This window comes from Colius striatus, chromosome 9, assembly GCF_028858725.1.
Source record: "Colius striatus isolate bColStr4 chromosome 9, bColStr4.1.hap1, whole genome shotgun sequence".
NCBI lineage: Eukaryota > Metazoa > Chordata > Aves > Coliiformes > Coliidae > Colius > Colius striatus.
Window position 1 is genome coordinate 25,409,286 of NC_084767.1, and position 144,179 is coordinate 25,553,464.

Here is a 144,179-nt window from a genome sequence, read left to right on the forward strand (position 1 = left end):
CCCACTGTTAGTAACTAATTTAGCCAGCTGATATCTCTAGCCTCATTGTGTAGTTAGTGGAGAAAGACGCACTCCTCTGGATGGTGACTACAAACAGGAATCTAATTTTGCTTCTTGGACTTGCGATCTGAACACATTAGTTATTTCCATGGGCAGAAGCATCCAAGCAATAGGAGGCTAAACAAGGAAGCTATATCAGAATGCCCCTTGTTAGTGGAGTGGGAAATGTATATTCTCCCAAGCCAGGCACTGAAAGAGAGTTTTCCACAATCCAGATTTAGGCTTAGTCCCCAGGCTTTCCTCTTCACCTTTGAGATGACAGCGTCAGCCTTTGGCCCAGCTGTGCTAAAGGTGGATGGCTGGGCGTTTCTGTTTTCTCAGATAACGTCAGAGACTTTGACAATATCTATTTCCTCAATGACTGGTTTGGATGGCAGCTTTTCACCCCCAGCGCTCACTGCAGATGTGGTACTTCACTGCTCTGAGTCCACGCACCCATCCCTGCCCTGCACCTCTGGCCTGGGACAGCTGCACCTGGCCCCTGATCAGATCGTGTCGCAGGCCTGAAAGTTGCTTTAGCTCTTTTAGTCCCTCACCACTGCAGCAACTAGTTTTCACCTCAGCACAACAGCCTCTTGCTGGCTCCCTACAAGTACCAGCATGATGCTTGAAAAGTGGTGAAGGAAGAGGGATAAGGACTGAGGAGGTAAAGTACATGCCTCTAAATCTGTGCTGACTTTTTTGTAGGTATACATGCTGACAGGGGTGGTGTTGTTTTTGGAAAGGTGGTGAGTGACAAGTGAAGTGAATAAACAGGACAATCTTCAGGTGTCTTGAAGAAAGGCCCAGGGATCCTGAGGGAAATCATGCAACCACCCAGGTAGAATCAGAGAAAACAGTCTGTTTAACTTCCAGGGAGATCTGCAAGCTCCTGCAAGGTAAGGTGAGAAGTGACCTTAAAATGTGCCTGTTACTTCTCTCCTGCACAGCATCTCTCCTGAGCAGAGGAGGAGTGGGATGCCAAACAGCTCCTACTGAGCAAGAGCCTACAGTCAGTTAGACTATCCAACTTTATGATACAGTCTGCTACTTGTCTCCTTGTTTAGAAACTCATGTCCATATCTGTTCTGGTTGAAACTATGTAAGCAGTGTGAGGACTCTGAGGCACTGACAAGCCTTCCTGACCATGACCAGTCTCAGCTGTGGTTTCCACCCACAGTGCTGTCAGTGGGCCAGAAGCCCATGTAAGTTCAACCTTGTGCTTTGCTTTATGGGTTGTGTTTGGGAAGCATTACTGCTTCATTACAGTTGTGCCCCTGTCCAGCAGACTGACCTCTTGGCTTGACCTCCGACCTGCCTCATCGCTGCAGACTTGCTTGAAGATCAGGGCTCTGGGTTAGACCTGGGCAACCTCTCTGGCCCACCCTGCTCCTTTGCTGAAGCTTGTGACATGGGCCCTGGATGGTGAGGTTCCTTTCATGCTTTCATCCTTTCATTCCCCCCAGGGAGCCACTGACTTGTACTGTGTACTTGCAGGTAAGTAAGATTCAAAGAGGAAATATCCTTATTTCTCATTTATTTGCCAAGCTTTAAAGATCAGTAGTGGAAACTCTTTTCACATTCAGAAAAGTATGCACAGGGCAGCCTTAGCTATCCTGCCTTTCACCCAAGATGAGAACTATGAATATAGCTGTAGTATATCGGGTTGAACCCAGAAGGTAATCAGCAGAAGCCTTACAAGACCTGTTCCTGTGATGTTTGCAGCCTAATTTGCTACAAGTCTTCCATGTTGTAGAGGCCCCTTCAAATCCAAATGGCAACTTTTGAGCTTTTGAGATTCAACCTTCATGTTAATCTTGCAAAATAGAAATGGAAGGACTACACCAAATTTTCAGATGTTGCTTGTCACTGAATGTTCCCTGGTACTTTGCAATACTCAATATAATTGTCACCCATTAATTATGCCAAATTTCAGCTTGAGTAACAACCATCTATCTGCTTAAATGCCTCCAGTGGCTCTGAGTAATTGAAATAGATCCAATAAGCTTTTGCATTAGCTGATTCACGAACTTTATCATTCTGTGTTGCTCCCTGTTCAGTATTGGATGTGTACAGTTCTGTTGGTACTGGGATTTCTAGCCATAAGCAAAGCAAGAGTTAATTGTTATTTTTGTTGATGTACTAAGTGGGAAGCTAGGTCATGCATAAATCTCCATTGTGCTAGGTGCTGTACAAGCAAAGAATAAAAATGATCCCAGGCTCAAGGCTTCTCTGTTAAAAGCTTGTGTCATAATTAAACTTTGTTAAGACACTTTAGAATTGCCCTTCCTCATAAATGATATATCCACATACATTTTTATCTCCATAACAAAAGAGAAAACCAGTACGCTTTTATTATTCACAATAAAACAGAAAATATAATACTATTTTCCAAGTAACTTGCATAGAGCACTTGGAATACATGGGGGTAAAGGAAAGGATCTTTGTTTCTCATATACCTTTGGCTCATATACACCTAAAGTTGTCCATTTTATAGAAGAAGGAAGAAGTATTTGTTGTGAAAAAATGTCTCTCAGAGCACACTGAATTCAGGTGGAAAGCACAGAGCAGGAGTTGTTGCCCCTTCAAGAATCAAATATTGTATCTTCATGAATAAAGCCCTAATAGTAATGATAAGAGAAGAAAATACAGCAACCTTGTGATATATTAGCAGAATGTTTTACAAAGTCCCCCACAAAGCATCCGCTGCTCTTGAAAAGCCTAACCAGTCCAAGTGAGAAACTATTCACAAATTTAGTATTCAGATTACATACTCTGCCTTTTCAACTGCTCTCTGTACAATGAATGCCTGTATAACTACAGTAACAGACACAGATCTACAGTTTCTGTGGCCTTTGAGCTATTATGAGTATTGTGCCTCTCCATAAATTACATCTGCATGTCCTGAAAATACCAACTGTTTTAACGGGAATTAATCTATAGGCTTTTATCTTAGCAAAATACAAGGGGTACAGTATGTTGTGTCCTTTTTAAAATTAATAGGGTATGCTCTGAAGACATTCAAGGATGTTCATTATTTTCTTTATAGGTCTCTTTATTGATGCATATAAGCATAAAACAGTGCTTTATTGTAGTAAAGAGGAGGAGATGGAATAATGAACAGATTAGTGCTTATATGGTTTTTAGATTGCCCAACACACAAAGAAAGGTCTACGTTTGTCCTCTTCAAAGGAGGCTGGGATTTGATCCAGTTTATGTTCAAAGTGCCCCTTCTGTGAGGAGAGAAGAGAGGGCTCAGTCTGAGGGCAAGAAAGCTGATTCAGGGGTCTGCCGATCTGTGGTGCTCATAGCTGGCCAAGGCAAGAGTGTGTTAGATATTTCTCTTTAGTTTGCTAAATCTAAATAAAGTCACAACTTTTTCTGCGATAAACTACTATTCATGTTAATACCTAACACAAGCTTTTGGTGAGTGAACTCCTAGAATACTTGACCTTTTATGGGCGTGTAAAAAAAAGAGAATTAGATAATTTAAACAAAAAATCCCATTAAAGCATTATGGTTCTTCTAAATAATAACTCTCTCACAAGTCTGTGTGTATATGCATGATTACATGTTTAAATATTTCACTGAAAACAGGCTGAGCCCATCATTGACCTTTCAAAGCAGATTACTGGCAAGTGATAAGGGATTACATTCTCCTTCCAAGGTCCCTGTGTGATGGGGAGCTCCATCTCTGGTCCACAGAAGGAGAACTAAGGCCCACTGAGGGACATCCTGGGTTGGTGCAGCCTGCGATCCCCAGGGTGGCTGGGCTGGTGTGGCAGTACACTGTCTCAGGGCAGGCAGGACAGCGTGAAGGATGCTTAGGTCTTGTCAATGGAACTGGAAGGGTAAAAGGGCTGCCCAACAGGCTCACAAGATCACCAGAAATGGCTCTTTTGGAGATGTGCTCAAGTGACCTCTATAATGTGACCAAAGTATATGGCCACGCTGAAATTGGAACACTGCTCAGTAGAAGAAAAGCCCTCGTTGCATCATTCAGCACAGTTTAGAAATGGAGAACTGAAATGTAGAGAAATAAAAACTTGGCTGAAGTTACATGGAGGACCTTTGACCTCAGTTGGATGCGAACCTCAGTCTCCTGATGTGTGAACCCCAGTCTCTTGATCCCTGAGCCATTGCTTGGTCCTCAAAATGACCACAGTTGCTCTGCTGAGTACCATTTTAGGGGCAGGAAGGTGGTTGATATAAGTCATTGTGGAGCTCTTGCTGCAGCCACTGAGCTGAGTTTTGCACTAAAACCAGTGATTCAACCTCGTGTTGCTGTAGTGAGGATATGCTCAACTCTGCAGTCCTTGAAGTTAAGAAGCTGATTTTTATAGGCAAATCCTTTCACTTTATACCCTGTCCCTTTCTTTTCCTTTGGTGACTCCTCCTTGTTTTCACAACTTCATTTGGGTTTGAAAGCTTATAGAGCAGCAGGATTAAAAAATCCAAAATAATTACTGTAGACGATGAGTCTGGCTTTTCCCATCAGCTTCCACAGCTCCAGCAGCTTTGGGAGAAAAGCTGTTAGCTATTAAATTATTACCTGTAAGGAAAGCCAGCTGGAAGCTTTCAGTTTTTAACATTTTGATGAAAAGCACCATAAAAATCTTGACAACTTTTAGCATTTCAGTGACATGTTTTGCATTTGTCCCTGCTTTCCAATGATCTGCAGAAGTGGTCAAAGGCTTCAAATGCTGCAGAGACCAGCATCTCTGGAATTTTTTGACCCCACAAAATGAAGAGGGGATGGGGGAGAAAGGCAAAACCCAATGTGAATTCATTTAGGGAAGTTTTTGGGAAGTCACTTTCCATCTGGAGGAGGATGTCCGCAAGGAGAGTTATTCCGGTATAAACTGTTACGGCATAATTACATAGCTATAGATATGCCAGTCTATTTTCTGATGTAGGCAAGCCAAGTCTCGTCATTGAAACGTAGGCGTGGGAAACAAGAAGTCTGCTTTCTAGGCTCAGCTCCGAGTGCTCTTTGTGGCCTTGGGCCAGTCCTCTAACTTTGCCTCCTTCCTCTGCAAAATGAGAAGAGTTAAATTAACTCACTTCACAGATGTGGTGTAATGACTAATTGGCTAAAATTTGTAGTTCTGAGAAGAGAGCTGTCTATTAACTTCAGTGTCTTTGGCTGGCTGAATAATTTATTTTGCAAAGCGGAGTTTGTCTCCCTCTCTCAGGACAGCGTGGCTCTGCCTCTACGAGGCAGAATGCCATTTGATGGGAAGTGGCCAAGCCAATAAAACCTGGGTTTTACTTTGCTGACTCTAAGAACAGTAATGTGCTTGTGTGAAGCTGGAGCAAGAGCTAAGGCTGTAGCTAAGATTTTGCTGGAAAGCGAAACTTAAAGAGATACCTAGAACCATTGCAGGTTAGCAATACACAAAGAATGTGGGTATGTAGCCATGAAGGTTCTCTCATCAGTGCATGTCTGAAACTTGCTAGCTAAATATCCCCTTCAGTACCAGTAGGTACTAGACAATAGATAAAGGCTAACTTCCTGTTATTTGTTGGATGCTCTGTTGGGTTAAAAGGCTCAAGGGTGTACAAGCAGTGATGCTTCCTAGCATTTTTTGTGCTTAACTTTGCAAATTTAATACCACCTGTGTGTATAATGCATGACGTACACCATAGCGTCTTAACCAGCCAACAGTTCTGGTGCCTAATAATGGCACTACTGTGGTCACTGCCACATAGTAGTTCAGGTCTGACAATCAGATGCTCTAAGACAAAAAACATTATGCTCTTGCACCTAGCCTAAAACCTGTTGAAGGCAAGAGAAAGCTCCTCTGAGAAAGCACATCAGGACAGCAGGTGCCGCCTCGCTGCAGTCACACCAACCAGGTCAGGGCCCGAGGTGGGCCTGCAGCCCCTGCGGGTGTTCCTTCAGCACTGTCTGCGCGGCAGCGACAAGGTTTTCCTCAGGGGAATAATGCTGGCTCTCCCCCTCTCCCCACCCCACCTCGCTCTTCGGGAAGCGCAGCAGCTTCCCAACCCTTCCCCGCCAGCTTTACGCCGCTCAGCGTTCGCCCTTCCCCACTCCGAGCTCCCGCCGCGGCAATCGTTAGTGCCAAGAGCCGACAGGGACGGGGGGAGAGCGGCGGGACGGGCCGCGGCGAGGGGCGGCGGGTGCTGCGCGCCCGCGGCCGCCCGGCGGTTAAAAATAGAAGTGCTGAATCATGACTCCGCCGGCAACTTCACCCGCCCGGCAGCGGCGGCCCGGCGGCTGCCGCTCCTAAGGGGAGGAGGAAGGCGGCGGGCGATAGGGGGGGTACGGGGTAGCCCGGTGCCCGGAAGGGGGGGCGGGGAAGACGGGGACGCGGCGGTTCCCTGAGGGGGCGGCGCGCGCGCGTGTGTCTGTCCGCGTGAGGCGCGGAGCGCACACGGCGGCGGCACTTGTCCTCTAATCGATTGCCGAGCGTGCTGAGCGGCCCTGCCGGCGCGGGCACCCGCCCCCCGCGCGCCCCCCCGCGCCCCCCCGCCTTTCCCCTCCCGCCGCGCGCTTGCCGCGCCGGCCCTTGGGTGAGGCGCCGGGGGGCGGCTCGGGCGGCGCGCGCCCGCCCGCGGGGTTGCGCGCGCGCGTGGCGGTGCGAGCGCGCGCGTGCGTGTGTGTGTGTGTGTGAGCGTGTCCGTGTCCGTGTGTGTGTGAGAGAGTGCGGGCGGGCGGCTGCCGCCGACGCCGGATCGGTTTCTCGGGGTTTGACCAGCTGTCCCAGGCTAACCCTGCTCTCTGAAGATGGAGGAAGTAAAAACAGGATTACCCTTAGCTACAGCTCCACTGCCTTAGTTTCCATAGCCAACTGCCGTGCACAAACACACCTCCACTAGGCAGAGAGAGCCGACACTAATAAAAACACAAACAAAAGGGTGATGGAAGTGATTCACTGCCTGCGCGGCTGAGGTAAATCTGCGCCTGGCTTCTTTTTCTTTCTTTCTTTTTCTTTTTTCCTCTTCCCCCACCCCGCTCTTTCTTTCCGTGGCGGGGAGGACAGCTCCGTCCGGCGTGCGAGGCGGCGGGCACGGCGGGGGCTCCGTGGGTCTGTCTGCTTGTGGAGGGGTCCCCAAATAAAGTGCGGCTGTGCAGCATCTCCTGCGCGGCGGTGGGCTCCGATGACTTGTTGCTGTTAGCCCGGAAAAAAAAGAAAAAAAAAAGGGGGAGAAAATAAAAAAGAAAAGCCCCCTAAATGGATGCGAAGCGGGCGGACAGGGGCGGCGGGGGCGGGCGGTGGGGCTCGCCAGGTCCGTTAGCGCCGGCCCCAGCTGCCATTTCCCTCAGCGCCCGCCGTCACCTGCGGGCCCCCGGGGGGCTGCGGCCTGACGCTGCGATGGGAGGAAGGGTGGATGGAGGGGAACGGGAGGAAAGAAAATAAAATGAAAAATGAGGCAAGACTTCCATGACTTTGACAGGTTGTGGTAGGGGCGGGGAGAGGCAGGGATGAGGCGCGGAGCCTAGTGTCGCCCAGGGCCGGAGCAGCACTCCGGGGAAGTTGGCCTAGGTTTTCCTGCGCGGGGTGTGAGTGCGTCTGCCGGCTACCCCCTCACCCCATCCCGCCCCACATTCCCTCCCCTCCCCACCTTTTCGTGCCGATTCGTAAGGAACCGGTGGATCAAGTTTTTCTGTCTCCCCTCTCTCTCCCCGCTAGTTAATCGCATTGCTGTAGCACTGACTGACCTCCCTCCCTCTTCCTCTTGTTTTATTCTTCATCTTCCTTCAAAGTATGTGCCATTCCTGAGCGAGTTTCCCCGCCGGCTTATACCCGGGGCTGCCTGGCTCCGCATGCCCCACCTGTAAGTGCCGGGGGCGGGTTCCTCTCCCCTTTCCCTCTTCCCCTTTTTCTCTGTTTTCCCCTTTCTTTAAAAAAAAAAAAAAAAAAAAATCAAACTTTCCCCATCTGACTGTGTCTTCAGCCCGAGAGCAAAACTCTCTTTCCATTCGTTGTGGAGAGGAAGGCTTAGCAGCTGGGATTTGCCGTCACCAGCCTAAAAATGGTGATCAAACTTTTTTCTTTCCCCCTCCTCTTCCTCCTCCTCCCCACCCCTTGAAGCAACAAAAAATAAAAATCAAACTGTGTTTTAATTTCGGTTATGGATGTTTCTGTGTTTCTTTTTGTCTTTCTCTTCCTCCTCCCTTCCTCCCCTTTCTTTCCTTCCACTTCATTGGCTGGGATGATCTTTCCCTGTTGCTTCTGATGTTTCTTTCTTTTTCTCAGTGTGTGACTGCCTACCTGGACTAGGGGGAAGATAAGGTAACTTTGAAGGGCTTGAGGAAGTGGCTTACCTGTTTTAAAAACTTTTTTTTTTGGAGGTTTTAAGAGTCATACGAAAATCAGTAATTGAAGAGAGTTTAGTAGCAGCTGGACAGGTTGAAATTTAAGTGTTATGTGCCGAATGCCTGGGGAATTTGATCTGCTTTATACCAAAGAAGAGTACAGAGACAAGTATTTATTTATTGGGGGAAAGGCAGGTTGGAGGGGGAAGGAAAGAGTGTTAAGGGAGGGGGAGGGAAGTGGTTTTGGAGACAAGAAGTGAAGCTGCCTGTTTTCCAGTAAGTAATGGAGAAATTCCAGGAGCCAGGGCTAAATATACTTAGCGATCAATACAGAAATGGCTCATTGTGAATAATTTAGCTGCCTGGTGCAATGAGAGTTTTGAAACTAAGGGCAAAAAAAGAGGCTGTGGAGGGAGGGAGGAAATAAAATTCTCCTCTGGTCATGTCAGATTCTTAACTTTTCCACTTAAAAGAACATACTTACGATTATTGATATCTCTCTCTGGTTTTTGGGGTTTGGTTTGTTTTGTTGGTTTTTTTTCCCCTCAATATATATCAAATGTAGCTAGGGGGTGTCATTTTATACAGTTACTTGGGTTTCTGGAAAGTAATAGCTTGTTCTATGTCAGCAAAATGCTTCCAGAAACTTTAAGATTGCTTCACACCACAAAATGCATGATCTGGGAGTATTAAGTGTGATGTTTGGCCTCATGCTGTGGCAGATAAAATAGGGTTAGAGTGAGCAGGTGCATGTACAGGTGTGTGTGTGTGTCTGTGTGTGCATGTGTGTGCGTACAGTGGTGCCAGAGTTGGGATAGCTCTCTCCGAGGGGAGCGGTCATTGGAGGACTTTATTTTGTTTAGATCAGGATGGAGTCTCTTGGGGTGCGTGTGAAAAGAGCAATTGTTAGTAGGATCCATCTCATCAAAGTCTGTTCTGGCTGTGAGAGCTAGTAACTGATAAAGCGTTACCATCCTGTCTTGAACAAAACAAGTGGAAAGTCAGGGAAAAGCTCTCAGACTGGCTAAAAATGGAAGTAGAGGACAAAGACTGGGACAGTCAGCCCAAGATGATCCCAGCACCGCCTGCCCAGGAGGCAGCTGAATTTTTCTACTCTCATAATTTGCAGGAAGAGTTCAGTGATTTGCAAATCAGCACATGCAGCACACTTGTGCATTTCTAGACAGTAGTTACAACAGCAGTAAAATGGGCAACTACTTAGGGCTTTAGGTAAGTTTAATCATTGAATGGTTGCTACTGACAGGCATCTTTGAGGGTGTACTTTTCTGCCTTGCAGCACTGCACTTTGACTATGGAAGCAGAGGCTGTTGATGGATATATAACATGTAAGTAGTCATTTGATTATTCTGAATGACTTTTCTTTTCCCCTGCTATCCTTTCTATAATGCAGACACCGAAACACTAGTTTTTTTTTTATATGATCTTTGCATTGAGATGACACTGAATTAATAACATTTAAACATGAACTTTGTGTGTGACTGAAAAATGCATGGGGATGGGTGCATGAGTGAATAGCTCCATGTTTAAATATTTGCTGAGGATGAATGAACTTTGCAAATGAGAGGGAGTTCATCTTCGGAAATCCAAATTGCAGCCAAAAACTTTTCCTGCCTTTAACTGTGCATTTCTCCTGTTTTCTGTATTGAGGTTTGTGTAAATGCTTTAGGGGTAAGGTCTGCATGGTGAAGTACTGTTTCAGTCATCTCCCGCCCAGCCTGGATTTGTGGTGCTTGCAAATGAAAAAATAATCCTAACTTCTCTTGAGACAAAGCAGCTGGGGCAAGGTCAGTCACAGGTTTATGCACAGAAGACTAGTGACAGTAGGTTTGAGGGGGTGCTCTTAAAATTAGTCGGTCCAAGGTTTAGTTGTGGCTACTGAGAGTTCAGTTTTTATAGGCTGTAGAAGAAAGACCCTGCTGCTAAAGAAGGGAAGGGCAAAGGGGGCAAGCACATCATATTTTTGAATCATTGTATAGTTCTGCTGAAGAAGGGGATGGAAACTTACAGGGGACTTGTTTTGTGAAAGCAGGTGACAATGAGTTTTCGCCCGAAAGGGAGCACTCCGGCATGGCCATTGACCTCACCTCCAGCACACCCAATGGGCAACATACCTCCCCCAGTCACATGGCAAGCAGTAAGTCTCTTCTTAAACCTGTTTCTCTCAAGCAGTGGCTTTGACTTAGTCTGGTCCTCCGGGTCCTTTACTTGCTTACTGGGTCTCAACCGCTGCCTAGGCATTGCTAATAAAAGAGGAGGACAGGGTAGAATTTTTTTTTCTTTCTTTCTTGTTCATGCTGTTGTCTCATCTAAACATGAACGGGATTACTAGTCTGAACTATCCCAAGGGAGCATTTGAGAGCTGGCCCTTACCTGTTCCAGGTAGGAAAACACTAGGCTTGATATATGCTGGTTTTGTTTCATCAGGTTTTGAAATCCAAATGGAAATTATTTTTGCTATTACATACTGTGCTTCCCAAAACAGCTTGAAATAGCTTCCTTTGAAAGCAAACACATTTTATTTACAAAAAGGCTTTACTGTGGCAAAAGTATAGAGTTAAAATATCTGAGTTTGGTTGCAGGTTGTACTTTACTATTCCATATAGAAACTTCAGCATCCTGTTCATTATCTCAACTTTGCCTTGGCAAGTCCAAAAGTGGCTGGGATAATTGGAAGTTTGTAGCACTTGGTAGTTGACACTCTAACAAACTGAAAGGATTTTGTTTAAGGATGTCAAGTGAGAAATTGAGAAAATGTTGAGACATTTGGGAGTCTATACAGAGTGCCAAGTGCTCATAGTATTTTATAATTATTTTCGTGATATATTTTGGAGGTGGATAGATGTAATTACACACATTTCATAAAATCAACATCTTTTCCATGTGTGTGAATGCCATGGCTTGTTTTAATGTTGGTTACAATCTTACATCAAGATATTTACCTTAAAGTAACTCTGTACTTGTGTTCAAAAGTAATGTAACGTGCTTTGCTTCCAATATGCTTTCAGAGAGTTCCTCTCTATGGGTACTGGAATTCTTTCTAGTGTGTGTACTATAGATATGTATTTATCTTTTAAAACTGAGCGTTCATGTAATAACCCATGGAAAATAGTGAAGGAAAAAGAGAGCTTTTAGGGTTGCTTGCTTTAAAATACAGTGTATTTTCCTCAGAATCTGTCTTACTGAGAGAAAGATGTTACTTTCCTTTAAGAATTCTTCTTTCCTCCTGCAAATTACAAGTAAAACGCAGTTTTTATGAGCCTTTAAAACTGAGGGTTATTATGAACATCTCTCAATTATATACATGTTGCTAGAGAATATGATTGCTAATACTCTGGACTGAACTTTATATGACAACTGATCATTATTCAGCATCTTTAGACAATTCCAATCATGCTGCACTGGGATTCTGATATATTTTATTATGTTGTAAAAGTTTTACTACTCACTTTCTTCATTTTCTTTGTTTCCTTTTTATTAATGGGAAGCCTTCATTGGAAGGGGAAAAAAGCACCCTGTTTTAAATCTTCTTTATAATCTAGACGAAAAAACAGAGTCAAATTAGGGAATAGAAAGATCTAGGATGAAGTCATGCAAAAATATTTTAACACATTCAATGTTTTCCTGCTCATTGTGTTAACATTTTCATGTTTTTTAAGCTTCGTTGGTTTTTGCAGTGCACATATCTGCAGCCTTGGTGAATATCTTATTTTTTTAAATGCTTTTTGTGATGTCTCACAGGTGTCTCAACTGCTTCTATCACTGTTACTCTGCGTTAAGCATGTGCTGCTGTTAAAAAATTAGCTTCTTAAATTTATTGTAATTTATTTATTATTTGCAGGCATAAGAATGTTTTGCAGAGAGGTGGTTTGCTCTGTCTTATATATGGGAGATATTGATTAGAGGTTGTCGGCTTTGTGATATATGTTATGTTGGTTCATTCAAGGTTTTTGGCCAAATCTTGGATCTGGCATGTGTAAGACTAAATTGTGAGACTGTGCTTTAGAGCTTTCTACCTATTTTTTGATGTGCAAGAAATCCTTTTAAAGGTTCAGTAACCCAGAGGCCTGCGACCTCTTTTTTTTTTTCTTTTTTTTAAGGAGAGGTGCAGGTGGGAAAGTAAGGAGGAATGGCTGTTTGAAACATTTTGTATAAATTTGATAGCTCCCGTTGGATTGATCCATCACCCTTCATTGTATGTGGAGGAAGTGGCTGCATTGTATTTCAGTGTGCGTTAATTTCTAATGGAGTCACTGGAGAGCAATCCACTGTTAGCGTGCTGTTACAGTGAAGCCCAGGGCATGTCATTCTGGCTGGGTAGGGTTTGGTAATTGAGAAGCTGGTACACAAGATGGTACGTGGATCAAACCCCAAATGTTTCGCTCCTGGTTTTGTTGCCAGAAAGTGGATGGCCTCATTGAGCTGTACTCTCAAAACATGCACCTGCAGGGTAGAGATCTGTGTTTTGACCTTTGTTCTTGCATTCCATTGAATCATTTTGAACCACGGCTCTTAATTTGGTTTTAATTTGTGTCTGACTCAGACAAAACCATAAGAAGCAAATTTCTTGGATCTGTACCGAAATGACTGAGCAGTGCTCTCCCAGCAACAGTAAAATTATGTGCTAGGTAAAGAGTTTTCTATGTTCGTTAGCCCCTGGCAATCCACGTTAGTGGGAGTTCTGGCTGGGCTACTTATATTTTCAGGTTTTATTCCAAAAGGTTTCGGATTAAACCTTTTGGCTCACGTTGGAGAGTTGTCTGCTGCTTCCTTTAACCTATTATAATTTTCAAGTACCTAGACGGTATGTGTAGGTTATGGATGGGGCTGACACTCAATTTTCCGTGTGAATGAGATGATCCTGAAAGATAAATCACAGTAAATCGCCTGTCATAGCTAACTAATGATCTTACACATACCTTACGGTATGTATCTGCCTTTAGCAGAATACTGTATGTATGTTGGCAGATGCTCTGTTCTAAAACATTTTATTGTAGTTTTATGTAAGCAAAGATTTAAAATACACGTAAATAGTCAAGCTGAATAGGTTGATAGATCATCCCACTGTCTTCTAAAGCAAATGACAAATTAGTACTATACCTGCTGAGTACAGATTATACATTTACATAGCCCCGAATCTGGAAGTTCAGGTTTTCTTCTGATCTTCAGTAGGAAAACTCTTCCAAAGGCTGACACCCAAAGCTAGGTGTCAAAGGCCTGCTCAGTTACCTTTGTGTTGGTACTAGAGAGTTACCTTCATGGCCCTAAGCCTTCCTATAGACTCCACTGAGTTCAAGGGATTCTGTCTTGTTGCCTTCAGTGGATGCTGAATTGGTCTGTAAGTGATCAGGAACCTCTGAATATGAACTGGCGTACTAACTAAAGACTGATGGGGAATCCTTGTAAAAGAGGCTTTAAAAAGAAACAATCTCCAGTCGCCTCCTTGTAATATCAAACTGAATTCTTTCCATAGTTGTTAGAGAGAGAGATTTTTTTCTCTTACAGGTTAAAAGAGACTTAGAAACTACAGGGCACAGTTGTTGGATTGGTTGACTTGGTGACCGCTTTGTATAGGATGAAGGATACTTCTCTAAGACCATTTGCCTGGTATCGTATGGAAAATATTAACAGCAATTATTAGCATCTGACAGTCAGTGACAGAGAAAATTTCCTCTTAAATTAGAGACTTTACAGTGAGTGTCCCAGATAACTTTCTTCTCTTTGCTTTCATAGACAAAGGGAGCCCTTATGAAACAGCCTCAGAACGATCATAAATATCAAACCCAACATCTGATATTTGAAAGTGATCAAAATTGTCTTACAATTTGAAGATGTGTTTATAATTACTTAAAATGTTACTAAATTGCGAGAAATAATTTATTAAGAAAATAAGTGTTGTTAAACAACTCTGCTGAAAATAATGAGACAACTACATTTGATCCGTGGTGGGAATGATCACGCTGCCTGACAAGATAGCCGTTGGGACAACAGTACTAAGTGTGAATGGTTTCAGCAGCAGATAACTTTTTCAAGGCCTTATTATAATGTAGCAAATACAGTGTTTCCAGGGATTAGGGTAGACTGGGGTGGGCTGTCAGTTGCACTCTTTCTCGTAGAATCATAGGGTTTGGAAGGGACCTTTAGAGATCATTTAGTCCAACATCCCTGCGGAAGCAGGTCCACCTAGATCAGGTCACACAGGAATGCGTCCAGGCGGGTTTTGAAGACCTCCAGAGAAGGAGACTCCACAACTGCCCCTGGGCAGCCTGTGCCAGTGCTCTCGTCCCCCTCACAGTTTTTTCTTATGTTTAAATGGAACTTTTTCTGTTACAGATTCATCCCATTATCCCTTGTTCTATCACTAGATACAGTAGAAAAAAAAAGTGATGCCCCCATCTCCATTTATATACTTTATATTAATGAGATTCCCTCTCAGTCTAGTCTTCTCTAGACTAAACAGCCCCAGTTCCCGCAACCTTTCCTCATAGCTTCAAAGCCCCAAATATTTCATGATTACTTTCATTTTTGAACTCAAATTGTCCTACAAGCCCTGTTTTGTCACAGTTGTTTTGTCCCGAGCAGAAAGTTTCATGTACCGCAGCTGTATCATTACCACATCTTTATGGATAAAGAAATTTAACTGTGGAGTCTGCCTTTTGGAGTGAAACTGTAAAATTAGAGGTTGCTTCATGCCTCAACAACATGACAAACAAGCCTTGCCATCGCCAGAGTCTGCTACCCAGGCACGTGAGGCTGGACCTTGCACTGGATTCTTTTTGGTTCAGTATGTTGGGTTTTTTTCAGTAGGATAAGGAAATGGAGACTGAGCCTCTGCAAGAGGATTTTCTTCAGGGAAGGTGGTTAAAGCTGTGTGGGCTGGGCTGTAGAGAGGGAACTGAATTAGTGCTTTGAGGCAGTTGCTCCCCTGGCACTTGCACTGGGGCATGAAGAATTCTGACAGCCAAATTTCTGTGCCCTGAAATTGGGGATTCAGTTCTTCCAAATATCTTGAAAAGTGTGAATCACTACATATGGTGCTAAAAACTGGGACTAGATAACCTTGAGATGCTGAGGAATCTTTCCTCAGCAGCGTTTGAGGAGGATAGGCAACATCTGTTGGTCTGAGTATCTTTGATCCTGCTTCAGCGCAAGGAGATGGACTTTTGACAGTAACTTGAGATGTCCTTCAGTCCTTTGTGTCTGACTCCAACTTTGACAGTTTGATATTTAGAGAGATTAGCTGTGGAATTTTATGGTGATGCCTTATACAGATGTACCTCTGGTTTTACAGGTAGAAGAGCGGTGAATATGCACTATGCCAAGATAAGATTACACATAAGGGATGAGCTCCTTTGACACTTACAGGAGCACTGACTTTGCTTCAGTCTTTTAAGCTCAGACTCCCAGAGAATTGCTAGGGGAATAATCCTCAACAAAGATGTAGCCAATGGATTTAACTTTCTTGAAGTTTGAGAAGGAAAAATTATAAATAAAAAAGGTGATAATCAAACTTTACACAGAAATCTAGGTTTTTGTCCATACCTAAGAAACTAAAGCTCTACAGAGTAATGTTATGCTGTTTGCTTTTAAAAAAAAGAAAAAAAAACGTGGCCTGTAATTATATACCAGCTGGGATAAATCTTGGAATTGTTGTAGCTTCCTGCTCATCAGCTTAGATTTTTCATGTTTTTAAAAGTTGTGGAATAACTCCTCTGATATAAACATGGAGGAATAGTTCCTCTAATACAAACACTGAGACTAGTATGTGTTGCTTAAACTACTTTCATAGCTCACACTCCAACAATGGAGGGTTCCTCCTGTATTTTTCTTATCTTCTGTCATAGTATCTCTGTCATTCCCTGTGGAGTCAGATACATGGCTGAAAAAACATTCCTCTTTCTCAGTGAGTGTTATAACCAGGGTGGAGTGAAATGATCAGTTAATCTCATTAAATAGGTTTTTATTCATTCTGATGGAAGTCTCTTGAGAGGTCATCTACCAGGGCTTTGTTGCAGCACACACCTTTCTTAGGGAGCTTCTGTTATTCTCTTGGACTGTCAGGTTCAATTAACTTTCCTTGATACACACCCTGTTACAACACTCAGTGCTCTTGCTAGCTTAGTAGTCAGCAAGTTTTCAATGTTTGCTTCTGGAATTTCAGTTCTGTTTCAGACATACCAGTGAAAAGACCAATCTTCATCGTTCTTGAAATACAGCACTTTGATAGCAGCTGGATGACAAGATATTTGTTAGAGAGCCCACTTTCCCATCCCCAAACCTGCTAGATGGTACTACTCCTGTAGAAATCAATGAGTATTTTATTTTCTCCTGGAAGACTGAATTCAGGTCTTGTTTCTCGTTCCTATGAGCCACAGGCTCTTTGTAGATCTCAAGATAAATAACATTTTGCAGGACTAAGTTTTACAGGTGGAAATGCAGTTATCTGTGTAATCTTTGTGTATTACTGAGGGTGAGTGGTACTCGTCTGCTTTCCAGTGCCAAGAGGACACCCTGAGGAAGTGATGCTATTCTAGCCAAGAGGAAAAGGCAAAGCCCCTCAGTGATCCCAGTGAAAAAAACTCTTTGAGGGATCCACCGTGAAGCAGCTCTGTAGAAAATTTAAGAGAAGCGATGCCACTGCTCTCTGTAGTAATATGATCTGTTGCCAGCCCACGTGTGGAGCCTGTGCCATGGCATCTTGTCCCTTGCCTAGAGCAGTGAGTGCTTGTTTGGAGGCCAGGTGGCTGACTGCTGCTTCCCAATAGAAGGAAGCACAGCTGTGGCTATCACTGAGAAGCCATGAGTCTTCATAGGTATGGCTCTGGGCTTGGTGATTGGAGACCTAGTTTTTGTCCTGACTCTTGTCATTGTAGAGGAGTTCCTTCATGTTTCTGTGATCCTTTTATCTCTCTCTTGCCTGTTTTTTTTATGAATCACAGATCACTCAGGATGGAGGTTTGAGTGGTATGTGTTAGGCCTTGTTGAAAGCAGGGATTTTATTATGGTGTCTCCTTTGCTTAGGTGGTGTTTTACATGTAATTTTTGCAGCACCATAATGAAACATGTCCAGAAGTCCCTTAATACCAGCATAGCTTATTTCCTGTCCCACACAGGAATAATTGCAGTAGTCCTAAAGAACCTTTTTCTGGTATGATCACATTAGAGCAACCACAGCCTTTTAACTCTTCCATACAGCTGCACATCACTAGGTCTCTGAATGGACAACCTCCTATTTAAACTAAGCAGCAAAACCTGCCCTTGATCAGGAGCCAGGTCTACATTACAGCTTCTGCTGGCACTGCTGTGTCAGCGTGTGCCTGTAAAGAGCTGTCATCCCTCCCAGGAAGAGTGATGCTGGCAGAAGCTCCTGCTGGAAGCATAGCCCTGGCTGGCAGGGTCACCTGCAAGTGATGTTACAGGTGGTACATTGAAGCGTACTGTAAAACAGCGAACACTGTTCTTGGAAAAGCAGGGGACTGATTGATGCCTCTCTTCTCATAGGTCATGTAAATTTCCAATGAATTAGAACCTCTTTTTTTAAAAAAAAAAAATTAAACTTGACTTTTGCTTACTCCACACCTCTTGTTTTTGCTTTACACTTTTTGGCTTTATTTCTATAACACCGTGTGGCTGAGGCATAGCAGAGGTGGTGGGCTCTGCATGTGTCATATCTGCTGTTTTAGCTCTCAGTTGCTCTGCATTCGGCCTGTCAAGAGAGGTTACAAGGCTCCCCTCTGTTTGAATCCCCGTGCCCCCCCAGGAATGGGGAAACATCTGTAGGTGGCTGGAGCTTGGTCCTAGGGCCAGGCTATGTTCTGACCCCTAGTATGGAGAGTGACTATCTGCGTCTACCAGCTGGTGGTGAAAGAAAAGAAGGCAAAGCTTAAGTGCATCACCTCTCTAAATAGGTAGGAGCTTCTCTTCTTATCAGACTCTGAGTTTTATTTAAGACATGAGCCAAGGAATCTGATTCCCTTCAGACTTACCTCCACTGTCCATATCATGGATTCATATTACCTGGAGAAGCTGCAAAGACTATTTTCACCTCCTCTTTCTGCTGAGGTATTGGTACCACCTGTGATTCTGTTCTGGGCACAGGTGTAGTCACTGCAGCAGGAGAGTAAGAAAGGGAAGAGTAGTGGGAATATTAAAAGTCCTTTTCCTAGCACTGGCCTGGAGAAGGATTTTTCAGGACCCAGTTCTGTTGTCCACCTTGAAGTTTCATGTGCTGGGGGTAGAAGATCAGCCACATCTTGGTGCTGCTGGTGTTTTTAGTTGTGGAAGCCTGAAGCAATTTCCAGAGAAGGTAGGACATACTGAAGTACATAAAATCCATTCACCTTGTCTGCCTGTGCTGTCGCCTTTTTTTCTCATGAAGTTTCCTCTTATGTGAGGAGATAAGACAGACCGTATTTTATCTCCAGCTGATGGATGATCTTGGCAGGGCTTGCAAGAGAGATGCTACATTTGCAGGTAAACCACATAAATGACAAAGCTTGAGTTTCCAATGAGGGAGATTTTCTTGTTTATCCTCTTTGTTCCTCCACTTGAGCAAAACACGTGTTATCCTAAAGATATCGATGCTGTGACCTTCAACAGTAGGCTACAATCTTCTCAGCTCCATGTTAGTCATGCATTCATCTCAGCCTCCAAAACCTCTAATTCCATCAGAAGAAAGTGTTGGTGTCCTGGATTTTCTCAAGGGATGTGTATTCCCTCAGTCTGTGACAATTACTTTGGTGAGTAGCCCAGAAAACTGTCTGGAGAAGCCCAGTTCCATGTTTATTTTGCTCATAAATACTCTTTGGTTTGGTAATATGTGTGTGTGTGCAGTCAAACAAGAATTTGCACCTACTCTTTCCTAGTCCTCAGATCAGCCTTTGTGCATTTTGGTTCACTCTACAGGCAAATGTGCTCTTTTAAGTAATGATCTATCCATAAAACACAAACTGAGAGAATTTTTGGTAACTGTGTCTGTGCATCTTTTAAACTCTGGCAGCATGAATTAAACACCTGCTTCAGCAGCAAACAGTATGGTGTGAATTCTCTTCTTTTGAAAATGAAAGAAGTTGCCTTGTTCTGTGTGAAAACAGCAAGTCTTTTTACACAGAAGAGATAAGAGATTTATTAATTTGGAGAAGAGTAGCTATTCTCTTTAAGTCATGGATGATTTAAAAGTTTCCAGGAAAGAGTCACAGTAGATTAAAGACCTTGTTCTGGTTAGCAGCCAGGCCTGTGACAGGGGTAGAAGGCAAAAGAAGAAAATGGGGGTTGGTTTTGGTTGTTTTCAATCTTATTTCATGAGAAAATGGTATCCTGCAGTGTGCATTTTGCCTTATCTGGGTAATGGCCCCTGAAGGGGAACAAGTCTTTGCACACTGCTTTTAACTGTCTGTTCCTAGGTGTGGCCTTTGTATTGCATGTCTAGTATTGTGGTAAGGGGCCCCTCTCTGCATCTCTGGAGAGCCTGCAATGATCTGGCACTTGTGGAGAGTATACATGAGTATTGAAATATTTTAGAATACGTTATTGGGCCTTAAATTCACATCATGCCTTAATCCTCATCACCTTTCAGATGTAGGCACACTCTAGACGTAGATGTCTGTAATAGTTTTACAGTTTAATCTCCCCAATTTGGGTCAACTTTAGCAGTTGTTTTGACCTTGTTACCAGCATAGGTGGTTCCTGGATGAGTTTAATACATTTCCATGCAACTGTTTGAAAATTTCTTCTAGCTTAAATACACAGGCTTTTTTCTCCATCACTGTTAGATATTATTGTTTGGATAATCTGTTCTTCTAGAGTGTAATGTAATAATATCTCCTCGTTATATCACGCTTTTTCAACAATAAATCTTTAAGAGCTTCACAAAGGATGCCAGCTGAAAAGATACAAATGGGTGAATAAAATTATAGGCTGAAGAGGTGGAGAAAAATTAGAGAAATTAGTGTTAGTATGAGTTCAGCTCCTATAGGTGGGAGGCAGTCAGCTTCATCATTTTTGTATGTGACTTCAAAATGTCAGATTGTAGCTCTCAAGAGTTCAGAATAATAATGTGCTAGTTGTATATTTAAGGGTCAAGTAGCATACAACTATGAGAGCTCTGTGAGTATATTTGTGTTCTTTTAAATTTATATTCTACCAGTTGCACAATGTCTTTATTTATATAAGTCCTATGCATTTGTATGTGAATCCTAAGCTAGAGTGTTCTTAGGGTATAAATGCTATAACTGAGTAGAGGAAGCTTGGCAGGTGGAGGAAAAAAATATGACAATGTGTCCAGCCCAGGTTTACAGCAAGCCTGAACATGTGCGATGTGTGTAAATATAAATTCAGGGCACTTACTGAGTTTCGGTCCCATACGATAGAGATGAATGGGCTTGAAAAATTTTAAAATTGTACAAGTCTCATGAAATTAGGAAGCCAGAGAGAGGAGAGAGGTGCAAATTGTTGCTCAGTTGAAGGAAAAGCTATTAAGTGCCACCCTTTTCAAATGTCAAATACATGGGAAGAAGTTTTTGGAAACCAGTCTCTGCTAAGTCTGTTGCTTACAGAACCTACCTTTTTTGTTAAATGTGCAAAATGACCTTGCTGGTTGGACAGTGGGACCAGACATGACTCAAGCTATCAGCATGTAGCATGGTTTCAGGTTGCTGTCTTACTACTCTTGTGCTGAAATGCTGTAGAGAGGCATTTGGTTTTTTTTCCTCACACTTCATTTATTTAATGTCATTAGTGCTATTGTTACTTAAATTTAGCTTCTGGCTGGTAACCATTAAATATTTATAGAAAAATCGATAGTAGTCAGATTTTTACTCTAGTAAATATATATCACATATGTATTCAAAACCAAGGCAAAGCATAGTGCATTCCAGGAAATAACCTATAATGATGCTCTGTAAAGTAGCTGCTCATCTTCATGTCAAGATGCTTTATCTGTGTCCCAACTACAGCCATTCCTAGAGTAGACCCCTGTTTTTGGGATTTGGTTTTTTTATGGCCTAGAACAAGAGAGTACAATGCCTTAGGAAAAGAGTAAAAATAGTGTTTTCATTGTAGAGATGTGAAAGTTAATTGCAGTATAATTATCCAAGGTTCCTTAGTGATTGTATATACGGATATCCTTAAGTTTTGCATTGCATCTGATAGACAGCACCCAAGCAACTGACAGTGTGTCAGAAGAGGAGAATTGCACAAGGGTAATCAGTTCTTCTATGTTCATGATGCTTGCTATCATCCGTTCTGTTTTCTGACACACATGAATGTCTTTCTATGCCCCCAACTTGTCATATTTTCCTCACCTTTGCTGTGGCATCCAGACTCCCTTATGTAACTAATGATGTGTGAGTGTCCCTCTGAGGAATTTCTGACATGTCTCCTGTTGTGAGGTCAATCAGTACTCAGGTCTGGATGGAGGCAAAGCCAACCCTATGTTTGGGAAGGGGGAAGTGGTTTTCAGAGAAGGTGGCCATGTGGCAATTGAAGGTGATGGTTTAAAAGCATTTGAAACCAATGCCTAGTTAAACTAGGACTGTAACCTCCAAATAGCCTTCAGAGGCAGACTGGAGCTCATTGGAGGAGTCTGGACAAAGGCATGAGATACGTGGAATGCCTGACTTGTGGGTAGAATAATTTCTTCTCTGGCTTGCATCTCTGCATCATTTTCTCCTGCAACTGTAACTAGAATAGATCTTGGTAGACCGTCAAAGAGATGACCTGAATTAAGTGTTCTAGACAGGTATTCTGGAAGGGGAAAACCTTGCAAGCTGACAATGAGATTTCAATTTTTAGTTATAACTGTAGTTTATAATAATAATTCTAATTATATATATAAACAGTTTAATGTAATGTAATATTTGCTGAGCTTTGGCTGCTTTCAGAGAGTGAAAAATGTGCTGGTGGTTGCTGGCTAGGGTTCAGAAACATTTGTCAAAATTTTGTGCACAATGTGAACAACAAAATTTTGTGTGGATTAAGCAATTATTAATTCTCTCCCATTATCTATCACATAAAACTACAACTAACTCATTAACCCAAATGAATTGTAAATAAAGCTGATCTGTTGTTGAGGAGGCTACTTAGAACGGTAATTGTGTAATGATGATGCATTTCATTTCAAAATGCAGATTTAAAAGCTACTTTTGGCAGCAGTAGAGCAAGGTGTTCTGAAATGAAGTGGGGTGCTTATTGCTGTCACTGTCCTCTTAATACTACCAGAATTGCCTGTGTTATCAATCTTCTTAGTATCCTCTGTAGAGCATTCAGATATGTCCTAATTCTGGTCCCGTTGAAGTCAGTGGTCAAACTGTTTTGTTTTTTTTCAACTTTGGGAAGAAGGCACTATGTGGAAGTGCTAGAGTGAGACCTGGCCTGCTTCCAGGTTTGCTACTGTAGCAGTGCATCTGCATGGCTGAGCTCTGGGAATACTGACTGTGCTTTGGGATTTGCTACTGACTTGCCATGGAGATGGATCTGGAGTTTCAGGCCAACAAAACTGAATTGTGACTCAAAGTTTTAGAAATGTTTGAGTAGTTTTTCTGTGTAGTTTAATTACAGTATCTTTTGCCCTAAGGTTATGTAGTGTAGATTAACTTCCAGAAGTTTTTCACTGTTACGCGTAATCTGGAATTTGAGTAAGAAAGGAATTGTTTGAATAGGATACTGTTTTTACCTCAAATTGCCCGGTTCTTAAAGGTAAAATTGGCATCACTAGTAAAATCAGCAGTTGTACCTGCTAGTCTGTATGCACATTTTTTTTATTATTATTTTAAAAGTGGTTGTCAAAATATATTAAATGTTGTTATGAAGTGTTGGGTTTTTTCCAGCATAGTGTGTTTTATTTTAACAAAATACTGTTTGAATCATTAACAAAGAAATGGGTATTGGTTGCAGAATATATAATTTACTTTCTCTCCTCATTTGTAATAATTCTACTAATTTTTTTTTAATTTTTTTTTCCCTTCTGACTTGGTTTAGAGGGAGTTACAGAACTGAAACACTGAATTAATCTTGACTGTTCTTACTAATCAGACTTGAAGAGAATATTGAACACAAACACATTTTACCTATTTTGGTTTTAACTTTTCCTCTCTGAGGGTTTTTTTTTTCCTTATGCTTCCTGGTTCATGGGGAGAAAAACCCTCTGAGTATGTTTTAGTTACATCACTAATATTAGAACTGAGTAATCGAGTGGCTTTGGCAGCAGTCTCATTTATAAATTGTTGGTGAGCAGATGGCTCACCAAGTTGGCATGCCAACTTCAAACTTTCACAATCATGAGTCAAGTTTTAAATCGCAGGATTGTGTTACATGCCACGAGATTTTTTTTTTTATGTGTGTACTTGTTTGTTTTGAAGGTACATCAAGAATTACATTTATTAATTTCTGCATTTTGCACTAAAGCATGGCTTTTCATCAGTCGCTGGGTTTGGGAATCCCTTGTTTTCTTAACGTAATGGAAGTGTAGACTCTAGTCACTTATCTGAAAATCTCACTGCTAAGAAAATACAGTAAATATTGGACTAAGGGACATAAAAGTGAAACTTGTCAGTCCTGGCTACTGTCAGATAATTCAAATGGTTGAGATCATTCACAATGATGCTTTCAGCAACTCTTGGTCTGTGCATGCAATAATTTGCTGGATATAATTTGCTGATATCTGTAATTCTGGATATGCAAATCTCTGCCAGTTTGCTTGCTTCCTGAGGGCAGGGCTTAGGTCCTTAGGTAGCACAGAGTACAAATGTTACATTTTGAAATGCAAGAGTGAATATTTTCTGTAAGCAAAATGTAGCAATAAAAAAACAGAGCTGGACTGGAGCACTCAGATGTTCTTGCTGTGAACACAGTGAAGTTCCAAAGGGGTCAGATATTGAACCACTAGAGAATTTGGACAAATATTACTGGAAGGACTTTTTTCTTTTTTTTTTTCTTGTGAGCGATTCCTTCAACTAAAATTAACATGGTATATGTGGGTTATAATGCATTGTGGGACCTGTTACAGAATGATAATTAGGCCTTGTTTCTAAATGATTCCACAAAAAGTGTGCTGTTGTAAATGCTAAACAACTGTGTTTTATCCATAATCATGTAATTGCTGTGTGCAGCTAATTGCTGTGTGTTCGGTTTAGGCTTAGATTTTTTGGAAATGTCTCCTGTTCTGGTCCTGATTTAGCAAAGCTCTTAAACAGATGATTAACTTCCATTGGCTTTAATAAGACTTAAGCACATTCTTAATCAGGGCCATTGTGTCAAATCATGTCTCTTGGTGACAATCAGAACAACTTGCCAGACCGCAGTAAAAATACCTGTAGGTCCTCCTTAAATTTAGACGAATAATTTCTTTAAGTTGTGGAGCATTTTGGTTTAGAATCTGAAACTCTGTAGATCTCTTCTTTTTTTCTTTTTTTTTTTTTCTTTTTAAGCAAACAGTTATTGTCACAATCTAATTGTATATATGAAGTTTAAAGATTCTAACTAGATTGGCAGGAGGCCATTTACATCAGATCTGCTCAATACACCTTTGAGATGGAGAAGAAGAAAATATGCATCTGAGAGTGCCTCGCTGGAATATAAATGTCAGTGCTGATAGATATCTATGATAGAAAATTTGTGTGGGAGTAATAATTTAGTAATAAAATAGGTCAAATTAATTCTTATGCTGAAGGGGATACCTTACAATAACCATTTTGTAATTTTATGTTTGACAGTTTGCTCTGCATTATGTGGATAGGTGGAGCTGGGATAATGTAATCCATTTCCAATTGTAAATAAGATTGCTTTAAGAGCTGCTGTAGTAAGGTGCATGTTGACTGACTTTAAGCTGAAAGGTAATTGCCTCTGAATATTAATATGCATGTGGGGATTTTGTTTTTAATTCTGGGATTTCATCTTTGCCCTATAGCAGCTCTGAAGAGGCCCTTGTTTTCCCAAACCCCACTTTGCTGCTAATTGAAGCTGATGGCAAGTGTTGCGCTTTAGGCCCTTTGCTTTTATTTTATGTGGCCTGTGTACCTTGAAGGATGCTGCTTTCTTTTGTGGAGTTTTTTTTTTATTATTATTAACCTCCTTATGAGTAAATGAGATTTTTTTGGAGATGCTCTTGTTCTACAGCAGCTATGACTGGTTCTTATGCTAGGGGAAGAATGCTGGGTTTTGAGAACAGGGAAAAATTGCTGCACTAATTGAGTTGTAGCTTCAGAGAAATTAGAATTAATGTGCTGATTCTGTATTGTGTAGCTGGAGAGCTTCTACAGGAGTAATTTAGGACTTGTCCAAAGCCCATCACATTTTGTGGGAGATTCTCCATCTAGTTTCACACACTTTTGGAGCAGACCCTTGTCATAGGGGCAAGGCAGTGACAAGTTTAGTCTAGGGGAACATCAACTGGCTACATTTGTGTGTGAAATTGTTGTGGGTATGTATAGAAGGGAATGGACAGATTACAATCAGATTTTACCTTGTCTTTACATTTAAATTCTAGCACTTAGCTTCTATGAGGTTATTTTATTGTCTGCTGCTTACAGTAAGACTCAGTACTGTGTACAGGAGGACTAGTGTTGAGTAGGGTGTAACCACAACTCTGCTTAGGAGCGAACTGCATTTCATCAGTGCTGCAGGAGCTTGAAAATCTGTTGTGTGCTGGGTTTTAACCTACATATGTTTTAATGGCACTGGATGTGTTGTGAGTTATGCTTGTTTAAAGTTTTTATGACTGGCAAGCCCCTCACTTGCCTTTCTAGCAGAGGCAAGCATTCAAAGCAGAGTTCAGCATCCTTGTTCTTTGCAACAATGACAGCAGTTTTTCTAAAAGAGAAAAAAACAAACAACAAAATAGGGTATTTTTAGCCTGGATCAATTCACTGATCCAGTTTGTTGAACAGTCTCACACAGTGAGAGGGGTGGTGTCTGAGAAGGGGTGGGAGCTCCTGGTGCTGGTGTGTGTGCAGAGGAAAAGGTATGCTCAACTGTGCTATTGCCTGAAGCTAACGTATTTGTGTTGGTCAAGGAGGCAGCAGTTTGTTTTTTCTGCTGCCTCTGACCCAGTGCAAAGGGTGGTCACCTCTTGCAGAGAGAGGAAGCCAGCAGCTGAGAGGCACTGGCTTCACAACCAGCCCTTTTGCAGTTCGCCTTTAGCTCATGGCTCACAGTTGGACTCTAACCTCATATAATGTCTGTAGTTAAACAGTGGGCAGAAGATAGGTGATGGTGTGGGTGGGAACCACTAAACAGAGCCAGACTTGAACCTTCCATATTCTTGCACCTTGCACAAACTTTGGGGTATTGAGGATTTAGGTTTAGAACGAATTTTACATTTCTGTAGTGCCCTCACTCCAGTGATTTGGTCTGACACTTCTGGAAGACAAGGGAAGTTCTTGCGGTAATTCAGTCATTTTTGCAAAATGATGCTGCTTGTAGCAAAACTGTTCTATGGATGCCTTTGCTAAAAAAAATTACTTAGCTACAAGAAACATTTGACTGTAGGCTGGTAAGCAGAAAAAGTGAGGTTGTGTGGGTTTGTGAATGTATGTTGCCCATTAAGGAAGGATCACTCTGTGCCAGGACTGTGTCATTACTATGATAAAAATAACATGAAAGGATTCTAATAATTAATTAACTTGTTCACTAATGGATCAAGCATCATCTTATGAGCAGCAGTTTAGAAGAGTCTGTTTCTAATGAAAGTTGACTATAGGTATGTCCTGTGGCTATTGCAGACTTTGTTTTATAATAGCATGTATTTTTCAAAAGCTTCTTGCCACACTGTAATGTGGTTGGAGTGGGAGAAATAGAAAACTGGCCATTTCCTGGCAGATAGCGATAAGTTTCTACTCAGTCACAATGCTCTATACACTGTGATAGATTTATAATTATTATCCTAAGATTGATGTTTTTTGGAGGGAGTGTAAATTTGTGCAGCAGTAATCCATTAAGAAATCAATAATCATTCCATCCTGAAATGCAGTTTCTCTACAACATTATAAATACACACCAAAGATTTGAAATTCTACTTGTCTCCCCTTCTCCGCCCCCCTCCTCCTGCTGTAGGACCCCTCTGTTGTAAAAAAAAACAAGAGTGGTAGTATTAGCATAATCCTGAGAGCCAGTAAAACTTTTTAGTGTGAACTTTGCTTTTTCCCAGTAGCCTTTCAATCTCAGGGAAATTCCTCTTCTCCACTGCCTCAGTTTCATCCCTAGTGGATGGGGATGATGAAGATTCGTGCCCTGTTTCTCTTTAGATGACTGTGAAGAGAAGTGTTGTATAAGTGTGAAGTCGTGGTATGTATACATTTCCTTTTCCTCGCTCCTCCTCATTCAGTCTTGATTCTTCATGTAACAGTACAGAGGTCTGAATATCAGAGGACACCACATCCTGTAGGGCTTCCCTTTTTGCTCTGAATTCTCCCCAGTTGGGCAAGCATGTTTTCAAGATGCTGCTCTAAGTTATCCTCTGATCTAGAGAGCATGAAACCTACTTTATTTCAGAGTAGAAGTATTTGTAGCTGATAAATAGTAGACTGGATGAGGGAGACTGAAAGTATTGTTTATATTCCTTGGGGAGAAGACTAAATTATCTGGAGCAAGATGCTAGGCCAGACTCATTTTGATATTGTGAAGCAAGAAGTGGATGAGACAAGGAGATGCTATTACTGAAGTAAGAGCCACAAAACATAGAATATTTCTAATACTACATTTCTGTGTCTCTTATTTTAATTCTTCCTCTACTTCCCTATTGTTAGAGCTGGTTGAAAAATCAGTTTTAATGAAAAATACCTCAATTTTAATTTAAATTACTATTATTTTTAGACAGCTCTGCTGTTGATTGAAAAATGGGACATTCTTTAATGCGAGAATTATATCCATGATATTTGTAGTCCAAGCCTAATTTCGCTCTGTTTTCATATCTGCCTAGAAAAGCATATTCACCTTGGGACAGATGTGATAACTCAGTACCTGCTTTTTGTTCTTCCCAGAACATTGTCACCTAGTGCATGGATGCTCACCAGCCTTTTTGGTTTTGAGAGAAAGACCAGAGCAGTCATCGTATCTTTTCTTTTGAGATCTGAGGATCTCAGGTTTTGTTCAGAGGTCTAGCAAGTGTAAAGCATGAGTTTTGCTTGTGGTTTGGCATATGTATACCTTGGCTTATGAGAGCAAGCCATAGCAGTACTCACATGGGTAGAATTCTTCATATATTTCAGTGTTAGCAGGTTGGTGTCTTAGGCAGGGGGTGTGGAAAAGCTGATGATAAGCAAAACCAGACACTCAGAAGCCAAATACTACTTCTTGCTCTAAAACAATTTAAGGCTACTGTTATAAATTTTCTCATTATAATCCTATATGGGGAGAGCTTTCACACACAGCTTGATTGTGGGGCAAATTGACTTTCACTGGTTTGCACTAGAAAGTGTGACATTGTGATGCTAATCCAAAAAGGTCCAAATGCGAGTAAAAACATTGTCTTGTCAATTGTGTTCAGTAGATTTCCATTCAGCATTGACTTTTTGTGTAGTGTGTAGTAAATTGCTTTTTTTTCTTCTTTAAGGCTGTGAACTCCATACTGTGTTGCTTTCCTGTCAATAAAGAGTACTTCTGCATTTACCTAAAACTGTCCCTCTTGCTCAGCTGCTGGTAGCATGTGAGTTTAGCATTTTGTGGGTTTTGAATCCTCTTGTGTCACTTCTCCATTGGCCTATGATCAATGACTTCTATGCATCAACACAGTTCTTAATTTTGAAAATCACTTTATTTTTTTTTCCTCTAGTCGACTTTTGATATAGAAGCAGCAGCTGATTGACAGCTGATTTTTCTGCAATGATTTGCTGAAGTGTTCATGCAGATGACGTGTGGCTTTTCAGTGAAAAAGGAAGATTTCATCATATCTCTTTGGGTTTTACCCGTTACCATTTTTTTCCAGTGGTTTGCAGAATGGTGAGTGCTAAAAGCCCAATATCAGCTCACAGGATGCTGAGTTTAACAGATAGGGCTTTATTAGCTCTCAGTTGCATTTGCCTTGACTTCACAAGTCTCTATTTAGAACTACCTGTGAGTGGTTATTTTCCAGTGTGGTTTTCTAAAACAAATCTTTTTTTTGCTTTTTGTTGTTGCTGCTGTTATTTTGAACTACTGAAAGTTCACCACCATATATATAACTCTTGTGAATATGTATGTCTGCACTGATAGCTTGAATGGCAAGTTACAGGAATAGGTGTGTCTCTTCGGAAAGAAAATTCTTCAAAGAGATATTTAACAAATCGAACAATTAAGAAATGCTATCTCAGTAAGTTAGAGTTAACTGGCTGCATGCAAAGCATTTCTACACGACTTCCCTGACGATTATGCATGTTAGGCTTAGAGTGCCTTTCTCGTGACACTAGAATATGAGACTATTTTCCAAAAAGTGTTTGGTTTTGGATTTTTTTCCTAATTTCCAGACTCAAACCATTTTGCATGGTAGCTATGACTCTCACTGAGTGAATTTAAGACTGTTGAATAATAGCTTTGCATTTCTCCTTTTTTGTGGATATAGCCCCATAGGATTATCCCATGCATATTTTTGTTGGTGTGAGCATTATCAAAGCCTTCCAAGCACAAAAAGTTGACCACATGCCATGTGTTTGGGCCAAAAGTCCTAAACTGCTATTTCAACTTTATGCTTGTAGACATGGCTTAGACCCTTTTGAAATTAAAAAGGAAAAACAACATCAAGTTGCGCCAAGGAAGGTTTAGATTAGACATTAGGAAGAGCTTTTTCATCCAGAGGTTTATTAAGCATTAGACTGCCTGGGGAGTTGATGGAGTCACCATCCCTAGAGATCTTCAAAAGATGCATAGAGGAGATGCTGAGAGATATGATTGAGTTTAGTAATAGTCCTGGCAGTGTGAGGTTGGTGGTTGGACTTGATAATCTTAAAGGTCTTTTCCAACCATAATGATTCTGTGATGTTAGCCCTAGCAAGCTATGTGTAAGATTTAGAAAGCGCATTTCAACCAAAGGTTTCAAATTATTGTGAAGATGAACAAGCAGCGTACTTTGTACCTTCAGAGAACAGAGGTTGAACCTTTGTTGCTCTTTTAGCACTTGTCACTTGGCATATGGTAGACTTGACTTTTAGAGATTGTGTGGATTGCTAGACATTCTGAAAATGGGTCAAGAATACATGAAGTTGGACTCTTGAATTGTTGGTCCTAAGTGACCTGGTCAATGACATGCAGTGAGTCAGTGACCAAGCCATGAACAAGCTAAAACACTTTTCTTCCAGCTATGAGTTCACCAGACCAGTGTTTCTCACTCTGAGTTGTTTAGAACTGTTAAATGTGTTTAATGAAGCTCCCTCCCTCCCATCCCACCCCTTTCCCTAAATGTCACCTCTAAAAATCAAGGTAAGAAAGAAATAAATCCCTAGCATAAAATCAATAGAATTAAGTAGTTCAAAGCAAAGCATTTCCTTAAATGCTTGTTGGGGAAGTTATTCATATCTTTTGTCCAACCAAAGATCCTCACTGAGACTCATAAACTAAAGGTAGCTTATGGTTCTCAAATTGTTTGAGCAATGTTGTATTTGAATTGAGAAATGTTAACAAAACTTGTTCAGGCTAATTCTCCCTGGCTGGTGTGGGAAAAGGAGGGGAGGGTAAATCATTGAATAGGTATATCTTCCATTCAGCAGGAGCTGCACATGATGGGATTATTAGTATTTCTAAACTAAAGCCCCTGACAGATCCTTGGATGCTTAAAGCTGTTGTGATGCTTTACCAGATGGTTCAGAAACTCAAACTGGAATATCTCATTGGCTGGTGCTGAACAATGACATTTCAAACCCACACATTCATTTGGATTTTAATTTTCAGGAGGATTAAAGCTTTTTGGGATATGGGCTGTCTCTTTCCATATATATGCTCAGCACCTTATGTAGTTTAGATGCTTTTGCAGTGTCTTATGAAAGAGCAGTTCAAACTGTTGCATATTTTAGCTGTACACCTGGTCCAGCAAAGCACAGACAGGATAAGCGTGCAGGTTGCTGCCTCACTTAATGCAATGAGCATGAACGCTGCAACAGCTTTGTCTTGTATTGTGTGAACAGGTGACTATGCTGAAACATACCATTTTTGGTGCCATATCCGTCTGTTCTTTCCACTTTTCAGATCTTATATTTGAACCTTCAATCCTGCAGATACTAATGCGTTTGCATAACTTATATCAAGTGGAGTATTGATGTTTATTCCTTCTAGGTGTTGAGCTGCTCAGCCCTGACTCTACAAAATACTTTGAATGAGACCCTGCTGATCCTTCTCTAGGGAGGAAGATCAGAGGAAACTGACTGGGTTTTATGTCCTTTCTGTTCCATGGCATTTTAGAAACAGGATGGAGTGCTTCTCTGGCAAAATGTAAGAGAAGTTTTAGGGCCTGCCGAGTTAGGAAGCCCTTCGTGGTTGCCTGCATGGTTAGAACCTAAAACCTTTCTACTACTTCTCAGTTGCCTTGAAGTAGGGATGGGATTATTATTATTAAATTACCTTTTAAATACCTAGGGCAAAGATTGCTATTTTGTTGTGTGTGGATCTATCAGGTGGTGGTAGATTACTGTGTAAAAGCATAAGCGCACAGATAATTTTGGAATCGGGGAAAGGATTTGAGCTTAGTGTTTGAGGAGTGGAAAAACTTATGTATAGGGCTTGTTTAAACAATAATGCACATTCTACAGAGCAATGAACCAGGATCCTTTGCTGAGAAGTCTTGCTTTTGTTCTGCTCTCTCTTACTCCTCACAATTCTGTTAAGAGAAACAGCGTTAATGGGGAAAGTGTTAGGTTATGTTGGGAAGAAAAAAGACATCTTATATAATTATTTTAATACGTTAGACCGGTACTTTCAATCCCACTGTTTTCCCTGTGTTTCATTCTATTTGTACAAAACTGTTACACAGTATTAAACAATGTGTGCTTTTTTTTGTTGTTAAACAAGTATTCCCGTAGCTTGTCACAAAAAGCTGACACATGTTCATTCTTCACTCAGGGAGTTCTGCATCTGTCTACACTTCAGACATAATCAGTTTAGATTTCAGTAGCTGATTAGCGTTCACCTCTAACCAAACTGAGAAGCTGCTCCTCCAAATGGTAACAAATAATATCCTAATTAGTTCTTCGCATAACGATAGTGAGAGTCTTAGCTGAAAGCTACTGATCTCAGAGGCCTTTCTGTTCTAGTCCACTGGCTTTACAGACTGTTGTATCAGCACTTATGCTGAGCTTTTATTCCCCCTGCCTCAAAATGCCTCACGGAGCAATTAATTATGCACCTGAAGACAGGCATTAGGCACACAACCGTATTCCACACACAGTTATGAAGGTTTCATTACTGCCAGTTAATTTATGTACGATTATGAAAGCAAGAGCAGGAATACTGGGCAAGACTCCAGCATTATCCTATAGCACTTGTAGAGGTTGAGTGTCCCTGTGAAGCTCTTTGACCTGGCCAGCTGATGCAGCTTGCTTAAAGCAAGAACCCACAGAGTAAAGAGAGCAGAAAATGAAGGGAGGAGGACAAAATGGAGAGTGACTCCTCTGTACTCTGGTGGCTGACTGGTTGTGATAGCACCAGGTTTTACCAGGAAGTTTTAAATGGGTTTATGCTTTTCTGAGTCTGATTAGCTAGTTAGCAAAACATGCCCATCCCTGTCTATTAAACTCTGCTTACTTCCTCTTAGCTAACACTATTTTGCACAAACCTGGATTTTTAAAATAAATAAATGTCCACAAAGGCATAATTTAATAAATACCACTCACAAGGATGGTGTAGTAGTCACTGGCGTATTTCAGGACAAAAGTCATATGAGCAGCTATAGCTAGATTAGATTGACCTCAGTAGAACAAAGAATTGAGGAAAGAAAAGAGGGAGAGAGGAAGAGGGGAAAATGCCTTAAGATGTCTTCAAGAACATGTTCAGCCATAGGTATCCAAAAGCGGTCTGAGCAAGCTGAGTACAAGGCTGCATAAATATCCAATTGTTTATTTAGAAAGTTTTAAAATATCAATTGGATTGTCAGGTTTGATTCAATAACTTTTTAAAATCATGCTTAAATTTGAAATCAACAGAGCCTATTTAAAAGCATAAATTGACTGTAACAAAAAAAAAATCACATAACAGCAAAAGTGCTGCTTAAATATTTGCTGATGAAATGTTAAAGAATGCCTAGTTACTAAAATTGAGGATGTCACAAAATCAGCACCTAAAAGCAGAGCTTGTTGCTGAAAGTGCTTTATTACTATAGGTGTTGCTTTTTCTGTTGGTACAAGGATGCTTTCTTCAGTTTGTTCAGAGTTTAGTCAAAGTAAGACAGACATTTAGGAGATGAAAAAGCAGGCAGATGTGTTCTTTGCAAGCTGTTGACTAAAAACTGTTTTGAGACATTTAGGCCAATTCCAATTTGCATTCAGGGTAAGGTTGACATAAATAATAAATTTTAAAATCATCTAGGAAATTAAGCTGTTAATTATCTTTAATATATTAACATGTAAAACAAATGTGTGAATAAATGAATGTTAAATGTTTTAAATAAGTGCATGGTATATCCCCTGAAATAATAAAAAGAAGTGCCTGATCTACTATAAAGCTTACATTTATTTGCAAAAATCACCGATCTCTGTGGCTCCGTTTAGTACTGAGAAATCTAAATGCAAGACAAGGTTAAGCTATGGTTTTAAACTGAAGTTTCCTGATTACTTTTTTAAAACTCCAACTTTAAAAGGTGATTAAATAACTTCATTGTGAATTAATTCACCCTATCTTTCTCTTTAATAAAATATATTTACCTTAGAAACAAGAAACATGGTATACCTAATCTAGCTGCATTTTGGTAGAGCAGATGATACACTATTACTGAGACAGTTGTTAGTTAAACTAAGAAGACAGAAATTGATACAGCTATTATAAAGCACATGAGAAAATGTTTAAATTGGAAGATCATGACAGGCTATAATAGATGAGAATTCTCGGGCTACAAGAAGGGTTGCAAGTTCTTTCTGATTCAGTGTCAAAACAGACTTGTTTCAAATGTTTATTAATGAATTGCCATTAAAAATGAGGAGGTACTGGTTGTATCTTCTAAATCAAATCAGAAGACCATATCAATGTGAAAAAGAATCAGAAAATTGAAGGGAAAGAATTGACAGACTTAGATTGGACCAATGAAAATGAGATGAAATATGGATATCCAGGGACTAATAAGAATTTCTGTTGTAACCCACATGCCTGGAAATGACAGAGGAAAAAGATGTGAATGTTTTTGGGTGACACATGACATCTGTCGGGCAGCAACATCATAAATTTACGAAAAGGGCACAGGCCGTGATGTGATATTGCAGGTAAAGCGTTTCCAGTGGAGAAGGGAAATGTTGACTCTGTTTTAGAAGCCTGAGAACCAGGGTAGCTTAGCCCACACAGAGGTCTGTACTTCAATGACTAGACGTCTTCCGTTTCATGAACTCCCTTTCAAACTAGTTTGGGAATCTCTCCTCTCTGTCAAGAAATGAAGGTGTATTCTGCCACATCTAGTCAACCTGGTAAGTTAAACCTTTTGAAAGGGCAAGAGATTGAGCCCGTTGAAAAAAGTACAGGAAAGGGTAACTATCAGATAGGATAGCAAGCTATTTTAATGTAGAAAAATGTCATGAAAAGCAGGAGATAAAGAATAAAGCAAAGCTAACCTTTTGCTTCTGCCAGAAGGTGGGTAGGAGTCTGTCCCATTCTTAATGGGATCATATGGCATAATGGCCTGACAGGGGAGCGCTGAAAGTCACTTAGACCGGACAAGGCACCTTTTTACTTTCTAGAGGTCACCAATTGTGTGGCCCACCTGGAGCAGCACCCTTGTCATCTTCTCAGATTCTCACTCGAAGTCTGATGGCAGTTCCTTGCTATTCTGAAGTCCGAGACAAGGCCTGCAGTGTCTGTGCATGTACGCAGAGTCTTGCATTTCATGGGCCACAGTTCAGTTGTGCAGCAGGAGAAACATAATTTCCTTGTACTTTTAATGACTTTCTGCAACTGTAGTATGATTTTGCTACTCTGATTGACATGAATTCCAGTAGGAAAAACAAGGTTTTCCTTGGCAAGACCTATAATAGGTTTATAGCAAGGAAGCAGTTGTTTAGTTGGATGAGATGTCCCACATTTTACTGTAAAGCTAGGGGAGCTTGGAATTAGTGAGGAGTAAGAATCTGTTTCTTTTCTTGTTTGCTGTGCTGCAAGGCAATACAAAAATGAAAGTCTTCAGATATTTGCGTTTCCTCCTTTCCATACGAGAAGAAGGTGGAAGAAATAGTCATTTCGCTGAGCATCTGTGGAAGGAGTCTAAATGATGTGAGGTTTTGGCACTGTTCAGTGTTGCTCTTTCATTAGCTGTTGGGAGCAAGGTGACTTCTCTTTAATATCCCTGTCTATCCAAACTCAGGGCCAGATGAGCAGCAAGCTAAATATTTTGAGGAGAGGAAGAGCAATTTCAGAAAAAGAATGTTTTTAAACAAGTATGACCCTATTCCTAATAAATATAATTAAAAGACATAGTTTTTAGTCTTTTTCCCTTTTACCCCTATACTCAAGACCTAGTTGTGAGTACAAGGGAGAGGTTGGATTGAGAGAGTAAGACTGAAGATTTGACAAGTGACAGTAGATGTGAAGTATGAAAACATAGGATGTTCCTTTTTCAACACACTTAGTCAGGGTAAAGGTTAGGTCCATCTTCAGTCTTAAACGAAGGAGTAGCAGCAAAAGTCAAGGCTCAGGCCTCTGTCTGAAGCAATGGGGATTTAGCTGTCCTTTGACTAACTGAAATTCTAATGGCTGTGAATATTTTTACTAAACCATATATATTTATTTTTGTAGAACCTACTGTAAGTTGTGTATATATATTCTGGCAAATTTGCTTTGATTTTCATGGAAGACATTAATGCAGAATGAAAACCCTCAGCTGGTGCCAAATTTTCATTTGGTGTAAAGTACCATAAGTATAGATCTAATATAGGACTTCTGATTTAGAGCATCTGATGTTCTAGTTTGCTAACTATCATTTATTTCATTTTTTAAAATGTGTTGTTATTTTTATTTAACATAAAGCTCCATAAAAATAAAACACTGGTTTCCTTTCCCATATATTTATCACAAGAGAAGGAATGTCGTTCTTCTGTAGTATGGTTGAAATAATGAATTCATTCCATTGATCAAAATTAAATTTTACAACCAACTTCTCCTCTACTATGAAATAGGATGGTGTAATGTCATTTCTGTCAGACAAACAACGTATGCTGCTCAGTTAGTAAATGTGATGAGATTGAGGCTAATAACTGGAATTTTTGGACATTAGCAGACCAGTGTTTTCATTAAAATAATAAATTGTAATGTGTTTGAGATTTGTAAATGTGCATGTTAATGCCAAAACAGTCTGGGATATATATTCAAAGCAGTATTCACTATTGCAGTTAACAAATAATGGGATTTGTACCTCCCATGAGCTTCTTTGAAAACATACCCTGAAGTCTCTGAAGTTTTCTGGACACATGTTTAAACTATGCTTTGAAAAGTAAGAATAGGAATTTCCCAATGCTCTCAGCTTTTATCATATCTAGAGTACATACTGGAAGAAATTACTACTGCTACTCCCGATTCTTAAAAAAAGAAAAAAGAAAAAAGACTACCCCTAAATTATCATTTAATGTAGAATGTCCATGTTTCTGGGCTGTCTGATGTGACATGAAAGAGGTTGGGCTTTTCTAGGAAATAAATACATTAATTGTATTTATGTATGAGAATATATCAATAGTGTTATTCAGGAGAAGTGCTATTCTAATCACCCTTACCTCAAGATATTTTGTCTGTTAAACCTGAACAATAAGGAATTGTGTATGTATATGCATTGAATATAATGTGGTATCTTAGGCGATAAGATTCACTGCAGATTAGTAGCTGCTCACTCTGAGGTTGATTTTTGGAATACAATAATTCATTATCTTGTGGACAATGAGACAAATAGGGATCAAATCTTACAAATGTGTTTCCATGTCTACACCTATTTCTACTGCTGGATTACTATCACTTTAAGGGATGGTTACTAAGAGGAAGGAAAAACAGATTTTGGTTGAAAACTATCATGGAGTTTTTACCCGTTTCTTATAAATGGAAGTGAACATACTGTATTTATTTTTTTATCAAGGAATTTGTTTTCTGTAGGCACGCTGAAAAGTGGCATCTAGGTTATGAGTGTGGATAGACCTCAGTGTAATACAGCATCCTTTAAATATTGCATTAGCAGTATTTCTAAGACCTGACAGGATTTTTCTATGCCCACAACCTGCAGTAAAGCTGAAGAAAAGCGAAACAGTTGACTTGAGAAATATGTGTGTCTAAAAGCCAGGAAGCAAAGAAGCATCTTCCTCTTTTTTTACGGTAGTTCTGCTGAACAATCACTTGGCAAACAACCGTGACACATTAGAGGAGCTCATGGTTGCAGTTGAGGTATAGGATATTTTGAGAGGTCAAAGGCTTTGCTAACATTTGGCTGGATGTAAGCGATGCTGTGTGATAAGAATAAGTCTCCTCTTTTTCTTAAACCATGTCAGTGATCTGCAGCATGTGACGTACTCATTTTCACTGAGCCAATATTTATTTCTGCTTGATAATCGTGGAACTAACAAAACTGAGGACACTTTAGGGAAAAAAGATAGTCTTTGGAATAATTCTATTTTTCACTTCTTTCTTGGGGAAAAAAAATATCAGGTGGCTTGTGCTCACTGACTTTTATTCCTTCTGAGTTCTTGGAGCTGAGTTTTTGCTGCTGGCCGGCTTTTTAGCAGAGACTGGTCCAACATGAACCAGTTGATCTGGGAGCTTAAATGGATTCATCCAGAACTGCTATTGAGTAAATCTCCTCTAAGCTCAGTTGAAATCTTCAGTTTTCTTCTCCAGGCTATGTTTGCCCAAGTTAACCAGGCATTGAAGCAAATCTGTTTACCTCTGCTTTTCTTTTTATACTTCTCTTTCTTTTCTGAACCTTTTACCTCTGTGAAACAGTTGGCATGTGAACAATGTCTGTCCCTCCTGTACTGATAAAAAATTTCAGAAAGTTCTCCTAGAAATTGTCTCTTCTGCTGGGAATCAACCTGCCTCCTTCAGTTGTTCTTCATAATATATGGAGTTTGGTATTTTCATGATTCACTTTTCATTGAACTATTTCTGAGGTAGTAATAATATGTCTTTGAAGAACCAAATTGGGATTTATAGAAGTTAATCAATATGGAAATTTAGCAAATGTCTTAGATTTGACTTTGGTAGCAGACTCTTTAGTTCAACAGTTATGTGCTTGTTTACCTTCAAGTAATTCTCTCCCTGTTCACCAGGGGTCTGAAGACAGCAGCAAGCCCCTTGGGCTTGTACAAAGTTTACGTGTGTACCCAAGAGCCTTGTTGAATGAAGACTTCTAGGAGAATAACCTCATGCTTTGCTTTTTTTACTGTTTCATGTATATGGTATTGTAACTTCTCAAACAGATTTCTGCCGTGATCCCTAGTTAAGAGTAGAGGACCCTTACTGTCTTTAGCTGTAGTCAAAGCAAATGTGTCTCAGTTCTGTTAAGGTCCATCTTTACCCCTCACCTTTACAGCTTTCTCTAGACCTTTTCAGGTTTCCAGAGTGAATGTCCTTGACACATGTAAATGTAGCCTAATCTTTTTTTTTCTTTTTTTTTTTTGATCAGTGGGTTGTGGATTTGAAGTACCTGCGTATACTATAACCCCCATTTAAGAACTGTTTACACACACATGGGTGAATTCTGATGAGGCGACTTCAGACTCACATCTGTCAAACATCACTTGACATATGATGGCTCTGTTCCTTAACTGGTCTTATCCTGTTTCAATTTAGTTACATTATTTTGCTTTTTAGCAACTGTAAAAAGATGTGCAAATGTAATGCACTGAAACGTAGAAGGGGAGAACAAACCAAACCCACATTATGGACTTCTGTCAAAGTAAATTGGCAAGAAAAGCCTGTATAAATAAATGAGTACTTCTGTATTTTTAAAAAGAGGTTTAAGATGACCTATGGAGTGATCTTTTGATTTAATTCCAACCTGAAATATTTTCGCTTTAGGTACCCTTTCATTCCTGCTCTTTATTTAATATATGGACTTCTGGTTTAGATCATCTTCCAAAACTCTTCACTTTACCAGGTCCTCTCCAGTGCAGAATCTTGTGAAATGTTTTTTAGCACTGTGAGTACGCAGGGTCGCCCCACATTCCTCGTGTCACTGCAGTACCATAGAGTCATAGAATGATAGGGTTGGAAGGGACCTTTAAAGATCATCTAGTCCAACCCCCCTGCAGAAGCAGGTCCACCTAGATCAGGTCGCATAGGAACATGTCCAAATGAGTCTTGAAGACCTCTAAGGAAGGAGACTCCACAATCCCTCTGGGCAGCCTGTGCCACTGCTCCCTCACCTTCACTGTGAAATAGTTTTTTCTTATATTTAAGCTGGAACTTTTTGTGTTCCAGCTTCATCCCATTACCAGTTGTCCTGTTGCTAACTACAATAGAAAAAAAAGGATGTCCCAATATTCTGACACCCACATTTTAGATATTTGTAAATATTAAGAAAATCTCCCCTCAGTCTCCTCTTCTCCAGACTAAACAGCCCCAGTTTCCACAGTCTTTCCTTGTATGAAAGATGTTCCAGTCCCCTGATCATCTTGGTAGCCCTGTACTGGACTCTCCAGAAGTTCCCTGTCCCTCTTGAGCTGAGGAGCCCAGAACTGGACACAGGACTTCAGATGAGGCCTCATCAGGACAGAGTAGAGGGGGAGCAGAACCTCCCTTGACCTGCTGGCCACACTCTTCTTGATGCATCCCAGGATGCTATTGGCCTTCTTGGCCACGAGGGCACATTGCTAGATCATGTTTACTTTTTTTATCAACCAGGACTCCCAGGTCTCTTTCTGCAGAGCTACTCTTCAGCAGTTCGACCCCCAGCCTGTATTGGTGCAGGGGGTTATTCCTTCCCAGATGCAGGAGTCTGCACTTGTCCTTGTTGAACCTCATGAGGTTCCTCTCTGCCCAACTCTCAAGCTGGTTGAGATCCCGCTGAATGGCAGCACAGCCTTCTGGGGAATCAGCCAGTCCTCCCAGTTTGGTGTCATCAGCCAACTGGCTGAGGGTACACTTTGTCCCCTCATCCAGGTCATTGATGAAGAGGTTGAACAAGACTGGCCCCAGAACCAATCCCTGTGGAACTCCACTGGCCACAGACCTCCAACTCGATTCTGTGCCATTGATCACCACCCTCAGGGCTCTGTCATTCAGCCAGCTCTCGATCCACCTCACAGTCCACACTGAGCTTTCTGATGAGAAAGATTTTCTGATGATATTATGAGAGACAGTGTCAAAAGCCTTGCTGAAGTCAAGGTAGATGACATCCGTTGCTCTCTCCTCATCTAGCCAGCTGGTTATACACTCATAGAAGGCTATCAGGTTGGTTAAACAGGTTTTCCCCTTGGTGAATCCATGTTGACTCCCCATGATAACCATCTTTTCCTTCATATGTTCAGTGATAACATTGAGAATGAGTTGTTCCATCACCTTTCCAGGGATGGAGGTGAGGCTGACCGGCCTGTAGTTTACTGGGTTGTCCTTCCTGCCCTTTTTGAAGACTGGTGTGACATTGGCCTTTCTCCAGTCCTCAGGCACCTCTCCTGTCCTCCATGATTGTTCAAAAAGGATGGAGAGAGGCTTAGCAATCCCTGGGAATTCCAGAGGCTTTACTAAGCATGACCTTTTCTGCCTCAGTTCAGCTACCACATTCTTAAATGCATTGCTTTCCACAGTTTCCTAATGTTTCGTTCCTATGGAATGCAATTTCTAAAACTTTCTCCCTGCAGTTCATTTTAGGCTTCATGGCTATTAATATTACTGTTTATCTTTTAACCTAATACAAAGTGGTACTAAACTGCAGGCCTTTCTAATGTAATTCACAGAAGATTAAGCCTTTGTTGTGAAAATCTTAATACAGGGTAGAAATGTTGGTACAGGGTCATTTGTGCAACAGCATTAGTTGTGTGATGGACTACAGTTAAACTCTTTCTGTATAAAGCTCATACATATTTTAAAAATTTGGTATAAATAAAAAATTTTTGGCTTATTCCTCATGAGGATGCAAATTTGTGGCTTTTAAAAAAAAATTTTTTTTGGATAGTATTATTTGAAAGCACCATAATATACTTATTTCAGCTTTGCAGAGGAGGCATTTTTAGAGCAAGCTAATAGTAAGCCAAAGTCTCTGAAACTTTAAAGTTGTGGTTAACAGACAGCCAGTCTAGGAAATTAGGTCACCATTTACCTCACTTAAAGTCTGTAGTATATCTTGTAGTTGACACTGTTGCTTCTTACCAGTGACACCCAAGATGGATTGAATCCCAAGCTTGCATCAGGAAGGAGACTTTAGGCAGTTTCTGAGGCTTCAGAGGGGTGAATTCAGAGTGTGAAATCGGTGCCAGGAGAGTGAAGTGGAGCAGCAGTGAAGGCTGGCTGGCTTATTTCAGAAGGAAGGTCCAGACATAAACTGGTCTTTGGCTCTGTATGATTAGATTGGTTTTGGGGATCTGGGTGGTTTGAGGAGCTCATTGTAGGAGTTTCTTCCCAGAGGATGTGGCTCCACAGAAAGGGATCACGTGATTGTGGTCCTTGGGGAGAGGCAGTTGCAGGCACTTTGCCTGCCTGAGTGGGTATTTGCCTCTGCACTCTCAGCTGTTACAGCCTCCACTGCAGCAGAAATCATACCCGTGTGGGTTGATTGGATGAGGTAGGAGCAAAAGTAACTTGAAAATCCGTACCTATTTATATAGACATAAAAAAAATATTTTTTTCTCTTAGAAATGTTATTAGCGGAGTCTGGGAGTAGCTGAAAGCTTTATTCCCATCTGTTACACTGTGCATGGCTCTTCTAAGGTGTGACCTTATCAAAGCTGGAATCAAAACACAAAGTAAAACTCAAGGCAGGCTCGATCTGGTTGAGATTCCCTTCACTAGACCATGGCAATGGGGAACAATGAATGCGTTGCTGAAGGTCATTCTTTTCTTAAGTGTGGTTTTATCAGTAATTAGTGTTTAAAAATAGTTTACTGGCTTCAGGATTCTTCCCCCTGCTTTCAGACTTGTATTTGCTCACTTTATCTAAAAATAAGGGAGGTTTCTACTCCAACTGTAGTATTGACTGAGCCAGTAGAATGGTAAGTGCCTTATTACAAGAACAGGTATTTGTGCCTCATCAGTGGGATTGTTAAGTTCCAGCTGCAGAATTTTTACTGCTGAGTTTTCTTCATGGCCCAGGAGGAAATAAATTTAAATATTGGATTAGTCTTCCAGGCCCAGGAAAAGAAATGCTTTCAGACAAAGCTAACATATCATTGCACAGAGCTGGATTTTTGAGTTGCTTCTCAGGTGAGCTTTCAGTGTTTTGCGAGGGCTTTCAGGAAATAGTGGAAGTATTGTGACTAAATCATGATAAATTGTAGGGAGAAAACAGACTATAAAGGGGAAGGAGTGATCCAGTGGGCAGACTTTATTTGTACTTGTCTGTAATCCCCAAATTGCAGCAAGTAACAGACTACTTGAGCAGATAATGGTAAAATCAGCATCTCCCCTATTAACCCAAGTCTCTCATCCCACACTTAGTGTCTAAGGAAAATGTTTGACCCCAGAGGTTTGGTTTTTTGGAGGGGTAGCAGTTCTTGATGCAAGTTGGAATATGAGGACTGTATTTTGTATATTGTTGATTTATCTTTCAGGAGCTTAACAAATACTAAAACATCAGTTTTCACTTTTTTTTTTTTTTTTTTTTACTGCTTCACCTGTGACAACTTCAGTTTACAGGCTCCATTCTTCTTGTGGAAATTTTATTGTGTGACCATTTCCTTGTTTAGTAATACAGTGGCTGGGGAGGAAGCAACTTTATACTTTTGATCTAATTTTAAAGCCTCAGAATAGGTCATTCGCTTCTCCAAACAATTTCTAAAGATTTTTAAATAAGGTATAACTTGATTTAGAAGGCCTAGAGTGAAGTGTCAAGGCCAAAACTTTGAAGGAGCTTTTATGTGTAACCTTATTGGGATTTTTAATGGGCTAAATACAGCATTGTAGGCAGAAGCCGTAAGCTGAGAAGCCCTCCATCTCAGCAGATCCTTGGGGATATGCCCTTGGGAGGATTTCAGACTGCAAGAAATGTGGAAAAACAAGAAGATTACTCTGCAGGGATGGACATAATGTAGGGAGAGGTTTGGAAAGATAAATCCTTCTGCCCCCCCTCCCCCCCCATCCCCGTCATTGTAAGAGTAAAACGACACTTTTGGCCAGAGGCCACTGAAACCTGGGAGATCTAGGATGGTGCAGACAGGACTAGCAACAAGTTTGGTCAGGGAACAGATTGGATGAGTGCAGATCTGCCTCTGCATTGTGGTTTTTGTTCTGAATTCAGAGCATTAACCCTTCTGTTCCTGCTGCTTTACAGAAGCAGGAACAAGGCGGAGGCACTCAGCCCTTCAGAGCAGATGGGAAAAAATTGTGGTTGATTTTAATTAAACTTGGAAAAACAAGCAGAAGTAGAAGAATGCTCTGGCAGGAGGTGTAGGATTGTCAGAGGAGCATGTTGTTGTGATGCTGACCTGATGACACAGAGGTTAACGGCCATCCCATCTTCCCCGTGCAGTCAAAATTCAGCAGCACAGTGGAGAGAGGAAGCTGCCAAGAAGATTTGCTTACTCACAAAGACCATTTGAAAAATCAAAAGGTATTTTTAATCAAAACACCGTGAAAATTATTTTCACCAATCCATCATCCAGGAAAGTGGTGATTTTGATTTCAAATTGTGATATGCCCTTTTGGTTTCGTCTTTGTTGGTTCACCAAGGTATGGCAGAGGTGGTGCTTTTAAGGAGATGGGGAAATTGCTTGTAATCTTGAAAGGCTTAACTGTTAAATAAGCTAAAATGCAGCACCTTTTTTATGTCTGGAAACTCATTTTTCTACAACCATAAATTTCTCAGACCTGCAATAGGTGAAAAGATTTGTCTTTCAAATTAGAGCACTAAGGACTAGTTTTCCAAAAGAATTTAGAGTCACCCTGTCCCTCTCCAAGTATGTCTATGGTGTAGTCAGAGGTGTGAATGAGATTCCTGTAGATTTACCTGGACTGGCTCTAAATCAGTTTGTGCGTACATGTAGGAAGAGCCAGCGCTGCACCCCAGCATCAGAGCCATAGCATGCCTTGGGTATCAACCTGACTGCAGTCCAGGCAGCCCATGGGCAGAGCAAAGGAGCAACAAATGCTGCCTCAGAGGAACCTTTGTAAGATTGGCGCTGGCCAGGTTGAGCATGACTGGGAGCCTGTGTATATTTGCACAATTTCACAGTCTTCAGGAGATGGTAGAACTTGACCTGTAAATAGGATCTATGTGGGAATAAACCTTTTTGAGAGCTATATAATGATAGTTTTCATTTCTTCAGTTAGAAACAAACAAGGGCCACAATCCTAAAAAGGCTTATGTGAAGGTTTTATTTTAAGATTCATTAAGTGCTGAAATTAGTCTCTAACTTCAGGTCTTTTAAGCATGCTCATTTTCAGAGCCTCTGGCCATAGAGGTTTGCTTTGGAATATTTGTACCATTCCAACTGTTAAGTCTAGACATGATATCTTTCCATTCCTAGAGCATAAGATTTATTTTAAAGTTGAACTTTTTACAACTCAGAGATAGAAAGGAGCATTACTCTGTAATGATGTGAGGTAGAGCTGACTGGTTTATTAAAATTTCCTATTTCTAATTAGGAATTAGCAGTTGTGGTGTAGAATAGGTCATCAAAATGATGAAAACATCTACAATGAGTAACTCTAAACAGCATGGTGTCATTTGAACCTTTCAGCAACCAAACCCTCTAGAAAGTAGGCTTTAGAAGATTTAAGGACACAAGGCATTTAATTTTACATTCCTTAGGTTTTTGTTCTGGCAGTGCCCTAAGGAACAATACCATTGTTAAAGATTTTTTTTTTTTCTCCTGAAACTTATAATTAATCTTTTGTTGCACAAAGAGTAAAAACGTGGGGAAGGGGTGCCAAGATGTTAACTGGATGCGGTACCAGGAATTCACAAATTAAATCCAAATTGTCCTCTGTCTGAAGGTTTCTGAGGATGCTGGAGAAGTGCAAAAGGAGCTGCTGTTTGCAGTCAGGTTGTCATGCTTAGCGCAGCACCTTAGCTCCAGTCATAATTTTATACTTACTCGCTTTCAAATATCACCAGCCTCTGCTGTTCCTAGGATGCTTAGTTATAAAACACACCAAACCTTTGAATCCTTGAGTCATTTTTTGCTATGACTCTCTCTTCCTCTGTGGTATGAAGTACATGTGTGTTATCTGCTCACCTGGAGCAGATCTGAGAGGTGGTGTGGAATAAAAACTGTTGGGAGGCAGGAGATGGCAAAATCTAGTTCTCACTCACAGGGCAGACTTAAGCAAGCTGCTTCACCTTTCTGTTTCATTTTTCTCCATTCTGCAAGGAAAGAAGAAAGAGTGTTCCTCTGCCTGCCTCCCAGAATGGGTGTTGGGCAGAATGGTTAATTAAATCCCACCTGAATCTTTGGAAACATCACTGTACAAGACATGAATATCATTTAGCGGCTACTAATGGTCATCTGTTACACAGCAGCGATCTGTCCTTGTTTGCTCTGTAGCTGCTCTGTAGTGTGCATGTGTGATCTGTGCTTTCTGCGTGATCTGTGCTTTCTACATTCCTAATCCTATTTACCTGTGGCTCTAAAGAATGAGATGTAGCAAAGGTCATCTGTCTCCACACTTTTTAATACAGACAAATATAAACCCCAGTTTTCTGATGTGAGGTGCCTTTGTGCTCTAACGTTCAACATAGTCAAAATGTGCATGTCCATTGAAGACCAAAAAGTCAGTTAGGGAAGTCCTGGCTCTCACTTTTTGCTTTTCTTCTGCAGTTTTACTATATGCACTTTCCTGCACCTTTCCTCCAGTTGGGGGAAACACTGGCAAAGAAACACCCTCACACCTGCCAGCAAGGACCACACCTCGGGCTTCCTGGTAATCATAGCAGTTGATAATTTATTGCAAGGGATAAAAATCTGTTTTCCAGCTCTGCTCAGGCAGCAACTGAGGAACTTAAACCAACTGGTGATAATGCCTATTAGAATAATCTCTAACCTGAGAGCAACCATTCTTAATAAAAGCCAAATAATCATCCCCATGTTCCCCCCCTAAATAGCACAGAAAACCTGTTTATCCTTCACAGTTTCACTGTAGCAAGAAGTGATTATCTTTTCCATCCCTCAGATCAGGACCCAGGCTCGTGTAGTGTTGCCGTGCTGTTGTTTCAGCAGCAGTGTTGCTGACATCAGGGAGGGGATAGAATCCTCATCCCTTGCCTGCCTGTTCTAATATCCTTGCTACTGAAGGCTGTGCACTGCCTCTTCTTGTTGAGTTATGTGTGACCAGGCTGTGTTTCAAAAATCAGGCAAAAAAAACCCCGGAGCTGTGAAAAAAAAGGGTTCAAAAATCAAAACTGAAACACAAGTGTTTTCTAAGACAGGATTTTTTCATTTCTAATTTTTACATTGCAGATATGGTTTGGAACAACTCTCTTGAGCACTAACTAGTTTTTAAAAAAATTGCTTAAAAAAAAAAGTAACGGATACAGATTTTAGTTTTTAAAATGTCCCAATGAAAATATCCAGGTGTAGCTAAATTCTCAGTGTGTTCCTTTAGGACTCTTTTTCTTATATCTCTGGGTTTTTTTATTATTATTATTTATTTATTCCCTCAGTTAGAGAAATCCTATAGGGTTTCTTTTGTATTAAAGTTTATAGGTCTCTTCAACAACATTGCTTCTCTCAGGGAGGGTGGCAAACCTGGACTATTCTTCTGGCCTAGCAATGCTTCTGGAGTTAGGAGGAACTCTAGCTTCTGTTAATCTGCTCTTTTCCAGTGGTATACTCACATATGTGCCCATAACCTGGGATTAATCCTGGCCTAGCTCATTCCTGGCTGGAAGCTTGATGGTGGACAGCCAAGTGCAGCCATGTTTCCTGGTATTTTCAGGGCAGATCACAGGATGCCTATAATGAATCCTGAGTTGTTTACATTGGTCACACCATTAGAGTTCAGGACTGTCATCAGAAGAGCTGTGTACATAATGTACTTGTCGTTTTACAAGAGAGTGAAACAAGTTGCTAGAAACCTTTGAACTACCTGCCTCTGGGACTCACAGAGAAAAAGCGTCAGTGGTTTAGGAAAAGATAACAGCCAACAATTGTGGCTTCATTAGAGGCATTGGTAGGAGAAGCTCTGTGGGTAGAGAGCACAGACTAGAAGATCATAACAAACTCCTCTGATCTTAATGTGTCTGAATTCTACCTGAGTGGACCTATTAAACCATCCTACTCCCTTCCTTGTTGGTAGTTTTCCTTTCATTGTTTCACAGTGATTGAACAGTAGGTTCTGTCCTACCATACGAAGCTTTGCTTCAGTGCTTGTAACCTTTTCATTGCTAAGTTGTAGTATTTGAAAACTTTCATAGCTAAGCATGTGTCTCCATTTCTCTGCTTCTTTCTTCCATGGGAATAAGGAAAAGTAAGAGGTTTTGTTTTTTTACCGACGTAGAGCAGAAGCGTTGGGCATTGATAAAACCATCATATTTGGAAGATCTTCAACTGTATGTGGAAAACAAGTTCACATTATTCCTTCCTCTTCCCAGTGTGAGTTTATTTCTTTTTCCAAGAATCAGTAATTACATTAATTACAAGATTTTCTTCTGACATAAATTAACAAAAAGTTCCACTTAAATATAAGAAAAAACTATTTCACTGTTAGAGTGAGGGAGCAATGGCACAGGCTGCCCAGAGAAGTTGTGGAGTCTCCTTCCTTAGAGGTCTTCAAGACCCACTTGGACATGTTCTATGTGACCGGATCTAGGTTGACCTGCTTCTACAGGGGCATTGGACTAGATGATCTCTAAAGTTCCCTTCCAACTCCTACCATTCTATGATCTATAAAGGGGAATTTGATGTAAGAAGTTCCTTTAATGTAAAATACTCTGACTAAAACTAAAATTGAGGCAGGGCTTAGAATACTGGAAGAACTTGACCTGAACATCATGTGGAAAACGTGGAAATGGTGGCATGGGTAAGCCACGTCCTTTCAGAATTTTTGAAGGGACAAAACAGGCAAGAAAGTAGAGTGGAGGTGCTGGTGGGCAGCCTGAGTGTTCCTCCCAGCATTGGGAAGATGTAGCAATATGGCCCAATTTTGCATGCTATCTAGTGAGGATTACTTGCTCTGAAGATCACGTAAGACTGTTGTCTTATTAATAAATGGTTTCAACTGAAATGACTGGTAAAAGACTTCCCAGTTTCTGTGCAAGGATCTGTGAGGTTCTACACTGAATAGTCCTGTCCATGTGGAGTTCATTTTGAGGAACTTCAGCCTTGCAGAAGCTAGAAATCTAGTCCAAAGTAGTCGTTACATCTTATTCCCTAGGCTCCTCTAGAAATAATAATTTCGCAGAACAGGTGGGATGAAATTATTTGCCCTCTGGAGATGCTTATTTATTTGGATTGACTTCACAGGGAACCTAGACAGTGCTAGCTGGGACTTGGCTAACTAGTTGTTAGATGTGTAAAACTAGGTGGCATGAATTTGCCCTCACAGCAATAAATGATGAGGTGATAGTTCAACTCACCATGGGGAAGGACAAAGACAGATGAGAATGCATGCATAAAACCATTCTGGAATTTGACTATGGTGAGGACATCTCTCATGTTGGTTACTTAAAATACAGTGGTTGTTTTGATATACTTTATACTCATAACATTAATGATCATCGTAGCATCATCCAAGGTGCTGTCTGCTCATGGAACTCATATGCACTGTAATGAGGAGTTTGGTTAAATATACTTATCACCAGATGATTACATCTGAGATGAAACTGGGGATAAAAATGACAGGCTTCTCCACTTGCTCAGATAACAGAGACATAGTGACTGCTGTACAAATTTGATGATACTTTTTTTTCTTCTGATATTCCTGTGGTACCTGGAATCCTTACTGAGCAGCAAAGTCCTTAAAAGTAATTACTTAATAAACGTGAACACTTTCACTTTTCTCTGCTTACTCTGCTAACTAACTCTGCAAAACTCCCAGCATTCCTTATACCACATTTCTCTCAGTCTTGTTCCTCCACCATCTCCCAGCACCCATCTTCACCTTGATTATTTAGTCAGTTGACTTTATGGAGTTTTCTGTAATTTTTAAGAAGGAATGAGGGAAAGGATTACGGTCTGGAAAGAATTTACACTTACATCATGGTCAGAAATATGTCAGAGTTTTTCCTTGTTCTTATGAGGCCCCCAAGTAGGAGATGTGATGATTTTCCTTTCCTCAAGGAACTGATGGGACTGGCATCACACCTGGCTGCCCTTGGTTCCCTGTCTCAGATAAAGCAGATATCCCTTTACAGTTGAATTGATTCAGAGCAGCTTTAGGCTTCATCTAGAGCGAGGTTTAAGCATCTCCCTCTGGGTCAATAGCTAGACAGCACAGGCAGTTTGCAAAGGGTTGCTTTTACTGAAGAAGTGTTTGAGGATCGAGATCCAATTTAGCATTTGCAATGTCGTCATAAGTAATAGTACAGCCTGACAAGCAGCATAGTCAATAAAATAATGCAGTCCCTCTCTGCTCCATATGAAGTGCAGAGTCCAATTTTGGAGTTATTAGATCTGACGCTTCTGTTGTTCACTAACTTGTACATTTGGAAAAATAGTTTTCATGTAGGCAGCATAGAAGACCTGCTGCTGCCAAGTCTGGGCTTGTGAGTGTTGGTCCTGAGTGTGAATGCCACAGAGAAATTATTTTCTTTTAGCTCATAATATTATCCTGCTTTCTGCTGCCAATAGCTACCGGACTTTTTTTTTTTAGTGGAATTTCTGCTGAAAACATGAAAGGTTTGAATAAATAATTCAACATGAGGCCAATCTGTTATCTTCAGTGCATTCTCCACTATCTCTGTTAAGTCTCCAGATATTTAGTTTTGCAGGCTGACTAGATCTTTCTCTCTCCCATGCCCTCTAATCCATCAGACTGTGTCCAGATTGCTACAACTCTGGGTTTGTTTGGGTTTTTGTTTTTGTCTTTTTTTTTTTTTAAATATGGACAAGTCCCTATGCTCAGTAACAAATACCCTGACACCCAGACAACACAAGTATAGAGCTGGCTGCTAGTTATTTATCATTTGTTGTAAACTATTTTTCACAAAGCTCCCTCTCTAGATCTACATTTCCTTAAGACAGCAACTGGGTGTTAATCCAGTGACCATGAAGGGTGCAGAGAAGCTCCTGCAGCCTTTGACCAGCAATGAGCAGTCTTGATAGCATCTGTTCACAGATGTTGTGTGAGGATAAGGATTGGAAATGGCAAGGCTAGTTTTGGAACAACTGTATCCTTGTTCCTCTACCCTTGAGGACAAGAGGGACAAGTGCCTACATGTGTTGGATTTTGTTAGCTGGATCCAGTTGCTGTGTTGAGTTAATAAAGGTCATGTTAGCCTGTGGAATGCTGGGAAAGCAGGAGAAGCCGAAACCAAGCTGGCCCATCCCCAGGCAAACTGGTTTTAACCAGGAAAAAGTCAGAGAATGCGAAGAAACTTCTTGTATATCACCTCAGGCAGTTATGTATTCTGTTTCCTAGTTACATTTTTTTTTCCTGGTATCAATTCCAAAACAAACAAATGGAGAGAGAGAGGAGGGGGAAAGTAAGCATTCCTCTAAATAACTCTTTAATGTCTTGGGCCAAATTATCTTCTCAGGCCTGAAGATACAGTCTATCTGTGCTGATAGTGGTAGAGAGCAACTCAGATACATGCTACAATGTTTGTAAAATGAAACTCTGATCCCTCTGTATTAATTCAGAAATAGAATTGTAGGACTATGGCATGTATTAGGCACTACACTAAATAATAGGATAGATAAAAAGGATCTCGACTGGCTTGAGAGTTGGGCAGAGAGGAACCTCATGAGCTTCAACAAGGACAAGTGCAGAGTCCTGCATCTGGGAAGGAACAACCCCCTGCACCAGTACAGACTGGGGTTTGCCTTGCTGGAGAGCAGCTCTGCAGAAAGAGACCTGAGCATGCTGGTTGATCATAAACTAACCATGAGCCAGCAATGTGCTCTCATGGCCAAGAAGGCCAATGGCATCCTGGGCTGCATCAAGAAGAGTGTAGCCAGCAGGTCAAGGGAGGTTCTGCTCCCCCTCTACTCTGTCCTGATGAGGCCTCATCTAGAGTACTGTGTCCAGTTCTCGTCTCCTCAGCTCAAGAGGGACAGGGAAATTGGGGAGAGAGTCCAGCACAGGGCCACCAAGATGATCAGGGGACTGGAACATCTTTCATACAAGGAAAGACTGCGGGAACTGGGGCTGTTTAGTCTGGAGAAGAGGAGACTGAGAGGGGATCTTATTAATATTTATAAATATGTAAATGGTAGGTGTCAGGAGGTTGAGGCATCCCTTTTTTCTGTGGTATCTAGCAGCAGGACAAAGGGTAATGGGATGAAGCTGGAACACAAAAAATTCCATTTAAATATAAGAAAAAAAACTATTTCACTGTGAGGGTGAGGGAGCAGTGGAACAGGCTGCCCAGATGGGTTGTGGAGTCTCCTTCCTTGGATTTCTTCAGGACCTGTCTGGACATGTTCCTATGCAACCAGATCTAGATTGACCTGCTTCTGCAGTGGGGTTGGGCTAGATGATCTCTAAAGGTCCCTTCCAACCCTACCATTCTATGATAAATGGTTACTGCAGGTACAGACCTTCTGACTTCTGCTGTTGCACCTTTTTCTTATACTGGGTAAATCGGAGCTCTGAGTGGGAAGAGACCTTGGTATTGTTTAGGATCTGTAAGCACAGCTCTGATGCAAGAGGTCGTGGTACATCTGTTCAAACAGTAACTTGGGTCTTTAGGAGTAGTAGTTAAGCACAAGTGTTTTCTGTGGAGCCTACTAGGACAAATGAAACAACCAAACAGAGCTCCCAGAGGGCTTCAGTTAGCCGACCTGTGTTGTGAATGCTGAAACCTCAGGCCTCCATTACTGACCGCAAACTTTCACTTCACTGGGGCATTTGCAGTGCAGGATTGTTGTGCTGCAATGTTTGAATAAACTGTCTTTATTTGTCTGGATAATCACATCCACTTCTTCCTCCTATCCTGTGTGTTATTCTAGTCTTTTGGCTAAGTTTTTACACTGGAAATTTGGAGAGCTTATCATGCCCCACTTTGGGACTGACCATATGATCTGCTTCATGGCCAGACTAGAAGATATATCTCAACTTCCCTGCACCACTGCCCTCTTACGTCATTGTTGAGAGCTCCTCAGCACTGCTCTTGAAGTGCTATATAAGGTTCTGAAAAGTAACATGTTACTTGGCTCAGTACTTAAGGCACTAGGGCAGGCAATTTCTTTGGCATGCACCAGTTTTGGCAAGGATGATCGGAGCCATAGTTCAGCAAGAAATCAGTGTTCCCTCTGCAAGTGAAAGGTCAGGAATGCAGAAAGCTCAATGCCTTTTTAAGAAGGTTAAAAATTTGCCCCCCCTCCTTTTTTTTTTTTTTTTTGCTAAAAAGAGGGCAAATAGGAGGATAACAATCCCATTTTCTGGTTTGTGTTTGGTTGAGGCTGTGTCATCTATTTAAGGAATGGTCACATGTAATATTTTGAAAGATTGCTAACCTCTGGGTCAAATCCATTCCATTCAGTCGTGCCATTTGCTTGACTCACCAGTGGCCAATGAGTTTGATATTCAGCTGACATCCACATTCTTTCCTGCACCTACAGTCAGCAGATAAAGAAACAATAGAAACAAAACCTGTCAGCATAGGTGTTTCCTCATTAAAACGTGTGGTGCCAGGATCTAGGATGGACAGTGTTCTGATGAGTTCAGGATGCTGTGATATTTTTGAAGCCAAGACATCCAAACCCAAGCTAAGAAGAGAGGGTAGAAGCAGAAGCACATGTTTGTGTGTGTATGTATGTGTACCTTTTCTATCCAAAAGCACAGGCACAAATATACTGTTATGAGAGTGGATGGGAAGCTATTTAGAGAATCTTTTTTCCCTGCTTGGAAGCCTTTGGTGTCTAAAAATCAAAGCCCTCTGGCAGATGTGTGTGAGTCTTGATGAGATCTAAGTTGAGAAGATTTCTAAAATCCACGTGGAATTTCTAATGCAAACAGATGTGTGAGGATAAGGATTGGAAATGGCAAGGCCAGTTTTGGAACAATTGTATCCTTGTTCCTCTACCCTTGAGGACAAGGGGGACAAGTGCCTACATGTGTTGAATTTTGTTGGCTGGATCCAGTTGCTGTGTTGAGTTAATAAGGTCATGTTAGCTTGTGGAATGCTGGGAAAGCAGGAGAAGCCTACTTTTCCCTCCCAAAACACCCTTGCCAGCTCAGAAGGTAGAAGTGTTTAGAGGCTGTACTGGTGCCATGGAGATCTTGGGCTCAGTCGACCTGAGCAAACACTAGAAGTGTTGCTGTAGACCACAAAGAGGGTAGGATTAACCCATCTGCTTGAGGTGGGTCTGCCTCATCTTCATGACTTTTTCAATGACAGCCTTGACATTTTGTAAACCAGTGCTAGTCATGTTCTGTGTGTATAGAGGGAGAGAATAACATGTATTCAATATTAGGTAAGAATTTGTTACTTGTCTCTTCAAGTAGATACTATTTTAGCAGATGTAGTTACATTTTTTTCTTTCCAAGTTACTACTATTGACCTGGTTTTGCCTGAAATTAACATTCTGAGTTGTTTTTTTAAATCAATATATTCTGTTTGCTATACAAGGAAAACATGGTGTAGTGTGGTGGTTTAGTCCTGGCTAGGTGCCAGATACCCACCAAGTCTTCTATCAGTTCTCGTTCTAAACTGGACAGGGGAGAGAAAAATACAAGAGGTTTGTGAGTTGGGATAAGGACAGGGAGATCACTCAGCAGTTAGCATCACGGTCAAAACAGATTCAAACCATCAGAACAGGGAAAATGAGAAATAAAATTGAATCTTAAAACACCTCTCCCCACCCTTTCCTCTTCCCAGGACTCTCCTTCCTTCATCCCCAGCAGCACAGGGGATGGGAGTTGTGGTCAGTTCATTGCAGATGGACCTTGCTGCTGCTTCTTCTCAGGGGGAGGCCTCCTCACACTTCCCACTGCTACAGTGTGGGGTCCCTCCCATGGGAGACAGTCTCTCATGAACTTCTCCAGTGTGGGTCCTTCCCATGGGCTACAGTTTGTTAAGAACTGCTCCAGCATGGGACCTCCCACAAGGGCAACTACTCACACACTCTGCCACGAGTCATCCACAGCGAGAACAGTCCTTCAGGTACCGACTGCTCCAGCCTCATTCCCTCACAGGATCACAAGTCCTGACAGCAAACCTGTTCTGTTGTGGGCGCCTCTCTCCCCATGGCTTCCAGGTCCTGCCAGGAACTCACTCCGGGGTGGGCTTCCCACAGAGTCACAGCCTCCTTCAGGCATCCACCCACCCCAGTGTGGGGTCCTCCATGGGCTATGAGTGGATCTCTGCTCCTCTGTGGCCTCCATGGACTGCAGGGGCACAGCTGCGTGGTCTTCACCACAGGTCACAGAGCAGTCTTTCTTTAAGGGCCTAAGCACCCTCCTCTCCCTCCTTCTACACTGACCTCGGTGTCTGCAGAGATGTTTTCACATTCTCATTCCCTGTTGCTACTGTGCAGCAACTTCTTCTCCAATACCTTATACACAGAGGCATTACCTCAGTAATTAATTGGCCAGGCCTGGATCAGCTGTGAATCCATCTTAGAATTGACTGGCATTAGCCCTATCAGCTACAGGGGAAGCTTCTGGCAGATCTTTGTTTAAAGAAGCCACCCATGTAGCCCGCCCCCCCCCCCAAAAAAAAAAAGAAAAAAAACCAGCTGTCCCAGGCAAAACCACTACATGTAGCAACAGAAATTAGTTTTCCTTCTTAACATAGTATCCAACCATACTTTTAATAGTGGAAGTAATGAGTCATGGAATCAACAGCATCATGATGTGGTCTTTGTGAAAGACATCTCAACTGGCATGGGGTAATATCGTAAACCATTAGCATTGGACATTTCTTCCTGGTCCCTTGAACAATCTCTTTTTTGTACAAACATGCAAAGTCCTGCCTGCCTTTCTTATTCTTACAGCCTGTGATAAACTTCAGTTGTCACTTGAATTTACATTCCAAGTTCTTCTGCATCAATTTCATTGAACTCAACAGTAGAGAACTTAAAGGATATACAGTGCTTTTTTCTGAAGGGCTCATAAGAGACAGGCTGCTACTACTAACTTGAGCCAAAATATATGGAGTAAAAATTGTGCAAGTTTCTTTGCAAGCAGATGTATCTTGTCCATGATAGAGAAGGCACTGGCTTTACAAATGCTGGGGTTCCTGTAAGCAGTCCAGAATGTCACTTACACTGAATTAGGATTTGTTTCTGCTTTCATTGACTTCAGCACATGAACATTGATCTCCAACATTAATCAATTCATTGTTGCTGAAACTCCATAAGATAAAGAATTACAACTTCTATTTTGTAGATGAAGTGAGTTGCAAAGAGATTTAGATTCCTGTTCAAATGTGTGCTTAGGTACCTAAGCATGTAGCTCAGTGCCCACTAAGATTTCTAAAAGTGCCTTAACTGATTTTGAGAGGAAATTTAGAGCTCTGAGAAGTGAGGGGCTTTTATAAATTGAGCTAGGCACCAGAGTATCTATAGCAGCTTTGTGCTGTCTTCCCTGATCTTGCCTGTGTTTGGGAGCAGAGCTAGAGCCAAACTCAGACTTGCATCTCGTGGTAGGTAAGAAAGTGCACAGAGGTGATAACAGCTGAGTCCTTGAGGAGCCTGCAGCTTGCATTTGGGGACAGCACTACTCACACAGACATATACAGACACTGTTCTCACTTTCCATTTTTCCCAGCTTCGTACTTCTATCAGCAACCCCTTTCCCACCTCAGGTTTTCATCTGGATTGATTACTGACACAGCAGAGGGGCCCTTGCAGGTTTACAGATTGCAGAATTCCTATATCCCTGTTGTGGCTGGGAACCAGGTTTCTGAATTAAATATTATTTAACTGTGTCATCATAAAGTGAAGAACACATAGATGTTTGCTTTAAAAAAAAATCATTTTAAACAATGCCTATTACTGAAATTCCTTGATTTAAATTACTTCAATGCCTGCTTTGTTCCTGGTGCAGAAGACTAGCTTGAGACTGGTTTGCAGCCTGCTGGGAATGAGCTTGCTGTGGAAACCATTAGGTGGAAATTACTTGTAATAAATTAGTCAAAAAAAACCCAACTTGTGAGCAGGACCAGAATGAAATTGGAGTCAAGTTAAATGAACATGTTGGAGGAGAAAACATTTCACCAACATTGAAGTGGCTTTTGAAGTTTTAAAGTAGGAAATATTTTCATTTTTGTTTCAAAATTATGTATTGCAGCTCAATGGGGTTAGGATTTGAAAGGGGGAGCTTATACAACTTCAGAAATGTTTAATTTAAAGTGTCTAGAGCACAACTCTTATGAGGAGAGACTGAGGGAACTGAAGTTATTTAGCATAGAGAAGAGGAGGCTGAGAGGAAGACATGATTACTGTCTACAACTACCTGGAAGGAGGTTAGAGTGAGGTGGGGGTCAGTCTCTTCTCTCCAGCAATGAATGACAGGAGAAGAGGAAACGGCTTCAGATTGTGCCTGGAAAAGTTTAGATTGGATATTAGGAAGAACTTTTTCACCAAAAGGGTTGTTTAACAGGCTACTTAGGGAGGTAGTGGAGTCACCATCCCTGGAGATATTTAAAAGATGCATAGATGAAATGCTAAGGGACATGGTTTACTGATGAGCTTGGCAATGTGAGGTTAGTGATTGGTCTCGATGATCTTAAAGGTCTTTTTCAGTCAAAGTGATTCTACGATTCTTCTACTCAAATAACCATATCCAGTAAACTCAAATTATTTTCCTAGCAAATGAAACATTTCTAGTTTAGACCCAAATCATTATTTGTATATACTATTTTTTTAATTCAGTAATCACTGCAAAAATTTTAATTTTTCTTATGACTTCTGGCAGAAGAAAATTAGACACTGGAATATTCCACCTCCTGTGTGCGGAGTGCAGCTGCCTAAAATAAACCTCTAAGCATTAAACATTTTGGGCTCTGTCTCATAGTAGATGCTTTATTCTTATTTTAGAGTGTGAATCCCCTGTTGATGATATCTTGAAGGAAGCCAATGATCCCAAAGCCCCAGAAACTTGGTAACAAAGTAGTAACAAGACATTGCTTCTATGAGCAAGTCACTTTTTCCAAAGACTGTTGAGCATCTACACATGGATAACAGTGGTTATGAATGTTCAGGAACATTAAAGGGAATCAATAGATGCACTGTGCACATGAAGACAGATAAATGAAGCATTGCATGTGATATATAAATTTATACATCCTACCTGGGAGTATGCACGCTGCCTTCCTGAACCCCTCAGATCAAATTTGGCACCACGGTAGTTGAGTCTGACATGACTCTAATCGGCAACTAGAATTGTGCGGGTACATACACTTGATGAGAATGTCACAAGAGGAAATTTAATGTAAAGGCTGCTAGACAGCCAATAAATTTCTTTTATATCTTTATCTTTTCCTTGCTTGGCAATTATTTTGGCAGATGCTGAACTTCATTCTGCTTGTGAGGGTACACAAATGACCTACTGTAAATTCTTGGTGCTTTCTGTAGTTATAAGAAGACATAATCATCTGAGGAACTTGTGTATTTAGCATGGATTAAGACAATTTTTAAAATAATGCTTGTGTTTTAAAAGACAAAGATTGGTTATAACTAGTGGTAGATTACTTAGTACTATATAACCAAACTGTCTTCATATTGCCACCAAATTCCTGTTATCTATTTTTAAAACAGTAGGGTGAAGTTGTTGCTCAGGTCCTACATTATTTATTGTAATTCAGTAGACTGTTAATGACAGCATATTGCTATTGGCTTATAGCTGTCCTACCTTATGATTTTTAGAACCGTAATACAAGAGTTTCAGGGTTTCAGAGGTTGATTAAGGAGAGAAGTTTATTGTTATTTCTTACACTTTAAATCTGCTAGGTATGTTACAACAGCCGAGTAGGAAATCTGCAGTAGAAGTGTAGTACAGTTAAACACTGAAAAACCTCTAACACTTCAGTACATGAAAGCTATTAAATTGTTGCTTATTGTATATTAATATTCTGCATTTGTTATCTGAAATGCAACCATAGGCAGTAGTTATAGAAGCTATTACCATTTCTAACTTTATGCTACAGCGTTCTCGCTTGTCTGCACAGTTGACCCGATCCTGTATGTCATCAGGGAGGAGATGTTTAACTTGTGACACTACTAATCCTTTCCTGAAGGCTTTTCGTTCTTCCTGCATGGTGTCCTTTCATTGCTTTTGTAAGCTGGAATATGCTTGCTCAGCCCAATGATGAATTCATGTAATTACCTATGTATGTACTGAAGTTCTGTTGACTTTTAACGTTAAAGATCAGTGATTGCTTAAGTATTGCACTGAATCAGGACCCCCAGGCATTTTCACATGCATCAAGCTGACATGGGCAGTGGTGCACCTTATTACAATTCTCCACCAATGGGAAGGAACAGCAGGCTCAGGAGGCTTCCAGAGCCTGGCTGTCACTGCAGGCACCTAGCTGCGCACAGGGACAGTGAGGAGCACAGCAGCACAGCTGAGTGCTCCTCTCCTGCCAGCTACATCTGCAAGCTGCAGTTGGCCTGAGTGCCATTGCATTAACATGAGTGACACAGGTGAGAATAAATCATGACATTGGACAAAGTTCAGAGTGTATGTTTGGTTAATCAAATTCTAGGAAGCCTTGTTAGTCTATGTGCAGGTATGAGTTATGCAAAAGCACATGTTCTTGCTGGGTGTCTGCATCTTGATACAGCTCTGTGTGTATATCTCTGCAGAAACCTTGTTTGCGGGAGCTTGTGGTGCCACATCCTTTCTTTCTCAGGCAACATCTCACATGAGGATAGGATTGATTTTCTGTGTGCCTCTTTAAAATGTGCTTATCTCTATATTTTTGTTTTGGTGATATAAATACATCTAATACATTGTTCTAATGCTGTGTTATGTAGAGAAGGCTGCAGTATGGTTAAGCCCATAGAGTCTGAGTTGGTCTCGGTATACATAGATGTTGAGCCTTCAGAGAATATTGTTGTCCTCAGTTGAAATGACTGACAGGCCCAGGAATCACAAGTGAATTACAGAAGGCCTTGGGTCTCCAGTTCATATGTTGTCACAACCCAGTAGACACATTATGGATTCCCTGTAGAGACTCATTTGTGATCCTTTCTAATACTGTTTGCTCTCAGAGTAGCATTAGCCCTTTGACAACAGGGGAGATGTTGCTGTAAAAGCAGTTCCAGTCTGGGCTTCTGCTGTAGATATGTGGCATTGCTTTCCTAGGTTGACAGTGGAGTTGACTTTTGCTTTCTCCATCCCTTCTGAAGCCATCCTTGCTGCTTCCTCAATGCTTTGATATTCTGCCAGCCAAGGGAGGGAAGAGCCATTTATAAATATTTCTGGTAATACAGTAAGTACTCTTACATGTTTTGCTCACTCATTTTCCGTATACAGAAATCTATCCGACCAGAATTGGTTCACTCTCTTTTATTAGCAGAAATAGATCCACAACAATTAAAATTGATTAAAAAAAAAAGAAAAAAAAAAAAAGAAGCAGTAGCAAGCACAACATCATATTGACTGGCTGTGTGTATATTCACACTGACTTCCAATCCATGGATAATTACCCCTCAGAGATTGTGTGCTGTGTACAGTATGGTGATGGAATTCTGCACTTCAAAGAGCTTTAGTGAGGCTCTTAGGATGCCAAATTCTTTCTTTTTTCTTTTTTTTTTCCCTTTTCAATGCAGTGAGTCATGATTTTTAAATGCACATGACCCACCTTCAAAAACAAAGCATGGCATGCCAATGATGTTTCATGTCTGTGAGTCTCACTTTTCTTGAACTCATACAGTAAAAGAACTGTATCCATAAAATAAGATTTGGGGCATGGTCAGAGAATGTCTTGGGATTACTGGCCTTCATTAGTGAGGGGAAGGGCAAGTGGAACTCAGATGTTACTTGTTCTGTTTGACAGCAGGTACCACAGTTGGGCTTACTGCAAGAAAAGAGAGCTTAAAATAGACCATGGGTAAAATCTATAGAAAAGTAGGCTTCTTTAGTTTGACTGGTCATGGATCACCTTACTTGAACACTTAAGAACCTGTGGTGGTGGTTTCTCCGACCTCTTTGTCAGAGCCAGGTGAACTGTTTTGATTTGTGGCTTCACACACAAGAAAAATTACAATATTGCCTATACATTTCAGCCTCAATTGTTTTTGGCAAAGTGATAAGCAAGTAAAAAACAGGGCCTCATCGTAGGAAGTGTCAAGGAATCTTAATTTTAGGCAGAGATACCAGCTCCTCCTAGAGGAAAAGAGCCAGTACGTAAATAGCTCCCAACAGATCATTTACCCAAGGAGACAAAAGGGTGATGTGCAGAAGTTACTGCTAATGCCAAATGTGGGAATGTATCACGTACATGAGGTTTTAGTTTGTCTGTAAGATGTGACTTGATGCTCAGGCAGGAGTGTTTCTTGATACTGTGTAGTATTTTGGAGGTATTATCAACTCTCCAGATCCATTGGAGCTCTTAGGAGAACATCTCCAAAGTCGCTATTACAGGAGTTGAAAAAAGAGGCATCTTTGGAAACAGCAATCAGGAATGTAGTTACAGGGCTGTTGTACTCCTCTGTGGAAAGCATTTGTTCATTGACTATGGCTGTGTTTATGGATTTTTTATCTTCTGCTGATATCTTTAGTGGATACTTAGTACATGATGCTGCATCTTGTTGCACCAGCCTGGACCAGTGGACTGTTGTGTTAAATAGAGGGCCCCCAAAGACAGTTTGTTGCCCTGAAGGAGACCTTTTAACTGTGATAGACTATAACAGCTACGAGGTCCTCAAAACGGCCCTGCTTCTGCTTAAGGATGTATGGAGGTAGGGCCTGGGAGTGCTCCCAGGGGTGGGATTGCATACAAGCCAGCCCTCTTCTCTCATCCCAACATCTTCGGGACCCTGTGCCCGAGAAAGAGCACTATCCCCACTCACACCATGTAACCTGCACTACAGAAGGTAGAACAAGGCAAACAAGGGCCTTCCTTGATGCTGCCCAACCTCAGACCATTAACAAAACAAAGGACACACTGCTTTACAGTGGACCAAAACCAACCAAATGAAATAGTTCTACAGTCCATCAGAGTGGTTGTGTGCATGGCTGTATGTGGTTGGGAGAGAGCTGCACATATCTCCTGAGTAAGTATCAGATGTTTCAGTCTATGAACCTGTCTCCATCTTCCTAACTCTTCTGGAATAATACCAAGCGGTGCTCAGTCTTTTGCAGCATCTTTCTGCTTGTTTAGTGATGGTGCATCGTATATCCTCCTCAGCAGTCTGAAATGTTTCAGCTTGAGTTTTGGTCCTGCAATTCCTAGTCCTTTCTGGTTTGAGCAATCAATGGGGGGGTATCTACTCGGTGCTGTTGGGTGCTATGGTGCAAATAGGGTGAATGCTTTTGGCATTTAAGTGGTTGATATGAGAAAATGTGTGTCGTGTCCCCACTCTTATTGTTTTAATCTCACTTGAGGAAACATTGCTTATTTGTTAGATATGTAAATTTTTAGGTAGCTAATTATCTATTTTACTTGCCAACTCCCTTCAGCCCCTTTCTTTCATGATCCCACCACCCTCTTCTCATTCCCTTAAATATGTGTAGATGATGAATAGCAAATCTTCTCATAGAATTATTCAAGAATATTTACTGGAGGGTTTTGCTTTTGTTTGCTTTTCTGGTGACTTGGAGATGGCATAGTGAGAAAAGAAACATGTGAGCTAAACCTGTTGGTTTGAACATTGTGTCAGAAAATATCCATAAATTGCAAGTTACTCCACAGATGTATAGATTTAATGAGACTGTGTAATGCCATTTATTTATGCTAAAGAATCTGACACATACGGTACTGAAAAAAGTTAATACTCTAAGAGTTATTTTATATTTTTCCATTGCCATCTGTCACTGCCTACATAATAATGATACAGGTGAAAGCCTAGCACTGATTTAAAAAAAAAAAATAGAATGAATAGCCATTTAAATATCTTACTGCTTTAATAGCTGCTGTGTTTTAAGTTGAGGGAAGGAGACAACAGAGGTATCCTCCCCCCATTTTTAGTATATTAAATTTGGGATTTAAGTAGATCTAGAGTCTTGCAATTACTTCTGAAAGTGGAAAATTATTATAAGCTGTTCCCTCCTTTTAAATTTGGAAAAGCTAAGGGACTAAACCAGATTCTGCCATCCTTATGCTGTCGGTGTCTGGTTCTTAGAGTAGCCCTTTCATATGTATCTTTAGGTTGTAGATGAATTTTTGTTCCTACCTTAATGTTCTGGATTCAACGCTGCTGGGATCTCTGAGCTGTGAGCGGGTCTCTCTAGATCCCAGATCCCCAAATCCTGGTCCTTATTGACTGTCTGAAATCAGGGAAGAAGAAAAAGACAGCTTTTTCATCTGTCTTGAGTAAAAATACATGTCTCAAAGCAGCAATGTGCTGACAGAGCTCAGCATTTATGAAGACATTGGTTTTTAAGAGTCTCCCTTCAACTCTATGCAGTCATACCATGGTGAGGCAAAACTGCTTTCCTTTTTTTTTTCCCCCCCCCTTCAGTCATGGTGGAGTCCAACACAGCAATGACTGTGTTGGAGCAAATGCATGGTGAAAAGTCCCTGTACTCTGATGTTTGCAGTGATCCTGGACTGCAAATGGTCCTGTACGTGGTGATTTGTCCATTGCTTTGCATCAGATATCTGCCTCCAAGAGTGCAGAGAAGTCTTTGACTCAAATAAATGAATCAGATTTTATTGTTAATCTCCTTTTTACAATATAATGACAGAGATGAAAAAATATTTTTTTTTGCAGTTGCTTGTCCTATGATTTTCCATGGGTTGATGAGTCAGGGGAGCTGCCTCCTTTAGAGGAGGAGGACATGACTATGTCAGGTTGCATTTAAATGATTTAGAGTTTATATAATTAAAAATAAATACATCTTTTTCTGAAAGCTGTGAATGAACCAAAGGTGTCACTTTGTTATGAAAGCCTTCCGCTTATTTAAAATAATGTCTCTAGTGATAAAAATGCCAGAAAATGAAGCAAAGTACCTGGTACGGACCTAGGAAAGTAATTCCATACTGCAGATCCCTAATGGAAATGGATCTTTGTAATGGAAATAATAATGGAAAGTCTTTATAAATGAAATAATCATTACTGTTACAATTACTACTCTTTGCATATGTTGGAAAGCATTTTAAGAAGTCATGCACTTTTTAAGAAGCAGAAATGACAATGAAAGAGCAATGAGATTTTGGTCACTTTAAATGGATGTTATAAATCACTTTGTTTATAAGAGATGATCCCTATATAGCTGTAGTTTGTCATTATTTTCCATTACAAACTTCTGGTTTGTATAGCACTCTTAGTAGCCTCTTAGAAAATTCATGTAGAGGTGAATGTTATGTTGTTGCTCAATGAGTATATATTCTTTATGCTCCTTTATTAGAATGCAAACCAGTCTTAAAAAGTGTTCATAGCTTGATGTTTTGAGAGACGATGTTTCACTACCGGACTGAGTCTGATTTTATTTTTCTTCTTCTCTCTGCTTTCCACTGCACATCAGAAATAACTCTACTGAAGTAAAAAAGAGCTGTGGTAGGAGAGACTGACAGTACTTAATGTGTATGTTGCAGAGACGTGCTTTAGATCTGCAAGGGAAAGGGCTGTGAAAGACCACCCACATCACCAAACCCTCCTGCACTTCACAGTAACTGCAAAATAAAAGTTTACAATGAAAAGAGCAGGGTGAGCACAAAAGCTGACCAGGTGTTGCATATAGGCAGAAAGTTTCCTTGATGTCATTTTATCAGAAAAACATGTTTCATGCAACAGAAAAAGGAGGGGAAAAAAACAATCTTACTCCTCACCCTGTCAAAACATACCTAAAACTAGCAGAACAACAAAAAAGATATCCAACAATTGGTCCTAATCTGACCTTAGAGAAAAATCCAGAAGTCCAAACCTAGTACCTGGTTTATCTTGAGGGAACAGCAGCTAGGAGGCACCTAGTGCTGTCCCACTCATCTTTCACAGGGGCCAGGCTCTGACATTGTAAATGGACAGGGGACTGTGAGTGTGAGGGAGCCCTTCCTTGCACCTACAGGGAATCCGCAGAAACCTTTTAAGCACAACATTTGGGAACGATAATTACTTTGTAAATATAGGCAAAAAAGGAGGGGGGGATGGATCATCAGGAATGCTTTTCCTACCCTGGGATATGAATACATGACTCTTGCTTGTCTTAAGTACGAGTTGCATAGATGCATTTGTGGGTGAAAATTAGCCTGAGGTCCTCCTGGAGAAGAGTCTTGCAACACCAAGCAATCATATATATTCAATTAAGAGTTCTTACTCCTGCCCAATGGAGGTAAGCAGCGTGAGTGACTTGTGAGCAAACAGTCATGCCTAAAGGCTGGGAAAATTCTGATCTAGATACTGCCATTCTTAATTGTACCAAGATACTCTTTGCTCAACGTCTCTACTTTTGAGCTTCAGCAGGGCTTTCACTGAATGTAACTGAAAGATCATTGAATTTGTTCCTGTGACAGAAAAGAAACTTCAGGTCTTAATGCTGCACTTGCTCGGATGCTATGTGCTTAAATCAAAGCCCTTCCAACTGTAACTCTGCCATTTTCAGTTTAATATTTGTATAAGCTTTTATAGCCATTTGAGCATTAAAGTGGTTCCATAGGTTTCACTGCTTCTTCATTCCTTGTGTCTGGCCATGGACAGCTGGACTGGGAGAAACCACCTAAAACCATTGCTGTTGTGAAAACATGCAGTGATATCCAGGGTGCTGCTCTGCATCAGCCAAAGATGGTTCTTGGGATGGCACAGCATGCTTGATCAGGGGCCTGATCCAATTGAAAATGGTTGATTTTTCTCAGGAAGGTTAGTTTTACTACCCAGTACCATGAGCACTGGTACCAGTATAAAAGATGGGAGGGATGGGAAATGAAAGGATGGCAATCATGGTTTGTGTCAGCTAAAGCCTGGCTGAAACTTGGCTTAGCTATTCAACTGCATCCTAATTTAAGCCAAACTTGGGTGTAACAAACCTGTTAGTCTACACTTACTGCACACACCACCTCCAGAAGACATGAAATAAGTATTCTGTTGCATTTAGTGAGAGTTTAAATTGACTTCAGAGGTAACAGGCTTAAACTGAGATTCTTCAATGTGAAAACTAAAAATTTCTAAGGATGCCTAAATAGGATGATAATTTCTCACTGAATTTCTGGCGTATTAACCACCTCCATGTGGGCTTGAAGAATCCTGTTTGTAGAAGGCAGAGAAAGACTCAGCACAAAGCTTCTAAATCTTTCTTTTTTCTCCTTGTTTTTACCAGTTACGAAATATTTGGTTTGATTTTGTTGTTATGAATGGACATAACCCAGCTGAGGTCACCATGACAACATGGTGTCACCATCTAAGAGTTACACTTGCTTTGTGGCCAAAAGCTGACTCTTTGGCAGCTTGTGATAAACAAATTTGACACTCAGTATCAGAAATGTCCATGCATAACGTAAGAGGCCCTGCTTAGGCGTCTTTTTTTACTTGAGAAAGGAGTTGGGTAATTTCCCTTTCTTTGCAGGTGACATTCACCCTCGTTTGTTCCATCCAGATACAGCTTCACTTCTTTCTAAGCCTCCAGAAAGCCTCTGTCTACTGTGAAAGCAGAACTGGCTCCCTTGAAACACACCTTTCTAACCCCCAACTGAAACTTTTTCCATTACGGTTTTGTTAGTGCAGCATTGCCTGCAGGTGTCATTTGAGAGACACTTTCCTGTCTTGTGAAGATCATGATTATCAACCCTGAAGCAGCAGATGGGCCTGCCAATGCCTTGAGCGGACCTGGCTCTATTTGTTCCTCAGCATCCTATCTACACAGCTTTGAAGCAATACCTGCTTTGTGCCAGTGCAGCACAGGGAGAAGGGGAGGCTTGTTGAGGGGGGGTAGGTGGTTTGGAGAACTAAATATGATTTTCAGCTAATTTGCTTCTTAGTGTCAGCCTGTTTGCGAAGTACTTTGTGGCTATTGAGGCAACAACAGAACAACAGAGCAGATTCTTTGCCTGATTCTTCTGCTTCTTGGCTGGCATTCTCCCTTTGTGTGCTGGCCTTTCTAAAAGGGAAGATTTGTTGGTGCTCCCTTGTTTACACATTTAATAGATCACAAAAAAGCCAAAACACACTTGAAAAGCCTTGGCAATTAAAAGCGAAATTCTGCTAACAATAAGAAACTCAGAAATGAAGTTTTCTTTTCACTAAGACCACTTTATGCTATTCCAGGAGGAAAGTATGTGTAAACATGCATTAAAGTCTCACTACAGTTCTTGGAGTGGTGTAAACACCTTCTTTAAGGACCCTTTTTACTACCAGAGTGCTCTTAGACTGAACAAGAGTTAGGGCTCATTGTTTACAACTTTTGGCATTCCTTACCTTGAATTTTCAAAATCTGTTAAGACAGAAAAGTTCTCCCCTCTGTCCTTAATTTTCATTTTACAAAACACTTAGTGGTTTGCTATTGCAGTTCTTAAAATGAACTGTATTCCACTCCCCATTACTGAGTGCTTCTTATAGTATAGAAACAGAGCATTTAATAGTATAGGAACACTTCACATCTTGTGAACTAAATACCCAGGTTCAAGCCACTCAAGAAGCTGGGTCATTTTCTATTTGTCTTTAGCTGCCAATTAGTGATGTCATTAATCCACTGCCTAGAAGAAGTTCATAATTAAAATAGGCAGTGTCACTAACCATTGACAAGACAATATGCAGAAGGTTGTGCTGTATAGCTCCCTGACTCTGTGCTGCAGTAGTTAGAGCTGTCTCATTTTCCAGAGAGAAGTAACAATTTCTTAATTGCTTCTCATTCTGGAGTAAAGATAGATAACATTATGTTGCATTATCTTGTGTTCTGGACAGGGAATCTGCAGCAGGCACCAGGAGAGCTAGTGTACCACCTGCTCCCCGTTACCAGATGAGAAATGTCCTTCGCTGCATTCGCCCACAGAACCACACCAAGGCTTTTTGGGGGTGGCAGATTTTAATTTTGCCTCCTCAAGGATGAGTATCTGAAGCTGGGCCAAAGCTCTGTTTCCTGCTGGCAAGAGAAGAGGCATGGGGGACAAGGCGCAGGAGGGTTTGAGGGCTCAGGCTTGCTTTTTCTGCTGCTCTGGGGGCAGCAGGAAGAGGCTGGTGGTGCATAGCTGCTGCCAGGAAAGGCTAACCTCTAGCTCCAGACCACAAACCCTTGGTGACAGTGGCCAGCCTGGTTTTCCAAGTCCACAGATAAAATAAGCAACAACCTAGTACAGCAGACAGTGGAGGAGACAGAGTGACACAGTCCTGCTGATTACTTCCTGGTGTGTTGGACAGAAGGAATTTTGTTGTGGAGTGAGAACTGCACTCCAGCTTGCTTGCTTAAGAAAGAAATGACCAGTGCTTTGATTCACACCTCACCTGGAGATCAAATCTCTCAGCAAGACAAGAGGTTTGGTTTTTTTTTTTTTTCAGCCAGATCTCATTTTTTAAGGAAACAAATTTCCGTGATGGAGAATGCAGTACTAGGAGTATTTTTCTTAGGTCGATCTTCCAACCTCTGGTTTGTAGCTATACTAATTTGTGGATGAAGGAAATATTTTGGTACTAAAAACTTGCCAAAATACTATTTAACGGGGAATTACAGTTTAATTAACAATAATTGTATTCGATTTGGCCACTCGGGATTGGGGTCAGCTGGTTGGTGCAGGGGGAAAAAAAATAAAGAAGTATTGCTGTGTGGTCTGGTGAATATGCATTGTTAGCTTTGTGTTCATATGTACAAACTTTTGTGGCTGCTTGAGACTTTTCTCCCAAGTTGTGCTGTACTAGGAACCAAGTGGAAGGAACTTGTATTAACTGGAGGGAAATCGACTTCCTAGGTTCATGCTTTTGCAGCAAGCTAAATTACAATTTATCCCTGCTATCTCTTTTGCTATGATATTTTTTTAAATTGCCAAAACCTTTCTTCTTCTTTTTCCATTTACTTATTTATGCTTTGCTTTGCCAAGGAATGAGAAAGCCTGCCACTATTAGCAAGCATGTGAACAAGAAAGGCAAGGGAGCCCACAGTAAAATTTGATGTGGAGACTTGTGTATGATGCAGGGTAGCCATAAGCACCCCTTGAATCTTTCTTTTTTCTTTGCAGTAGAGTTCATTATGCTCTCTGAGTTTGTGGATGTACCTGAAAACAAAGACAGTGCCACAAAATTATTGTAGTTTCAAAGGCTGGCTGAGAACAGAGAAAACAAACTGTATGCAGTTTAAGCGCATATAGGTTACCATGCAAGCCTAATACATACACCACCATGATGTAAGGCAGCAGAGATGACCTGTTTAGCAAAGCTCTTGTAACCAGCTGAGGAGATCCCTGCTGTACCAGTGCTCTCCTCCTTGGAGACGTGCAACTAGTCCCAGCTGAAGGAAACCTTCCCACAGCAACAGGAGCTAGCAGATGATTTCTGAAAATGGCGATAACTGTGTTCTCTGTGTGTGCGAAGGTGAGAGAAGTAAGAGGGGTAAACAGCCTGTACAACTCTGCAGAGTAGCTAGGACGTTGTGAAAGATGCAGCATGAATTACTTAGGTTTTGTGGGCTACATTTGCAGGAGTTGTGTAGTGCTGGGTGTTTAGGGCAATGACATTTCAGCTAACAACTCACTTCATTTTGTTGTCCTGTTTATCCTGCTGGATAAAACCCATAATTCAGCAGAATGGCAAGATAAAATCCATGATCTTCCAATTTGTAGGTTCTTGCAGCAGTCGGTAGGCTCTGAGCAGACAGCAGTCCACAGACTTGAATGGGAGCTTGTGGTGCATAGTGTTTACTGCCGTCAAGTGTTTACTGTTCCATGTTGGGGAAATAGACACAAAAATTTATGTACATAAGAAGACATGTAAGATACAAGGATTTGTCTCTCTTCTGAGTATATATAAATATACATTATTGGTATGAGGTTTTTTGGTTATTTTGTGCATTACTGTGCATGGAAAGTGCACAGGCTTGTGGCAGAAACCTGAGGGTTTAGGTGAGGAAGACTAGGCACTATTTCTGACTCAGTCATAGCTACTTGTGTTGCCAACTGTATTAAATCCTGCTCCTGAAGACAGCAGACCATTTATTCTCAGACTTGCTGAATACCCCAAAAGGCTACTATTATTAGAGAGAACTGCCATTCCTTAGCTCTGAAAGTGGGCTGCCCATAAATCACTAACGTGTACTTGCCATTGGAGAGGTGGGACTAGGACCTCAGCTTTTGCCTTGCCAGCCTGCAGAGCTGTCAGAGCTCTCACTCTTCCAGACCCTCAGCCGAGAGTGCATCCTCTTAGTCACGAGGCTGGCAATGGCTGTGCCACTCACATTACCTTGGGCTCTGCACAAGCATCAGGTGGCTTCCCAGGTGCTCTCACATTCCTTGTGCAAACAGCCTCCTGTTGATCTCTTTCTTCTTCCCCTTTCTGAGGTAGCTGCTTCTGCAAGGCCACTGCTATTAAGAGATATATTGTCTTATCCTTGGGGAGTGATTTGCGATTACATAAAGCTTAGGATGTCTCTTTCACAGACAAATTTCAGTGCAAGGGATTGCTTTCATCCATGTGTGCTGTTGGTACCAGGTTTAGAAAGCTGTTGCAAGGTGACTATGCCCTTCCACCATGCTGGATGGAGATGGAGATGGCTGTCTCACACCCAGGCCAGCACAGCCTCATGCTGTTACTGGCACCATGTGGGGCTGGGTCATGTTCAGACTCTCAGTCTGTACTGTTTTTTCCTTTTTTTTTTTTTTTTTTAGTCAGTAACTGCGTGTCTGCAGCAACAACAATATTAATTTGTTTCTATAAGTGGGGCACTCAAATATTTCAGTTACAGAATGTTTTGATGGCAGTGCCTGTGCTGTATTAGTGTGCTGTGATCTGATATGGCTGTGTCCTTGCTCTGGATGGGCTTTGCCATAATAGTACTTTCATTCTTTAGCTCCCATTAGCACATTGATAAGTAGTGGAACAGGTGTTTCAACCATTTTATGATTAAAAAGCAAAATTTTACCGTTGCCTGATCTCTGGTGCCTTTGCCCTGTTCATTATGCCTAGGAGTATCAGCAGTGATTTAGAGTTACAATATCAATATCAGTCTCTGAACCTTATATTTAACCATAAATTCTGGGGAAGGAGGAGAAAGTAGGATGAAGTGTAAGTAGTAGGATTTGTTCTTCTGACATTCCCTGGCTGGCCGGCTGACCCTGTGATGCCTCACAGTGATCAGGCACACTTACTCCTAACTCTCTCATTGGACTCCAGGACAAGACCCTCCTGGGTGGCTGCTCTGGGGCAAACCTGACCAGGGTTCAGAGACATTGGCCAGGCCCAGGGCATGCGGTTGCCCTCTGGCTCCACTTCTATCACACGCACTCGTGCTAGTGGCCTTAGTACAGAGGTCAAAGACTGCTTAGATATGAAGGCTGAATCACCTCCTTTTAAAACCCCTCAGCAGGATCAAGGCTTAGGCAAGCAGACACGTGGGCTTGCCTTCAGGCTGACAATGTGGATGGAGAGTGTGATTCTGACACAGGCCTTTCGGTGCTTTCAACCAGTCACTGAGGCATTGAAATGGGGGGTATCTGGTGATTAAAACACCCCTGCACCAACACCTCCGTGTGAAAAAGCCTGATGTGTTTCTTTTTAAAGGTTTTCTGATCTTACAAGCACTTGATAGAGGAGATTTATCCTGTGACCTGAGGATCACACAAATCATCAGTGAGCCCATCAGTTTAACCAGGCAGATATGAAAGATCTTCAACTGCGCTTATTTCACTTGCAAATATAAATGAGCCAGCAGCATACGTCTTGCTTCAGACCTGCTTGCCTTGGCAGTGTCCCATTTACATGAATCAAAAAATGGTAGCAAAAAAGCACTAGAGGCTCATCCAGACATTGGTCTCCCCTCCATCAGCAAACCTGCCCATGCAGGCAGGATGATTTGGAGATAATCAACAGCACACACACATGGCTTCACTAGGTCCCTGTGTTTGGAATGATCCTGCCTGCAAAGGGTGCTTGTTTCCTTGAGTTACAGCAGTGCCATCTCCTGTCTTTGGAAACCCTGTGTCTTGGTGCACTATGCAGGAGGGACCTGGAAGAAGCATCTGTGGCTATGTCCTTTGCTCTTGTGACTTGAAAGGAAGGGAGCTCCTGTGTTTCAAGCTGAGAAGCAGGAGGTCAGTTCTTAAACCGGCTGCATCTCTGCAACTTTTGGTAGGTTTTTGGATCATGCTGTGCCTTAGGTTCCAAGCTGTAAAATAGGGATAAAAATTAGGATTTTTTTTTTTTTTAAAAACCAAACAAGGCCTTGAAGAAACGTGCAGTTGCAACTTGTGGTGCTGTCACTACCATGAGGCCCTCATGTTGGTTTGAGCTTCAAGGCTATGCTTTCATATTGATAACAGTAGAGATTTATCATGATATTAGTGATTGGGAACTTAGAAAATACACAATTTTAATTTTTTTTTAATTTTATTTTATTTCAGCAAATTCAGTAAAGCTAGAAATGCAAAGTGATGAGGAATGTGACAGGAAGCCCCTGAGTCAGGAAGATGAGATCAGGGCTCATGATGAAGGAAACAGCCTGGAAGAGCCCCTCACTGAGAGTAACGAGATGGCGGATAACAGAAAGATCCAGGAGCTATCGAGCGAGGGAGGAATCCGGCTTCCGAATGGTAAACTGAAATGTGACGTCTGTGGCATGGTTTGCATTGGGCCCAATGTGCTAATGGTACATAAAAGGAGCCACACTGGTAAGCAGCTGAAAGAATATCTGATGACTGCCTGTGGCGTCTGATGTTGATATTACCTGACAACTCTTCTCTTTTCCCTTTTCATTCATGGGATATTTGGGGAGGGGAAAGACGGGCTTTGTTGGTTTGACTCTCTTCTTGCTCTCCAAATTCTGGTGATGCTCTGTTTCTGGAAAACATGGTGCTTCCTTGACACAGATTTCCAGCCTTTGGTTGTTAAAAACAGCATGCAAGTCTGGAATTTTCCTTTTTTACTATTCTTGACCATGGATAGGATGGTGAGAGTCATTCTTTGGCATGGAGGGGTGTGTTTGTGTTTATGTGTGTGTGTACGGGCAAGGCTTTTGAGCCTTTAAGGTGAATCTTAGAAGGTCTTCCCTTGCAGATACTCACAGGTGGGCAATGCCAGCAGCTTGCTAGGTATCTCACACCTCCTTTGCAAGTGGCTGGGCACAATAGTGGTGGCCCAGCAAACTCGGGATTAGCAAACCCTGGCAGGGCACACTCATTACCTAGTGATCTTGATGTCAGGGTAGGCTTGCTCATCATGTGACAGTTCTACTGGGGAAGCCTCACCTGAACTGCTTTCAGGCACTGGCACTTGGCTCCCACTCACCATTTAGACACTGCTTTTGTGGCACCTTATTCAGTGCTTGCACTCTCCTGTGATTTGTTTTTGTTACTGTTACAAGACCAAAACAGCTTACTAGGTTTATGGATTTGAGAATTCAAGAGGCAGACAAAACCTTTGCGATACGCTGATGGAGTGTGTCTTCTGTGCCTGAAATATGAGGCCTTGAGTTCAAAACAGGGAATTTCAGGGGAATTTTGATGAATCTGAAAATCTGGGGTACCCAAGAGACTGATACTCACTGGCCTCTGCTGCTCCTCAAAAGGGAATGACAGTTACTTCCAACAGAATAAGAGTACAGATGCTGCCAGAGGACAGTGCTTCTTGGTCTTTAAGATGACTGACTGAGCCTTTGATTCAAAAAAGCACTTAGACTTGTGCTTAACTTTTAATGAGATTTAAGCACATGTAAGTGACTTAAAGTGTTACAATATATACTTAAGATATACACTTAAATTTTACTAAGGTTAAGCACAGGTTTCTGTGTTGGAGCCTCAGTGGGCGTTCTTCATATTTTTTTGGTTTTTTATCTTTCTCTGCTATGAGAAAGATAATGGGATGAGAGACTCGCACTGGCTGTGACATACTTGTTTATATATAAAAAGAAAAGTGAGGTTTTAAGGTAGAGTAGGAGAGACTTTGTGTAATCCTCTAGTAAACCTGTCAGTTTGCAGTCAAATAGTGTGCTCTCTTTGGGAAAGAAATCAATAGAATTCCTGTACATTGGAATAATAAATATATATTACATAGTTAATGCCCTGTATATAAGTTGTATTGATAATAACATAAATGTGTAATGCAAAGCATTGCAATATTGTTTATGATGCAGTCATGATTTTAGACAGTAATTACGACAGGGGAAAAGTGTTAGCTGGAGAACCAAAATCTTGATTATCAATTTGACATCCAGTTACTAGGAAAGGGAAAGAGACTAGAGAATGTAACAGACTCGAGTCCTCAACTTTCAACCTCCTTAAAAGTTTTCATTGCCGCTTGCACATATCTGAGCATATGTATTGTAGGTGCATCAGAGTCCACGTACTTGAACTTGAGCAACTAAATTTAGACTTAGGTACTTAATTAAATGGTCTGCATTTTTGGAGATACTGAACAGTTAGTGCATTATTTCTATACAGACAAACTGCCTTTTTTTTGTGTTAAAGACACAGAAATTCATAGTGAACAAAACTAAATCTCATCTGCATGCAGACAAGATGTCTATGTGTGGATGCATAAGTAGGAATTGCATAACTGGTAGCTTTTACCTTCGGGCTACTGCTGATTCCTCATAGAGCTCTGACTTGTTTTCCATCTGAGCAGGGGAGCTGTGATGTATTACTATATACAGATGACTTCAAGCATGTAGAAATGACATTTCTTTTAATGTGCAGCTCGGTGCTCTACTTGGTAAACCAGTTGGCAAAATTTGCAGGGGGATATTTCTCTTCCCAACCCTTTGTTGTTTGTTTTTAATATGCACTGCCACCTCACTGTCTACAACAGAAGAAGTTTGCTTGGATTTCCACATCCTTGGTTTGAATGAATGTTTTTAATATACTGATATCTGTCTTTTGAAGTGGAGTATTTTAAAATATGTTGCCACTTTCTCAGCAGCCAGGTGTGATGGGCTGGCCCCAGCTCTGAAATAAGTCCTGACCTGTGGGTAGTCTGGTGTTGCAGCCCATGGGAGAATGGTGAAGGGAATGGAGGTCATCCCTAGTGAGTGGAAACGGATGACATTCTTTATCAGCTAATGCAATTGGCATGTAAATCCTTACCTCTCAAAGCCAATTTAAGTATATTTTGCCTTACTGTCCTCTTTATCTGTACACAACCAAAGCATGGTCTGGCCAGTTGTTTGCATTGGCAAAAACTAAAGTTCTTTTCCCTTTCCAAAAAAACTGTCAGCATTCTATGTAAATCACACAAAATGCTGTGGTCCATAGTAAAGGCTGTAATTTGCATGTATGCTGGGATGAAAATGTGGCTTTCTGTACACTGGGGACCCAGGCTTTGCAAGAAACTGTGCCATATGGCTTTGACTGTGTTATGCCCGTTAAAGGGGCACAATTTTCTCCAGACATTTTTCCTCTGTTCCTGAGGAGCAATTGTCTTCCCTGCCACCTTATAGTAGTTCAGTCAAACAGAGACGGAGAATATAATCTGTGATGTGGGTGAGGCCAGATTAGATGAGCTCAGTGTCTCACCTCTCATTCTCATGTGCTGGAGCATCCATTTCCTTTAATGCCTGTGACAGACCAAGCTGGGGATTTCCCATTTATCCTTCAGATCTGCATAAGTGCTGCCTTGTGCATGTGGTGGAAGAGATACTTTGATCTGTGACACCTCTTGTCACGGAGTCCATGGCACAACTCATCTGATGCTGCCAAATGCAATGTTTCTCTGAAACACTGATGATTCAGGTGAAGCATTTTTGTAATCTGCATGGGCATCAGGAGAAGGCCTTTCTATTTATTTGTCATTGCTGACAGAAAATAAATAAAATGCTCAATGTGGGAATTGAGCACGATGCACTCCCTGCTTCAGTGAGTGGGGTAACTCCATCCCTCACATGCCATGTCCTTGTGTCAGAAAAACAGTGTGTGTCAGGTTTGATTTATTGCCTTGGTTTCCCATACTATCTTCTCTTGATCCAAATTTCGTATTCCACAGCACGTGTCCTGAGTCGCAGCATCTTTATCAGAGATTTTTGTTACTGCAAGAGATGACTAGTCACATAATGTTGCCACTGGATACTCTGGGGGCTGCTGCTTGGGGATGTTGAGGGAAGGAGAGAAGATGATGATAAGGTCAATAATCCAATTTGTCTGAGGTAATGAAAAGGAAATCCAGTGACTTCTCACCTCTTTAGGCTTTCTCCTCGTGGGCCTGAATTAAAATTTCCTTGCTCCTCATTTTTGGTAAAGCAAAAACCGTTTGCTGGTACAGCCATGCTGCCGCCTCAGTGACCTCCGTGAGGTCCACATGTTGTTTTGCCTTGCACTGTGAATTGGGATTTTTTTACTTTTTCTCTCCACTGTAACTTCTAGTCCTTTATCTAGTCCACAGCTGGATTTTTGTTTCTAAGGGAGGATTGGGATCGTCCTCGTTTTAAGAACACCCAGAGGTTAAATGCTTTCTCTATGTGGATGCAGAGGGACAGTGGCAGAGGAAAGCCGGATCTCTGGGTGCAGGTCACGATGCAGCAGGGATAGCAGTCCTTGCCCCACTCTCTCTTTGGACTACTGATAGGTTATTTTTAGACTGTTTTGAGGTGCCAACTGCAGGAGGATCTCAGATCTTTGCTTATGCTCCATGTGCATTTTAGTACCACAAAGTCTATAAAATATGTTAGGTACTCATCAGGAAAATCCTCAAGTTCTGCTTTAGCATCCATACCATTATAATGGGACATATACAACACTAGAACTTGGAATACCATTTAATATTTTTTCATGCAGTGTTCAAGTTTTTGGGACACAATAAAAGAGGGAAAAATCAATCGTGCTGTGAATCAATTTGGCGTTGAATCAAAAATTGTAGGGCCAAATTTCTAAAAGTGATGTTTTCCACTTAGGTTCCTAAATCTACCTTTTCTATTAGTCTTATTTTCTACTTAAGCATAAGGAAGGAGAGCTTAGATTTTCTAAATTACTCTCTGCATATGAGTGTCTCCTACACAAAATGCTCAGCAGCTAGACTCCTGATGTTTTTGCCAGTTCATTTAAAGAATTTTTCTCTCTTAAGAAATATAGTCATAAATTTATGTAGAGAGGACACTTGGAAATCACCCAGCATTTCCCATGAGAGATTTATCACTACTGTTTTATAATAAAGCACCTTATCTAGAATTAGACTTTTCACAACAAAAAAAAACCTGTTAAATCACTGATTTCAAATGATGTGCAGCCTGTTAAGTGAATGTGATAGATCAGTAAGTAGGTATACAGGCTAGATAGTCCCCAGAATAACAAATACAGAAATGGAACAAAGTCTACTGCTCTGTATCCGGCTTGGGTAAAGGCACGTTGGAGCTCACTGTGTCAGTATGTTGGTAGCACAGCTACATTTGTGCTATTGGGACACAGCAGAATCAGAGCAGTTGCAGTATCAGATGAATCAGAATAAATACTTCATTTCAACGGAATATTTTAAAAAAACCTTCTACGGAAGGTTGAAAATCAATATTATTAGTAGGAGCAAATACTTTCTGATGGCAGCACGAGCACAGTACTTTTGCATTAAGAAGTTAAAAAAAATAATCTGGTTTGAGGAGTACCTAACCTGTCCTTTGCATATCAAAAGTATGTGCCAAATAGAAAAGACCAAGATTTTAGATATATGTTTAGCCAGGAGAAATGTTAAATGTAGTCACACTGGGCCTTGTTCTTATATATAGGAAGAGTGCATCCTGGCTTTCCTTCTTTTTGTGAAGAAAATTTAAAACCAGTTTTTGGGTTTGTTGGGTTTTTTTGTTTGTTTTTTTAAGAACAAAAAAAAAGTAATTAAAACACTCACAGGAAGGGACTAGAGCACTGCTATAGAAATAACCAGACCTTGATCTTAATAAGTAGTGCATTATTTTTTGAGTCGCTCCATTTGATGTCAACAGGACAAAAGTTACCAGCCAAGGGTTCTGAAAAATCCAAGTCTCCTTTGTTGGAGGGTCTGAAGGCTCTTTGTCCTCAGTCAAATTTCTGTTTTGGTACAGAAAATATCGCTGATATGTTTTGTACTGGTATAAGATTCAGAGAAGGATAACTCATACTGAAACTTCTGCACAGTACTTCCGTGCTGAGTCGGTAAAGGAGAGTTATTGTGCAGGGAAGCTTCCAATTAAGCAGAAAAAGGAGTTGGTTTGCTTTTAGAAATAACATTTGACATATATACGGAAAAAATATGAAAGCTATTAGTGGGAGATTAATCGGTTCATTTGCTTGGTTTCAGGTTGTATCAGCTAGACAGTGTTTGTAGCTTGTGCTATGAAATCTCCAGCCAGCTGCCATATATTAAAGATACTTATGAAAGGGCCATCAGTATCTGGCTAGTAGCCCTGACTCCATTGGACCCCTTCACCTTTCATCTCAGTATTTGTTTACACAACAACAAGTTAACTTGTGTACTTTAGATACTGGTGTAGCTAAAGAGCAGCAGTATTTCATTATTATTTTTCCCAGAGGAGACATAACTGTAATGGATACATGTTAAACAATGAAGTGTGAAGTTCCAACACTATTTTACTGTAATTTAGAGGTAAATATTTGAATTTGTACCTTTTAATTTATGCTTTATTTAACTGTACAGTGATAAAACTCCATGGATTTATTTATTCATTTATTTATTTAATTAATTGTAAGGACTCTTCCCTGACACAAGCTTTCTTACTAAGCCTTTAGGAAAGGTAATACTTTGTAGCTCTGGCTTACCTTACCTTGTCCATTCCTGCAGTAACTTCGGATAATTAAATTCCCTTCACTGGAGAGCAAGGCTTTTTAGACATTCTTGGTTTTGTCTGGCTTTAAAGCTTATATACAGAGTTGAAAAGAAACATCTTTTTTGGTTGTTTAGTTGTTTCTTCCCCTCTCTACACTAGGAAAATATATATATTTTTTTAATCACTAAGCTTTGAGATTTTCTCCCCTGTTTTAACTCTAGGGGAAAAAAGATTTAACACTTAGACTACAAGTATTTTACAGTTATATAGTTTCCAGTGCTGAAAAGCAGAAGCTTGTTTAGTCACTTTTCAGTACATGTTCTTCTTATACAGAGTTCTTATTTTAATAAATCAATGTAAGCATATAGGGTCAAATGGTAAATACATTGCTATAGACGGTGAAAAAAACATTCTTAGAATTGTCACTACTCTCTTGTAGTAGTGTATGCCAGCTGTTTTATAGGTCTGTAGTTTCTGGTATGTCTGTACTACCATCACCTTCAAAAACAGAAAAACATGTTAAACAGTCAGGGGCTGATGTACAGAAGAAATGTATTTAAAGGTTTTTTTATGAGTGAATGTTCCATTTGAAGTGTGATTAATTTTTACCTATGGATAAAAACTTTTAGTTTCCAGGGGAGAGTAAGGGAAGTGAATAAGGATGTCAAGGTTGTTATTAGGAAGTAGCAACACTGAAGAACTGTTTACAAACCTACTAGGAAAAAACAGCAGAAGTACTTGGAAAACAGTCTTCTCAAGGCACTGAAGTGATAAAGAATGCTGATTTGCCAGTATCTGGAGTGGGTATCATACAGCACGGTTCCTGAAAAAACAGCAAAATCTTCATGTTATTCAGTCTTCTTTTTTTTCTGCATCCTTCTATTGGATAATGGTCTCTCAGATTAGCTGTGCTAAATGTAAAAGCTACTAATCAATAGCACAAAGGTGTGACTAAAATTAACAGTCATTCCACAAGCCTGCTGCTTACATAAGGAGCAGGAATTAAATGATTGGATAGAAGTATAGCAAACAGATCAAAGCAGCTATTTACCTGGAATTAAGCCAGTAGGAAAGTGAATTCATGCTGGCTTTAAATAGATACAAAGGTTATTTAAGGTAAAATGTGCTATTGTAACATATTCTGTCTGTTGGAAAAGAGGAGCAGACTATCAGTGACTTTGTGATGAGTGTTTTCATGTCAACTTTGCCACTGAACTGTGGTGCATTGACTATTTGAATTCCTGATCGAAGGCTTTCAGCATCTCTTTAGCTGCCTGTTTATCAAGGAATAATATCTGCTCATACATGGCGTCCAAAATGTCAAAGATAAGTGGGTGATGTAGTCTGTAAAACTGAATAGTTTTAAATACAGCAAAAGTAAAAGGAAAGACTTTAGACTTGTAAGAAACTTGCTACTTTCTTTAATGTTGTCATCCTGAAACCGAAGCTATCATTCCTGAATACTGAGAAACATGTCAAAGGAAAGGGTTTTGCCTGTTTTCTCAGACAGCGAAAGCAAAACAGAAAAGAAAAAAAAAAAAGTATATTTTTCTAGTGCAGTCTCTTTACATATCTGTTATGGACATTTTGAAATGATATAAAAGAAGGTAATGGCTAATCAGATCCTTTAAGTATAGTGTGGGAGTTTGAAAGGGAAACCACAAACTCTTAATCAATTCCAATGAGCTCATGTTCAGTGTATTAGAAGAGAGCAGCTTTATGCCCTGATTTTTTGGTTTTTTATCATTACTCTATAATGTTCTTGGCAAGACTGTAGGAACCTTAGTATCTTTTTCAGTGCACTTGCAGTAGTTTCAGATGTGATTTCCAGCTCACGCGTGTGAAGTTGCAGAGGTATGGCATATAAAAATATATATGGCACACCTGCTTTCTACTGCCCTCCTGGCAGGACCATAATTCTGGCAGTGATTTTAACCACTGAAGCAAGAATTGCTTGTGGATATCAGTAAGAGCTCTCTTACTCCTTCTCCTTTGATTTGAATTTACAGCCATATTTTGGACTGTACACTAGACATGTTAATTACTTTGATTAAAACATAGTTTTACGTTTGCCCAAAACGGGAGTAATCATTTTAAAGCAAAAAAGGTTTTGGAAAGATGTGACATCACAGTAAAGAAACATGTTTTTCATGAGATCTGTGCTTCAGGCCAGTGAATTCAACCCCAGAAAGTTCCCCCAGAACTTGTCCAAGGCTCTGTAATAGGTGATGCACTGAAAAAGTGAATGAGGGTGGTTACATCTGAAATCCGATGTTCAAGACCTTGTTGAACTGGGGCCTTACTTGATGGAAACATTTCACCATCTAAAGCCCAGCTACAGTAAAGCACTCAGGCAAGTGGCCAGCAGGAGTATATGCTTGTGCCCTATTGATTTGCGCAGTGGGCCATAAGCAAATGATTAGATCTGACTGCCTGCCCAAGAATGCTGGAATAGACTGAGTGTCTTCAACAAATGTAGCTATAGAGCATGGTTTTGACAATATTTCAGAAAACCTGTGTGAGTTTGTCAGTTTTTCCTCTAAATAATATATTTTTTTAAAGGGTATTTGCTTTTATGGATCCAATCCCCACTGTCTGGAGCAGAAACAAAGAATTAATGTCAAAATATGTTTTTGGTGGGGGGTGTGTGTGTGGGTCTGTGTGTGTGTGTGTGTGTGTGTGTGAAAGCATAGGGTGAAGGGAGAGTTTAAGGTGTAGAGATTGTTAATTTTTTCTTATCAAGCAAGTCTTTTCAATTAGCTTGACTTAGACCACAAATTTGCTTCTTTTATGGTTTAATAGTGTAAGATTTTTCTCAGTGTCTGCTACTGCCCAAAGTTTGTGGACCAGAAACTTGCTTGCATTGCTTCTCTTCAGATTAAAAGCAGCCTTTAAAAAGATATTTAAATGAAAGTATAATGTAAGCAAAATATTTGGTTTGACTCAAAGACCTTAACATCTGTCTGAGTCCAATTGTTAGGATCAGTTCTAAATACTCATATGGATTAGACCTATACTAAAAATAAATGCAAAATCATAGAGATAAATACTAAAAAACCACGGTTACAAATCTAAATTTTGAGCAGAGCTCATCTTTTAGGAACGATAAAAACCCTGAGGTGAAGAACTTTAAGAAAATCTGGGTGCATCAGTTACTTTAAGGGAAGAGCCTCAAGTCACAGTTGGAGGCTTTACTTGCTGAGCAAGAAACAGCCTTGGGCTTTAGCAAGTGCTGTGTGATGGTGGTAGAGGGGACTGTACTGATGTAGAATGGCACTGGTACTAAAAGCAGGTAATGGGCTTCCTGCATTTTCCCATGTGTCTTGACAGCTCTCTCCTTTCCATCTTCCCTCCAGGTGAACGCCCCTTCCACTGTAACCAATGTGGAGCCTCTTTTACCCAGAAGGGAAACCTGCTGAGGCACATCAAGTTGCACTCTGGGGAGAAACCGTTCAAATGTCCCTTCTGCAGCTATGCCTGCCGGCGAAGGGACGCCCTCACAGGACACCTCAGGACGCACTCTGGTGAGCCACTCTTGTCTTCTTTTCCCTCTTGTTTTTTTCCTTTGTCATTACCATTCAAGTGAAGAAGGCTGTGAGAACAATTATGTGTTCATGGTGACTCTGAGTCTTGTACCATCTTCTTCAGAGAGCACAGCGCTGAACTTTGGGAAAGCAGTGATGTGAATCAGACAAGTTGTGGTTCAGCCACATCTCTCCTTTTGTGTAACTGAACTCCTCTGCTATTGCACTTCCCTTTGAATGGCTCCTTGGGTGTATCCAGGCTTTGCTAGCAGATTATTTAGATGCTGAGGGGAGGATGGGGAGGTGGTGCAGGGTAGGCCTCAAAGTGGCTGTGAAATTCCAAAGAATAACTGTGTGCTCTTGGAAGCCTGCTTCATACCTATTTCTTCATCTAATAAATGCCATATGCTGGTGGAGTTCAAACTTGTTCATCTTGCAAAAACCTTCCTCCTAATTGTGTTCTCAATGTTCAGTGACATCTTGCTCTAAACTCCTAATTCATGGCAGCCACAGCACTCACCTTTAAGCAGAAAGAGACAGAGAGAGGATAGGTTTGTCTTGCCTTGCTACTTGATACTATCATTTCTATATCAAGTTTACTTGATATTGTTTCTCAATATATTCTAAAGAAATACCTGTTACATAACTGCATGTTAGTAACATCAGTAGCTCTGCTGATCAGGATCAGATGTGTTTCTAGTCCCTGTACACTATACCAACAGACTGCATGCTGCCCACTTACTCATTTGTGTAGGACTCTTGAGTAAGATCTTAAGTTGATGCATTGTTATCTCTTAAGATGTTCAACTTTTGTGTCCAGGCGGTTTATAGGAGACTCTTGTTTTTCATTGTTGAATGAGCAAAGATAACTGGACTGGTTACAAGTGACAGCATTACAAATCAACTTTTTTGAGGTTTTAGCAAATGTGTGACTTTTGAAACACGGTAGTTGAAGTGCAACCATAGACAGAAAGTCTGTCTGAAAAAGTAATTGTGGAGCTTCCTGACTCTTTATATGTTTCTTCTACAAGGTCTGCCTCACTTAAGTAGAAGTTTCTGTTTCATGAACGTAAGGTTTTTCTTAGGAAACAGAGTTGCCTTGAATTTCCAAGAACCAGAAAGGATAAGCTTCTCAGAGTAGACTTTGGAGTACGCAGGAGGCTGTATTGATGCAAACATAATGCTGACAGAAAGCATGAGCTTCCAAGGAAGTGTAGCTGTGGGACTGCTCAGAGAGAATTGCTTGAGAGTTGTCAGTCAAGAGGATTTGATCTGAAAGTCAGAAAGAAAAATGTCTGTGGAACTGTGAGGTGCAATTTTCACACATCTGACCGTAACTGTAGTTTCAAGTTGAAATTTAGCTAGAAAGAAAACATGATTAAAATAGTGACAATTAAAATTAAAAGGGAGTTATAACATCAGATAGCCCACATGACAAAACATGAACATTGCGGTTGAAGATTGTTTTCATAATATGAATATAGATTTTGTTGCCTAGATACAGCCGTTGATAGACATTGTTTGTTCTTCCTGTGTGAAAAGTACATGGATGGTGTTTCTGGTTTTTTGTGTAAGGGTGAAATATACAGATGTGGGATTTTCAGAAGACACCTGAACTGCCTAGGCTCACATGTTCCCAGGAAGCTCCTTCTCCAAGTGATTTAGTTGTGTTCCACTGTGTGCAAGTTGTAACTTTGTTTTGTTTTCAGTGGAGAAAGCATCACTAAGCAGTCGGCTACAATAATTTTCAGCAGCAGGCCAGCAGGGGCAGAGAGGTGCTCACACAATACTCTCCAAGATAATTCTTAGAGTAACACTCACATATGAAGAGTTAAAACCCTGGCACTAACCTACAGGAAGGTGAAATGGCACTCTGAACAGGAACGTGAAAGTTAAGGTGTCTTTCTGTCCCTGCCACATAAGCATAACCTGGTTTGTGGAGAAGATGGATAGATGTTCCCTAAGAGATTTAACAGTTCCATGTCACTATACTATTCAAGCACTTTTCTACTTTGATAAAGCACCCATCAAAGTCTCTAAGTAGACCTTGAAGGTATAGCAAATCGAGTAAACTTCATCAAAGGTATTTTCCAAACTAAACAAATCTCTGATTCTCTGCATGTTTACATCTTCTGCTATTTCTGACCAGAAAGTAGGATGTCAGGTAAAATCTAGAAAGAAGAGGTTGAAAACTGTTTTGAAATACGAGATTTCAATCCAGTTTCAATGTGATACACATAATGTGTAATTGAGGTGATTCTGAATACATTTATACATTTACAAGAGAAAAGCTTTTTAAATCAGATCCTTGGCTTTTATAGCTTGGAATTGCATCCCGTAAGCAAGGAAAGTACTGCTGTTGCACATCAACTGAGAATTCACACATGATTTCGTAAATGTAAGACCTTTTTTGTGTCCTATGTCCTTCTTCTCCTCAAATAAGAGGGTGCTATTAATTAAAAAAAAATGCACACACACAAAAAAAACCCCACTCTTTTTTTCTTTCACAAGAAGTTTTTAAACCTTCTTGTATCTTTTTTTTCTCCCAGGTAGTTTGATCTGTGGATTTGAAAGCATTTGATTATGTCACCACTTAGTCCTCTTGCTACTACCAGTTAGTCATTTTTCCCTAGGCTTAGTTCAGGATTTTCATACAGTAAGACAGCAAAGGTAAAAAAATAAGGGAATATAGTTGCAAATAGAAATTAGCTGAAGCGTCTCAGAGATATTTGAAATAGCTGGAAGTACTATTAACTCAAAAAAAAAAAGAATTTATGATAGGGGTGTTTTTGTTTTAGAGCAGATTTTGTTTGTGCGCTTTAATATTATTTCCTATTTATTTGAAAATGCTTCTAAGCACCACAATCCACATTTTGCTTTCCCTTCTTGTGCAGAAAAATATCTTACTATGTAAGTGTTCCCAGGGTGAGTGGTTAAAATATTACTTTGCATCTGTAATTCTGCTGTTTAGCCCTAAATAATTAAGGACTTATCTTACAGTGATTTACTCCTGCGATTATTTACCTTTTACTGACATATGGAGTTCTGATTAACTTTGTGTCTGTATTTTCCTCCCACATGCAGCTTCTTTGATTTCAGGAATATAATGATGCCTTCAGGACATCAGTAGGGTAACGCCTGGGGAGAGATTAATGCACAGAATTACACTAAGAGTGGGCTTATGTTGTTTACAGAATTCCCTCCGTAGTTCCACAGTACAGATGACAGTACAGGAGAGGTGCCCAAGTGGGCTTAACAGCATGTGAGCATAAGGAAAGGCTGTGGACAGCTGGGGCAAAAGTTGGTAGCCTCCTCTTGCAGGACACATTTGACAAAACAGCACAAATTGTCTTCATCTTCCTCAGCTTTTGCTGTTTCTAAAGAGGAAAACATCCAGGCAAAGCCACTTTCCTGATGGCAGTCACAGAGTACCTGCTCTCTCACCCTGAGACACATCCATCTCCTCCATAATCTCTAGAATTACACAACAAGACAAAGGCAAATACAAAACAGATGAGGTGAATTCTACTGTAGGCAATTAATGAACAAACCCCAGAAGTTTTAAGGAAGGCAGTTGATCTGATAGATTAGTCTGATGGTTAAAGCCACCTAGATGGTTACCACTGTGGTTTGAAAGATACAATGTAAAACCTTGATGGTATTTTACCCAGAAAAGCGAGGCACCCTCAAACAGACCCATAAAATTAGCTTTTATGTTTTGACTTGAATTTCCCTTGTGTCTAAAATGGAGCCATGTCAGCCCTCCCCTCACAGTGCTGTTGTAAACATTAATGCTTTCATAGTTCTTAAAGTCAAGGCTGTGATGACAAGCAATCTGGAAGAGCCCGTAGAAAACATTAGTGCATTAGTTTTCAGAGCAGGATTTGGGCAGTAAGCCGTAAATGAGGGATAGGATCATTTGCTAAGGGCAAAACAAAACACAGAATAGGTTTTGATAAAGTGAGAACCGTCCGTCCATTCTTTGCACTAAGCAGGGATGGTCCTTTGGGCAAATTATTTTGTGATTTTTGTGATTAAAAGACTGTCCTGTCATGCATATGCACAAACTGGCCACATGACACCTTCTCAGGCAACCTTAGTTCTGGAATTTCCCAATTTTTCTCTTTATCTTGGCAACTTCAATCACGTTCCATTACTGTGGGAGTAAGTGTGATCCATATATGAAAGCAGTTTTACTGTTTATTTCTTCCTAAAAATGGATAGTCAGATAATTTTTTTTTTTTCCTATCACTGAAGTTTTCCCTCACAATGCATTTCAAATTTGCTGTCAAGCTGCTGGTTTCCATTTAGGAAATGCCTTTTTTCACTTTTCTGCTTTTGTCCTGCTCTGGCAGGGGAGTTGGACTGGATGATCTTTTGAGGTCTCTTCCAGCCCTTGAGATTTTGTGATTCTGTGACTTGCTTTTTCCTCCCTCCTTCTTCCTGCATTGCTGCCATAAATTGTTTGTTACTGCCCAGCTCTTTACTAGCACTGAACTAACGGTATCATTTTATTTGCAGAAGAAAAGCAGTGGAATGTTTATTTTGAAAAAAGGCTAGGGCAAAAGCTCCCAAAAGCACAATCTTAGCAAACTATGCACAGTGCTCAAGATAAAAAAGGCATGTATAATTAAAAAGGTAAATGCCCCCATTGTGGAAAGGTAGTCTAGTAACTCTTTCTTTGCCTCTTGATTGGCAAGTCTATCTTTCTCATCTTTCCATAAAGATTTCTTCCAGCTCCTTCTGTGTGGTAGTGAGCTGTTCAAAGTGTCCTACACACCTGCAGTTGTATGACTGTTGTCAGCAAAGCTGACAAGTGATATCTATGTGTATGACTGTGCTCAGAAACAGAAGAAACCTGGTTGCTAGTTCTGAAAAAGTGCCTGACTCAATGCATGTTTGAGAGGGTCATCCCACCTGTGAGCATCTCAGTCCAGCTGAAAAATTGGGTGAACAAGCACAGTGCTGAAAAAACACAATGCTGTTCATGAAGTCCTGCCTGCCAAAAGCCAGTGAGAGTTATTGAAGCAGTGGCGAGGATGGTTATTAAGAGTAATGAAGGGTCAATGTTTGAAAGCATTTTTTTTTATCTTGAAGAGACTTTTACTACTATTAACATCTTTACTCTTAAAAGGCCCAGTGTCTACTCTGTAACCATGTTTTTGAGGATGAGAACATCATAATCAGAAGAATCTTGGGACCTGAAGTTCTCATTACACTCTGAGCTGGACTGACTCAAATACATTGTGAATGAGTAAATAAAAACTAGACGTGAACAAGTAAGATTCTATCTGTTAAAAATGAAGCAAGTATGTGAAGAGACGAGAGGATATTTTGCATACAGATCCCAGTTCTGCAAGTAGGTTAGCAAATAGCATCTTCCCTCAATTGTGATAAGCCAGTGGGCATTTATTCTGTTGATCTGATACTTAGAGCTATATTTAATCAGGCAGAGCTGCTCTTCCTCTCAGGTTTTCTTACACTGTTTCAGTTAAACTCAGTGGAATTAACCTCGTCACAGAATCATTTTGTGTTTTTCTTATCGGACTCCAGGTTCCAAACTGTTATTAGCACAATACTGCATGTCTACTTTCTCATTAATGCTTCCAGTACCTAGAGGCCTTCGCTCTGTATTGTAGAGGGTCTAAAATCTCTGGTATTCTGCTTTCCATATTGGTTATATCTGCATTTTTGGAAGGTAAGATCAAACTGTATAGAAGCGTGGGAGTTTGGTATGCCAAGTCTTTCATCCTCTCTACATATTTATTTAAAGTTTAATCCTCTATAGAGCCAACTTGTATCTCACTAAAACACTATCCCACTATCTGAACCTGATCCTTGAAGTGGTGGGGTCCTCTTCACCTCCGGAGCACTACTGTGATGATATTAGTATCAGCTATATGAAAAGATCGAATTTTATATGCTCAAAATTATCTCTGTATACAAGCTTGGTCATACTAAGCCTTTTCTACAGAGCATAATTATCACTGAGAAACTGTATTTGATTTAGAATGTTGTAGGTTCGTGTTCCTTCCAGGAGAAAAAAAAGGACATTTGGGCTTTGTTTTCAGGGGAACTTGTAAAAAGATATAGTTCCATCCAAAGCAGGAAAGGCTTACTTTTTGCTTGTTGGACTTTTAAAAGTCTTGAAATTCCATAAAGTTTCCCTCTTATCTGGGATGGTTATGGATCAGTCTTTGACTGTTCAACATAGGAGATCTATTTCTGACAGATAAGATGGAAAAACAAGAGAAGTGGTGCTGGCAAGCAAAGGTAGATGTGCTGAGTACCAGCTTCATTAATATCTTCCCCTCTAGGGACTGGTTATCAGCCTTTTTCTTTCCCTTTTCATTTTTTTCCCCCTATCTCTGGAGTGTGTGATTGAGCTGACAGGGGAAGAGATGCTCATGGTGCCCCAGTGTAAGGAGGAGGTGGCCTGTTTCTTTAGTGCTTTGGGGCTACCTGTACATTGACTGACTGAGACTCACCCACTCTGCCAGCGATGACAGGCACTAATGCCATAGAAGTCCTCTGGTTCTAAATATAAGTTTACAGCAGGTGAATCTTAGACCATGAATCTTAGCAGGTGTTAAGATTTATTGTGGTACCTGTGAGACAAGCCTTGTGCCTCCTGCTGTTTGCCTTGGTGAAATGTGGCCTTGTGATGTCTCTGCTATCTGCAAGTCTACCAGTAAGTTCTTAATTCATCAGCAGAGAGAATAGAGAACGGGGAGAGCAGGTCTGGAGGGATGTTGCATCTTCTCCTCCTTCCCCTGATCATCAAAGTTTCCTTAATGAGACAGAGTGACAGAATTGTGTGTCTGGTGTCAGTTTAAGTCTCTGGACCTTTGACAAGGATGTTTCATGTTAAGGCAGGAGGTCTTGCACTCCAAAATCAGCAAGAGTTCTAATGCTCCAACACTGCAACTTCACCATGAGCGAAAATTTCCCCAGGACAGATTTCAGTTCTATAGTGCAACGGGGTGCTCGCAAAGAGGGAGTGGGATGTCCTTTGCCTCTTTCTTCAGACCCTCTGAACCTGCAGTCACCTCATCCAGAAGATCAGATAGCACTGCAGTACTTAGGGTTAACAAGGTCTTTGTTTAAGAGAGCATCATTCTGGTGTGAGATTCACATTGGATCATCCCTTTTTAATTTTGACCAGTTCCTTTGCCTGTACCAAGACAGAAGTGTGTTTGGATTGGAACTGCTGACACCTGTATGTTTTGTTTCCCTTCCACATTAGAAATTCACATCCTGGCATCATGAGCCAGATCCTGTCCTTCTTTGTGTCATCTCAGGCCATATACAGCCAGAATGAAGTACCTGATCCTGCCCTCCTGGGCTGCTCTTTGGAGAGAACACACACATATCTCCACAGCTGAGTGATGTCAGTTCTCACACAAGCCATCCTGCTTTGGAGGAGCAAAGGAGACAGCAACTTTCTTCTTCCTCTGTGTTTTTATTTTGCAACAGTGGTGTACATGGGATTTCAGTAGCATCAAAAAAACCCAGATGAATGTGGTAAGACTTCTGCATATAGAGCAGCAATCCTTCTAAACAGCATGCCTAACCTGTTTTTTAAACAACCAGAGAGACTGTTTCTATCACTTCCCTAGGGAAACAGTTCCACTTCCCATCTGCTTTTTGTTATCTATGACTCTCATCCTGATATTTAACCTAAATTATCCTTTCTTTTGCTGCAAATTACTGCTCTTCCTAACACCATCTTCTGTGTCTGTGAGTAATTCCTGTGCTCAGTTTACACAGATAGGCTGTAGTCATATGTCTGGCATCAATTCTCTTCTAGTCTGTCTTTATCTTTCAATCCTCTCATCTCTTTTTTTTATTTCTAATTCTGATTTTTTCACTATTCTTAATCACTTATTTGTGAGAGGCTTACATTGCAAAGTCATTTTATGCTTTAGAAACGGGGCCAGTACAGATGCAGACACCTAACCTCATCTCCGCCTCAATTGCCTCTTGCTGAAATCGAAATAAAGAGTACTTCTCAATCTTGTCACAGTGTTGAGAGGGCAACATGTGCAAACGATCACAAGGCACATGCATGTTGCTGCAATAAAGGTAGTGTCAGTATGTAGCAGAGTATTCCTGTGCCGCTAGTGCCCTTGCTGCATAGCAATGCATATTATCTCCTTAGTTTTACTTACCCTTTGTGCAATAGTGAAATGAGATAATTACAAGGGGGAAGGAGTAATAAGTTTGTATTGTTACTGTAACCACTGAGGTATTATACTGATACCAGCATGATTATCTTAGACACAATAGTAAGGTGATTATTAATAACACTAAAGGACTTCCTACTTAGCCTGCAATTTTTGCTATTTGTTTCTTTTATGAAACCTATCTCTTTCATCAGCTCAAAGCCTGTGTGAAGTGAGTATGTGTTGTAGCCTTATTGTTATCCATTTTTTGGTGATGGGAAAGTGAAACAGGAAAAAAAAATCCCATGAGACCCAACTTGCATGGTACCTGAACACCAGGGCAGCTTTGTGTAAATTACTTGTCTTTCTGCACCAGAACTGCTATGGACAGGCCAGCAAGTGAAGGTCTAGTAGCTTAGGTATTTAAAGATGTGTAGTCCTTTTATGCTCAAATTAGACTGTATACATACAAAACCAGAATTTAAGGTGCATCTGTAAGTGCAGGTGCTGCATAGCCAGGCTCCAGACCATCTTTCGAAACTGAGTATCTCGTTGCATTAGGTTTAAGCTTGAGCGATGTGGCGCAGTGCATCAGGAGTCCTCCTGCTCCAGAGGCAGCCTTCTGAGGTAGCTGCAGTCATTTTGCAGAACTGAGATTCAAGGGATGACTGAGAGCTTTCTCATACCCTTGAGAACACAATTTTGACTTGACAAAGCCATGTCTCAGCAAAACCAAGACCACTTCTTGCAGATACTGTGACCAACAAAATACCACAGAAGCTCTAAGGAGGCAAAAAATTTTGTTCTTTCCTCTTGAGAAAATTATTTTCAACGGCAAAAAGCTTGTGCATGTTGTCTCTGAGGAAAAGAGATTCAGCATTTGGAGCTGGCCTTTATAATTTCTTAGAGGAGTTTGTGAAACCTTTCAGCTTGAGAAAGTTTGATCTTGGAATCAAACAGTGGTTTGAGGCCATCTTTCACTGATATCTTCTCAGGGCTGTTCTATGGGGCAGCACAAAATGAAGAACTACCACTGACATTTTTTATAAAATACATGAGTACTTTAAGGTGTAAGAGAGGTATGTTTCCTATCTGGAAAAAGGAAGCCAAGAGAAACTAAGGGGGGGGGGGGAAATAACCCTGTTAATGCCACACCAGAGCTGCAGAAAGCTGCTACTGAGATTTTCTCCTGAGCTCTCAGCAACCTGTAATTATGAATTGGATTGCAGCTAAGATATTGATGGATATCACTCAAGAAGGAAAATGAGAATGTCTAGATTTTTTTACTGTGAACCTGAACTGAACTCCGTGACTCTCCTCCTATTTATAACCCTGTGTGAAGTTCAAGGAAACTTGTCCTGGAGGTTTCCCATGAGAGGGAACTGTGCTTTTACCTGACTAAAGCTCTCTGGATATTTTCCCATTTTTTATTTGATCTAAGTGTGAACTTTCTCCACCCTTCACCCCTCCTTCCTTTCTGGAGTGGTTAGAGAGGTTGATTACAGCCAGGATTACACAAGAGATGCCAGTTGCACACATGTTTTGCATAACTGTGCTGTGTTGATTTCAGACAGGGTGCCCCAAGTTGCCTCCCTGCCTTGCAACAGAGAGACAAGATCTCTATCTTCATTCCTGAAGGTGGAGAAATGCTGTTGAGGCCCTACCTATTCAAACTTTGACCAAGAGCACTTGGCTGGGACAATCCCCAAGCACACAGTTATCTGTACCCTGCAGAGCACTCACTCTCAGGAAAAGCCTGTGCTTCAAGGTTGTTCATCATTTTTGTATTAGTTAGAGAATCACTGTACCTCCGTGGAACATTGCAAGTGATCGGTAGGGCATCAAAATTCAGTAGGATTTTTTATGTCAGGCAACAATTATCTGGGGTGCTGCTACCCTGAGACTTCTGCCCAGAGAGCCAGCTACTCTGTATTAAGAATGGGCAATGTGCTTCCCAGGCACATATCCTTTCTCTTCCTTTCAGTGAGACAGGCAGGAGCACTCTCGTGTCCTAGAGACAGTTGAGGGCCTGTTGTGAGGATCTTGACCAGAAAATTAAGACAAGCTCATCCTGATGCTAATTTTGGGGCTAGTTCACCATGGCTCTTATATTTAAAAGCACTGAGTTCTGATTGACTTCAGTGAGAATTAGGGACTGACAGTCTAAGCGTTAGCCTGTGTTTCAGTTCTTTTTGTTAGGAAGTAGGTACTTTCCTCCTCCTGCCTCTTTCCAGTTTGAAGTGGAAGTCTAGGACAGCACAGTCCACCGCCAACTGAACAGAACCAGGTCTGTTCTGAGCTGCCCAGAGCATGGTACTATATCCTGGCATAGCACTGGTCTCACAGGGAGGCAGAGCCCAGACTGTTTAAGGGCTTCAGGCTCTTCCTAGAAAATAAATCACATGCAAAGGTTGCACTGCTGAGAATCCGATGATGAAATTTTCATATAGAAAAGAGACATGGGCCATAGACTCTTTCTCACTTGGATACCCTTCATATGCGTGCATTTTGTTCGTCTCCTTGGAGACAGTGTCTTGTCTGAGAGCAACTAGCTTTGGCTAGGAAAGGCCTGACATTTCTGGTTTGTGGGATGGAACTATGCTGCTGAATTTTCCGACAACCACAAAGGCAAGATTTGATACAAGCATAAGTAGTTCTATACAAGGTTAGCACGGAAGCATCTTTCTCTAATGCCTTTCTGGGGCTACAGCTTGAATCCCTACTGTGAAAGGATTAAAAAACCCTTGAGGAGAACCTAGCCTACCTCTGTCCCTCGGATACCAGAAACGTTTGTGAAATTTCTCCCTTCCCTTTCCTTCTACTGAAGAGCTGAGTCAGCTGGACTGGCATGTCTGGAACTCTGTGGCACCGAGAGCAGGCAGTCTGCCAGCTGCATTACACACAGCATCCAAAGGAACACGTCACTCCTCTCTGTCTTCCCCCCCTCCTCCCCTTTGCAATCTCCACCCTTTCCCTTTTATTTTTCCTTGTTGATCCGTGTAGGTGAGTCAGAGAAACCTGCTCATCCACAACCTGTTTCTTCTTGCCAAATCCTGGAGCAGCACTCCCAGTTCTTGTTAGGTGTCAGGAGTAGGTTATGAAAACAAAAACTGATACAGGCAACATACTGGGTATAGAGTGCACACTGTAAATGAAAATTAAATGCATAGCGATTGTGTTTCTAACAGAGTGATGCCTTTTGTAGGAAGCACTTTATTCTGTGATTCATATATAATACTAGTTTTCTTCCCATAAAACATGAGGATGGAACAGGGAAATGATTTAAGGCGTAAGTAAGAGCACATTTAGGGAGAAAAGCTATCTTAACTCCACTGGGTTTTAAAATGACAAGAGACTGGAAAATTTCCAGTAGGAAAACAGGTGGTTCATGAAAGTATTTTTAAACAAAATGACTGGGCTTTTGATATCAATTGTAGTTGTACTAATCTGAAGAAACTCCATTGATATTGTCACAATTGCTCAGTTTACAGTATTGATGTGTTTCTAACCCCAGGAATTAAAAAAAAAATGTGGATCTGGATTCTCCAGATCACAGACGTTGAAAAATGAGAGTGAAATATGAAAAACTGGCCTTTTTATTTACCTTACAATATTTATTTCCTAAGTGGGGAGGGAGTGAGAAAACATGCAAGCTAATTTTTCTCTTGGGTCAGCTGACTCCAGGAGCTGCAAACTGAAGGAAAGCATAGCGTTACATCTAACTTAGGGTGAAACTGCAGGTGTTGGTAACACCATAGGATCAGATGTGCCTCAGTGTCCTCACAGCTATGTTTCCATCAAGCAGCACCAAAGGATTGATTTTTTTGGTATGTTTTGTTGGAATGAAGCTTTTCTGCTTCAAAAAATAGATCATTCACCAGAACAAGTGCTTTGTTTGATTTTTATGTGCCACAGTAAAATGTCCACACTAGCTATATTGCAAAAAATGTATCCATTACGTTTGTTTCATTAGTCTTCTGCAGGCAGAGAGTATGTCCTAAGGACTAACGGTGAGTCAACTCAGGAGACTGCAAGTACAGTTTTGGTTGAGATACGTGAGATTTCTGCCTTGATCAGCATGAAGTCTGGGATAAACTTGACCAGACTAGTATAGAGTCTCTGGAATAGGATCACATCATTGGTGAAGAGAGGGCAAGGGACAATTTGTCCCAGGTAATATATAACTCATAGTGAGAGACAGTTGTCTCTCAGAGAGTTCAAGTCCAAGGCAAGAAGGCAACAAATTTTACTGCCCAACTACCTTCTGCAGAGGATGAACCTGGAATACAGACAAAATGGGACATGTCAAAGGCATTCAAGACACCAGCGTTACAGATAGGAATGAACCCGGAGGTCCTAAATCCTCATCCGCTGACTCACAAGACCTTCCACACACTAAGAAAAATTTAGAAAAGACAAGTTAAAAAGTAAGAAAATGAGAGAAAGAGATTTTTCTTCTCCTGGGTATCAAGAAATGAGAAATTTTCCACCCTTTCACTCTTGAAGGAGACCTCACAAAGAAATCACCCCTTTTAAATAGCCTAGTGGGAGCTTTCAGTATGAATTTTTGTTTGGCTTTTTTCCCATCAAGTAATGCAGTTAAGCATATTCAGAGTTTCCTAAGTTCCCTATTTTTACAGGAAACCTTTTAAAAGTACTTCTGGATATTTAGAGAGGTCAGTTTTATGTTCTCCTGCTCTTCTCTTTACTTTCAGCCCAAGCAGTTGCTTTTTCTTTCTTTCTATTCCTTTTCTTCCTTTTTGTTTAATTTCACACCCATATGTAATTTGTTTTCATTTTGTCTGCCTCCCTTTCAGCCATGCTAACAGTTTCTGAATCTATCCAGGGCTTGTAGAGCAAAACTTAATTGTACCAAAAAGAAACATTCTAAACCCCTAAATCTTTCCTCCCTCCCTTCTCACTCTCTCCACTACACAAACCTAAAAAATTCTGGGGTTTAAAAACTGCTCTAGAACTGGTGATTTTAATTTTTTGTGTTACAAAAAGAAAATATAACTAGGAAAGAAATTGAGACTAACAGGAATTGCAGAACTTTATTACCCAGGAAAGATTATTGTAGCTTCAGACATGGACACTTGATATAGAGGTTTGTGCTAGAAGAGAAACTGACTGGTATCTCAGATTCATCTCTAGGAGAGTTAAAGGGTCTCATCATCCTTTAAAAGATATCTTTGTTGATGTTTTTTTCTGTGCTAAGAATTGTATTCATAAAAAGATCATCCTGGTTTCCTCTTGCTGAGTACTATGATTAACTCTGAACATGGAGCAGTGGACACCACAAATGCTGATGATGGACATGGTGGGGAAAGAAGGTGCTTGTCCAGCCCTGGTTGCAGCACATTGATTTGCCTTGATGAAGCTGGAGTAAGTGTCATGGGAGCTGGGATGAGCTTTTGGGAGCAGTGAGCTGCCTCAAAAAGTTTCTTCCTGGAGGAGCCTTGACCGTGAGGTTTGCCGAAGAACGCAGCACAATGTGGCTTAACACTGTCTGCTTGAGAGAAGTCCCACCCTTATTTTGAGATCTCTGTAACGTTAGGTAAATACATACGTTGTCAGGCAACACTGGCAGAGAGCAACAGGAGCAGATAGGAAAACCTCAGAGGTAAAAGGAGTCAGTCAGCTCTTTTTGCTGTTTTGACCTTATTTGACATCTGTGTAAGGAATGACAAAACCACATGCTCGAACAGCAGATCTCTATGAGAGTAGCACAAAGACACAGGCCATGCCAGTTCTTGGGCAGTAATGAATGTATGAATAAAAATTTTCAGGTCTCAAAGGAGCCCATTAGTTTCACAGCCTGGCCTGTTTTTAGAAGCAAGGTCCCCTTTGCTGCTAGTCTTGATCGAAATAAGTAAAAATTCCCCAATTCAATGATTAGGAAAAGGAGCTGTCAATATTATTCCTCCCCTGTCACTTTTATCTTCATGACAGTTTACTGTTAGTAGTCTGTTTCCAAACAGTAGTTTGTTTCTGACAGTGCCGAGAAAAAGGAAAACTGATGTAAAAGGAAACTGGAGTGCATTCTTCCTATCTCCTAATATGTGACAAAATTGAGAGATGCCAGGTGTTTATATAACAGAAAATAACTGGTAATGCTACGTTTGACATCGCTTGCTTCAAATAACTCATAGATTCTGTTGGCTTTATAATGCTAAAAGGCCTCTGCAAGTTATGCAAAGGGGCAGCACCTGGAATAAATGTAAACTATAAGTAGCTGATGTAAATTGACTTCAGGGTGTTATTTTCATTGATACTGCCTACCAATCTGACCCAACATCTTCACTTGTTTGACTCAAAGGGGAGGGGGAAACCCAAAACAAACAAAAGCACTTCTCAAGGGAGTGTTTGTCCAGCAGCATTCCTGATCTGTACTGAGGTACCCACACCCTGTGCTGCACACTGCACGTGTGAGCTGTTCCTCTCTGCCTGCTGTTGGTTGCTTCGGAGCTCAGCATGAGATGATATGTGGATCTCCAGTTCCCTCCTTAAATTCCTGCTGGGCTGTGGCACTGACAGGGAGTGGACAGGACAGGGCAGAGAACAATAGACCAACTTCAACTAGTTTTCATTTTCCCTACTCGCTGTGTCCCAGGATCAGGGTTAAAATGAAGAGAAGCCAATGCACATTTTTTGGAAGGTTTGTCATGTGAACCAATTAATACTCTACTTATCAAGTCAGCTTTAATATAATGCTAAAAGTCTGAAGTGGAAAGTACAGAGCCAGTACACACAGTTAAGGTTTAACTTCTGTCTGAAGCCAGATCCCACCCATATCCAGGTAGTCCAGAGGCATTGCAGGGAGGAGGCTCCTTTGTGAAGTCACTTCTCTCATATCCATTGCAAGGCCTCTCCCCCTTTAAAAGTAGGTTGCCATATAACTCTGGCTGCCTTTAAGCAATTTTGAAGGTGATAAAAGACCCAGTTATTTTCTGGACTTCCTGGTTTTTGTTATTTTATCTCACCACTAGAGTGCTATTTAAACAGAGTCCCTTTTTAATAGTATTTAACCATTTCAGAGCCAGTATAAAATCCCCAGGGACCCCACCAGTTTCAGGGATGTGTTGGTATGGGATGAGGATAGTGTGCCTGGCTCAATGGCCTCAGGGCACAAGTGCACAACATTTGCACTTGCAGTTTTCAGATATTTATAAGATGGATTCAAGAGCAACATTGCCATTAATAATAAACTAAAAATTGGTGTTGAGTGCCATTTGTCAGCTTTGAAGGTTTTATCTTGAAGGAAACAAAGGTAAACTAGGAGAAATACAAGGAGAGCTTATATCTGATGCAATGTATGTTCCTTGGGAAATGGAATTGGAGGAAATATCCCTGGATTTTATCTTTCTCAGAACTAAATGCAGCATTAGCGTTCTTGTGTTTTCCTTCATTTACTGTGCAAATTTATTTGCATGGTTCCACTGAGACTTCGACATTTTTCTTTGTTTTTCATCCATGCATAGATATTATTTACAAACATACAAAGTGAACTATTTGTCTTCTGTCCTGCAAAGAATGAAAGTGGGGTGTAAGGTACTTGCTTTTATAATTATTTGATGGATGCTGAGACTATGTCAGGAGCTCTGCAAGTATCTGGATGGTTAGAGAGATTTCAATGATTCTGTGACTGTGCCAACGAAACAGGAGTGACATTGTTTGTTAAACTTCTGGCACAAAAATGCTACCTACTTATTTATATCCCTTGTGGCAGATTGGAACGTTGTTTTATCTCTAAAATCCTGCAGATCAGTTAATAAACAAACATAAGTTGATGAAGCAGATTAAATAAGACCCACCAGTAGCTGCAAAATAAATCATAATAAACTACTAAAGTAATAAAAGACTGCAAACAGAGCCTCCTTGAAGGTAAAAATAAGGACCCCAACCCCTTAGCTATTGTAAATGAGCGCTAATGTTTACTGATTTACACCAGATTCTGGCCCATGTTTTGATATGTAGAGAAGGTAAAGATACTTAAAAGTTTTTTTCCTGACTAACGTATTTATTTGCTCTGTATGTGCATGCATGTTTTTGTGGTTTGTTCTATCCAAAATGTAGCATGGATTAAGTCTTTGGAGTTCATATATAATCTGATGTTTAACAGTGTTTGCCACAGAAGGTCAAGGGAGGACTGAACAATAGTGCAGTATTTCAATACTACCTGCTTATCTTACAAGACTGTAGGCAACTGGTAGGTAGATGCAGGTGTTGAGCTGCTGGTTTGCACCCTGGAGATATTTATAGGAAAGGCAGGTGTGTCCAGAAAACAAAGGATGTGTAGGTGTAATGGTTTGCCATTCTTTGCTGCATGATGGTGTACCATGACTGTCTTGTGGTGTTTCACTGCTAGGTGCATAGAGCTACTGTCATAGCATATGGGAGCTGTTGACAGAAGTAACTTACCATTGGCTACTGCTGTGCGAAAAGTCAGCACAAGCCATTTTACATTTGCTGGGAGGCTTACAAAATGTTCAACAGCCATGTATGTATCAATAGACAATTAATAATAAGAGGCATTGGGACATAAAGTCATGAAGTGAGCAGAGTGCTATATTTCAAGCTCCAACTCCAGAAAGTACTAGTTGATTAACGACACATATGTAGGCTTCTCCTGTTGTAATGCTGCATTTTGGGTTTTGACCTTTTTGAGGGATCCAGAAACCTTTTTAAGTGCCGATCTAGCTGTGTAGTCTCCTTTACTGCACGATCTAGTGAACTTGTCCTTTACCACATAACCTCACAAAACCTAAAACATGGCTCAAAATATGATAATCTGAAAAGTGCTTGTAGAACTGAGATATCAGAAATTCATGAGATCCAGAAGTGTATCTGCATCCACTGAACCAAACCCCAGAGATTGCTGCCTTCACTTGGACTGGCAAGTATTAAAAGTTTAAGGCAGAGTTTTCATAATGTGATTAGAGATTTGGGTTTTTTTCTTTAAGTCATACTCTTTAAGATGTCACAGATTGGGCACTCAGAAATGGAGGTACTTGACACTGGATGTTCTACATCTATGTGTTTGTGTGCTCCAGCAGCCTGGAGCTTTATTTTAGATGCTTGCATGTTGTGACTTCTGCATGCAGGTTGTCTTGGACAATTTTGGGTTAGCTGTGGGGCTTGCTGTTGTTTCTGAATTCCAGCATATACCTATTATTTTGAGAGTGTGTGTAATCTCCCAAGCAAGAAAAAAAAAATTAAAAAGGCAACAAATCAAAGAGCCCCAATAGATTTCAATGAACACATTTACAGTCATTAAGCACTGCATCAAGACACATCATCAGAGTGGGAGGCAATTTCCTTTACAAAGCTGTGTGCTGCTCAGAGCCAGCATGGGCTTAGGTCTCACTTGAGGTTTTTTATGATTAATTCATTCAGGGGTCTATTATTCATGTAAATATTTTTGTGTGTGAAGTTTTGAGCTAGGCAGCTCCAGAAAAGCCAAAATGTGCTGTTTAATTAAAGTAGCGAACTGGAGAGACTTTATGTCGCCTCTCTGCAGCCTCAGCCCTCCTGCCGAAACCTCAGTGCTGCCTTGGCCCTCACTAGCTCTGACAATTGCTTCCTCTATTCAGGGAAGCTGGAGATGGGAAGGACTGCGGCAGCTACTATACTCACTTTTTTTATGACTGTTGCACACTCTTTTTGTCTTGTCTGGTGTTAAATATCACCAAGCTCAGGGGTATTTTACATTTCCCTGGGCTGACCATTTCATGGCCTGAAAGGACACCGTGCCTGCAAATTGCCTCATTTGCCACCTATTTTTTTTTCTGATTTGACTTTCTTATTTCTGCTTAATCCTCTACTCTGTAGCATCCTGAGTATCTCCTCCTGCTCTTTAATGTTCACTCCCCTATCTAATAAAATCACAGTGTATTATTAAGTCTTTAATTTCTCAGTGGAGATGCGGGACATATTTTTCTGTGCCTCCCTACTTGTATGAGCTTCACCATATTAGCTTCTGTGCATCTCACAAAGTGCATGAATTCATTTACATGCTGTGAAGAAGGGAATTACTACCTTAATCATACATGTGAATTATTGAAGCACAGGAAATCAGAACGTCTTGCCTGCAGTCACAAAATTTGTAGTGTAACTATGAGTTGAACCCTACACTCCCTAGTCCCAACTCAGCACCTTAATCATATTTCCTACTTCTGTCTTAAATCTGATCTTTGATAAATCCTACTTCAAGCAAAAAGCACTACTTTGTGGTAGGTACAGTGCAACTGCAGAATAACTCTCCTTTCTCAAGCAGCTTCCAGTTGTAGGGGACAAAGAAAAAATAATGAATTAATACTGGTTATGGTCATGACAGACAATTCTACAACCTCACAGATAGGCATAAGTATCAGCCCAAAAGAACATTTTATCTTCTTTGATGCTGCTTCAGAAAACTTCAACTGGAGAGTACTGGGATTTCCTCCATCTCCGGGGTGCTAGAGGCCGAGTGGGAGTTCATGTTTTACATAAATAAGTTGTGCTCAGTGCACTGCCATCGGAGAGACTGCCTCAGACCAAAATTAGCTGTGTCAGATGACTGCTCAGTTCAGAAATCTTGGCTGACTTCCCTTGCAATGCCCTGATGGGGCAATAATACAAAAATAAAAAAAGTTTGGTACAAAGCTCAGTACAAAGTTTCTAGTCCTTGGATTGGGCTGACGTATGTCACACAGCTGTAGCAATGCCTTTTCCAGTATAGGCTTATTCAATTAGCAGCTGAGATGTCACAGGGACTTGGGATATGGGCAGGGACTTGGGATGTGGACAGGCTGTTCTTAACCTGTTGTTTAAGCCTTTCTCATGTTATATGCTTATGACAAGGCATTACATGGGATGCCTTGTTATTTCCCTTTGACTTACTTTATATTCTGATATGCACTCCCATTTCTTTTGAGAGCCAAATGCTGCGCAAATGCCTTACAGGCTCTTTCTCTTGCACTGACCTTTTTTTATGACTTTAAAGAAATTTCCCTAGGCCCAAGTCTGCTTTCTGTCTTGAATATTGACCTTAGAGTTACAACATCTCATTGTTGCTGCATGCAGACTTCTCAGCTATCAAAGTTCACCCACAGGACTAAAAATATTCCTAACTCGGAAACACCTTGCCTTTTGTGTCCTCCTCCTCTTCCCCCTCTTCGCTTCACATGAGCATTTTAATTTCACAAGTAAGCTTTGTTTCTCTGTGAATTTTGACAAGTGGTTTACCTGTTTGATGGTAAAAAATGTACTTCAATTTTAAGTGTCTTTTTCACTGTGACTGTCATAATATTTTCCGTTAGAGGCTGAGGCTCCACTGTGGGTTTTGTGTGCCACGTTGTCATCTGTATGAACCTGAGCTTAAATGCATGGAAATTCTGACATTTCAGGAAGAAATATAAAGTGTATTTTTATGTTCTTCAAGTTAGCTGTTTCATAGGTATGGCTGCTGGGTTTTGCCCAGTGCCCTGGTCTTTCCCAGTTCAACAATAGATTCAAGATTTCTCAAGATATTGAGATTGTTTGCATTCACTGTATTGTGTCATTGCTATGAGAATGAGTGCTGGTAATTTTTTATCTGATGACTTACCCTGAAAAAGTGATAAAGGAATAATTACTTCAAATCAGGGATTTCCAAACTGACTTTGTTTGGGTGCCACTGCCATTGGCAGTAGCGGTTACATACAATGCCAAATGTAGGGTCCACATACCATGGTGTTCAGTGAGGATCGTGGAGAAGGCAGCTTTCTACCAGGCAAGTTGAGTCAAATTTTGAGTGGCTTCATGGTGGAAATGGCTCCATATGGGGACTTGAAGAGAGTTTTGATAGGCTATAGCAATGCTGAACTCTGTGCCTTCGAATCCATAGCTTATAGGCCAAGTCTGTGCCCAGAAGTGCAAGCAACGAGTTTTTGAGGGAATTTTTGGCTATTAATTATTACCTACTATACAGTATTAGCGGTCATGTGCTTTCATAGTTTGTAATGTGGAACAGAGAATGCCGTTGAGGAGGAAATTGGACACTCTAATACACTTTTACAGCTTTCTATTGTTAATATGAACTACAGAAAAGTGTACACCTACTGGCAATGCTCCCATTCACAAATCTATGTGTCAGTTTTGTCACTAGTTAATTTGAGAATACGAGGAGAAATTTCAAGCTGTTTCATTGACTTGACTTTTGTCACAACGACAAAGTTTCTAAAATTCAGACTTGGCTAGCTATGTCTTTTTCCCAACGGTCTGTGAGAACTGCTGCTGACATAAACAATTCCTATGAGAACTGCTTCCATTGTGATCTGACCTGATCAATTGCGCTGCAACCCAAGTGACAGTCACTTTGGGTAATTTAATAGTATAATAGTATATATCAGATTTTGCAGGTGTAGGGCTATGATGTGAATGCATGTGTAGAACAGGAGGGACCAAATACAGAAATAAACCAGAAGGAGTTGTATTTTACCCTATTCAATTGACACTCACAAACTTTGTTCTTCATGGTTGTGTCTTAAACAGCTTCCAGTTGTGTATTAGGCAACATGACTAACATTTCTCACATGTTGGTTATTCTCTGCACTTCTCTCAAGGGGAAGGAGTGTGTGTGCTAGATTATTTCTTTCCTTTGGGAGATATGTTCCTCAAATCCCATATTACATGTAGAAATTGTACGTTTATCATTAGCTTTTATCAGCTCTTTGATCCTTGACATTTGATGGCATTTGAGTAGCTGACCATCCTAGATAGCATTGGAAAAGCTCAGCCTTGCTGTGTGTGAATGGTTCCTGAAATTGTTGCAATGCAAGGAGAAACCATTTGAAGAGGTGTAATACAAGCTTTTTTTCCTGAGTGTTGAATCTTTTTTTTTTTTTTGATAATGTGAGCTTGTAGCAGAATATGTTTCTCTGTGCTAAATGATCATCTATTTAATTAATGTGGCTACCTGTTGAATAGCTGAAAGCAATCATCACTTTCCCTTGTGTCTTATGGTTTATCTAAGTTCCTTGTTAACCTGGTATAGCCAAACTGAATGGGCTAATTCAGCACTGCTTCATCTTGTTTAATTTAATCTCTTCAGTTGCAATGGTTTGTTTTCTTTTTTTTCAATAGACGTTGAGTTAGCTTATAATAAAAATATCAGACAGACAGACATTGATGCCATTGAAATACATGATGAAGCACTGTGATGGTCATGATAAAAGTCTTTCCAGCTTAGGCAGTGTGTTTTCCTAAAAGTGCTTCCAGATTGAGATGTCTGGTTTTTGTTTAAGAGCTGAGGCTTGCTCCAGATCATTCACATCAAGGGCAATTACTCTGAGAGTGATAATGAGCCTCACACTTGGCCTCCACTGAGATTCCCAGTACCAGCACCAGTTACAGCAACACTATAAGCTAGTGAGCAAAATAATATAAAGACAACTGTTTGATCTAAGATAATATTTTGCTAAAAATAAGCCTTATCTCTAAATAAAGAGAAATAAATCCACAGTTTGGATGCTTATTAAAAGCAGCTTTGCTGTCCAGTGGAAAACTTGGTTGTTACTGAACTGCACACACAAACAAACTTTGTGAGAAAACTGGAAACTTTCTGCAAGTGTGTTCATTTCATCAAATACTCTTTTTCTGAGGCAAAAAAGTTTTTGACCAGCTCTGATACCAGAAGCTTAAGCTTTTTCATCTTCTATTGTATGGGTGATGTGGGACACACATTGGAGTATGTGCTAGTCCTGCAGAGGCCCTAAAGAGTTTCTCTGAGTCTTTTGTGTTTAGGACTTCAGCTCGAGTGCAGAGAATCCACTGCCTGTCTTCTTGTTGGCTAAGTGTGTCCTCCCTGCAGTTTGCCCTGCGTTTTCCCATCCCACTGATTACAATGCATTTTGGCTGCAATTAGTACAGCTTGGATTTCATTAACTAAATGATGGTGAAATGCTTTCAATATTGGGACAAATCCAATAGAAACATATATATTATCTAACAAAGCATGTTCTCAATTTCTTTGGCCAGAAATTTTTACCTAAGATTTTCAAAACTCTGGAAGAAGTTTGAGCTTCCCCATTCCTCAGCCAGCTCTGAAAATTGCAGCTGATGGTGTTTTACTAGACTTTCAATACTGACTTTAATAACTCTTTAGCTATTACAGAATAAATGATCGTGTTCTACAAGTTCAAATTCTACTAAAACCCTTTATTAGCATGGCTTGACAAAACATTTCTGGCTAGCTTTCTGGCCTTGGGTCAGACCATTCTTGTGGTTTTTTAATGACATGCTATGAAAAGGATATACCCCATAAGAATCTGTTGCCAGGTTTTGCATGCATTAAGAAGCATTTGCTGTTTGCATAATGCTGCTGAGTGAAAAAAAAAATTAAAAATCAGAATTAGCATCTTGTGTTAATCTGACTTCATTTTCATTGTACATGGCATTTTGTGTTTTTTAATGTTATCCAATCTCTGTGAATTACTGGTGGCAGCTCAGTTCTGTAATTGTGCTGTTACCAAAGTTACTTTCTGATATCTTTTATTTTCCAGCCTTCCTTTAGTAATTTTAGCAGTTTTCTCAATGAAAAGAGAACTCCTCTGGGCCACGTAATGGGTTTCCCCACAGTTGGGAGCACAATTAGGCCACTGGGGCAGCTCATTTTCGCGAAGACAACTGTTCATACCATGGGCAGAACATCTCAGAAGTTTCTTTCCCATGAGAGATTCTTTCCCCCTCTTGTCATCTGTTTATTTACTTTGCAACCAACAAGTTCCACCTCTTTTTCCTTCTGCTGATATTGTGCGTTAGCTTGAAAAACAGACGGGGCAAAGTACCCAGCAGGTGGGAGAACGTGTGTGCGGTGGGAAGATGGGGCTGGGACCGGAGTAACCTTTCTTAGGTGTCTTTCCATCGCAAGATTTGTTTGTTGCAAAAGTGTGATTTTTTTTGATAGCAGAAGTGGGTTGTAATGGATTTGACCTGATGCTTTTGTTCCTTCTGCAGTGGGGAAGCCTCACAAGTGCAACTACTGTGGCCGGAGCTACAAGCAGCGCAGCTCGCTGGAGGAGCACAAGGAACGCTGCCACAACTATCTGCAGAATGTCAGTATGGAGGCTGCCGGGCAGGTCATGAGTCACCATGGTGGGTGGAAACTGCCTTCCGAGGTCTCTTGGACTTGGAGCATCTCTTGCGAGTGTTTTTCCATCTATTTTTCTTCCTTCCTTTCAGCTTTGTGTCACTTCCATCTTATAGATTGCTTATGCTTAGATAGGCAGGAGGAGAAAAGATGGGCTAAAATCCTCACTCTGTCCAATTTAACAGCACTGATTTTGCTGATTTTTTTTTCCCTAAGTCAGTATTTAGCTTTCTATTATGTAGAAATGTGCAGACATAAGAAAAAGGCAAGGCAACTGTGCAGAGTCACCCTAAAAACTAAGCCATGTATAAAATGTAGGATGCTCTTCCCCTTCCTTTCTTATAGTAACCGATAATTGTAAGAGATAAGGACAGTGGAGGTATTCAGAACTCAACAATTCTACTCCGTGTAATATAATCTGATATCCTTCAAAAGGCAGGGATAGATATAAAAATATCCAGAGCAGAATTGATTTCAACAGCGTTGATGAAAGTAATTATAATAATTATTTAAAATGTTTGTATGCATTTATATGTGTTAGTATTAATATGTTAACTAACACTGCATGTGTTAATATACATAAAGGCTGAAGAGTGCCAAAAAGATTGTTGCAAGCAGGAAGTGTCAAACTTCATGAGTTTATTTTCAAAAATGTCTATAGCTATTAATATGGATAATGAGCATAATATCTCAGACTGCAGGGTTGTAGGTTTCTCTGTAGAACTAAGTACTAAACGGTAGCTGTCCAAAAATTGTTATAATCACATTCAAAATTAGTGTTCTGGAAACTCTTCTAAAACTGAACATCTTTTAAATTTAAAATGTTGTCTTTAGATTGGTATTTGGAGTATTTAAAGTTTCTTACTGATCAGAAAATATAAACTATACATTTTCCATTTTGATTGAAAATTACCTGTACATAAGAATATAAAATGTTAGATTGTAGGTAAGTGAAAAGGCAAGAGAACGTTTCTTCTTTTTTTCTGTTTTGCATTTTATTGTTGAGTCTTATGGCTTCATTTGGAAATTAATTATGTAAAGGTTCTGAAAGGTCACTTCTAAAAACCTGAAAATACAAGCTGAAATGGAATCATAGAATGGTTGAAAGGGACCTTTAGAGATCATCTGGTCCAACCCCCCTGCAGAAGCAGGTTCACCTAGATCAGGTCACATAGGAACATGTCCAGGTGGGTCTTGAAGACCTCCAAGGAAGGAGACTCCACAACCCCTCTGGGCAGCCTGTGCCACTGTTCCGTCACCTCACAGTGAAATAGTTTGTTCTTATATTTAAGTGGAACTTTTTGTGTTCCAACATCATCCCATTACCCCTTGTCCGGTTGCTAGATATAATAGGAAAAAGGGATGTCCCAACCTCCTGACACCCACCCTTTAGATATTTGTAAATGTTAATAAGATCTCCCTTCAGTCTCCTCTTCTCTAGACTAAACAGCCCCAGTTCCTAATATGAGCATTTTTTTGGTAAAAAAAAATCACCAAAAAGTTTTAAAGAATGCTTTTCCGTGAACAATTTAACCCTGTAAAGGCAGTCCAAATGTATTTAATACCTGTTGCTAAAATGTTCATACAACTCTATTAAGAAATTACTATAATTGTAGTCACCCTGGAGACCTGAAAGACACCAAAGTTAGTGATTTTCTACTTTAGGCCTGACTTTATGACTATAAAAGTCAACAGAAAGACTGATTTCAGAGTTTTGCTATTATCCAGTACCTATTGTGTGCTTGGTCTGCAAGATGGAGTACTTCGTTGATAGTAGGAGTGTAACCACTGACTACATTTGTGACAAAATAAATGCTCTTCACTCTGCAAGGGTGTGCCTGTCTTTTAAACCAATGAGGTGATGAATTCTGTCAGCCTTTCCAAAGGGGATTAACAGTAGGCTGGTAGAGTTATGATGGCCAGGATGTTTCTGAGATCACATTGTGGAGGATCTTCCCAAATTCCACTCAACTTCTGGGTTTATTATTCAGTTATTTGATAAAATTGGGTTTACTCTTGTTGACACAGTGTACTTCTGAGGAAGTCCAAAGCTTTTTCTAAGCTGCTTAGTGCTATGACAAGAAGGGTAAGTCCTTAACCTTGTCTGTCCAAAGAAGTTAGTATGGTTGACCTTGCATTGATTTTTCTACCAACTGAAGTTAAACCAGTGCAAACCCCATGTGGATAGGTCTTTTATTTACAGCCCAACTGACTTTGCTTGAGCTTAAAATAGAAATGTTCACAAAACCTCTTCACTTTTCTCAACAATATTAGCTTAAAACAGCACTTTGAATTCAGCTTGTGCCTTTTGTCCTCTGGGCAAATCTGTCTAAATCTCCCCTGGTGAATGCTTAAGGAGATGTTTCATGCGCTGTCTTCCTTTAGCTGTTTAGCTCAGGGCACAGTGAGGATAGGCAGTGACAGAGAGCTCCAAATTCAATTGGAATCAGTAATAAATCTCACCTTGCATCCCAACATCACTTCCACCTGTGAAGCTCAGCATGGGAATGAGGGTCATGAGCAAAGTAAAGGTCAGCAGCAAAGTCCTTTCTCCTGGACTGTAAAGATGCAAGGGAAGAGTATACAAATGATTACTCAGCTTAAAATTAGGTCTTAGTCTAACCCTGAAAAATGTATTAATTTTCTTCTCTCCCATGTCACCCATGGAAAGGATATTCCTGAGGACTGGATGTATGCTTTGGAGATTTGGATCATTTGCATCACATTTGGGTTAAGTTTTTCTGCCTCTCTTTCCAAACACTTTTAAAGTATTGTGTTCTTAGTGTTAATTTTTGTTCTTGTTTTGAAGCCTCTGAACGCATTTTGATGTGACTCCTGGTCACAGCTACCCTATTATGCACAGAATAAGTAGAAGTGGGGATTTTCTTATCTCTACCAGCATCCTGTTTTAAGGATGCAGACAAATGTTCTGGATCTTAAACAATATGCCCAACATTTAGAATTTCTGCAAAGATCGATTGTTCCAGAAAACTGGAGGCAGCCCCTAGAGAGGCTGGGTTTTTTTCCAAGCATTGTGCTCGAACTAATCAGTATATAGACCTGCTGCAAACATCTGCTTGGGTGCTTTAACCGTGGCTGATGAGGCCTTTAATTTCAATTATCTTTGTCTTGCAGATAGCAAGATCACCTGATTAAAGCCACAAGGGGAAGCCAGAGGAGGGGAGGGAGGGCTAGTTTCAGTGTGTAGGTAGGAAGGTACAAGTCTCTGGGTCCCTCTCTGTTCCCTTGAGGGATTCTGGTTGCTTGCTGAGCTGCCTGTCCTTGTGGCTAGGTCCTGTTCCCTGCTCATCACAATGACTGCCGCAAGACAGATCCCTTGACTTCATTGTTGGCAATTTTTGGCCAAGCAGCACTGGCCTCCGAGGTAGAAATTAGTCTACTGTCTCATAGCTAGCAGCGTTTTGAGAGTGACAAAAGTGGCAATCTCTGAATGACAAGAACATGACCTTCATGGGAACAAACAGGGAGAAACATTGAAGGTTAGCTACAGTTTATAGTTATGTATTCTTCTCCATCTCCAGAATGCAGAAAGTCCAGGGAAATTCTTTAAGTGAACTGGAGAAGCAGACTCTCTTTGGGAGAAAGAGAAAGAAGCCTAGCCTCGGGCTGTGTGAGGCTCAAAGGCCAGCTCCACATAGAACACACAATGGTCTTGTCCTTCCCTCTCACATTGCTTAAAACATCATTAAAACACTGGTCCCACAGGACACTTCACACCAAGATTCGTGGGGATATTTCCTGTCATTTCTCTGTGCACACACACTTTTTAAAAATAGCAATATTGTTGAGTTTAGGAAAGGAAATTGAGGTTGATGGAGTAATACTAATTTATACCAGCTGAGCCTTAGCTCAGTGTCTGTTGTCTGCATACAAAAGTACTCATCAGCAAAATCTGCAGTGGATGATTTTTTCCTTTCCCCCCATCTCAATTCTTTCCTCACTGGAAAAGCAGAAACTGTTTTAATAATATTTGTGATTTCTTACAATTTAAGAAGCAAAAACTAAAAGGTAGCCACTCTGAGCACTATGATTGAAAGACTACCATCTTCAGGAAAACAGTCTCTTTATTCTGAAGACCATCCATGTTTGTGTATTGAAAGTTTGTGCGTAGAAACGGCGTTTAGCGTTAACTGCAACTGAGGACAAGAGCAGTGTCAGAGGTGGTGAATGTTAGCGTGGGCAACCCAGGAATGCAACCTGGTAGATTAAGAACATCTCTGAACAGGAACGTACTAAAATGTGTGCCTTTAGAATTAAAAAGCCTTCCTGAGCTGAGACTGTACATTCACAGGCTAAAATGAGTTGCTGTACCAAAGCTAGTTATGACATGTCAGTTGTTCTTTGGTAGCTCCCACTACCAAGGGGACGAAGTACAACGAAATACAACAAAAAAGGAATTACATTTAGCGTAGAGTAAATGTGTACACATGAGCTTCTACCACAGAGCAGTGGATTTGTGATAACTGTTGGTTGTGTGTGATCTTGTTTTGTTTTTTCTTAATGTTGCAGGCAGGGCTGTTTGTCCTTTATTTGTACATTTTTTTTAATTGAAATGAAAATTAGTGTCTCTAGAATTCACAACGTGATCTTTAGTTGAACACTTTGGGTTTCTAAAATGTGACATCTTATCTGTTTGGTCCATTTTTGCATGTAATTTAAATGTTTCCAGAAATTAGGCTATTTCCATCTGTCCCTTTTTCCAGGAAATCGACATGACAAAACACTTTCTGATAACTTTTTCCCATCCTAACACAAATATTGGTGTGATTCAGTGATTTTATTGCAAAAGAGCCCTGCTCTGGATTATAGAATTGAGTTCTGAGGTGGGAAACAGAGCTTGCAGCATGAAAGATAGAAATGAAAATGCTTTTCTTGGTGATGATTTTACTTTTAAAAGGAGTCAAAGCAGAATTTTTGCCTGACTTAGAGAGGAGCAGATGTCTTTTTTAGCACTATTAATTTTTCGTGGAAGAAAGGTTTCAAGTTCTGTATAGAAAATCTTACACATATGCCCAACAGTACATTTATTTAATTATTATTTAATTGTTACGAGATGTACAAATGTCACTACATTTGGGGCTTAATCAGATGACTGTGAAAGTAATCAGAAATTTTTCAACTGATTTTGTGAACAAGTACAGGTCCTTTTAGCAGACAGGTCTTCCTAGGAGGGAATTAGAGCCCCCTTCACCTCCCTAGGTCTCCACCACCAGCCTTGTATGTCCCGCACACCAACGGCTGGAAATTCTTGAAGTGGTACTAACATGCAAAACTGGCCCATTACAATGAATGTGGGCATTGTCACTGAGCAGGGATCCAGAGTTTCATACAGTGCATGCATGTGTGTGCATACATGTGCTGATTTTTGGTAAGCCAAAAGGACAGTCAGATGCCAGTTCCCCATGAAAATTGACAGACATAGTCTTATTTTTCTTCTTAAATCTCTGTAGTAAATACCTGAGTCGAACTAGTACAGATAGCCTCTGACCAAGCGTGGTAGTTAAATAACCTGAAATACTTAGCCGTAACTTATAAAGTATTCTAGATCTCCCTGTCTGCAATGGACATTAATTGGGGCAGTTGAACACTGCGTCGTCCTATTTTGTTGCAACATTAGATTCATTTCATAGTTATGCTTTTTCTTCCCCTCTTTCACTGATGCCAGCAGGACTGCCTTGTAAATGAGAAACCATTGTGTTTCTCAGGGGGAGCATGCTGTACAAATAAAAAAGCAGCAGAGTAAATCATTTTATAGCATATGGTAGATTCTAAGCCTCAAAGTACTCAGCTTCCCATAGTAGCAGAGGCACAAATGGAATCAAATGAATAAATTGCTATATTTTCTTAGTATGAACATCTGAATTAAGAAGTTCACCTGAGCAGATACTCTGTTTCGTAATTGCCTGGCATTTGCTCTTCCTTACTAGAAAGAAGGTGAAGACAAGGCTTTTATCACCCCATTTTTCACATATTATGTGCTAGCAAACAGCTGTGTGTTTAAGAAGAGGGGAGTGATTATTCCGTATTAGGATCTTTAAGGTAATAAAGTTACATGAGAGGAGCGTAGGCTAGTGGTCATTTGTGGCACAGTCTCAGGAAGAAGGTACTTGTGACATCAAAGGGTGCTATGGTGAGACACCAGAGGAGGAATGGCAGAAGATGAGGTTTTTATTTGTTCTGTACTACCTCTGCAGTACCACCCGTGAGTGCACTGGAGGATTTGTCTAACACAGAGAATGCAATGGGTTGCTCACAGTTTACAAGTTATAGGAACTCTTTGCAAGATCTTCCCCGTTTCTATTTCTTTGCCATTCATTCTTCTCAATTTTTTTTTTTTTTACACCCCAACCATTTTGTTAGCACACAGACTAGTGGCTGATGCATCTCGGGATTCTCTTGCTACTTTATGAAGATGAACACAGGACAGTTAGGCTGTGTATTAAATGTATGGCAGCAGAGCAGTGGAAAGAGCTACATGTGGAATCACTCTTTTGACATACATTGCAGGTGACTTGGACTCTCTGGGCCTGATTTTCAATATGGTACCTCTGACATGCCAACAAAATATGACATCAACAAAACCAGAGTACTCTGTGGGTATTTAGCAGTTAGCAAATTCAGCAAGTGACATAAAATCCAGTGCAAGTTGGTCACTACCCTGTTCAGAAGCCTATGCGATTCCTATACTGCTTTCACTCTAGCCCTTTATTCCTTAACCCAAGAAATGACGGAGTGACATGAGTAAAGACGGAAGGAGTTGTTAAATTTTTGTTATTGTCCCAAAGACAGTGTCTGAGCATTCCGCTAAGATAGTTAGCACATGAGTGCGCCATGCTGATCCCAAAAAGGGGGAAGATAGACACAGAAGACTTGCATTCAATGGCTGTTAGGTCTGTGTTTAAAGGATAAAATAATAATTAAAAAATTGGTAGTTTCTGTGAGTGACGCTGAAGAGAATTTCCAAACCCATGTTTAATCTGTAATTCTAGTACAGCATTTGTTGATTTTACAATATCACATCTAGAAAAAATAAACACACTTTAACAAACAGTTATTTCATTCCAGAAGCCTTTGTTTTAGGGAATGCACAACCAGGCCCAGGAAACACAAGTCATCGGTGCCTTGTATATATTTTTAGTCAGTGACATTAGCATGAAAAGAAAGTAAAAATGGTAAGCATGCTATATGATGAGCGTGAAGTTAAAGGAAAACATAGAGAGTGATAACTAAAGAGTTGGACTGGCAATAAGTGACCAACTTCAAGGGAGAATGACATAAAATGTCTTCTACAGAGTGAGTTTTCCAAAGTATCCCCTGCTTCTGGGAATCTTGAATATCCAGAACTAAACAAGTCCTTTAATAAATGCTTAAACTCAGGCTTCTGCTAAATAAGATGATCCCAAAGATAGGCATTTTGTTAACATGGCTCTGCTTAGAGGTGATCGTGATCTTGATGTCCAGTTTGTTCTTGAACCTTGTTTTATTTTGTGTTGTACTTGTTGCTCAATCAGCAGGGCTCAAATGATTTATACTGTCTGTGAAGTGTAGACCAGACTTGTCTGATACAATTTTTTGGTTTTATGTAGTACCTCCTATGGAAGATTGTAAGGAACAAGAGCCTGTGATGGACAACAATATTTCTCTGGTGCCTTTTGAGAGACCTGCTGTTATAGAGAAGCTGACGAGCAACATGGGAAAGCGTAAAAGCTCCACCCCACAGAAGTTTGTGGGTAAGCTTGAAAGACGGCTTTTATTATTTTTAGTGTATAGGTATAGGTTATTTGACATCTGTAACAACCAAAAGAACAAGGGGAAAAGTAGCACTCTCAAAACTTGGTTGTGATGGGGAGGGACAACAATGGAGACAGTTAAATCACAGCAGGAAATCCTGAAAATTAATTTTACCAATGCAGAGAATTCAAAAGTGAAGTCCCTAGAATCATAAATGACTTAGAAAATCTTGAGCTTTTTACTGTGCCTCAAGACCATTTTGCTTTTTTTAGCTTTTCTATGGCCCTTTTACCATTTAAACTTGTCATTCTTCTTTCTCCTTGCCCCAGCACACAAAAATTATGGCTCTCGTGTAATTATCTGTCCCTATACATGTCTGTGTTCATTAAAAAAAAAAAAGCAAAAAAACACAAAACCAACAAGAATTATCTCAAGACTTGTAATTTGTATTAAATTCTTGAGAGTTGGAAATAACTGGTCTAATAATACCAGCATGAGGAAGTAAAATCACATCACTTCTGCGGAAAGAAGTGCTTGCTCCAAGTGCGACATTCTGCACACAATGAAGTTACTAATACGTGAATGTAACAGCACTGGATGACTTTTGGTTACCAAATTAAGGATCCTAGGCCCAGAATTCATATTTTTCTTTGTATCTTGACATCTTAAAATTGTTCAGCTTGCAACAGGAGACTGGGGGATTTTACTTGACTTGAGTTGTGCTTTAAAGCTTCCTTTTAGTGCTACTGAGGCAGTGCTAAACTTAGGGGACAAGCTGGAACAGATAATTATTTGGGCTAAGTGTATGCTGCTAGACTTCAGTCATGTAATACGTTTTCCACACTCGCTCTCTGGAAGGACAGTGGTACGGATTTTAAGGGGGTGTCATACTCATTATGCCTGCACTGAGGACACTTACAGAGAGCAATTAACACAGCTCATTTAGAAAAGTCATTGCCCTTCAGCTAGATGCAGATTCAGATGGATTTGTTAAATCACCACTGAAGGTGGTTTAAAGCTAACCCACATGGTTTTGAATGGTAGGGAGCTAGCAGCATGCAGCAGCTCACCTGGGGGGCACTGACACACTGACCTGACTATCAGTGTCCTGACCAGTCAGCTGACTGTTCCCAAATAGCAGTGGGAAACCAAGGTTAGGTCAGGAACAGTCCAACCCGCTGGAGGAACACTGGTATTTCCTGTGTTGTTATTACTCCTCCTGAAATAAAAGCTTTATTCTTAGACTGTTGGCTTTAAGACTGGTCTGAAATTGATTGCTGATAAGAACTAGAGGATTTGTACTCTGATTTCATTGACTGCTGTGACAGCAGTTGGGGCTGAAGAGGGTGGAAAAGGGAGCAGGGCTCTCCTGACAAGCCAAATACAACTTTTTTGAGATTTTGAACATGGCCCCATCCTAGCAAGTTTTCCTAGCAGTGTCTCAGCAAGTGCTGTATGTTCTTACAGACTGTGACCACCAGTGAAGTAGTTAACCATGCTGACATTTAAACTGGTGTGTCTACACCTCAGAGTCATTACAACCTCAGAAGGAAGAAGGGCAGTTAACACTTCTCACTCTCTCTTTTCCCTCTAGGTTGTCCCAGTCTTGAACAGAATTATGTTTGCAATACCTCTCAGAGATATATCTGCAGGGACTAGAGGATATCAGAGAGGGCTGGAGACCTTGCTCCCTTCTCTTAAATTCTATTGTACCCCTGTCTGCTCTTGGAGTAGTATAGTTTGCTGATTTTAGTATACCTTGCAACTGAGGGAACTGACTTTTTGGTTGGTATGAATTTAATCCATTTTTGAAAGCTATAGATGATGATCTCTTTTTTTTTTAGACAAGGAAGGTTGTTTTACTAGACTACTCACGTGCGATTGACCATATGTTGTTATTGTCTTCAAAGGTGAATGTACTGACTGGAAATGTTCGCCTGAGATACACTGTAGCAGATTGTTATTCTTTTCAGTAGGGTATGCTACTTTGTTGTTAGATAAAACTATTTCTTCTATAGGCCTCACAGATAATTTTGGTGTTCCTTTTTCTGGCGCTAGGAATTAAAGGTTTCATGGGACGTGCAGCTTTTCATCAAGATCCAGCTGTAGGGGAAAAGTGTCCTCTTTCATATTTACTATATCTTGGTTTTCTGCCTTTTCTGATCTTGATCTTCTGAATTGAACAACAGCAGTCCCTGCTTTGCTACTTCAGTTTTTTTCACTGTGACCTTACTTTTCTTCCCATTTTCTCCCCAATGAAATATTGTTTAATTGTACCAGGAAGAACTTGTTAATGGTTCTCTTGCTTGCAGGAAATTTTCTTGTGTGTACTGCAAGTATGGCACCTGTCCAAAACAACTTAATGGTGTTTATGAGAAGGTCACGTATGCAAAAGCTGAAATCTTTGTGTACTATATCTATCAGTGCTTTACTGCTCTTTCTGATCAGCAATCTCCAAGGGACCTTGGTTACGGACCACAGTCTCTACTCTGGCTGAAATTTTGGAAGGAAGGGAATCAGCATACAGCATATAGAGTTAATTTCTGAGTGAGAACTTGGTCATATATTGAGGTGTATTAGTCTTACCAAACCTGCTAAAATAGTGGAGACAGAAAGTATAACTTATGATGCACTGAGTACTTCTTATTTATGATGATTGAGTACTTCTTTTTGCCTCTTCTTCAATGAAGGGAGAAGCAGACACTAGTAAAATTGAAAGCAACCATCTTCAAGCTGTTGAAGCAAATTCATTTATTTTGAATTTTAATGTGATGCTTACTCTGTGAAGAGTGAGGTTAAGAACTGGCAGGATACAAAAGAAAGACATTCATGTGGCTTACGATAAAGCCACAAGTGATACAGTAAGAATTAAAAATACACAGGCATCTCAGAATAGATGAAGATCAACTGGCTTCAAAATTAATGTCAACTTCTAGTTAATGGGGGTCAGGAAGAAGTTTATCCAGTGGTAAATTCCGTAACTGCTCTCTCCAAGATTTCTTGCAACTTTCTCCTAAGTGCCTGCCATTGCAGTTGCTTTATATGACCACAGGTATCACAGGACAACTGTGTCTAGGTGCTTTGATCTAGCCTCAAATATCTGTTTTGAGGTTTGTTTGAGTGTCATATGATAAGATGACCTCAGTGGAGAATGTTTGTTCTTCTTTACTGATGTAGGGCAAAAGTAAATAGAATTTTAGCATAATTTTGCATGAAAATTTAAAATCATGAATCTGATTAGTTAGTTTTAAGTGCAAATTCGTCTAAAGAGGAATTACAATTTAAAACTATGTTGGACTGGTTTGTTAATATTTCTTCTGAGCTCTGTGTTTTACACCCTCTCCTCCCCATGTTATCATTCATTTTACTTTTTTATGTCATGCTCCATTTCTAAGGCTCTAACATCTTTGAAACCAGTTCATAATTAAAGGAATGAATAATTCAGGTCACTGGCAATTTACAGTTTTCTCTGCTGTCTATGGTAGAGTCCCTAAATGTGGAAGATAGAAAGAGTCAAAATAAGGTTTGTATTGATCATCCCTGTAGTCCATCAAGGATAGGTATTATTTCTTCATCTTTGTAGCCTGCAAAGGACTACAGTGTGTTTAGACAGGAACGACACAAGTGGCCAGTGCAGGTGACAGGGACCAAGCAACTTTTCCATTTCCGTTTTCATTTCTTTTTTCCCACTATGCCAAAGATCCTGTGTGCCTCCTGGAACCGTTCTCCAGTCTCACTTTGGGCCCAGCTGGGGCTGCACAGTTTCAAGTGGGGCTGGAGCCATCTTCTGTTGCAGTATTGTCTCTCCTATCAGCAGCAAGACAGCCATCACAGACACCAAAGCATCACAGACTGCAAGGCTGCCAGCTCACGGCAGAGACACTAAAAAGAGGATGTTTGATGGCAAGAGTCATCCCTAGATCATGTTACATTATAAAGGCCATTGTTGCAGTACTCTTTGCTTCTTCCTTACCTATTTTTCTCTAAATGCCTCGTGTGGCAAGGGAACACTTTTCTACCTTGTAGTTTCTTTTCGGTAAGCTGTAAGTGTAACACAGCCGGCTGTAGGGAAAGGTAGTGAGATACATGAACATGGTGTCTAATTAGAAACGTGTAGGCAGGGCTGCTGAAGAGAGTAGGAATATTCACGTGCTTCACTTCAGACTTGCATGTAATTACCTTACTAATCAGGGCTAAATTCTCAAACAACAGTGATGCATCCTCTCCAAGGATAACCTGATTGTTTCATGGGTAATGTAAAATTATTTCTCTCTTTCTGCATCACTTTAAGATAAGCTGTGCTAAGTGCAGTGAATTATTATAGTCAAAAATAAAATGCTGAGTGATAGCTATGTTGAAATGTACTAACGCTATTTGGAAGAGATTTGGGATTACAGTTCTGTTTCTTTCTTATGGTAGTTTATGCACATTTTGTTCCAAGGAGTTTTGGCAAAAGGTGGTAGAAAACTCTTGAGTTCTTTAATTCTTGTGTATCCAAAACAGTTGTATGTAGTGACTCCTTGAATTTATTAGCTTACACTATTGAAGAACAGTCTGGTTTTATGTACCGAGGCAGTGAAAAGTAACAAAGACAATGAAAACCAACCAAAATTATTTATCAGACTTTGTAAAATCAGCTTAAAAAGTTAACTGTCAACAGCTAGCCGATATTTGTGCATGTGAACCCATATAAGCATGTATATCTTGTGTCTTTCACAAATAGTTACACATACAACTTTTTTTTTTTTTTTAAAAAGAGTTGTTATATTAACTGTCCTTGTACTGACCCTCTAAAGCCATCTCTGGAAAAGCAGTGCTGCTGGGCTGAGCCCAGATGTAAGTAATGTTAAATTTGTTAACTTCAAAGGAGAGCTGTTACATGTAACATACATACCCTGTGACTGGGATAATTTACCAGCATGTGGTTCTTGTTTTGCACATCTGTAATGCCATTAAAAAAGGGATGTGAATTTGGATTCACATTCTACTGAATCAGACAGCTTCATCATCATTATGTGTTTATTTATCCTGTGTCAATGAATGTTGTTTTTTCCTTTTACCAAATGAAACTAAACTGTATGTGCGGTTTCTCTTTTGTTTTCTTGCCTGGAGGGGAGGGTGTCATTTTTTCTCAGTCCAAAACATTGCAGTAGGATTTTTATTTTGGAGGGGAAGAGCTATAAAGATACTATAGCCTGAACACAAGCTGGCAGGTAAGCCCCCCGTGCTTCTGTTTCTTGCTCTGTTCTGTGGCCCCGTGAAGTCACTTTATATTTTTAATGTTGGTTAAACGATTTACATATTATAGCTCTAAAGGTACCACCATTCCAGCCCCCTGTACCTGCTGCTTAGGTTTCTCAGAATGCAGCCCTGTCGTAAGGTATGTATGAGGCACTTCAGAGTGTGAGGGACATCTGGTACTGCCTCCTTTAATTTTGGGAAGGTTCATCTAATGGTATAAACCAGCAGAGCTTCATTGACCCCAGTGATTCAATCCCATTTTCTACCAGTTAACATGTGTTTCATAACTTGAAGCACTGGCAAAGACAGGCCCAGTAAAAGGCTTGGAATCAATCTGGAGATTGCTGCATCTACATGCTCCATCTGGAATTTGTTGGTGAGGTTGCTGTTTTACCCATCTCAGGACAGAAACTTTATAGGAGGTCAGTAAACAAGTAGAAGAAGGCTAACTTTGGACTCTGGAATGAATTTCACCCCAAGTCAGGGATTTTTTGTCCCTCCATACTGCCTTTACAGCAAAACCTTGGAGTGCTTATGTTGATTTTTCTCATTTGTTTGTTCTTGTCCCATAGGTGAAAAGCTCATGAGATTTGGCTATCCAGATATTCCCTTTGATATGAACCTAACCTACGAGAAGGAGGCTGAGCTGATGCAGTCTCATATGATGGACCAAGCCATCAACAATGCAATCACCTACCTTGGAGCTGAGGCACTTCACCCTCTGATGCAGCACACACCAAGCACAATTGCAGAGGTGGCCCCGGTCATCAGCTCAGCTTACGCTCAGGTCTATCATCCTAATAGGATTGAAAGGCCCATTAGCAGGGAAACAGCTGACAGTCATGAGAACAACATGGATGGCCCAATCTCCCTCATCAGACCAAAGAGTCGAACCCAGGATAGAGAAGGCTCCCCCAGCAATAGCTGCCTGGATTCTACTGACTCAGAGAGCAGCCACGAAGACCGCCAGTCCTACCAAGGAAACTCTGCCTTAAATCCCAAGAGAAAGCCCAGCCCAGCTTATATGAAGGAGGACACCAAGGCTTTGGATGCCACAAAAGCTTCTAAGGGCTCTTTAAAGGATATCTATAAGGTCATTAACGGAGAAGGGGAGCAGATTAGGGCTTTCAAGTGTGAGCACTGTCGTGTCCTTTTCCTGGACCATGTCATGTACACCATCCACATGGGCTGCCATGGCTACCGGGACCCGCTAGAGTGCAACATCTGTGGCTACCGAAGCCAGGACCGCTATGAGTTCTCGTCGCACATAGTCCGAGGGGAGCACACGTTCCACTAGGCCTTCTCATCCAAAGGGGACTCGTATGAAGTAGAACTGCACATGAAGAAATACTGCACTTACAATCCCACTTTTCCTCAGACATTGAGATGCCTATTTTGTTGTTGTTGCTGTTATTGTTGTTGCTGTTGTTTAATTATTATTAACCTTTTTTTTTTCCTTTTGTGGACCCAACCTCATTTGCTCTGCCCAGCTTAAGAATGGAAAGTAGGAAGGGAAGGGATAAAAGAGGGATTTGTTGTTGCCGTCACTTTTTGGTGAGTGACCCAGCTTGCTTTCTGTGGGAATTGAAAGGCAGTCCATTTCTGTCTCAATCAACTGTACATTGTGTCCTGTTTTGGGATATTGCTCAACCCTGCCAGGTGCTTTAAAGTCCTGATGAGACATCACTCATTTACAAATTTCAGATGAATAAGTGGAAACATTTCAGAGGAGAGCCTTTTTCAAACATACAGATAATGGTGTGGAATTTCAGTGACTGGAGGAGAGTGGAGGGGAACTTTATTCTGCAGAATGAACAATTATTTTTAAAGCAAAACTGTTAGGAATCTAGGAGCATGAAGCAAAGTTGATTTTCCTTTCAAAATTACTTTCTAGGGTGAGCTGTTTCCTAAGCTCAGTGTTTCTTGCCCCTCTAGAATGTAAAAAAAAAAAAAAGAAAAAAAAGAAATGTATGTCTTAACACTGTACCACATTACAGCAGTTTAGTTTCATAAGTTTGAAGGCCTTCTGTGGTAAGTCTGAGGCTTTGTGTTTTTATTTTCTTTAACTTATGAAGCACCTTTTTTTTAGAATTGTTGAGTTACTGTTACTCCATGCCTATATGTTGACTCACTGGCTTCTTAGAGACCCTTGGGAGCCTTACTTATTTAGTTGCACCCTATGTTTCAATAAATAGCATTTAGAAATAACATTTAAACTTGCTTCTAGGACAGTACATGGCCTAGGAGTGTGTGAAAGAGTCTATAGTTTACTCAAGAGGTTCTGCTGCTCTTCTGAAATAATTTTGGTTTAAAATTACAGATTTTAAAAAGACAAAAGTACTAGTAGCAAAGTGTTCATTAAATATAGGTCTATAGAGATATGTAATTATGTGAATACTTTCTCATTCTCATATCACAGTGTTAACCTCTTGGCAACAGCCTAAACTAAGACTTGCAGCTGGGAAAATGCTAGGAGCCAGATCCTTGGCCAGCATTAATCCTCTTAGCCCCATTGAATTTAATGGAACTAGCCCACCTACTTCAGCTACATCAGGATCTGTGTCTTGACTGTTTTTTCTCATGTTAACATCTTATTTACTAATTTGCTGAACCAGTGACCACTGTTTTTTTTTTATCAGTTCTGCTTTCATTTAGAGGTGGAAATGTTAGCAGGTTTTGCTGAATAGGGTTTGCTCTTGAAGAGCACAGAAGCCCTGCAAACAAACAGATCCCTAATTCTTCAGAAAGTGTACATGGAGATGCAGGTGCTATGCTCTGGTTTGGATTTGCAGAATTCGGTTTTGTTCTTGAATTATTAACTTCAGAAGGGAAAAAAATGGGGAAGCAAACTTGAGGGCAAGTCCTTGAACTACAGACTGGACAAGAAAAAAGAAAAAACATGAATCTGTTTTGTTTAATTTCTTTGTCTCCCAATAAATAACAAAGCCAGCAACCACCCAGCAAGTTGCAGGTTGCATCAGTAAAAACTGGGCTTAAACCTATGTGACAGATTGCCACTGAAACCCAACTGTTTGTACCAATTGCAATTGAAATGTTGTTGTTTGGCAACAAGAGCACAGTTTGAGAATGGAAAGATCTGCATGGATTTAACCCCCTCTGTGCATGCTGTCTCCATGCACTTGGTCAGACCTCTTCCAAAGTATAAAGTTCTAAAGTATAAAAGAGAGAGCAAGATCAGGCCATAATGAATTCCCATCTGCTCACTTCAATCTGCATACTTGATACATATGCCAGTTTGCTGTTCGTTTTGAGGGTACTGTTTTTTTTCTTCTTCTCTTCCTAGACCTGGAGCATTTGAAAGTAGGAGCTGAGTGGTATTGATTGAAATCTTTTTATGGTGACATTCTTGGCAGCTAGAACCTGTGTTTAGAAAGGATACAGTAGATCATGGCCAGATTACCTGATGACTGCTTCCCAGCACTGAAATGCTATTAAGTAGGAGCTGGTAAAGTCTTGCAGTAGCCTATTAATTATAATACAATATGGAGAGAAATGTCATCTTGCGTAATGTGAGAACTATCAAGGCTGGGAATATTCGGGCTTTGGAGAGACAGATTTAAAGACCTATTCCCAATATTGTTCTTAATGACATTGGGTTCCTCCCCCTTCCTTCTTTCTTCGTCCTAATGCAGATCAAACTCGGGTGAAATGAAGTGCTGCCATCCTCCAGACTGCTCTCATTCTCTTGTGCTTGGTGCAATCAGAGGGGTTTGTGCAGAATGGAAATGGGGACATGCTGGAGGGCATCACTTTTGTTCTGAATGGCTGATTCTCTGCAGCTGGGAAGGTTGGTTTGAGAGGTGGCTGGCCATGTTCTGCATCAGGGATGTGTTTGGAAATTCAGAAAAGGGGGGTTGCTTTTACAGCATGCCATCAAAAAAAAACAAAAACGTTGTGATTTCTGCTGAGGCAGGGAGGCAGGAAAGGGCTTTTAGGAGAAATCTGCAAAGGGAAAGGTGCTGGGCCTGAAGGTTACTCGACTTGCATGAGCATCCGGAAAGATATCGGCTTGAGCCAGAAAGAAAGGTTGCTGGCAATCCCTTTCACTCTCTGGGGAACAACATTCTGTTCTCCCCTCTGTGGTCAGTGGAAAGAACATGGGCTGTGTTTTCTTGGAATAGTTAGCACTAGAGAAAAAGCGTTAAAAGTATTTTGCCTCGTTTGGGAAAGCACCAGAGTACAAGAAAGGCAGAGAATCCCTTGTGTATCCTCAAGCAAGTTAACTGCAACGATATCTGCAGTTTGTTAGCACGCACTTTGATTCATGGATGATTCGTTGATACCTCCTGTAATGTATATTCTGTGGATGTTTAGAAGATCAGATGGGGAGACTCGTGGGTTTTGTAGCTGGCTTCAGTCAAGCCCAACTTCTTGTCCAATGACAGTACATGAGAACTGTATGTGAGTGCTGCCATGTCCTGGTATCACAGAAGAGAACTAAGGAGGCAGAAGGGAGATGCTGGTTTAGTTATCTTCCAAGCTGTGCTTTTTTTTTTTTTTTTTGAAGAGCAAAAAGCTGGTGGATTGCATTAATTTTTATCATCTTCAGTCTTCTTCTGAACACTCACTGAGGTTTTTCATCCTAGATCTAGGGAAAAGAGAAAGATTAAATTCTAGTTCAAATTTTGAACAAAGTTTCAGACCAGCATTTATTTTACCAGTCACTTCCTACTGAAAGTTATTGGAGAGTTTTGTATAAAGCAGTTTGCCCCTACATGGAAGTGTGCAAAATGAGGCCTCAGAGATTTTTTTTTTTCTTGCTTACTCTCTGCAGATTTCTAAGAAAAGCTCTTGAGTTTTGTCAAGTTCGTTAGTCATTCACAATTTACTAGGAATTTCAGTAGATAATCCTTGGCCTGTGAATCCATTTGTGCTAAGTATTTGGTGCTGGAAATCGAACCTGGCTGATTTTATTGGACTCTCTTGAAATTCTTGGAATTGGGTTTCCAGTTAAACACATGCATTTGCAAATTTAAAATTGGCTTCCTGTGAGCATTCCCCATTTCCATTTTAAAAAAAAAGACATTTCTGCAACACATCCTTGCCAGTAAACCCTTTTGCTTCTTTTTACATCAAAAAAGGCAAAATTCTGACACAATTTAGAGTACTACAAGCCTATTAATTGAAACAGAAGTGTGACTGCTTATGCTGCTCTTGGTATGATCTATATGCTCGGAGCAAAGGGCATTATCTATATATCAGCCATTATGGCCTATGAATTTTACAGCCACCTCTCTTTGCAGTCAGTTAGGAGCACACATCAAAATATATAGCATTTTTCAGTAAAGCCAGCTCTTTACTCAGTGACTTATGAGATTAAAGCAATTTCATTCTCCTTAAAAAGTGCTTCCATCTATGATGTGATGTGAAAGGTGTCTAAGTATTAACCTCTATTGGTCTATATTACAGAGAAAGAATCTAAATTTGTTAATTGGCCTGATTTTTTAATAGCAGTGGTTTCTAAAGTGTAACGACAATGCTCACAAAATAGCCACGTGCAACTAAAGTATATTTAGCATAAGACAAGGAAATTCCCAGTTTCAAGAGTTTCACAATTTCTTGCTGCTTACAAGGGCATTCCTAAACTGGGGCTGCCAGGCAGAAAAGGAGGCCAGGAATTAAACCAAACCCTTCAAAACTGGCCTTTACTTACGACATTATTTCTGTTGCCTAGGTCTAGAGCTGGCTTTTTTCATATTTGAAAGGAGACAGATAACAAACAACAGTTTCTTTCCTCCAGAAAGAAACATTTGAGATGATGTAAGAAAAGAGCAGGAGCTATAGTAATACAGTTCCTCTACTAGATAATACACCTTTCCTCAACTCTCGCCGTGCATTATAATGCAATGAGGAGAGAGGCTACACTGATACTGGAGTCACCTAAACTCAGTGTGGCATTTTAGGAAATTGGGTTTGAAACTATAAATTTGTATCTTTGCTTGGCGTAGTGTCATTTTAAAGGAAAAATGGATGGTAGTGATGACCTGCAGTCTAGGGCAGCTAGAGATTTTGAGAAAGTATATTTATATATATGGTATTGTATTATTAGATATGTGCTTTATGGTATATGTGCCTTTTTCAAATGCATTTTGGAAGTTTGTGATGTCACTCATGATATCCCACCATACCCTTTCAGAATGCATGACAAAAAACAACCCAAAGTAAACATCCCTTCTCCTGTGGCATAGTGAGGCAGATCCTGCTCTCCTTGTGCACCCTCTTTAGCAGATTGACCTGGAGAGGAGATCATCTTAGTACTTTACTGTGAGATTTCCTGGAGTCAGCTGGCTTTTAGGAGTGGGAAGGGCTGAAAATTACCCTAACAAAGTGCATTCCAGCTATCCAACCAGAGCTGGTCTTGGAGCTGGTCCCTACCAACACAGCATCCCCAGAGTGATGCCAAGGCTGCAGAAGTCTCCAGCTGCACAGTAGCCTACAGAGTACCGGGGCAGAGGTCCCCCTCCAGAGCCTGAAGTAAAGGAGGCTTGAAAATGTACTTTGCTGTGCTACTGTGTTGCCACTCTAGGAATGGGAGCAGACTCTAAAGCATTTTCCATTCGCTTCAACCCAGAAGAAAAAAGCTGGCAAGAACAAAGTCCTTTGTAAATGGTTTGCAAGTTTGATTGTCATGCTGCCACTGCCCTAATAATTGACATAAAGATGAGAGAAGCCCATCTGTAGAAGGTGTTATGGGGATTTGTTAGCTGGAACACTTTGGTGAGAAACACAGTGTTTGTTTCAGTACTTTCCTGGCAGGTTGGTGACCTAGTTTCAGATCTAGTTATTTACCTTGCACGGGTGCAGTATCTAAGTGTGCTGGCATGAAGCCTGTCAGCAGGAGAGGTAACTAGGCCAGCACACTTTTCAGTCCTACCGTGAGCCCCGTGGCAGCCAGTGCCAGCTCCTCGGCACCTCTGTGCTGGGATCTGGGTCCACAGTAGTCACAGAGAATATGTGGAAGGAAGAATTTGGTAGAAAAGAGGCAGAATTTGCTTTGTAGTAAATATATTCCCTTTTTTCAGAGATGTCCGGAAGTATCGGACAAGGAGAACATCACCAGCTTCTAATTTAACCTCCTGCAGTCACATATGGAAGTGTATGGTTTCAGTCCTTCTCTACTGAGGCTCTGAAGTGAATAAAGAACGGTTATGAGGAGGTGTTGTGCTGACATTTTGCCATGCTGCATGCGTAACAGGCCAAGACAACAGTAAATATGGTATCTCCTTAAGTCACCTAGCTTTTCGGTTGGTCATGCAGACAAGCATTCCTGGTTCTTGCTCGCTTCCAGCCTTTGGAAAGGTGGTTATTGATACACTAACGTGGATCCTTATTGGGGAGGATAACTGCCCATGCTCTCCTTCTCTAAAAACTTTTCCTTTATGTACAAATCATGGGACCTAATAAATCACTGGACAGTAGTGATCATTTCAACAAAGACTTATCTCACTGTATCAAAACCTAATGCTATTTACAGTTATAAAAAAATACTGTGATGTATATACTAGCAGTTTGTGAAGTATTTCACAGAGTGAATGATGACAAGTTAATCAGATCATGTGTTGAGAGGGGCTCCTATGATGTGTACTGTGTTGGAAGAAAGGGAACAGCGTGACCCAAAGCTTGATCTGAAGCTTCTTTCCTGCAGAAAATATTGATTTAGGCAACTGTGCTGCAGCCCAAGAAAGCATTTGAGTACATGATCAGCCTCCTGCCATCCCTTCGATTAGATCTGGAAATGCACAGGAGCTTTGTGGTTAACTGTGTGCTTAATAATTACCATTATTTGTGAGATCAGGGCCTTATTTGCTGTTTGGCACAGCAAGTCTGGTTAGGTTTTGGTCTTTGGCACCCGGTGACAGGGCTCAGTGGTGAAGACGTGTTTGCTTATATTTGTGTAGCAGCCTTAGTCCCTTGCAGTTGGCTGTACGTGGGTACCAGTAGCCTCCAATCTATATTATCAGTCATGGCAGAAACACAGAGGCCTCCTGCAAGGTGTGGTTAAAAGCACGACTCTGTTATTGGCACAGCGAGACCAGTTTGCAGTAAATTGGGCCATTTAGTTTTACCTCAATTGATATTGAGTAAGAAAAGCTTCTTGAAGGGATGGAAGATCACTGACTCCCCTACTATGCACTTACTGGGATTTGACATTGCTTACTGGAAATGGATGTTCGTTCCTGAACACACTGTAACAAGGGAAGGACTTTTTGGGTATTTTTGTAGTTGTTCAGATTCTGAAACTGTGATTGATTATTTGACGAATTGTCAAATGTCCTCAGAGCTTGAACATGTTCACTTCCTCTGCCATGTAGCAGTCTCCTCTGGCTTTCAGTGGTTTTCTCTTTCTCCCCCTTTTCCTTCTCAGAGCTTTAAGTCTGGGCCTGCTCTTATCTCATGTAGCTTTGGGCTGTCTAAGGGTTTTGGGGTTTGGTTTTTGGGGTTTTTTTGTTCCTTGGCTGTACAGTCTGTTTACATATTTTTGTACTCAATTGTAGTTTTATATTAAAAACAGGAAAAAGAAAAAAATAATTGATTTGAGGAAAAAAAAAATTAAGGTACGTATCCTTTGTAACATTTTAAAGATCTAGGGTACCTTCCGAGATGACTCCACAGTGATGTAATTATAATACTGTATATTTGCCTTCCTTTTTAGTTGGTTTTATTTTCTGGTTGTATTTTTTTTTCCTAAAATGTATATCTTTTTATGAGAAACTGGAAACTTTTAATGCAAATGTTTAGAAATATTTACAATTGTAAAGTAAAAAAAATATAATTTTTTTTTCCTGTTGGAAGAAAATGCTTTAAAAAAAGTTTTACTACTGTTGTATTCCAGGGTGGGGGTTACCAACCCCAAATTTGCTTCTTATGCTTCGTTCTTGGATCCTGCTTTCTAAACATTGCTCTTTGCAGACATAGATGATTTGCTTTTATTAGTTTAAAAAAAATCACCAACAAAACCACCATTTTGGGTTATCTTTCTGTTAAAGTGCAATACTTTCCCTGACGTCTTATTACTGTGTAGTGGTTTCTTGTTTCTTTCCCCAGTCCACACCAATTAGTGAAACAAAATACTCTTAAATACATTCAAAGATCAGGTTTGAGTAAATTAACCAATGGTGAGAAACTATAAGGTAAGGGTAAAGTTAACTCCTGCTTTTATTTGACATTGAAACACGTTCAGGGTATGAATTGAGGACATACCTGTTCTTGCCTCTTCCTTTTCTAATTGCAGCTTTCTTTTCAAGAAAAGCACTTAATATTGATGTTTCTTAAAAATAAGAAAAAAAAAAAAAAAACAGGTCTTTTGGTCTGATCCAAAACCCACTCAGTGAGGACTCTTGTTGACTTCGGTAATGGATTTTGGATTACGCCTAATCTCTTGGCTAGGGCAAAAGTGCCATTTACTCTAATGGCAGAGATTTGCCTGTATAAGAATTACAGGACTTCTGTGTCCTTTATCTACCTGAGAGACCAGAAAAGCTTCTTTAGAGTTGTCCTTGTCTTATATAAGTTTAGATGGGTCTTGTTTTACATATCATACATATTTATATATAGTGTATTTTTAATGCCTCTTTTTTGCCCTCAGTAGACCGAAGCCTCTGTTCTGTAAATATGTATTTAGGTACGTAATTAAAAAAAATAAAATCCTGTTGAGATTTCTTTGAAAGGCAGTTACTGCGCATGCACAGTAGCCACTTTTGTCTTTAAAATTTGTATTTAAGGTATTTCTTAGTAACAACAAATTCTTATAACAGCGAAGGGTGAGGAAACTGTATTCCATTCTGATTGATTGCCAAAATTATTTCCCAGAATCATGTATTTAAGTTCAAGAAGAAAAATGCATTTGGTGAGTGACTGTCACCATTGCCCATGGGTTCACATTCCTTGAGCCAAATTCTTGAAACCTCTTGTTGCTCAGGTACTCCCAGAAATGGGGGCTGCACTGAAGCAGTGGGATCATAGCTAAGCACGCGCTGTTCTGTGAGCATAATTTCAGATTCTCGGGTCTAACCCATTTGTCATGGCATCTTCCCTGACTCATACCGAGTTGCACTCTCCCCACTTCAGTGCTGTTTTCCTGAAGCAAGATGAGTGAGTAATCTGGCAAATGACCACTTTTCTCTCAGATTACAAACTTGTAATTCTGTGACAGATGTTTTGAGCTCAAATCAAGGATTTTTTTTCAATTAAAAAAAAAAATGAAAATCAGAAAAATCTGAGTTTATTCCAAAAGCCAGTGAAGATAGTGGGAACTGCCCCATTGCTTTACATGGTCGTTGGATCATGCTCTTGTAAAAGGAGTTCAGAGATTATTACTATGGCAGTGGTGCATGTGAGCAACCCTAATGTAAACCTGTATTCCCCTGCTAAAGAAGTTTTGCCGCTATAGACTGAACTTGGGACTTGGTTTGTTTTTTTTTTTCTTTAGTATACATGCATACATATGGTTCCACATCTGTATGTGTGTACTTCGTATATGTGTGAGTGTTGTACAGCCATTTGAGAGTGTGAGTCTGTATGTGTGTATAAATAAAAGAAGCTGCAGAAACTTTGTAATACTTTGTGAAAAGGATTATATTATAAAGGTTTGTACTGTCTTGAGTGCACAGCTACTGGAATAAATGTAGGGAATCTCAGGAACAAGCATATAATTTGTCCAAGAATTATTTCTTCTCAGAAGTGTAAGTGCAGTTTTTAATTCTGTATATTATTTAATATTTTACCAATAAAAATAAACTTCTGACACAAAAGGGTTTTCCATTCAAGCTTTCTGGAAACATTGCTGTACACGTACACTTTTCTTTCTTCCAGCAGGAAGCACGCACGGCGATTTGGCGCCTCAAAGGAATTACATTTCTACCTGATAAAAAAATCCTATTTTTTATTGGAATCCACTTTTGATATTCATTGGAGATAATGACGTTCTTTTCATCAGTTTCAGTGTGAGATACAGAAGTATTCTCCCAATAGATAATGGTGGCATCAGTGGCCTGCCACTTGGTCTATCATGCTTTTAAAATGAGTTAGTGGTCCAAGGTCCAACTTTTTTCTGGAAAACACTTGGACTGCATAGCAATACCTTTAAACCTTTCCCTCAGCATGGGTTCCCCTGAGTTCCATTTTGTCATATCCAGAGGTGATCTTCCCAGTAGGGATTTATTGGGTAGTTCACATCACCTAACTTGTTCTTTCTTTCGTAACGCAGCTATCAATCTGGTAACATTCACAGTACAACCTCTTCAGAATAAAAGGAAGATCTCATGAAGCCTCTTAAGGTGTTTGTTGTTTGTCTTAAGAATCTCTTGTAAATTCTTGGGTAAAGATTAACCAGCCTCTCCCTATAATAAAAGTGTTCATTATTGACATGAGAATGGAAACTCCTTAAGATATCATCTGAATAAAACTTATCTTCCTTTGAGTCATGTGTGATGTATGTGGTCTCTGAGGAATGCTTCTGTCCAATGAGCAGTATTTCCTCTGTTGTCTTTTGCTCAGGGTTGCCAGATTACTGGTTTTGTGTCAAAAGACACAAGATTCAGCTAATGGGACAGTCCGAATATTTAATGCAAGGAGGAGAAATTATGTTGTACCATTGCAAGACAGAAATGACTGGCTTGACTGACTGAAGATCCTGTCCCAAAACTTACTTGAGAGGGTCATGCTTTTCTCATTGACTCTAGGTAAGGGTCTGAGGAGATGAGAGGATTGCTCATAGGCAGAAACTAAACAACTGATGATCATTAAGGCTGCTCAACCATTTGCAAGAGTGAGATTCTCTGCGTGGCCTCATGTTAAGGAAAAGAGTCTTAGAAATCTCCTGGACCTGGTTCAGGGCCAATGTGTTGTTTGTGCTTGTTGAAGTGTCTAGGTGAGAGTCACACCATGGTGTACCGTTTCCGTTTTCTGTAGATCACTCTGTCATCAGTTGCAAGGAAAGGACAGATTGACCTCATCTGTTCAATGCTATCTAGGCAACAGAGAGTTGTGTCTAATCCTTTCCCTGCATCATGTTTGCTGGGAAACTCTTGCTCTATTGAAAGTAGCCTTTTCCTGCTATAGATATTTAAAAATTAGTCCAGTGACTAGTCTCTGCATATGCTGTCATTGTAGAGTCTCAGTTTGGTCTATGGGAGGCAACAAATTTTGATTACAAAATTTTTCATCGTTTTCTCTGTTACTGGGTAAAATGATGTGACTGCAGCAGGTCTTTTAAACTGCAGCATCACCCCTCATGTTAATCAACTGTATCAAACTGGTAGCTGAGTGAGTGACGTGTATCTGATATACCTGTCTCGCACCCTGCCATTAAGCTGAAGTTCCCCTTGTCACCAAGAAGCAGTGACAGCAAAAGTGAATTTTCAGCAGCACATTCTGACAAGTACTTTACCAAAACAAATATAATTTTCCCAGTTAATAAAGATTGTTATGTTAGTTCCTGGCTTTCACTTCCGTGGTGCTCATATTTCTATTGTTTATGCAGTACTTTCAAGAAATTAATAAAGCTTCATCTGAGGATGAATTTGTGTCTTTGAAACATGGTGAATCAAAGTACGTTCTTCTCCATCTCTGTGCTCATGTGTCAAATTCCAGCCCTCCAATGAATCATTTCCCATCAAGACACCACAGAATATATAACAGAACCGTGTTAAGGGGAGGCAACGTTAGGCCCTCAGAAATCACATTATGAAACTCAATAATCAAGGCACTAAAAATAAATTTTGCTTGGATAGCAGTTTGAACGTACTTGATTTTCTTTTTTTCTTTTTAGTCAATCCTAATGTAGTTAGTCTTCAATAAACCCAGCTTTATCCTTCTGCCCTTCAGCGCTTATTTTTGTCTCTTCTTGGTGTATTGTATAAGCATGTCATAATTTCCAGCATGCAATTATCAGTGTTTATTTTTTTTTCACAGCAGAGTACCTTAGGAGCCACAATGACTCCTGGATTCAATGAAATATGAGTTGAAGGGATTACTGTGTAAGTACTCTGGTCACTTAATTTTAAGGCTAAGAATGAAAGCTCTTTTCAAAGGAATATGCTCGTGAGATAGTCTCTGTGTGTCCAATTAATTCCTGGTACAGAGATTAGGGTTGGAGTCCCAGAATATGACATTTCCCAGGGATTTCTCTTCATGGAGAAACCAAGCTTTTCTAATGAGACTATATAAATTCTCAATATTATCTTATTATTTTTCATTAATCTGTGCACACCAGTCCGCCTCCACACACTGTAATTCCATGTTACCACTCATGTTCACATTAAAATAGGAACAGATTATTCAAGACTCCCACACAAATCATGAACCTCTATCCCTTCTGATGTGTCATTGGACATCCCTGGGATGGAGAAACCTCTCCCCTAGGCAAGAAGAAGTCTTTAACCCTGGCAACCCAGCCATTCAGAGTTCAATACCTATTTTTATTCCTGGCAAACACTTCTCTGGGATCCAGCATCTGAACCCAGATGAAACTAGCCTGTCAAAACTGATTTTTAACAGAAAATTGCTTTTCAATGAACCCATTCTCCATGGAGAGTGTCTGCTTTTCATAGATTTTGGAGGATTTGGGGATTTTCCTTCTCAATAAGGAAGTCTGAAACTCTAAACCCTCTGAAGGTTTCTGGATTATTTTGTTTGGTTTCAAGCAGAACTACTTCCTTGCCCTCAACTCCTGTTTTCATATTAGTTCAAATAATGTCAAGACAGTATTTGCTGCTCTTTCCCATTATTTTTGTTACTTTTCCCATTTCAGACTGCCTGTGTGTAGTTTATAGGGTGTGGTGAGGAATGTAAATTATTATTTTCATGTAGGTGTGGTAGCTATTCAGTTGTAAATCCTGTTTTCAATCCTTCTGACTATTTTATTTGTGATCTGTAATATTGATCAGTCTTCAGGGCAGAGAGCACTGCAATCTATCAGGAGCAGGGACTTTTATTCCTTGCTAAAATAAAGCATTCAAAGCACTCCCAGAAATCTCTGAGATGGAAAAAGAAGAGACTGCGCTTGAAGCCTTTCTCTCTTTTTTCTGACTCTTTGAAATGAGTAGAGGAATTTGTTTCTGCGGTTGATTTGTTTTTATCAGTTAGTTGCAAAATCTGACCAGCCTCCCTTTTCAAATTCATCTCCCATGATAGCCTGCCACTGGCTGTCTCTTGATAACCGACTTTAAAAAAAACAAGTTTAAAGGTTTGCCTCTGAATGTGATTCATGATGGTGAAGAGACAGGACTAATCTACAAAAGAGAGCTCTGCGGTTGCTGTGGACTCAAGTAAAGTTGTCAAACTGTTTTCAGTTCCACGTCAGCCGAAGCAGACATGCCTGAAACACAGCTGTATTTTCACAAAAGCTGTGAAGAAGCATTTTGGCAGCCTGCTGTCACTGGTATCACAGGTGCTCTGGCTCTCCAAAACTGTTTTCTGAACCAGTCTCAAGAAAGACCAGCTGCTGTATAAGTCACAGGGGGATACATCTCCTATAGGGCCAGGTCCCCAGCTACTACAAATCTGTGTGGCCTGAGGAGCCTTACTGTACCTAAGCTGATTTAGACTGTTTCTCTGTGAGACGAGAGTGCTCTTCTGAGCTCTCTGTGCTGCTGTGTGTGCTCTTACAGATGTGTGTATCCTCTCACATGTACCTGTTATGATGATAGCCATTATAACCACCAAAATGGTGATTTTGAGATGACATCTGCCTGTATTAGTGCAACTTGACTTCCAGTTGCCAGTTCCATCTATATGACATTTATGCATAAATCCAGGCATCTGAGAGTACAATCATTGCAGATTTATTTTTTGTTAATCTTATTTTTTTATGCCTGCCTTGAGGTTTGTAGAGTCCTTGTACCTAACGTTGTGACTAGTATCAGTCATTGTCATTTCCTTATCCATTAAAATCGTTATCAGTCATTTCATTATCCATGAAAACTGAAGTTTAGATGTCACAAACTGCATACTTACAACTGATGGCCACACTTGACCATTTTGGCCAGTATACTATGAAAAGCATAGAATATAGCTGTCCTTGGATACCTCTGTATATTGTTATCTATCAATGGCTTACCTCGACACAACCTAAGTCCTACCAGTTTGAAAAGCTTCAACTTTTACCGAAGGGACAGGAACGTGTAGTGTTTGGGTGATGGTTGTGTTTTCCAAGCAGTAAACACAGGGTTTGGATACCTGCAGTACAGACTGAGGGTTATGCTGCTGCTGTGTGGCCATGATAAGGCATTTAAAGTGCTTTTTCTTGGGAGCTCTTTTTAAAAATTAATTTCTTCCGTCAAACATTCTCTGTATTTGCCTTCAATTTTCCTCTCCTTTCTCCCAGTAAAAAAACAGAACTTATCAGTAGACATTAGAACATAGCGAGATTTGAATCAGTCCAGGTTAATATTGATTATTTGTGTTACATTAGTTCTTAGAAGCCCTTCAGAGCTAGGTGGTGTTCTAGCACAGAGCAAAAATAGGTCCTAGCCAGCACTAATGGTTTTATCATCTAAATATAAAAAAAACTAAGATTTTTCTCATTTTCAGAAGTCCAAAGATATTTTTTAATGCTGTTCTGAGTCCTTTATTTGTCAAAGCATGGAAATCGGACTTGGAGACAGTATTCAAGTAACTGTCCCTCTAACATTTTGCAGCTTCTTACATACAGAGAAACAGATCCTTGTGTTCTGATGAATGACTTTTCAAGTATTTGTGGAGCAGTGAGCTGTGCTTATATTTATGCACTGCACTTTAACTCTGTGTTTAGCTGACCTCTGAGGATTGTCTGAGCCCCTGTTTTTCAGAATACAGCCCCTTTCCTTATAAATATGACCAGCATTGCTGGTTCTTGATGTCTGATCTGAAGCTGAGATGTACTAAAACACGTGTTGGCCAAATAAGTCCAGCTACCCAACTGACATCCTAATCTTTATTGTCCTGTCACAGATCTGCCTCATCTGTGAACCTTACTGGCTCTATTTCTCTGGGGTTTGGGTTGTTTTTTTTTTTCTTGATCTTTTGATAAGATATTAATTGATCTGGGTCAAGACCAGCTCTACCTGGGACCTTGCTAGAAACACTGCAGCTGGATAGTATCCTATTTGCAGTTCCTACAGAAAACTCTTTGATACATAGGTGGGCTGTGATCTGTTTAATATGTGAGCATTGATTTGATTTGATTTTTTTTCTCCAGAGAGGGGAGAAACAATATCAATAGGATTCCATTTTTATGCTTATCATATCTGCTGGAAAGGAAGTTTTTAAGATTAAGCTGATGTGATGCACCCTGTACAAGACATTTGAACTGTTCACAGGAGATAACTATGTAACAGATGAAAGGTGAGAGACTTTCTGGGTTTGATATAGGCTCAGTCATAAAAGAAAACCTAGGCTCTCAAAGAAGAAATGGTTTTGAAGATAACATCACTACCCAGTTCATTCAGCTTCACGTGAAATTGCTGATGTGACCTCTGGCTCTCATGTACTGCCAAATTCAGATGACCACAATACTGCCCACATACTTCATTTCATTGTAGGTATTCCTGTGTTGCCAAGACTTCTTTGAGGCCCAGACTGTTAATAGGGAAAGCTTTGCTGTTATTTCAGGCTTATCTGTGCATGTCTGAGCTAGGCTGAATAAACCACGAATGACCTTTCTCATGTTTTTTTTATCTTTAGTCAATTGCCCCATTCTGTTACCAAGCTTACACAGCATTAGAATCTCTAACTTGAAGTTTCTGTTTGGGGAAAAATGATGGTGGAATAAGACAAATGGTGATTTTATAGCACTATAGGTCTCCCACTGCTGCATTCTCCAGGTACCCTCTAATTTGTCATTTCTGGGCCTTTGTACTACTTGGCTTCTCCCATTCCACACTGGACCAAAGAAAGGGCTTAGGGCACAATATCACGTATCTATCTCGGGAGGTAGTCCGCAACAGCTATTTTGGGCTATTTACCCACATAGAGAAGCTCTAGTGTTTATCTCGATGGAACAAAAGTCAGGCCTGTTCTTCTAGATAAAATGCTTTCCCCTCCAACTGCCTGATGGCTTATCTCTGGTCTTGCAGCATCGCTCATAACCCTTCTCCTGACCCACTTAACTTTCTACTTCGAGCAGAACTGGAGTGGGGGCAGGGAGACTTGATTAATGAATAATATTCACTTTCTTTTAATGTGAAAAACTCTTCAAGTGCTTCATGCTCACATAATTAGGAGAAAAATCTCTATTCTTAATCAGATGATGAATTATCTATGGGCAAAGCTAGAATGTATTTCTAGTGCATTTGGTTCATAGAAATGAATGGGTTTTAAGCATTTTTGAGAATCTACTAACAAAGAAAAGAACTTAAATATCATAATTTGACGCTTCTCACCTTGTTTTCTTTGCCTGTTTAAACAAACAAACCAAACGAATTGAAATCTGTTATCTCTTTTCCATATCCATAGCAGTTTCTATGAAATCAATAACAAGCATAGCAATCTATTAGTGTTCACTTTTTGAGCTTCAAAAAAAAAAAAGATAAGGACCATATATAGGTAGACAAGGCAGTGAATGGGATGTCTTTTAAGTTTCAGTTTCAGTCCAGTGGCAGATATACCCAACGAAAGCTTGTTGTTGGTTAATTTATTTGGAATTAATCAGATGCTTTTGTGTCATTTCCTAAGGAATGGTTGTCTATCAGAATATTTTTGTCACCTGGATCTGATTGATGTTAATTCAAGTAGTTTCTCGAAAAGCCAGCACATGTGCAGTTAAGCACAATTCAGTCCAGTTTCCTATTGTGACTATTAATTTTTGTGAAGGCCTCCACTCTTCATGGTATGGCAGGGACTGCTCAGAAATCTGCGCACAAACAAATCCAGCAGTGTGACAGAGACAATCCTGTTCAAATGTAACCACTGAATAAGTCTGGCAAAACAAGGAAGGATAAAAATTCAGGCAGTTGTGGGTGAGATTATTAAATATTGGGACTCTGGACCGTCCAGGACAGACTGCTGGGGAGGTCCAAGCAAATCAGGTCATGAATTTCTCCACAGGGCACGCAGGCTTTCTCATTCTTGCATGTACCTTCATTGCTTCCATTACTCATGTGAAGCGTCACTGTTAACACTGACTCCTTCCCAGGGACAATTTCAGCATGTCACCTTTGATTTTATTTTTTTTCCCCATGCATTCATTCATAGGTGGACAAGAAAATGAAACTTGCTTTACTTAGCCAGTGTGGAGGTGTGATTTCATATGCTGGCATATGAAGTTGCAGCCACGCGTCACAAATTTTTGATTGTCACCTCCCATGTTCTCACTATTCCCTATCAGGTTAAAGTTAATTCATTGCTAATCACTCACTCCACCCAGATGATAACACATATTCTTCCACTGACAAAGCACTACCTGATGTTTCATTTGGGAAGGATGGAGAGAGGGAAAAATGAAACCTGACAGTTGCCCTGTGAACTAGTATAATTAATGTATCCCATATGTGACATTTAATTTAAACAATATTCATAACAAAGCTAGCTCTGGTCAGAACATTTGTTCTCTAGGTATTGCAGTGTAATTTTGTCTATACAAGAGAGCAGAAAGAAAGGAGTCAAATATTCCTTTCTGAGTTAGTATGGGATCTAGCACTCCCAGCTCTCAGTGGGGCAAGTTGGCATTAACACTGTGCAAATCAGTCTTGTTAAAGAGTAACTATCTCCTGTGTGCCATTGCTGAAAATACTTTTGGTAGCTGTGTCCTGAGTCAAGATGGAGTTTCTGAATCACAGAACAGTTGAGGTTGGCTGAGACCTTGAAAGATCACCTGATCCAGCCCTCTCCTTAAGCAGAGTCACCTAAAGCAGGTTACCCACAGCTGTCCACATCTGGGTTTTGAACATCTCTAAGCACTACAACCTCTCTGAGCAACCTATGCAAGTGTTTGACCACTCTCACAGTTACAAATGTGTATTTCTTGTGCAGAGATCATGGTGGCATTGGGAAACAGGATGCCCATGTGGAGCAAGGCAGGGTGTTGCACACGCCAGCCGGATAAGATCAGGGCAGAGCTCCATTTTCGGTTGGCGCCAGTTGCTGGGCTCTGCTCCCTGCTTGCAGCACGTATAGCGACGGGGAGCTGCCTTATCTACCGGCCCTGAGCAAGGAAGCCTCAAACCACAGCTGGGAACATTTTGAAACAGATTTTTGTCACCCCAGAGGAAACATCATAGGGGAATAACAGGCCCTTGTAGCTGTAAACCAGCGATGACAAGATAAAGGCACCCAACTCGTCCTTTGTAGATATCTAATAGTACAACAGCAACTGATTTTAATCCCTTTATTTCAGGATGGGAAGGAACAGAGACATTTCTATCAGCTTTTCTGACTCTTTTGGATTCAAAATGTGTTGATACACCTATTTTTTTTAACATGTATAGATATGTAGGAGACATGGGAGTCTGTATGCATATACAGAAAAGTGGGACGTTCTAAGATGATGATTTTGGTACGGAGTTGGAGGAAACAAAAAACACCGAAGTCAAAACAAGAATTCCTACTGTGTTGAGTGGAGCATCTCAGATACCACTCAGAGTCTGGAGATGCAGCACTGAAGGCTTTGCTGAACTTGATTGACTTCTGAGCTCAAACCAAATTTACAGAATTAAATTTTGACCAAAGGCAGTTCCTTTCTTTACTGAAAGGATGCTTTATGCTTGCAGAGGAGTTCCAGAAAAAATGTAGACCGTTGAAAATGCCCAGAGAAGGCCAAACATGGTTCAGAAAGGCTTCTTCAGAAAACAAATCAGGTTAATCTAGCAATTGTTATCAGGTAACTGATAGCTGTCACTGCTGTCCTCATTAAAATAATGCACCAAGTGTTAAATGTCTGTGGAGAAGTGAGGGGAGGGAAGCCAGAAAATCGCCCACAGGTGGAATAGGATTACATAAAAAGTTGTATTTCAAGTAAAATTGATTTGCTTTACTCCCAAATAAGCACTTGAATCACCATGAATCAATACTAAAGCAATCAATAAAAGTATCTCAATTTAGTCTAGTTTAAAGTCTACTTCAAAAGAGAACCAAAAGTAGGCTCTTGGAAAGTATTTTAATACATGGATACATTAAATACTGCTGTTGGGTAAATTCAGATGATCCTGGATATGGGTATCCATAACACAGAACGAAAACAGACAGTAGAAATATAAAAGCAAAGAAACTGTTAGTGCTGATTTCTTGGAAAATGTCAAAAATAGTGGTGGGAGAAGCGGTGGTGTTCAAGTCCTAGCAGCAGCTGTTTGTATTGCCGCTGTTTGCCCTGTGCTTCTGAGCGGTAAGAGACAGCTCAGACTCCAGCAATGCCAAATAATGGTATTTTATTTAACTTTAACATTTTTACCAATAAATTAGAATTATGTCTTGTTTTTCGTCAAAACTTAGTCATCTCTGACACACCTGGCACCACTTCTGTTTTGAAAAAGGTGGTATTGTTTCCCAAATTGTAATGACAACTGAATTCTTTGAAGTGTAATTGTGGCCTACGTTAATCTGGTTTTTACAGTGGCTTTTTAATGTCAATTTGTGTCAGTGCACGTTTCTGCTCGGTTTGCAATCTGTGCCACCCAAAAAAAAGAGGAAGTTAACGTGAAAGCCAACTTAAAGCTGGACTAATTAAAAGGTCAAATATATTATTAAGCATTAAAATTCTGAGAAGTCCTTGTTGTGCAGGAGATTGTAACAAGAAGAGGAAACTGCACAGCATGAGTGATCTCTCATGATAAAGATCTGGTGAGCAGAGAAGAGCAGAGGAAGTGGAGCATGTGTGATGATTCCTGTTACAAGACATGGCCCCTCCTTCTCCTTCCCATCAGATAATGTACTCAGGGCTTTGGCTGAAATATGCTGGAATTTAGTTAGACTTAGAAACAATTTTACTTTTTTGCTTATTTCATCAAGCAAGTGGGAACTTTTCTTTTTATAGTTACAGAAAGCCGTCTGAGGCTGAAGTTGGTGGATCCCAATGAAGCATCTGCTTCCCCTCTGCCTGTCAGGGTGTCTGAAGCCTGACCTAGAAGCGGTTGGTGCCTTGTCTTTACAGAATCACCATCCCTGTAGCATGTGTCATTCAGACACCTATTTTCTGACACCTGGGATGGAACTACTAGCGCTGTCCTATTTTGCCCCCAAACAGGTCTGTACCCAATTGCCAGGGCTGGCAACAAGTAGAGCTACAAGCAAAGACTCCATTTCAGCTCCTCTTTTGAAAAACTTTCAAGACTTTGAAGCCCCTGTTGTTACTGTAGTGCTTCAGTAGATTTGCTGTAGTTAGACACATCACCTGAGGGATGCATAAAAGTTGGTTAAATGTTCTCCAATATAAAGAAATTATTATTCCTGTCACTTAGTACAATCTGCTGCATGCCTCCACCATGGAAGGTTGGGTTTTGTGTCGCTTAGAGATTAACCTCTGCTTTAATCCATGGGCAAACCTGATGAACTAGGCAAAAGTGATAGAGATCAACTGATGTCCATCTGTATAGTAGCTGTAGCTCATCCAATAACTTACAGAGGCCAAGCCTCAGAGCATGGAGTGAGATAGTACCATGCGCTTCAGACACTCTGCCTCAGACTGGACCTGGGCTCAGTTCTGCAGATGATAACTGAACTTCCTTGCCCGATGAGGACACCAACCAGTTTATAAGCAGGATTATCTTCCCTGCACCAGGACACGTTGGGTTTGCTAGTGGGGTTTTGCAGCCCTGCTGTGTTGCAGAGCACCCAAGAAGGGAGGGAGGGCCATTGGTCTTTCTTTTATTTGTTAGCCCTGATGTAGGCACAAGAACACAAGCAAGCAAATTGAGGAGAGGAGGAAAGCAGTCAAATTTCACACAGATCACCCAACAGCCTTGGGTGATTAATAGCTGAGAACTGTTCATGCCAGACTGGATGGAGTTTGCTGATTCACCCATGCATACAATTTCAGTGGGGGTCGAGAAGAGGTGATGGCATGGCAATATATGATGAAAGACATTAGGGAAAGCAAGGAGCAAAAGGAAAAAGCTTTTATTTGCTCAGAGAAGAGAGGAATCACCTCATGCATTGCATTTGGAAAGTGCTGGTATATGTACAAAGTCGCTGGCACAATGCAGGAAACTGTGTTAGTTTAGGGAAGTATTTGACATGAATAACAGCATTCTAAAACTTGATTGACACAAACAAACAAACAAACAAAAAGAGGTGAAAAAGTGTGTCCAGGACCTTCCCTTCCCCCGCAAGTTTTTATCTAGCTCCAATAAGAAGTTAGAAGCACAGAATCGTAGAGGTGAAATAGACTTGAGGGAGACCAGGAAATCTAACACCACCACACAGAGACAAGAAAAAAGTTTAATGGTCATGGTAAAAAAAAACAAATCAGGATATTATTTATTTTAGCAGTCTTATCTGCAGGGAAAATGTACTGTGCAAGGGCAACAAGGCCTATATTCACCCTATACCTGCTCAGGCCACCTTTGCAGGTGGAAACAGTAAATCCTGGCAGCTCCCCAGTTCTCTGTTCCTGTGGTTTGTGTTTCCCCATCGCATCCCAGAAAGCATTGCTGCTGCAGGACAAGAGAGGTGAAATCATCTGCCTAGCCCTTGGGTGAGGTTTGTATTGGAGCTGAGATGCACAAGGGTTGGGATAACAGAAACAGGTACTTTCAAGTGCTGTCTTGCTAATTATTCATCACTCATCAAAATAACTACAAAAAATAATTTTGCAGATTGTATCAGAACAGTTTGTGGTTGGCTTGAACTGGTCCTTTATTTTTTTTTTTACCATGACCATTAAACTTTTTTCTTGTCTCTGTGTGGTGGTGTGAGACTTCCTGGTCTCTGGGGACTGAAACATGCAGCATTTTTAAAGGCCTGTGATTTTAAAAAATTTTGATGTAGAAGGGTTTTTTTCATTTCCGTCTTCCCTTCACAATTACCACAGAAGGAAAAAAACCCCACAACGAAAAGCCTAATAGATGCCTGTTGTTTTGCTTCCTTTCATAGAATCATAGAATCATAGATGTTTTTATTTCTCCTTGTAGATTGCTACCTAGTCTTTTCACTGCCTTTGGAGATGCTAGCAAAGAAGCAAAAGGAGAAATGAAATCCTGGTGGTGTAATATTTTCCAGATTTATCTACATTTTGTTTTGTGGAGCTGAAAAGGAAAATCTCAAATCAAACCCTGAGATGCTTCAGTTTCAAGCCTTGAAATACTATTCTAACCCTCTTGCAAGCACTTTAGGACAGACGCTGTCTTGCCATGTGCGTAGACAGCAAAGAAATGATCCTTTTCTGATCATACTATGAGAACCCCTGACATTACACTGCCCTAACTGCCATGCAGCTAGTTGAAAGATCCACGTGATTTAATAATTTTCCCAAAAAGAAAGAGTTTCTTTTTACGTCCTTCAGATGCCTTTCTGGTGAGGGCTGGGTTTAGGTCAAGAACCTGCCTCTGGTTTCAAGTGACAGCTTGTCAGGCAGGATTTTTTTTTCTTTCTTTTTTTTTTGCTTCATGGATGAATGATTGGCCTAATTCAGGAATTCTAAAATTATTATTATTCTCTCTGGGCATGAGAAACACACCTGTAATTTCCCACGGAATATGCTTTGTGGCAGAAAAATCACATTCCCTCCCATGCCGATGCATGAAATGTATCCTTATGTAAAGAGTAGCTTTGCTCATCTGTTTATTGCTCCACAGCCGTATGTAAACGCTTGGCGTGTTTGTTTGTGTGCCGGCGGTTAATGCTCATTAGGCAGAGAGACTAATAGCACTGCCTGGAGCCAAGCAAAGTGGAAGGCAGTTGCCTTATGAATTCCTCAGCTTGATTTGGCAGGTGTGGGTGGTACTTAACCTGTAGCACCCCTGCTGCTCCTCTTGCCAGTGTCTGTGCCAGTGTTGACTGTGTGAGCTTATGCTGCAGCCGGGGATGGCCTTATGAACAGCATCTGCCTGCATAAAAGGCACTGATGACTGGGGTGTGGGAGAGATGGGCTGCTGCTTTATAAGAGAGACTGGGGGAGCCACCCCAGAGGTCTCACTCTGCCTAAATTTCTTCTGTTTCTCCAAGCTGTAGTCCTTTCTGTTGTCCACTGTTCCTTCCAGATGTCCTCCACTCCATTTTCTTGGACAGCTAACTTCTCCCCCGGGTACTTCTGTCGCCCTCGGGATTATCTACGTGTGGCAGAAAATGGGAAACTGAGGTATCTGGCTGTAGAGTGTGGCATGAAGTACGAGAGTGGTGTTGAGGGCTAAACTATGAGAAAATATCAGCAGACTGATAGGTCAGAAGATCAGGGTGCTGATAACTCTCTGCTCTCTTCAGGTGGGAGTGATGGGCCAAGGCTGGAAAACTGGCATAGCACCGAGAGTTGGGTTTCCCCATCCTGTTTGCATCCTATGCACTTAGAGAAAAAGTTCAATTAGGAAGAAATGTAAGAAGCACTTTGGTTTTGTTCTGAAATTTTATTCTCAGTGATAAACAAGACTTAAGTGCCCAGGACAGGTTTTTCCCCTAAGAAATTGTACCTGTGAAGTTGAGGTGTTCGCTGAGCTGACCCACATTTGTTAATAAGCATGAAAACAGCTGCAAGGAGGGGTGTCCACAGAGACAGTGCCCAGGGGATGTGGCTTATCAAAGGCATTGGATCCCATCTCTCACAGCTATGAAATCATCTTGTCAGCTGCACTAGGTGAATGAAACACAGAAAGATCCTGCAAGGGATCTAATGTGTTAGGTGGTTGTCAAGGAGCCAGACTCCAAATGGAGTCACTCGTTTCTAATGTTATGATTTTATTAGAATTGTTGTGTTTAGCCTTGGCAAGATTTTAAGAAGTCTTGTCTTGTGAGGGGAGTGATTGCAGGTCTGTGTGGCAAAGGCTGGTATCTAACATCAGGCAGGCATTTGTAGGTAAAATGTAGTACGATACTCTGCTGCGGCTGGAGGCCTCTCAAGGGATGCTGCAGGACATGACTACAGAGGAGTCTCAGCAAAGTCTTTGAACCATGGCAGAGCTTTTCTCCAGGATCCCTTGGGAGGAGAAGACCTGAGGGAGTCTTCACTGGGTTTTTGGATGCTGAAGACTGGGCTGGGCATAGAGTAGGTGGATGTGGCAGGGAAGTTGGCAGTGCCTTCTCTGCGTGCCCTGAGTCTCTGTCCATGGCTCTGCCAAAGAGACCAAGCTTTGGTCCAAACATGTGCAGAAAACCATACTTGAGGAACTCTCATGCTGGTTGAAAAAAGAAAGCCAATTAAAGAAAAGCTCATCGGTCTTGGTGGATGTGATTAGGGATTCTGCCATATGTGGTACATCAGTCTTTTGGGAAAAAACTCATCACATTTTTTGTGTGTGGAAAGATTTAGATCTCAAATCCATCAAGAAAGACTGCTGGATGGTCAAAGAATACACAAATGAGGTCTGAAGGGGTTTGTCCTCAATACAGGTGATTAAAATGGAGAGTTTTAATACTAGAAAACTGGTCAGTGCTTACAGCATCTATAAGGTATTTCTCTGATAAACTATGGCTGGGATGTACAAAAGTGTCTAAAGGCATTGGGCAATGGAGTTCCATGGATTTTGTTTGAGAGCTTTGGGCTTCTCAGCCTTCTGCAAACATTAACATACTTTGGATGATGAGTGCTTATGTTCAAGTTATTATCGTCAGATGACTTTGAGTCCCACTGACTGAAGGTGGCTCCATAGCAAAAGTTACCTTTTCTCATGGGTAAGTTA

General features: G+C 40.6%; 1 protein-coding gene across 3 annotated transcripts; it reads left to right on the forward strand.

Moving 5' to 3' along the window:
- The first annotated feature begins 6,809 nt into the window (after positions 1 to 6,809).
- Positions 6,810 to 120,310, forward strand: IKZF2 (IKAROS family zinc finger 2). Of its 3 annotated transcripts, XM_062002292.1 has the most exons (8): positions 6,810 to 6,955; positions 9,621 to 9,669; positions 10,374 to 10,478; positions 72,300 to 72,566; positions 81,988 to 82,155; positions 105,297 to 105,434; positions 113,037 to 113,180; positions 118,995 to 120,310. In XM_062002292.1, the coding sequence occupies exons 2-8, from the start codon at positions 9,636 to 9,638 to the stop codon at positions 119,717 to 119,719; spliced, it is 1,581 nt and encodes a 526-aa protein (XP_061858276.1). In that variant the 5' UTR covers positions 6,810 to 6,955; positions 9,621 to 9,635; the 3' UTR covers positions 119,720 to 120,310. The 3 variants fall into 3 exon arrangements, with proteins under 3 accessions (XP_061858276.1, XP_061858279.1, XP_061858277.1); XM_062002295.1 differs by lacking the exon at positions 113,037 to 113,180; XM_062002293.1 differs by lacking the exon at positions 9,621 to 9,669.
- The last annotated feature ends 23,869 nt before the right edge of the window (positions 120,311 to 144,179 follow it).

Bases quoted from the DNA above. Each gene is read 5' to 3' on its own strand.
- IKZF2 (XM_062002292.1), top strand. From the start codon at position 9,636: ATGGAAGCAGAGGCTGTTGATGGATATATAACAT. The intron at 82,156-105,296 runs GTGAGCCACTCT...TTCCTTCTGCAG, and splicing joins ACACCTCAGGACGCACTCTG to TGGGGAAGCCTCACAAGTGC. The intron at 105,435-113,036 runs GTGGGTGGAAAC...GGTTTTATGTAG, and splicing joins GCAGGTCATGAGTCACCATG to TACCTCCTATGGAAGATTGT.